At 32.8% G+C, this 144179-nt stretch overlaps 2 protein-coding genes across 3 annotated transcripts; both read right to left on the bottom strand.

Annotated features, from left to right (window-relative positions):
* Window positions 1-64981: 64981 nt before the first annotated feature.
* Window positions 64982-124698, bottom strand: LOC118204340 (E3 ubiquitin-protein ligase arih1-like). Of its 2 annotated transcripts, XM_035376670.2 has the most exons (14): window positions 124312-124698; window positions 124027-124094; window positions 118566-118650; window positions 115112-115174; window positions 111449-111541; window positions 107673-107728; window positions 101641-101707; window positions 97860-97966; window positions 92202-92316; window positions 87164-87294; window positions 84908-85049; window positions 84630-84806; window positions 72368-72480; window positions 64982-68112 (listed from the first exon to the last, which is right to left on the bottom strand). In XM_035376670.2, the coding sequence occupies exons 1-14, from the start codon at window positions 124519-124521 to the stop codon at window positions 68031-68033; spliced, it is 1509 nt and encodes a 502-aa protein (XP_035232561.1). In that variant the 5' UTR covers window positions 124522-124698; the 3' UTR covers window positions 64982-68030. The 2 variants fall into 2 exon arrangements, with proteins under 2 accessions (XP_035232561.1, XP_085683675.1); XM_085827549.1 differs by lacking the exons at window positions 64982-68112; window positions 72368-72480 and adding an exon at window positions 83464-83605.
* A 1765-nt stretch (window positions 124699-126463) lies between these two features.
* LOC146993514 (E3 SUMO-protein ligase KIAA1586-like) lies at window positions 126464-135503 on the bottom strand. The gene is made up of 2 exons (XM_085806923.1): window positions 134576-135503; window positions 126464-126513 (listed from the first exon to the last, which is right to left on the bottom strand). Exons 1-2 carry the CDS (start codon window positions 135501-135503, stop codon window positions 126464-126466), a joined length of 978 nt encoding a protein of 325 aa, XP_085663049.1.
* Between the last annotated feature and the right edge of the window lie 8676 nt (window positions 135504-144179).

The raw sequence follows: 144179 nt of genomic DNA, 5'->3' as shown, positions 1-144179 counted from the left end.
TAAGCACGCTTCAATTTGTGCAATTAGAGTTAGAAACTCTTCATAAGTCAAAATTTGAGTTCCAACACATTTCTTTAGATGCAGCTTCATAGATCTAACAGCTGCCTCCCATATACCACCATGATGTGGAGCAGCAGGCGGGTTGAATATCCACCTTATGTTTTCATTTGCTAACCACCTTTGAAATTCTGAAGCCTTCCGTAACTCATAGGCGGTAAGCATACCAGATTGCTTTTCACGAGCGGATTTACAGTTGTTCACGAAGCGCAGAACATAAGCCATTATTCCCAGTACTTTGGTTAAATTTCCGTACAGTTTAAGATTTAGTAACGGTTCTGTAGACTCCACAAGTGTTTTCAAAGTAACACATTTCCGTTCTTCACTAACGTTTTGCAAGTCAGCTTCGGTATTCATTTCGTTTATGTGATGTCGAATATCTACTTCTGAAAGCCAGGGTAGCCCAGAAAACCAATCACTATCATTAATTAGAGCTTCAGCATCCATGCCCCTCGTAAGTTTATCAGCAGGGTTTGTCTTCCCACTGCAAAAGTACCAGTTGTTTAAAATTGTTTTCTCCTTGATTTCTACCACACGATTTCTAACAAATTGTTTCCACTCGTTGGCAGATCCCTTGATCCAGTGAATGCAAATTTGGGAATCAGTCCAGTAAAATATATTTCCCTTATCCAACTGCGGAAATATCGATTGCAAATACGAACCTAATCTTGCAGAAATTAATGTTCCCAAAAGTTCAAGCCTAGGGAGTGTTACCCTTTTTAATGGAGCCAAACGGGATTTCGACACTATGAAACTTGTTTTACATTTATTTTTCTTCTTAAATCTAAAATATGCTACGGCACCATAACACTTGGGACTGGCATCAGAAAATATGTGAACTTCTATTAACTTCCAACACATATCACTGAAGTACTGTCTGAGAATTTCGAAAAACTTTATTTTTTCAACTTCTTTTAACCATTCCTGAAATATGAATTCTGTATCAAGGGGAACACTTTCGTCCCATTGAATACCCTTTTCCCACATAGTTTGCATTAAGAGTTTAATTCGAACAGTAAATGGATTCATAATTCCTAAGGGATCAAAGAGCATACCACATGCTGCTAAAATGATGCGTTTAGTTACTTTGAGATTTTGTAACTTCTCAAACTGAGATACATCTATTTTCAAATTATCATTGACATTGTCCCAAATAAGACCTAAAACTTTCAACGGTACCAAAGAGTCTTCAGATGTTTCACGAGAGTCAATTCCATTAAGTTTCCATAGTTCATTCAGCTCAAGTGAGTTTGAAACCCAGCTACGTAAATTCATACTGGCCTCGCTAAGAATGAAAATCATGTCCTTGCTTAAATGTAAGGCCTTTGCTACATTAACTGTCCCAGAAATTAAATCATCTACGTAAAGCTCTTTTAACATACTGCATGCCTCTTCGTAGGCATCTTCATACTTTTTTAAATGCAGTCTTACTGTAGCTGTTAATAAATAAGGTGAGCACTTGACCCCGAAAGGAACTCGATTGTGTTGAAGAACTTGTAAGTTGGAATTACTGTGATCGAGATTTGACCCTTCTTCATTTATCCACAAAAACTTTAAAAAATCCCTATCTTCTTTAGCTAAGCCTACCTCTAAATATGCACGCTGAATGTCGGCACAAAACGCAATTGAATGTACCCTGAATTTAATGATAATCTTTAGCAAATCAGGATTTAAATTAGGTCCGCTTTCCAAACAATCATTAAGTGATAAATTTCCCTTACTTTTAGAAGAAGCGTCAAAAACTATTCGAAACTTAGTAGAATCCTTCTGCTCGCGCACTACCGCGTGATGAGGCATGTAATACCCCGTTTTCAAACTACTATTTAAATACGTATCTACCCGTTCCACTATACCATCTCTCAAGTGCTCATTAATTATCTCATTATATTTTAAATATAGCTCGCTATTTTTCTGAAACTTATTATTTAAAAATTGTAAACGCTGTTTCGCGATTTCATAATTGTTATTTAAACCTTCAACACCCTCTTTCCACAATAATCGAGTTTCATACCTTTTATTCTTGTAAGTTGTATTTCGTTCAAATGACTCTAAAATTTCTTTATCTGATAGAGATATTTCTTTATCCGAACTTATCCCAATTGCTTCTAATTCCCATAATTTTTTAACTCTTTCATAATCTAAGTCCTCATTTACAACGGTTATATGATTAACTCTTGCGTCCTTACACTTTGATCCTTCGTCCTTGCCTTGAATTACAAAACCGAAAGTGCTTTCTGTTGCGACTAATTTTTTACAAATCTTCACGTTTCGTTCTCCTAAAATTTCCCAAATATAATCCGAACCTATTAATACTTGAATTTCGTCATTCGTACCAGCATCTGCTAATTCTATTCCCTTCTCAAACGCCATCTTTCGTATCCACCGAGAAGGAACTTTTACTTGCCCTAGTGTTATAGAATCAATGACTATTGCGTTAACTTTTATCTTTTTACTGGGATGGCTTACATTTTGCAATACGATTTCTACGATATCATACAAGCGCTCTTTTGCATCTTTGCATCCAAATGTGAAAATAATAAGCGCTTCTTTATTAATAATTTTCAACCCCAGTGAATCAACCACTTCTCGTACGATGAATGACTTTGTTGACCCTGAATCTAGCATACAACGTAATACCTTTTCGTTCCCCCTTTTACACCTAACTGTTGCCGAAAACGTCTGTAAAAGAACGGAAGTCGGTGGTTTAATTTTGTTATTATTTTCATTACATAAGAGCGAAAGAGAAGCTTCAGGGATTGGCGTTTGTTTTGTCTGATTGGAAGTATGCGTCTCTAAATCTTTCGATGCGGCGTCACATATTAACGAATTATGTAAACCTTGGACATTGCACAGTCTGCATTTTTCATCTTTATGAGCACAGAAACGCCTTGGATGCCCTTTCGAAAAGCAAATAAAACATAAACCTCGATCCATTAATGCCTTTCGGCGAGCCTTTAAATCAAGTGCGCAATCATGATTCATATGACAAGCAGATAAACAAAATATACAGACATTTTGATTCTCTTTCTTAGGCGGGGTAGAGAACTTTCGATTTGGATTAAAATGTGATTTTTGAAAGTATTTAGAGGGAGTTTCGCTTTGACTAGTTAATACCGAAGCACCTTGCTTATTCGTACTGTAATCATTTCTTTTAGAATGCATGTAAGATTTATTTTGATAACCTTGATGGGAACTTTTGTTTCGTATTGATGTTTCATTTACATCAAAATTCTTAGAACGCGCTAACATCATTGATGTTTCCCTACATTCCACTTCAGTTTTCAAGAACGTTAGTAGTTCATTAACATCGAAATTTTGTTTATCACTTCTTTTCCTAGTGAATTCTAGAGTTAAATTCTCGGGTATTAACTTTAACAAAATAGGGGATAATAAATGTCCATAAGAACCACTAGTAACATTTAAAGAATTTAAATTCCTTATTTGTATTTCTATATCGTCATAAAGCTTCCTCAAAGAAGCCGTATTTCCGGAATATTTTACAGGTTCTAAACTCAACAATTTATTCATATGCGCATTAATTAGCAGGTCATCTCTGCCGAAACGGTTTTTTAGTATATCAACAGCCACCGTATAGTTTTCACTAGTAAATGTTAATCCACTAATAGCATTTAAAGCTAAACCTCCCAAAAGCGATTTTAAATAACAAAACTTGTCAACCGAACTGAGACTTTCGTTTTGGTGAATGGAATTACTAAACTGATTCCAGAATTCAAGCCAAGAACAAGGATCACCGTAATATTTTGTAATCCTTAATTTTGGCAATTTTAAAGTATTAACTTCACAAGTTTTCAACTTCGGGGATATAGTTTCCTCACTAGAATTTCTAGATTCAACTTTACACGCGTTTTTTCTTAATTTTTCCTGAATTTTACATTTAAAACTTATAATTCTTTCCTGATATTCCTGCGCGGAAATTACTTCTGTTTCTAACTCCTGTTCCGTAATTATAAGTTTTTCAATCTCAGAATCGTATTGTTTCAACAACTGCGATTTTTCAAGTAACATTTCGAGTAATTCTTTTAATTTCTCATCCGCGGTTTCACCCTCTTCTAACAATGCAGAATCGATTTTACTCATCAACTTGGTAGTTAAGTTACGCGTCACCGTACGCAACTTCTTTGCCTTATTCATAGCCTCCATTTTACCATTAGATTCTATCAACTATAATAATCACCAAGATTTTTATTCAACAATTCTATTCAAAACTGGAAAAATGAAAAAGGGCCTACCTCGAATTTCTTCGCGTTAAATCCTGGCTTTTCAGTCATGAACTCACTAATTTTCTTCGTCCATTCTTCATCTCCACAAATCAAGTCCGGTGTCACCAGAAAAAATGTACGTATCCAAATGATCAGAAGGTTGTTGATGCTTGTTCCTTGATCTATTGCACCAAGATATTTTACTGTACATTTATTTACAATTTATTTACAAGTCGTATGCCACCTGGCATGTTTACAAGCGTTATGCCTCCTGGCATGTACATGATAGACATATTCTGCCACCTGGCATGTGAATTGATACATCATATTAGTTTTCTGCCACCTGACAGATACGATGCAATTACCTCAATTAGCGGTACTACGCCCGACATTTTGGCGTGTCCGCTTCCCTTACGTTCTGTAACGCAACTAACTTTTTGTGCGGTGCACCCTCTGGGCACAAATCACCGCAATCACCGAGGAGGCCTAGTCTCCACAAATTGGGACAACTTTCGGTATGTCTTGGAAAATGGTATTCTCCCCCCTATCAAAATTCACGATAATCAGGAGGTTGATTTTGCCATTGACAGGCTCAACCAAACCCTAGGAAGCGCATTTACGGCTGCTTCCAAACCCAAGTTCAGGCAAAATTATTATAAATTACCTGATCACATTAAAGATAAAATCAAAATTAAAAACCGCCTTCGCAGAGACTGGCAAAATACACGTTTGGAAAACTTTCGAGTGCAACTGCGAAGGATCCAGAATGAGATCAAGTCTGACATTAAGAAATACACAGACGAAAAATACGCAAACTATCTTAAGTCCTTAAAGACTTCTGATAATAGCCTCTGGGTTGCTAGCGCACGGCTTCGCAAACCAAAACACGACATTCCCCCCCTAATGGGCACGGTCAATGACCGGATGGCATTAACAGACACCGAAAAGGCTGAACGCATAGCAGACAGCCTTCAAACACAATTTTCACCTAACACTGGACTCATGTTCGATTCCTGTGCAGAGCACACGCATGAAGTCCAACAACAAGTTGAAGAATTTCTCTCCTCAGATACAAATTCTGAAGATCCCATCACCACAACAATGACTGAGATTACTGCTTTTATCAAAAATCTCACCCCCGCAAAAGCACCTGGCCTGGATAGGATTTCTAATCGCATGATTAAAAATTTACCAGTTAAATTCATATTTTACCTAGCAGTTTTGATAAATTCAATGCTAAGGCTAAAATATTATCCCCATAGCTGGAAGAATGCATTAGTCATTCCTATTCTAAAACCTGGAATGGACCCAAAGGTCCCTCAAAATTATAGGCCGATCAGCCTTCTGTCTTCACTTAGTAAAATTTACGAAGCTATACTGCTTAGATTCCTGAATGATTTCTGCCGAAACCGAAATATTATTATTCCTCAGCAATTCGGCTTTCGTGCTAAACACTCAACTCAGGCCCAGCTACTGAGGGTAGTTGAAATCATTCATACAGGATCTCGCAGTGGAAAGCCTACAGCTATTGTTTATTTAGACGTAGCAAAGGCTTTCGACAGATGTTGGCATATCGGAATTTTATTCAAGCTCATGCGACTTGAAATTTCGGCTAATTTTGTGCACATAATGCACTCTTACCTCACTAATCGTACCTTTTCTGTCAAAGTAAAATATTCTGTCTCTTCTCCTCGCCCTATCTTGGCTGGGGTGCCTCAGGGAGGAATTCTTAGCGCCACGCTCTTCAACTTGTATGTAAATGACATACCACAAACACCAAGTGTCGATCTAGCACTCTATGCAGACGACACAGCCATCATTTCACAGCACTCAACATTACATGCCACTCTCAATCACCTACAGCTGTATTTAACAGACTTGGAGTCCTGGCTCATTACCTGGAAAATCAAAATTAATGTCGCAAAAAGTGCCGCCACAGTTTTCTTTTCCAGAAAGAGGAATGTCCATAGTCAGCTCCCTCCACTCAGACTATTTGAAGAAAATGTACCCTGGGTGGAATCTTATAAATATCTGGGAGTTTATCTAGATGCGAAGCTGCTCTGGAATACCCACATCAATTACGCCATCTCAAAAGCAAGAACTACCAGAACCCAACTGATGTCTCTCCTCAAAAGATCCAGCAACCTCTCCCTCAACAATAAGATCCTTTTATACAAGAGTACCATCCTACCCATCCTGACGTACGCTGCTGTCGTCTGGTCAACTGCTGCCAATAGCCATCTAAAGAAAATCCAAGTATTCCAGAGCGTCACGCTTCGTATCCTGACAAATGCTCATTATTTCGTCCGTAATGAAGTGCTTCATAACGACCTCAAAATTCTTCCCCTTGACGCCTTTTTCAGGCAAAATTCGGCCAAATTCTTTAATCGATTAACACAGATCGAAAACCCAGTCTTGCATTCACTTCCTGCTTATGATCCAGCTGAGCCCAGCTCAGCTAAGCGACCTAGGAGCGTTCTTGATAGAACTTATAACATCTTTCCTAGGAAGCCGAAGCGGAGGTGTCTGCTTGACTAGGAATTCTTTCAAAAAATTTTTAAATTAACAAGCACTTCACGGGCCTAACCCGACGACCCTTAATTAATTCCATACTTCCACATGCCCGCCGGACCTAATTCGGCCTCGTTTCTCGGTTTTATATCCGTGCTGCTATAGGTAACATACCCCTCCACTTGCCAAGACCTCATCTTTTCATAAAACACGGCCCAGACAACTTTAAATCAGATTTGCAATAGTTTTAACGTTTCTCTATTATTTTATCACCTAACTTAATTATTTAACTTAAACTGCCTAATTATTGAAATTTAAATTAATATTCTAATCTTCCAAATCTAACTCCCCCATATGCTACTCAAAACACTTTTATTCCATGAATTTTTGTTCCAGCAACCTGCATATGTACAAGCTTGCATATCTTCAAACACCAACTACAATCAGGTAATTTTGGTTAATTCTGTCCCCATTTTTATTTCTTTCCACTTTTTTAATCCACCTCTCCTCTCCAACTTATAACGTTTTTCTTTACTTCCCTTCCCTTTAACTATCCTAAAACTTCTCCGTCTTTTCTACAGTTAACTTTCTTCACGGTTCCTTCCGCTCCAAAAGTTGCTCCTATTGTACTCTCGTCATGGGCGGTAGGAGAACTTTTTCTACTCTTGAATCCTTTCCCCCCTTCTTTTCGTTCCACCATCCCTTGCTCTGCTTTAGTCGTAAGACTCTCTTCCCCCCAGCCCATCCCCAAGGCATTAGCGATTACTGCGGTTTTCCGTATTACCTAATATACCTTTCACGAGCCCTGGAAAATTATGATTCCCGGCTAATTGTCTTTCAATCTTTGCGATTCCATTAATGCAATGCATTCAGGAATTCGCCTTTATCCATCACCTCTCTCTCTTTCAACCTAGTAAAACAGGTTGAAAGCAGAAAGAATGTATCGTCCATAGAATGGACTCCTTATTCACTTCCTCCCCCGTAAACCCATAACGGTCTCCTTCATTACCCTTCAGCCAGTGCTTTGCCTTAATCACCTCAGTTTCCCTTAACGAAGTTGTGGAGGTAATTGCATTAAGTTGCAAAGATACTCCGGAAAATATCGCCTTGGGCCTTGGGCCGAGGAGGCCAAAACACATTTATTATTGGTCAGGAGAAATAGCAGTTACAAAACCAGATATCCGGAGTAAATAAAAAAGAACTACTAATAATATTTTGTATGAAGTTTACTGCATCGTGACATTTAAGAAAAAGCTCCGATATTCTTTTGCAAGTCCTTTTATAGCCTCTGGAAAGGCGGAGCTTCCAAGAAATGTCGTCAGCCAATCTAGTTCGCTTTAAATATCTCCAGAACATTCTATAACTGTACGTGTAGAAAAGGCGGGAAAAACAACTTGACTACGGTTCTGTGGATTTAATTCCACGTACTTTCAAATAAAAGAAGGTCGCCATTAAAAATGAAAAGAACATACAGTTAGAATTTTAAGTATATTCTTGACTATGGAATTTTATTATTACATGTATGCATGTTTCTCGCATTGTGATAAAACGACGGTACCTAGAGCCATCAAATCTTGAATAACGTCATCTCCACCCGAATATAGGTATCTGGGAGCCTAAATTTGTAATTTGTTTTATTATCTATTTTATACTTTGTAAAGCAATTAAAAGTGTTTTATTAACAAACTCGACGATTTCAAAGCGAGCAATGGCAACACTGCACGGTAAAAAAGAAAAAAAATATATCTCCAGCGCTTTAGACTGTGTATCGGAAATTCTAGTTAAGTATTTTGTGATGTTGCTGTTGAATTTTATGTGGTTTAAGTACGAAGACTATGATATTTAATATTAATATGATATTAATTAATTAAGGTAACACACAAAATTTCGAAAAAAACGCTGCTTTGGGCGTAATATAACCTGAAAGTTTTCAGATTTTTAAAAATTTTTGATTCTGCCTATTTTCATGTTTTTTTATTCTAAAAATTACGGAAGGTGTCTTAAGCAGGTTTCCTTATGAAACTAACGATCGCACGTTAAAAAAAAAAAAAAAAATCAGTTTCCACTAATAATGACGTATATATTATTCATATTTGCAGTGAGATATATTAGCTGAATAGAAACTTCAAAGATCCGGTTATATAAATTTTACCAAACCAACTGGACGTCACGCAAATGATTAGATCCCTTTTTTAAATAAAAATAATACCCGTTGTTGCCTTTTGATAAAAACCAAGGTCGTAAACAAAAATTTAAGGAAACTAAAATCATATAAACCAATTATTCCTAAACTGCAGAACACATATCCCAGATACATGAACGAAAACATGCCTGAATAAGCGAAATAACTGAATAGTAGGTGACAGCTCATGCGCTCAACATTTTAGATTACTAATAAATAAAAGGGAAAATGAAATATATTAATTAAAATAAATATATTAATTAAAAACTAAAAAAAAAAATCTGAAAGCTATCGGATTTTACATAAGCCCAAAGCGGCGCTTTTTTAACGTATTGTGTGTTACCTTTATTTATTAAATATCATGTTCTTCGCACTTAGCCACATAAAATTCAATTCAACAGCAATATCATAAAAGACTTTAAAAAGAGCATATCTTTAGAATTTCCAATAAAAAGTCGCGGGCGCTGGAGATCAAAATATTTTTTTGCCGCACAGTGTTGTCACTGCTCGCTTTGAAATCGCTGAGTTTGTTAATCAAAAATCTGTTAAAGTTTTACAAAATAGGAAATCTCTATGTGTAATAAAAGGAAGGGTCTGTATATTTGTGTGTGTGTGTGTCTTTCGTTATTGCTTTTTGGGCGAAAGCTAATAGACCCAGGGCTACGAAATTTGGTGCGTAATGTGCATCTAGACAAGAGCGAGTGAACCTCGAAACGATTTTTTCTTTTTTTTTTTTTTTTTCTAAAATTTGAAAGACGGTTTTTATTTTATTTTTTAATTTTTTATTTTTTTACTTCCTTGTACGAAGTAAAAAGGAAGTATTGTAATCGCGAAAAGTTTCAGACAGAATATTTCAACGAAAATATCCATTTTCACCGCTATCGAATGCAATTTAACGATGTTTTTGCGTGATATCTGTACGTCAGGACACAATAAAAGATTCGTTTCCTCCAAAAAAATTATAAAACTGCTTTAAAATGAATTCTGAAGAGAATTTTTCGTGGCGTCTGTACGAACGTATGTACGTACGTATCTCGCATAACTCGAAAGCGAGTAACCTAAGAACGTTGAAATTTTGTATATAGGACTGCTATAACATGTAGATGTGCACCTCGTATTTTGGTTGCAATCGGCCGCACCAAACGTATATAAATACTTTATTTATATATATATCCACTCTGTTACTCGGCACAGTGATCTCAGTTTCTTTACTCTTATATGTTTGTAAATTGTACATTTTTTGCTTTAAAAATGATTGAATTACGTTGTTCTTATCTTCCGGTTAAGGTTTTTATGCCTTTCGTAATTCTGGAAGCAATATTTGTACAATTATCAACAATTTAAAAGCTGTTTAAGTGCGGTTAAGTTTTAAATAACATTTCGGACATATTTGTTTACATTTGAAACAGCAGAATTGTAGATTTGTTGCCAATCTAGAGAGACTAAGCTTCGCAACAACAAAAATAACGCCTTCATTTATTATTGCGAATTAAATCATACTTAATCCTTTCTGGAATTTTTTCGAGGAAATAAGTGTTTACGATTTACTTCGTAATTTTTAATATGGATATTTTGAGTTTTTATGTATTTTTGCCTTGTCGCGAAGTGAGAACTGAATTAATTGAATGAGAAATACTAAATCGTCTGCGAAAAACTGTTATTTTTCTGTTTTGTTTGCTTTATTTCTTTCATACATCGTTCTAGCTTTATTATAGTATTTGAATAGAACATGTGGCAACGATAAGATAATTCTTCAAATATAAATTTTGTCCATTCAGAATGTGGCTATAGTAAACAAATAGAGTGAATTTTAAAGAGTGCATTTATTCTATTGTGGTTTATGCGCTTTCGACGAAGTAGATTTAATTCAATCCAATCAATTTAAATGAAATTCAAGAAAAAAGTGCGTATATTTAATATTCCGTACAAGGAAGTCATGTGGTGTACACATCAGATTTTTTTTTTTTTTTTTTTTTTTTTTTTTTTTTTTTTTTATGAAATCGCATCAAATCGATGGCACGCAGCTGATACATCAATGTTGCCATTTCGATAATATCAGCACTGTTGCCGCTCGAAAAAATCAGGACGATAATTCTGTGAAATTTTTAAATTTAATGTGTCTCTTGGATACTGGACGTTTGTCGAGAGGTACTTGGATACGACGTTTATCGAGAGGACGTTTGTTTTTCGGTACATTTAAAAGCCAGGCGAAGGCTGGCCACATAGCGGCTAGTAGTTAATAAAACAAATTCCAGATTCAAAATTTGGGCTTCCAGATGCCCATATTTGAGTGCAGGACTACGTTTATTAAAATTTGATGGCTCTAGGTACCGTTGTTTTATCACAGTGGGAGAAAGAAACATACATACATTTATGCAGATTTTTCATTATTTAATTTCTTTAAATATAATGTAGGACTCTAATATTTTGTGGCAATAATTTCAAAAGTGAAACGCGGTGCAATATAGTGAACCAACGCAAAATACCAAAACGAAATGAATAGCCCTTCTGGGCAAATTGCCCCTTTGGTCTAAAAACACCAAACGATTTTTTTTTTTTTTTTTTTTTTTTGTTATTATGAAGGGTATATTTTTGTTATTATGAAGCGTATAATGTACAGGAATAAACGTTCAAGTGATATTAAAAGTTACAAAGTTGGTAATCGCTAATACTGACACTGACAGTTCCAGTTAGGTTTAATTTTTGATCTAGAAGAGTTATAAATAATTATAATAGCCATGTTTAATGACACTTGTTGTCATCGAAAAAATATGCAAATTCTTATAAATTACGTGTCTTATCGATGAGTCTGTTACACTGACGGGAATGAATTGTTTAATTCGAAAGATAAATTACAGATTTTACGCCTCATGGAATTGGAAAACTGTGCCAAAATGATTATCGCCACGTGAACTGGCAACTTGCCCGACACATGGACGATCTGAAAGAAAACAAGTGTCCGTTGAATATCATATTAATTTACGAATTAACGTTTCCCTGCAGTATTTAGGTAATTCATTTTTTGTATACCAGAAAATTGATTTGTTTCTATAAAGATGATTTTCTTCACCATTTCTTTTTAAATCTTCCTACGCCTCCCAGTAGAGAAGCGGTAAGATAGCTGCCTCCTAGTTCGACCAGGGTCCAAAATCCTGGTGAAGGGGCTTTCTCTTCTTCGAAGTTTTCGTGAGATCCCCCGAGCATGACACGAATATTACGAATATTAACCAGTTTCCTTTAACAAGGCTTTCACTAAAGCATGTCTTGTTTTAGCCAGAAGGTCCTCATGAGCTTTGCAGTATTTCAGTAACCAATCATACCCAAAAATTTCATTTAATACCATAAAAGATTATTATTCTTAAACAGTCAAGAAAAAACATCCTCAAGGCAAACTTTTATTAAAAAGGGAAAACGAAAAAAAAAAAAAAAATCTGAAAGGTTTCAGATTTTAAATTAGTTCCAAAGGGGCGTTTTTTTAACGCCTTGTGTGTTACCTTTATTTATTAAGTATCATGTTCTTTGCACTTAAACCATAAAATTCAGTTCAACAGCAATATCACAAAATAATTAAAAAAGAACATATCTTTAGAATTTCCGATATACAGTCTCCCGCGCTGGAGGTAAAAATGTTTTTTTCCCTCCTACATATTGCCATTGCTAGCTTTGAAATCGTTGCATTTGTTAATCAAAAAATTCTTTAAAGTTTTATAAAATATGAAACATATAATAAAACGAATTCCAAATTAGGGCTTCCAGATGCCCATATTTGGGTGGAGGATTACGTTATTCAAAATCGGATGGTTCTAGGTACCATCGTTTTATCACAATGCGAGAAACATATATACATTCATACAGATTCTTCGTCATTTAATTCCTTTAAATATAATACAGCACGATAATATCTGGTGGCAGCAATTTGAAAAGTGTTCAACGCTTTTAGTGATTCGACAAGTGCCATTTTCAGACTTAAAAACCCTTTTGGACTAACGCCTTTTTGGGCTAATTCTAAGGACCGGAAGGACACTTAAGAAAGTTAGGTTTCATAATTTTTACATATTTGATTTTTAAAAATTTGAAAATGCCAGGACATGAATATTTGCCTCATTTAAAGCACTTTTGTAACCGGAAGTTTATGTCTAGGACTAATGGTTGCAAAATTAAAATAATATTATATCAGTTTAAAAAATATTCTATAAATATTGCATTATAGCGATATTGTGAAACATTTTGAATATTTCCATACACAGTTTTTTTGCAAACGTATATTCGAAAATTTTCTTATACTCAATAATTTTATATTGTTAGTTTAAACATTGTTTTAGACTTTTTAGACTTCTGTTCTTAATGAAATATAAAATTAACATCGTAAGCAAAGCATTAGATTTTTATTACAGATTATATATTCATTATTACTGTTAATGTTTCTTAAAAAAATGTCAAAAACGTCATCATAGCAAAAATATCACGCTTAACTATTCCTAAACTAATTTTCCCATTAACGGAATACAGTAAAAAAACGTAAAGAAGGCAGTTTACGTGTCACTTCTATTGTATAATTTTTCTTAGAAATTTCAGCTAAAGCGTTTTCATTTTGATAAGGTCAAGAAACGACAAAATCCTCAGTTGCGAAATGAGTTTTCTGTTACAAGAACTTACGCAAGATATCACACTTTTTTACATACTTACAAAGGGTAATAAAACTAAATTCAATTTGTTCCTACAGAAATTCTTTTCTATTGAAAAATAAAATATTTTCACCACAGAGTTTATTTCGTAAGAACAGCGCCAATCTAATAACAATATCCGTTTTGTACCTGGCAACGATATTCAGAAGCTTCACTATGGTTACTCGCTGTGACGTCATAGACAAATCATTTTCTTTAACCTACGTAAGGTGCTTGTATTTTGCGTAAAACAATTATGTAATAAATATATTTTTAGTTTGTCCTTAATTTTCTTATTGCACTAATTATTTCACGTGAATAAAATTTACAAATGGCTTACTGATTATTGTGCGAGTGCTGAAAACAACTGTTTCTAAATAGAATTTTTTTATTCTTTTAATAATCAGGAATTGAGAAACATAATTTTTAGCAAAAGAGAGGAAATATAAATTGAATTTTCTGAAAAACAAAATTAATTTATGCAGAAAAAAGGGTGTTTTATAATAAGAAACTAAGTAACAGGAAAACTATGAGAGAACAGTAAAAACAGAACTGATGTATGTGATTTCTAGAGCTGTGGTGTTTGGTGTATTTAATTATGGCAAAGCACACTAGGGCTATCTGCTTAAGAGGAGAGATGCCTTCGTGGAGGACTTTCTAAGGGAAACTGGCTCGTATACACGTTACACTTGGGGAAAACCACGAAAACGCCCATGCAACAGCCCGTTCGTGGGATTCGAACCTCGGACCGAACTACCAGTGTTCAGCGACTTTACCGGTCGGCCGCTGGTGGCCTTCTAGAGCCGTGGAAAAATTACGTTATGAACGAAAATAAAATGCCGTTGTTGTTATTGCAATTATTATTTTGATTACCTTGATAAATTCATTTGCCTTATTTTTCATACTTTATAGTCAACTGATAAAATTCAGACGAATAGAAAATCTTTAGTATACTTACAGCCTTCGTTAATTTTTGGAATTAAAAGCACAATTTTCACTGTCCCAAAATTCCATTATTACTCCAAAATTATTGGCAACAGAAACTGTTCAGTTTTCTGCTGGAAAGCTGCCAAATATTTCCAAGTAATAATAATTTTCGATATATTATTTCGAAACATTTTTCGATATCTTATCAAATTTCTCCTAGGTCATAATAAAAGAATGCTATGATATGAGAATTTTTATCACATTTAAAATAATGCTTGATATAATGGGAGACTGCAGTTTTTTAGTTTTGTGTCTGAGTGCCTGCAAACTTTCTGCGAACGTAAGCAGGTTTGAACTTAGTTTAGATTCTAACCTCATTCATTCTATGCATATTGAGCAGAGACAAAAGAAATTTCCATATTGTTGAAAAAGCATGAATTAAATTGGTAATGGCTTCGTATTTAATAGCACCGAAAGACTTAGTGTTTTTTTTTTTTTTTTTTTTTTTTTAAATCTCCTTTCACTGACTTCGCAATTCAATTTTATTTATCAAAAAGTTATCATTATTCAGCACTTTTCGATTAAATAAAAAAAAAAAATTCTGAAAGGTTTCAGATTTTAAATTACGTCCATTGTTAAAAAAACTGTTATTAAAAAAACGGTTGTCTGTTATCTTTATTTATTAAACATCATGTTCTCCGCACTTAAACCATAAAATTTAGTTCAAGAGCAACATCGCAAAATAACTTTTAAATGAGCATATCTTTAGAATTTCCAATAGGCAGTTTCGCGCGCTGGAGATAAAAAGGTTTTTTTTCTGTACAACGTTGCCATTGCTCGCTTTGAAATCCTTAAGTTTGTTAATCAAAAATTCCTTAAAGTTTTACAAATTTTTGACATCGATAATAAAATAAATTCCAAATTTCAAATTTGAGCTTCCAGATGCCCATATTCGCAGGAGGATTACGTTATTCAAAACTGGATGGCTCTAGATACCGTTGTTTTATCACAATGCAGATTCTTCATTATTTAATTTCTTTAAGTATATAATACAGGGCGATAATATTTGGTGGCAACAGTATGAAAAGTGAAACAACGCAAAATGCCGTTTTGAGACTAATAGCCCTTAGGGTCTAACGCTCCCCTTGGGCTTAAAACCTCTTAACTCGTTTAAGTTGACGTCATATTCTAACCGAAAAGTGCTCGGTTGATTCCATTTTCAAGAGCTCGCATTTCAGCATCAGCATCAAGAATCAAGAACGCGTTTTGTTAAATTCGTGAATATTAGTTATAAATGTTCTGTAAATATTTATCTCCGTTTATCTGTCCACAGTATTATAGCGGTTTTATAAATCCGGATTTGACAATTTTTCTTGATTAAAAATGATTTCCTTCCACATTTCTTGCCAAAAAATGTGCATACATTCCCTTATTAACAAGATTTTTGTCTCAGTTTAACAAGACACAAAATTTTAAAGTCTTTCATTTTCAGTTCAAAGGGCGCTAGCCCAGAAGGGCTATTAATTTCGTTTTGGCATTTTGCGTCGAATCGCTATGAACGTCGTATCACTTTTCAAATTGTTGTCACCAAATGTTAGAGCCGTGGATTATATTTAAAGAAATTAGACAATGGAAAATCTGCATAAATGTATGCATGTTTCTCGCATTGTGATAAAGCAACGGTACCTACAGCCACCGAATTTTGAATAACAAAATCTTCCACCCGAATATGGGCATCTGGAAGCCCTAATTTGGAATTTGTTTTATTACCTATTTTATATTTTGCAAAACTTTAACGACTTTTTTTTTTATTAACAAACTTAATGATTTCAAAAGCGAGCAATGACAATACTGTACGGAAAAAAAAAAAAAAAAAAAAAAAAATATTTGTAGCGCATACGAGACTGTGTATCGGAAATTCTAAAGATATGCTCTTTTTAAATTATTTTGTGATATTGCTATTGAACTGAATTTTATGGTTTAAGTGCGAAGAACATTATATTTAATAAATAAAGGTAACATACAAAACCTTAAAAAAAAGCCCTTTTGGGCGTAATATAAAATCTGCAAACTTTCAGATATTTTATTTAAATTAATGTATTTTAAATAATTTTTTTCCTGAAAGTGTGAACCTGTTTTTTAGCCGTCTTTAAATTGAGTTTTGTTCTTAAATAAATTAATCAGCCATACCATCATTTCGAACGAGTTGTTTGAAATCTGCCCTTTTTTTCCACTAAACTATACGAAGGACCTGCAGAATTGGGTATCGGAATACAATAAAATATAGAAAACTATTATACAGACAACGATTTGGACACAGATCCATGCACTGAATTATTGTATTGTATAGAAAACGACATAATGTAATTCTTTAGTTGTTTAACACTGAAGTAATTTGTTGCATTGATTAACGATGAATTACTTTTCAATAGAGATTAGGTGAATCTTTAAAGATCTCGAATCGTTCTTATAAAAATAGGTGTGCGGTGGCGTGAGGGAATTGATATTTAAAAGCATTTCATTAAAGCAAAACTTGAAATCTTCATTTAATGAAAAACCAGTTTAATTGTACAGTTTTCAGAAACACACTGGTATTTATTAAGAAAATAAAAGCGAAATTTAGTACAAGAAATTACGTATTAAGATTCTTGAATCTTGAGTTTCATTTTCGCAATATAATTTTATAAGAAATAGCTGAAATATTTTACAATTTTCCGAACTGTTCCGAACAAATCAAAGTAAATGAAGATGCGGAAGATTATCTTGAATTAACACAGATAAACACCTAAACATGAAGCATTAAATTTCCTTCAGCAAACTAAGAGTTTGTAAAAATTGTTTATTTTACGTTAAACTAAAAAATTGTTTATTTTACGTTAAACTAAAAAATTGTTTATTTTACGTTAAACTAAAAAATTGTTTATTTTACGTTTTCATAAAATCAAATTTGTATTTCAGTTACTCAGGGCCGACTCATACAACTGAAATATTAACCTTCACATTCTTGTTATTTTTTAATGGACACTAATATTGGACATCATTAAAACTAATCTTTCCATACTTTTAACAGTTTTCTAGATTAAGACTTCTGTGTTTGTGGATTTGAATATCTCATCTCTTCTTTTTGTGAAATAGAGTCTGTGCGCACATTTTTTAGACGATTTTATTTTGCTATTAAAATCAATTACCCGCTTGGAAAAACCTTTTTTAACTGCAGCTGTATTTCTGAAAGTAAACATTTTCGTTTACTACTTGACAATTTTAGTTTAAAGCAAAATGGTGCTTTTAAAAAAAAAGCAACGGGCGGAGGACTATATTTGTGCTCCTTCCGAGGAAAATTTTTCGCTTTCAGTTATTAAAAAATGCTGTGGAAGCTATGATTTTTCATTATCTAAAGCGTCGATAGATAAAATTGTTAATAAAAAATATCTGATGTGCACCACATGACTTCCTTGTACGGAATATTAAATTATACCAATTTTTTCTTGCACTTCATTTAAACTTATTGGATTGAATTAAATCTTCTTCGCCGATAGCGCATAAACCACCATCGAATAAATGCATTCTTTAAAATTCACTATATTTGTTTACTATAGCGACACTCTGGCGCTAGGTTCACTTAACAGCGTTATAATGCGTGTCGTTGCCATATGTTCTGTTTAAATACTATAATAAATATAAAACGATGCACAAAAGAAATTAAGCAAACAAAACAAAAAAGAAACAGTTTTTCACAGACTATTCAGTATTTCTCATTCCATTATTTCAGTTCTCACTTCGCGACAAAGCAAAAATATATTAAAATTCAAGATGTCTGCGTTGAAAATTATGAAGTAAATCTTAAACACTTATTTCCTCGAATAAATTCCAGAATGGATTAAGCATGATTTAATTCACAATAATAAATGAAGGCGTTATCTTTGTTGTTGCGAAGCTTAGTCTCTCTGATTGGCAACAAACCCACTATCCTGCTGTTTCAAATGTAAACAAGCAATGGTCGCCATCAAAAAAATTATTAGGCTTAGCGGCACTTAAACAACTTTCAAATTGTTGATAATTCTAAAACTATTGCATACAGATTTACTAAAGGCATAAACACCTTGACCGGAAGATAAGAACAACATAATTCAATCGTTTTTAAAGTAAAAAATGCACAATTTACAAACATATAAGAGTAAAGAAACTGAGATCACCGAGCTGGTTAACAAAGTGGATATATATATAAATGTATTTATATACTTTTGGTGCGGCCGAATGCAACCAAAATTCGAGGTGCACATCTACATGTTATAGCAGTCCTACATACAAAATTTCCACGTTCTGAGGCTACTCGTTTTTGAGTTATGCGAGATACATACGTACGTAAGTACGTACATACATACGTTCGTACAGACGCCACGAAAAGTTATCTTCAGATATCATTTTAAAGAAGTTTTATAATTTTTTTGGAGGAAAAGAGTCTGTTATTCTGTTCTTACGTACAGATGTCAAGCAAAAAAATCGTTAAATTGCATTCGATAGGGGTGAAAATGGATATTTTCGTTGAAATATGCTGCCTGAAACTTTTCGCGATTACAATACTTCCTTTTTACTTCGTACAAAGAAGTAAATAAGGGAAAAATGTCAAAATTTGTCTTCAAGGAGAAAAATTATTTAAAATATATATCCAAGGAAAAAGAGTATTTCGGATGCTGGAAAGGTAACAACTTTAACGTTAAAAGAAAAATCTTCGAAGTGAAAGGCAAGTTCCATAATCATTAAAATACTCAGCGTCAACCGCAAACAAAGTGATTAATGCTGATTTATATCTTAAAAAAAAAAAAAAAAAAAAAAAAAAAAAACGTAATGCGCATCGTCTTTCTCCACGACATATCACCGAAAGCAGAACGCGCTGCAGAACTCTCTATGAGAAACAATTATTCGGGCAAAAATGGAAAAATATTGTCAGATTTTAGATGAATGTTGGGTATATTTAAATGACCGCAATAAAACGAGATCCCTTTATTATCACCAAAGAGAATTAAAAAAATCTTAGAACATGGTTCAAAGAATCTAAAGAATGTTTTTCACAGGGATTTATGATTGTTGCAGCTGGTTTTTGATAAAATGGCTAATAAAATGTAAAGAAGTGCAGAAAACTCTTAAAACCAACACCACATACTATCAGGAACATATTTTATATCCAATTTTGAAATAAGAAATACCTTCTCTTTATCCACAGTACCATCGATCAGTAGAACTGCATCAAGACAAAACAAGCCGCCCCACGTCAAAATGCATTGTTAATTTCCTGGGGGGAGATGCAACAAGAAACTTAGATCAAGGTCATAACTTTTCTCATACGCCTATTAAATCTCCTCATGTTTTTTCAGCCACGGAATTTTGTGCTTTTGGACTATTAAAAAGCATATTGTCCAGACATCGACCTACAATCCTTTTTGGACTTTGGAAAGTTGTTCAAGAAGAATGGGATAAAATATCTCTTCCTCTGCTAAAAAAGCTTTATTAGTTTGGAAATTACGGTGTAGAAAGGTAGTGAAGAATACGTTTTAGCAGATGGAACATTTAAATTACAAAACGTTAGGTCAAATATTTCTGTAATTACAATGAAAGTCGTCTTAAAAAGTGTGCGAACAGCTTTTGCAATCTTCATCAAAACTGAGTTTCGTTTATAAAATAAAATCTCTAATTAAATCTTTGCAAGTACGTAAAAGTAAATTATTTTTCAGATATGCATAATTTTAAAATCTCTGTCTTGCAGTGATAGAAAAAAAATAAATGATTTCGAAATAGCAAGCAGAATATCGTCAGGAATATTCGAAAAGTAAATTATATTCAAATTTCTCTTCGATGTTTAAAGAAACAAATATAGTACGACATAAGCATTTTCGTATATATGCTCCAACGGCTAAGCTCTTTGAATGCACAGTTTCTAGATATTGTTTCATTGTCTTTGATATTTTAATTAATTTTTGGCCGTTGCGCCTTCCATTGTTTTCGGTAAAGAAAAACAAACTTATCAAGTCCATGTACTGCTTGGATCAAAGTCCATTAAGAACTTATCCGACAGGTTTATTCAACCCTTTTAAACGCAAGTGAACTCTTTAATGTTCCACACGAGCTTAATAAAAATTCATTTATGATTAAAATGCTATTTTTTTTTTCACGCAAAGAGTTCATTGAAAATTCAAAACCAGTTAGATCTGTAGGAAAGAACCGGTTAATGACTGGGCAGAGATATTAAATATTTCTCTTGTCTTTACAATTTCTCATAGCATTTAGATATTCTTTATTATATAATTCAGAAATAGTATCTAAAAATTATAATTAATTTAATATTTATATGGATTTGAATTTTGAGGGCAGTGCATCTGTACACTTCGTACAAGTACTAGAAACCTAAGAAAGAAAATTCACCTTTTATCAATGAAATTTTTATCTCTCAATCCATACCATATTCCAAATATGTTACCTGAGCCATTTATTGTCTATATCTATAACAATGCAAGGGTTTTCAACCTCTAGGGAATTCCTCCCAAGGTAGAAAATTTCGTGCTTTTCGGAAAGATGCGATAGACAAGTTTCTTTATTAGTACTTATCAAATATGAACATAATTTATGTTCTAATAAATATATGAATAACACATATTAAACATAACAGGCCTTAAGTTTATTAGCCCAAACGAGCGTTAGTCCACAAGGGCTGTTAGTCTAGAAAAGGCATTTTGCGTCGAATTACTATAAACGGCTGTATTACTTTTCAAATTGTTGCCACCAAATATTATCGCCCTGTATTATATAAATTAATTAAATAATAAATTAATAATTAATTAAATAATAAATAATAAACAATTAAAATTAAATAATAATTAAATAATAAATAATAAACAATTAAAATTAAATAATAATTAAATAATAAATAATAAACAATTAAAATTAAATAATAATTAAATAATAAATAATAAACAATTAAAATTAAATAATAATTAAATAATAAACAATCTGCATGAATGCATGTATGTTTTTCGCATTGTGAAAAAACAACGATACCTAGAGCCATCAAATTTTGAATAACATAGTCCTCCGCCCAAACATGCGCACCTGGAAGCCCGAATCTTGAATTTCGGATTGGTTTTATTATTAGCCCAAAGGGCGTTAGCTTAGAAGAGCAAAATTTCGTCTTGGCATTTTGCATTGAAAACTTTAAATGTCTGTTTCACTTTTCAAATTGTTACTACCAAATATTATCGCCCTGTGTGATATTTAAAGAAATTAAATAATAAAGAATCTGCATAAATGTATGAATGTTTCTCGCCTTGTGATAAAACAACGGGGCCTAGAGCTAATCAATTTTGAATAATGTAATCTTCCATTGAATTAGGGCATCTGGAAGCCCTAATTTGGAATTTGTTTTATTATCGATTTCATATTTTGTAACACTTTAACGAATTCTCGATTAACACACTCAACGATTTCAAAGCGAGCAATGGCGACCGTGTACGTGGGGAGGAAAAAAAAAAAAAAACACTTATCTCCAGCGCACGAGACTGCGTATCGGAAATTCTAAAGATATGCCCATTTTAAAATTATTTTGCGATTTTGCTGTTGAATTGAATTTTATGGTTTAAGTGCGAAGAACATGATATTTAATGAATAAAGACAACACACAAAACGTTAAAAAAACGCCCCTTTGTGCGTAATGTAAAATCTTAAAGGTTTCAGATTTTATCTATTTCATATTTTTAAAATTTTAACGAATTTATTATTAAGAAACCCAAAGATTTCAAAGTAAGCAGTGGCAACCCATTGTACATAAGATTTTTATCTCCAGTGCGCGAGACTGTCTATCGGCAATTTTAAACATATGCTGTTTTTAAATATTTTTAGCGCAAAGGAGCGTTTCCGGAATGCTCTGAAAACTTGTGTGTATGTGTAAATGAAAAAATGCACCCCTTTGGGTGTAATATAAAATCTGAAAGCTTTCACAATTGTTTATATATTTTTATAGTATATTAAAATATGCTATAAAAATATATAAAACTTTCTATTTAATATATTACTTAGAATGCACTACGTGAATTGAAATATTTTAGGCGGGGGGATGATATTCCATTACAGTATGAGAAAGAAGAAAATGAGATAAAAAAAGACCGAGAATCATTGTCCTACACCAAAAAATGTATCTCTCGTAGCAAAATAATAATATTATATTTAAAAAATTAAACATTTATACTTTAAAATAAAATTCCATCATTTTATAACCATAGGCTTGCATAAATATTTCTCTTAAATGATGAAAAATGTCAGGAATTTCAAGAAAACTATTCTTATAGTTTAGATTATGTTATAATCCAAGGAATCTGCCCTCATAGATTTATGTCTCATTAAAATTCAATAAAATTCTTGGGAAAATTTTCTGCTCCTGAAAAAGTGTTCTAAAAAATTTTGGGAAAATTCCGTTGAAGTGGTTTCTTACGTCAAAATGACGATATTGAGTTAAGACGTCATACTGTTGGAATAAACGTCGTTACAATTATAAAAATGTCATTAAAGTTAAACATTCATCATTCATCATAGCTTGAATGAAATTATTCATTTGCGATCATCTTAAATAAACTGTACATAAACTGAAATGTGACTAACTGACAATGATACGATGTAATTGTCATGCCCTTATTATATGGGAAAATGATTGCCAGAGCCCCCAGGAGAGGTTGGACTTCTACTTTCCACCCCAATTTTGAGCCTCTTCCTTTAAAAACACCGATAGGACTTTCGGCTCGCTGCATATTTAGAGTGCCCACATGCCGCACAGATACTATACGTTTAAAAACATCCATGTCTTCTCCGAGATTCGAACCCGGGCTCTTCGGTACCGCAGTAGGCTTCCCTAATCATCATTTTACCGTCTGGGCGACTACTTATATACGTATTGTATGCAAAATGCAAATACTTTTTACAAGCGAAGAACTTTGTTGCAAACTTCAAGCGCAGAAACTACAAGAATATCTCAGGTGTTTGGAAATTATTCCGTTTGAGTCGAGGCCCACCAGCGGCTGAGCGGTAAAATCGCTGACCACTGGTAGTTTCGTTCTGGGTTCGAATCCAGGCGAACGGGCTGGCTGAATGGGCATTTTTGTAGTTTTTCCCGTGTATAACGTGTATACGAGTTAGTTTCCGTTAGAAAATCCTTCCCGAAGGGATCTCTCCGCCTTAGGTAAATAACCCTAATGTGCTTTGCCATTATAAACTAAAAAAAAAAACAGAACTTTTGAATCGGATTTCGAAAATGGCTAATCCATAGATCTACGAAAGTTGTGCGAATTATCATATGTTGTTATGAAATAATTTATTATCACAGAAAAATGGGCCTTCGTGAAGAATTTACTTAGTGGATTTGTTCATATTTACGTTACACGCAGAGAAAACCAATCAAACTTCGTGTAATTTCTTCACTGTGTAGAATTATTTGGATCAGCTTTTCTCAAACTCTGACACTGTAGCGTTCTGGGAAAAATTATTAGTGGTCCCAAGAGAAACTGTGATGATTAGACTACAGTGTGAAAACTGAGGCGAGCTCTATCCACTGGCAGCCGAACGGTTAAAGTCGCTGAACGCTGGTAGTTCGGTCCGAGGTTCGAATCCCGACGATCGGGCTGACTGCATGGGCGTTTTTTGTGGTTTTCCCCATGTGTAACGTGTGATTGAAGAAAAAAAGTCACCCGAAATAAAAGAAACGGGAAGAAGGGCACAAAAAGGAAACGGAAAATAAATCACCATTGTTTTGTTATGAGAAAACTAAGGCATGTTTAGAAATGTCGCCAAACTAGGACCAACTAGGAGAGTAAATTTTTATTACGGCCACCGTAATTTTGAAATAAGAGTTCTGTTTTAGAACAAGTGGGGGAGAAATGCGATCTTCCCAGAGGCATCTTGGAAAAAATTTCTTTTCCGGTCCTTTTCCCGAGGTCCTTCTTTCCGCTTCATTTTTTTTTCGCGCACCGTAACGTGTACAAGGACCAGTTTCCCGTAGAAAGTCCTCCAAGAAGGCATCGTCCCCCCCCCAGATAGCCTTGCGTGCTTTGCCGCAATATAATAAACCAAACCGCACCGCGAACTACAATTGAAAACTCCAGCATTTGTTTCATGGCGCATAATTATTATTTTCAAAATTTTCGCATCAGGCAAAAAAGTTTAAAACTCTGAGGGTCTTAATTTTCATTGTCATTATCAAGGATATTTAAATTGTATCATACATGCTTAAACTTAATTGCTCTATCAAATTACAGCTGCACGTATAACTTCTGCAGGAAAAAAAAATTCAAAACAACAGGGCAATTAAAATTACCGGTTTTTGAATTATTATTTTATATGAGTACATATGCAAACATTTTTAGTCTCAATTCAAATTATAAGCAAGATCTTGAAAACGTACGGTACATACACAGGGGGATGACCTTTTGCAATTATCTGCAAGCCAAAGTAAGAGACACTGTTTGAATTAGAGACTTCGCGTAATGGATATAGCTCTGTGCCGTTTTGTTGTACTTATCTCAAAGCTCCTTCCTATCAAAGCTTCAATCAAAGCACTGGACAAAACATTAGCCCAAAAGCGGGCGAACATAGAAAAGCACGCCATCCTAAAAACATCATTTCTTTCGATGGTCCAATGGAGTCATTATGGTGGGAATGACCCCTCTTCGACCCCCCACTGCCGCAGGGTGCGAACTCCTCCCTATTGTTCCGTCGGCTATCGTGATACAGAAAACTGGGTGATCAGAACATCAGAATATCGGACAAGGTGGGTCGAAGATCTACTGGCGCCTACCTGACGATGACATACATTTTGTAGGAAAGAACACGTCGATTTTGAAGGATGGGCACTGGAGGCGATCGTCCGATATTCTAGCCAAAACTGGTGCCTTAATCTGAAATTTGCGTGGATTACGAAATCTTTCTATTGTTGACAAGAATGTAGTTCTTTCCTTTCTGATTCTTACGCGTCTGTGAGAATTTTCTCATATTCCAGGATATCACCTGATTTTTGACAATGGTAAATAGCCAAGTTCAGTTATACACTATTCAAATTTTGCCGTCGTATATTAAAACTTACACTTCGAACTGGAAATACGGGAAATGGCTTAGAATTATGACGTTAATTTCTTGAATTTTGATTCTTTTTATTTTATTACGCTCGAAAGCACGTATTACTGGTCAAGAACAATTTCGAATCTGAGATTCTGAGAAAAATAGACATGTTTCCTATTCAGAATTTTGTTGTTATTACTTTTATTGTTTTTGTCTGTCATATAGTAATACAGTAAGACCCCGCTTAACGCGGGGGGATACGTTCCATCAATATAGAGCGTAATGCGAAACTGCGCTAAACGAGGCTATCTTTACATGTAAATATTGGGCTTAGGGGAAGATGGCTAGGAAATTGGTTAGGTATTAAATTTAAAAAGTATGTTTTTTTAATAAAAATAAAACCAAACATTTATTTCTTAAAGCCCAAATTAATACCACATTATTATTTCTTGCAAAAATAAAAACAAAATATAAATAACAAAACGAATATTCTTAAAAAAAAAAAAAAAAAAAATTCTCAGTCAGTCATATTTAGTTAGCCTTCCGCGTTTTCAGTGTTCTGCCTTTTTGTGACAAAAGCATCTAATGTTGTTTGCCTTTTTCTTTTGCGTTGTTCTCTTAAAAATTCTTCATAAACGGATAGAGCATCTCTAACACCACGCCTTACTTTTGAGCTCCTGTCAAAATTCGGATCATTTTCAATGAATTGATCCATTATTTCAGTTATGGTAGACAAACTCCTTTTTACAAACGCCATCGAAAGTTCTTTTTGCTCTTCTTCTGAATCACTGCTGTCAACATTTTTGTTTTCTTCTTGTTCAGTTAATTCCTTGAGCTCATCATTAGAAAGACTAGCCGCTGCTTCTTGAATTATTTCTTCGACATCTTCCACATTTACCCCTTCAAAATATGTCTGTACAATACCGCACCAAACAAGAAATACAAGTACACTCTTTCGGATATGTATTTGAAACCTATCGCTGCATAATATTTCGGGGAATCCCCGTATGCTGCGAGCGATTTCGTGGAATCCCCGGGTTGAAATAAAAGAGCGCTAAACCGAAACAGCGCTAAACGAAACAGCGTTAAGCGGGGTCTTACTGTATTACTGAAGTTTTCATGAGTAAATAAAAAAGTGAATTCAGTTGTTGTGGTAGAGGGAGGGGGAGACAAATTCCAGACCACTCCTGCTCTAAATTGGAGCTTAAATCAATTCCTTTCTATATTCAAGAATTGTATTCTTCAGAATAAAAATAACTCGAATATAAAAGTTCCTTTCTAGATTCGAGAACATAGAAAGGAACATAGTTTAGAACAGTGCTCCGCAAACGGTGTGCCGCGGCACACTGGTGTGCCATGAGTAGGATATAGGTGTGCCGCAATCAAATACATGTATTTGACATTTTGCAATTTTTTATCATGTATTTAAAACACAATGACAATTTTTTTTCCTTAATAATGTCTATTTTAAATGTTTTTATATATTTCACTGTTGTGTGGTTGTGTGTGTGATTGTAAGTGTGTCAGCATTTGAATATAAAACTTTTGTGTTCATTGAAGCAAGCGCAGGTATCACATTGATAATTATTATGATTGCATATAAATAAATATGTTATGGTTTTATAATTGTATATTTTTCAAATTAAAAATAAAAATTTATTGTAAATTTTGTGTATAAATCAATACATATATACATTATCTTTTGGTGTGCCACGAAATTTCAGAAAGATTTTTTGTGCGTCGCAGGTGAGAAAAGGTTGTGGAGCACTGGTCTAGAATATAGTCTTCAAAATAAAAATAGATTATTTGTACTTTAATAAAACTGAAAATGTATTTGATGATACATAAACTGGAAGAGAACTAGAAACTAGAAGAGTAAACATAACTAGAAAGATGAGCGGAAACTTCGTTTTTTTCTTATTCTTTTCCCCACAAATAGAAAATTCGAGAATAGGCAAGATCAAAACAAAATAGTTTGCAGCTAAAAGGTTATAAAAATGATTCCACCGTCGCGTCAAAACAAAATCAACATAAATTATTTTACGCAATCAGAACCAACCTACACAGAACAAGAATTAAATACACTGTTTTTGATAAATAAGAGTAAATACTTAATGAAAATTTTTATTAAAAAAAAATCTGAAAGCTTACAAATTTTACATTACGCCCAAAGGGATTTTTTTTAACGTTTTGTGTGTTGTAAGGATCTTAAGTTTTACTAACGTTTATTTTATTTTAAATCTTTACTATCACTTCTTATTTTTTACTTTCGGCCAGAATTATAAGCGTTAAAGTTTTTATGCAAAGTTTGTCTGGCGAACGCCAAGTATTTAAGTTGTGGCTTTTTGCCAAGCGAGAGAGAGGAAGCAGTGAGTCGAAGCAGGCCGCTTACCTTAGAAGTTACGCAGTTGCTGTTTGCCTTCCAGGCCAGAGGTTTTAATCCTCTTGATAAATTTTAAACGTATTGTAGTGTTCACAGTTCTCTGTACTACATACGCTTCCTATTAATATAAGACCAATCTTCCACGTTTATTATTTTAAAGTTAAAGTAGAGTTTAGTTTTATTGTTATACTTTTACGTTTTGACCCCAAGTAGCGGGTCGGTGTATTCCGAAGTACGGAAGTCATTGTAAATAGAGAAAAATAAAGGGTTTTGTATAGCCTTCTTGTGTATCCTGTTTACTTCCCACAGTTTTGAACATAGCTTTAGTAAGCTCACTGTTCTGAGTCAGGTCCTTGCATGTTCCCGAAGAAGGTAAGAAGGAACATTGACCCTGATAGTGGCGCCCAACGAAGAAGAATAACCATGGCCGAGTTTCAAGAAGAACCTGTGCTACCTGCAGAAACGGCTCAGAATCCAGAAATGCCAGCTGCCGCCCTGGAAGGATTTGGTTACATCGTCCAGACCATGCGCGCTTCGATGAAACCAGAAGCAACATTTAATGGAAACTCACCGGTAACCAGTTTTTTGGAAAAATTGGATGACCACTTCATGCTCTACCCCGTGCACGAATTTCAAAAAGTTACCTTAGCTACCAGCGCTTTGAGGGGCCAAGCGCTTAACTGGTTCAAATGTATAGGCAGAAGTCTCTTGGGTCAAGCAGGAAGTCCCACCTATACTTACGAGAATTTCAAGACTGCCCTACTAAAAGCCTTCCCTGTTGTAAGGGATCGTGCGAAATTAGAAACGGAACTTTTTAGTATATATCAACAAAGAATCGAAAACTTCTCAAGCTTTATTTTAAGAAAAATTCACGTCTTCAAACTCTTGTATGGAAACCGTCCGGATCCTGAAATAATTCAAGTGATTTTGCCGAGGTTACTGCCCCAAGTGCAAGACTTTATTGAATTAAGAAATCCGACTACACTGGAAAAGTTATTTGAGCTAGCAATCCAGTTTGAAAGTAGAAGAACGCCGGACGTCGAAAGAAGACGCCAATATCAACAGCGAAACCAATTTGGTACGCCAAGACTACAGCAAACTCAAGCACACGGCTACGGAGGCAAAGCGAATCAGTGGGCAAGGAAACCCGAGCATTTAAAAACAGCCGGCGAACGTCGACAGTTCAATAGCAACCCAGGAAAAAAGTCTCAAGGCCAGTGGAAAAAGAAGGAAAGCATGGAAACAAAAAAGGATTTAAACTAAAACGGATTTCTGCTGACGGGAGGGTGCGGAAATCCGAAGGCCACGAAAACCCCTCTTCCTACAAGTTAAATACAGTAATGGTGAAAAATTTGACTCTTCCGAAGATTGAAGTGTTGGTGAATAATATCCCAGCCACCGCACTCCTGGATACAGGCGCGCAGTGTTCCTGTGTGGCAGAAGATTTTTTTAGGAAGTATTTTCGGAAATACCGCATATATAATTCGGATAATACGACAGTGTTAGCGGCGCAAGGAGAACTATGTAAGTGCATAGGTAAATTACCACTATACATCCGTATAAAGGACGAACAAGTAAAGGTGATGTTTTTTATAGTAAAGAATCTGCTAGCACATATAATCTTAGGAATAGATTTTCTTTCAGACGCACAAGCAACACTGGATTTTAATGAAGCGTCCCTTAAGCTGACAATGAAACCAGTTCGTGCAGAAAAGGCTGAACCGCCGATGTTAAATCTTGACCACCTGCCTAATGACGAGCAAGGAAGAATCCGACAAGTGGTAAGTGAATTTGCTTCGTTGTTTAGTGATATTCCAGGATTTACTCAGGTTACTAACCATAGTAACCGGAGATTCAATGCCAGTTCGCCACAAAGCATACCGGTATGATAAGAATAAGGAAAAAATTATAGAATGGCATATCACCGATATGCTACGTAAAAAGATCATAACGCCCATCTCAAGTAGTTATGCTAGCCCGGTGGTTTTATGTATGAAAAATAATGATTGTCCTTTGACACATCCAAAAAGGTGGAGATTCGCAATCGATTACCGTAAATTAAACTCCATAACTAAATATACGGTATATCCGTTACCTATAATTGAAGAAATTCTAAGGAACATAACATCCACCAAATATATTACGACTTTAGATTTAACGACTGGTTATTTTCAAATAGGGGTTAGGCCTGAGGACATGTCTAAGACTGCTTTTATAACCAAGTCTGGCACTTATGCATTTTTGCGTATGCTGTTTGGCCTTTCAGGGGCCCCGGCAACATTCCAGCGATGTATGGACATTATGTTAAGACCTGTTCTTGGAAAGTCCACATTTATCTATTTAGACGATATCATTATTACTAGTGATAATCTCGACCAACATGTACAGGATTTAAGACAGGTGTTTTCTTTATTAAATGAGGCCGATCTAAAAGTTAATGTCGAAAAGTGCAAATTTGCAGCCCCTGAATTAAAATATTTAGGTTACAAGATATCTCAGAAAGGAATAGAGACAGACGAATCAAAAATAATCGCTGTACAAAAGTATCCGACTCCAAACACGGCAAAGAAGCTCTCTTCTTTTCTAGGACTTTGTTCATATTATAGGTCCTTTATAAAAGATTTTGCAGCTATCGCTGAGCCATTGTTAAAATTAAAACGGAAAAAGGCAAGATTCTCGTGGACGGCCGAAGCCAATAGTGTTTTCGAAAAATTAAAACAAGCATTAACGCAGGCCCCTGTGTTGAAATTTCCTGAAAAGGATGAGAATTTAGAAATTTCAGCGGATGCTTCGGATTATGCGGTAGGAGCGGTACTTTCGCAAAATCAGCAGCCCGTGGCATTTTTTAGCCGAACTTTAAATCAAACACAAAGAAACTATTCCGCGACCGAGAGAGAGGCACTTGCAGTTCTGTTAGCAGTGCAAAAGTTCCGAGTCTATTTTGGAAAGGCGCCAATAACAGTGTACTCTGATCATGCTGCGGTAACTAGATTGTACTCAGGGAAAAATTTATCCCCAAGGTTAATAAGATGGGCACTCAAGCTGCAAGAATATAATCTGGTAATCAAGCATACCCCTGGAAAGGAAAATATCGTAGCAGATGCCCTATCAAGAATTAAAATAGATGAACAAGGTAATACCGTAAAGGTGGCAATGCTCACAGCATGTACAATAAATTCCCGAGAAACTGTAATAACCGAACTGGGTAAGGATCCTGAGTTTGGAAGCATTTATGAGTATTTAAAGGATCCTGAAAATTTTAGCCACCAAGGTATTGTGGCGATAAGAAATAGGGCGGCCCATTACGAACTAATAGATGGTCTATTATTCTATACAAAAACTACGAATTCCAACAACGAATTTCGACCTGTTATCCCAGCTAGTCTTAGATTAAATATCCTGCAGGAGCTCCATGACAACCCTTTAGCTTCTCATGCTGGTATTCGAAAAACTATCCAACGCGTACGCGAGGCAGTCTACTTTCCTGAACTGCAGAAGTTAACAAGGGCGTATGTCCAGTCCTGCCCAACATGTCAAGCAGTTAATTATATTAACTTCCGCCCGGCCGGATTTCTAAATAGTATTAAATCCGAATTTCCAAATGAAATAATTGGCATCGATTTATTGGGCTCTTTCCCAAAAAGTCAGTTAAATAAAAGTCGCTATCTCCTTGTTATGGTTGATCATTTTAGTAAATGGACCGAAATTGTTCCCTTAAAACGAGCCTCCGCGAAATTAGTTACTGATTCTATTTTAAATAAATATATTTTAAAATACGGGGCGCCCCTAAAAGTTATATAGGATAATGGTCCTCAATTTGTAAGTAATATATTTGAAGACATGTGCCAAAAACTGGGCATACGTCATTTAAAAATGGTCCCGTATCGGCCGCAATCAAATATAGCGGAACGGGTCAATAAAAATATAGTGAAAATTATCCGTAGTTATGTTAAAAATTTTCATAAAAGCTGGGATAACTATGTCAATGAATTTGCTTTCGCCCTTAGGACCGCAAAACATGATACAACGGGCAAAACTCCTGCTGAGTTATTTTTAGGCAGAAAGATTATAACGCCGTTAGATAAATTATTTTATGTGCAACAAAGAGCCCCAGAATTTAAAATGGGTGATATAGAAAAACTAATAAAAGAAGCAAAAAAGAATACGGAAGTAGCACAAAGAAAACAGAAGCTCTATTATGATTTGAAACGACGGGGAGTAACGGGATGAAGTTTTAAAAATTAAGCATTCACTTTCTTCAGCACCAGAAGATAAGACTGCCAAATTTTTTCCACGATTTGAAGGACCATATGTTATAGAAAATATAACTCACGCTGTAGTAGTGTTAAAAGCCAGAAATGGTGAAACCTGCTCCGCAAACATTGATCAAATCAAACCCTACTTTGATCGTAATAAAATGCAAATATTTTCAGATCTTTTGCAGGATCCGGCACGGCAGACACCGCAGGCACAAGCTCCAGAGGTGGAAAAACGACAAGTACAAGGGCAAGCCATTAAGAGGCAGGAGCAAGTGAAAAGAAAATTTCCCCGCGGAAAAATTGAAGGTAGCAAGAAAAGAAGCCGTTCCACCGTCCAGAAAAGAGAGTTCACGAACACCCCCAGAATGAAGAAGGGAGAAGGACGACGTATGTGAAGAGAACCAGGAGAAATGACGGCAACTATAACCCGGCTCTAAAACGGAAGATCTACTCATCCGACAGGACTCTCCGCAGCAAATGTCGCCGAACTGCGGAAGGGCCATCAGCGGCGGAGGAAAAGTTACAAGGAAAATTTGAACGGCCAGCAACGAGGTCCAAGCAGGAACACGACAGAAGTTTACCGGTTCCGCCAAGACCAGCTGCTATCAAACGGCCAAGACCACAAGCAGAGGAGAAAAAGAAGGTATTCAAGGGTGACCGAACTGGTGAAAAAAGGAAGCTTCCAGAGGAAGGCACTGAAGGGCGAGCCCGTACAAGAAGGAGGATAAATCAAACAACTATCTGCAATACCTTTAAGGACTGGGCCCAGAAAAGAATGTCCGAATATCACAAAGATAAGTAAAATTTTATGTTACTTTGCAAACTTAAGTTAATCTTTCATTCTTACTGCAAGTGGCAGATTTCAAGAAGTTTTACCTCATGCGAGGTCTACCTTTATCGCCAAAAGGGCGAGAAATGAGTTGTTACCGATTTTGGTATTACGTTTTTCAATTACTCGCGCGTAAAACTAAAGTTGATGTATAATAGCGTTGTGTAAAGACTTAAATATTGTAAAAAGTTATTGTATAAATTTTATTTAAAACATTCTAGCAAGAAAGAAGTTTTAGTCTGAAAGACTTTTTGAAATGTAGTATTTCAATGTAGAAAGAATTGGCACTTGCTTTGAAAAGAATAGAAGTTAACAATGTACTACTAATGTATGTTTTCAAATGTGTAAAATTAACGGCATGTTGATATGTTCTTATATACAATGTGAACTGTTATTTTAAATGTTAATAAATACCGTGATATGGTAAAAGTGAATGTTAAAATATTTTTATTCGTGTGACTGTAAAAAGACTAAATCATGGTGAATATGTGTTAAAGCTTGAATGATGTAGTTAGGCTCTCTAACGCTACACTTTAGAGTTAGCCACTTTCAGAATAGTTCCTCAGGGTTTAGAGTTGAAATTAGGGTGTGTTACGAGGTCTTGGTATGTTGAATTTTAACACGTTAGTGTTTTGATTGTAGGAGGAAGTGTTGAACACATAGACATAAACATATTAGTGTTTGGTGTTCTTTTACAACACATGTCAGAGAGCACGGATCATTCCAGATCTCTAGAAGGAACCAGATTTGAATAAAAGCTCCTGTTTAGATGCAGTACAGATGAAAAAATTGTGTCCTGGGAGCTGCTATTGTAAAAACAAATTTCTTTCTTTTAAATTTCTAGTTTCTAGCGAAAAATGTTTGTAAAAGATTGGCCTCGCGTTAGATTCTAGAGCTAAAAGTTTTCAACAAGGTCGTTTTAGACTTCAGTTTCAAACTAATTAACTCTGGCGGGAAGTATGTAAGGATCTTAAGTTTTACTAACGTTTATTTTATTTTAAATCTTTACTATCACTTCTTATTTTCTACTTCCGGCCAGAATTATAAGCGTTAATGTATTTATGCAAAGTTTGTCTGGCGAACGCCAAGTATTTAAGTTGTGGCTTTTTGCCAAGCGAGAGAGAGGAAGCAGTGAGTCGAAGCAGGCCGCTTACCTTAGAAGTTGCGCAGTTGCTGTTTGCCTTCCAGGCCAGAGGTTTTAATCCTCTTGATAAATTTTAAACGTATTGTAGTGCTCACAGTTCTCTGTACTACATACGCTTCCTGTTAATATAAGGCCAATCTTCCACGTTTATTATTTTAAAGTTAAAGTACAGTTTAGTTCTATTGTTATACTTTTACGTTTTGACCCCAAGTAGCGGGTCGGTGTATTCCGAAGTACGGAAGTCATTGTAAATAGAGAAAAATAAAGGGTTTTGTATACCCTTCTTGTGTAACCTGTTTACTTCCCACAGTTTTGAACATAGCTTTAGTAAGCTCTTTGTTCTGAGTCAGGTCCTTGCATGTTCCCGAAGAATGTAAGAAGGAACATTGACCCTGATAGTGTTACCTTTATTTATTAAATATCATGTTCTTCGCACTTAAACCATAAAATTCAATTCAACAACAATATTGTAAAATAATTTTTAAATGAGCATATCTTTAGAATTTCCGATACACAGTTTCGCGCGCTGAAGATAATTTTTTTTTTTTTTTCGTGCAGTGTTGCCATTGTGTTCGCTTTGAAATCGTTGAGTTTGTTAATCAAGAATTCGTTAAAGTATTACAAAATATGAAATCGATAATAAAACAAATTCCAAATTAGGGCTTCCAGATGCCCATATTCGGTGGAAGATTACATTATTCAAAACTAGTTAGCTCTAGGTACCATTGTTTTATCACAAGGCGAGAAACATTTACGCAGATTCTTTATTATTTAATTTCTTTAAATATAATACAGGGTGATAATATTTGGTGGTAACAGTTTGAAAAAGTGAACCGACATTTATAACGTGAATCAGCGCAAAATGGCAAAAAATTAATAGCCCTTCTGGGCTAACGCCCTTTGTGCTAAAAACTGAAAATATAATTGATGACATAGAAACTGGAAGAGAACTAAAAACTAAAAAATTATATATATGTAATGAAACAAATTTAGATAGAATAATATTGTAGGAAGAGTTGATGACGTAGGTGGAGAAATATAGCATATCGCCATTATGATGAAGCAGATACTCATTGTAATAAAGTAAATTTAGATGTAATAATACTGTAGTACATTGTAATAAAAAAGACTCCAGCAATATTGACGGAGTAGAACCTAGCTAGTATAGAACGTTGAATCCGTAATGAATAGCGAGAATTTTGATTGCGCAAAATGTTGATCCGTAGTGAAGCAGCCGAGGCAGGACAAATAATCTTCTTTATTTTAAAAAACAATGCTGCGGCTACAACAACTTAGCACATTACTTATGCCTATTTCAAAATGTTTACTTTCTGATAGCTAAATACATTTCTGATAGATAAATGGTGCAATAACAAGATGTACTTCATTAAAATTGAGAATTTAAAGGGCTGTTGCCATTTAAGTTCTTCATTAAAATCAAGAATTTAAATGACTATTGCCAATTAAGTTAGAAATATGTACTAATTAAATTTAATTTGTTAATAATTTCCCTTTATATTTTTATATCTTACAAATATATAAGTGTGTGTGTGTTATGATTTGGGAATGTAAGTTGCGATTTTTATCCATATTTGAATAGCACACATAGGAGATCTATAACAAAGAACAAACTTGAAGTCAAGGCAGATTTAATAAGCAACAGTCCTAACAGGTTAAAAATTCCATTTTTATTTTAATTGACATTTGCGGAAAAAAAAACTTGACACATTCATCGTGCTTGTTCCAGAACACTTGTATGAACTTGAACACTTTATATTGTAGTGATAAAAAGAAACCAGTGCAGCAGTGAGGCAACTTAGGGCGAGCAGCAGGAGCGAAGTGCGATGTTTTCACGACGAAATCTTAATTCAGAGCGAGTTAGTTTCGGTTTTAATACTTATTTGAATGGATAATCAATGTTTCTGTATTTGCTGACAAAAAGCACCTTTTTTTTTCTCTTTCATTTAGTAGAAATACAACTATCTGAATTAGAGCACTGTTTGAAGTATATCAGTATTTTCCTCCCAAATTTTCCATAGATGTATTATGAAGGAATCTATGAATCATTTTCGGACCAGAATTCAATGTTCTTCTGACGTCATACAAGGAGCCCTGCCTCGTAGCCTATCTTTTCAATCAAAACGACCTCTCTAGATAAAAGTATTCAAATAATAGAGAATGGCTCCTGCAGAGTGCGAAGGCGTAAGTCCTTTACAAAAATGGAACCTCTCTTTTTCGACAGATATCAAAGAAACATCTGCCAACCACGGCCTTTTCCTTCAATGCTCTCAGCTACAGTTTTGGTTATGCGGAGGAGTATTTTGTGTGGAGGAGAGACATAGCAAAACAGGATTGATAATAGTCCTCATTATGTAAGAAACAGTCTCTTTTCACTGCTAGCCACATGCAGACCGCATAGAAAGCAAAATGGAGCGAGATCAAAATAATGATATTATAACTCTTTCTATGTAAAGAAATGGGATCAGAAATGATCTGCCTTTTTTTTAGTCATCATTTATAAATAAATAATACCATATTTCCTGTTTTTTTTTGTATTAATTTGCAATATTTTTTTGGATAGCTAATCAAACTGGAATTAGCTTAGACACTGTGGTCCATTACTTAGAATTGTTTCAGAGTTCATTTTTATCTGTTTTAATTTATTCATCTTGGGAAACAAATCTTGGAAAGGCAAATTGAATTAATATGTGAAGAGAACTTGCGTTTTACTACTTAAAACTATTAGTATATATGTTACCGTGAAAGACCGAAATTGGAGAATGTCGACTTTCACCGGAGAATATCAACATTCACCAAATACGTCGGTGAAAGATCGAATATTGCACTACATTCTTGTATATTCGGACCCTCACCGGTATATGTCGACAATCACAGATATGCTCTGGTGAAAGTCGAAAAGAGAGGTCATAAAGTGCCATAATAGTTTAAGTTGTTGCAATAAATAAGATTTGAATCACATAATTTAGTAAGTTTTTTATTACTGTTATTTTATTTTCTCATTTAGAACGTACTTATAATTAAGTAAGTTTTTAACTTCTATTATTTTTTTTCTCATTTTGAATGTATTGTGTGCTTTAGGTTCTCATGTTCTTAAATTCTCATTTCAAGTTCCAAGTGCGTTTATTCGCGACTGAATAACGGAGAAAAAAATATAATATTGTTATATGTTCAACATTCACCATTAGTACATGGTGAATGTCGACATTGACCGGTGTAAGTCAGAAATAAGAGTATTTGGAAAATATTTCGGACATACACCAAAAGACTATGTGAATGTTGAGATTCACCGGTGAAAGTCGACATTCTCCAGATTTCGGTGTTTCACCGTAACATATATACAATGTAGTGCAAAATTCTTTATACACGAAAGTGGTGCAGTGAGTGTTTACTTACGACAAAACTCAAACTGTAAATAGAAAAAAAAAAAAAAAAAAAAAAAAAAAAAAAAAACTGACATCACGTCTTCCTTGTGTGGCCTATTAAATTATACACATTTTTTGCTGCATTTCATTTAAACTATTTCCTCGAATTTCATTAGAGATATATTATTCATTCAATTAATTCAATTCTTTCTTCGCGGCAAAGCAAAAATACATAAAAACTTAAAACATCTTCATTAAAAAGTGTAAAATACAGAAAAAACATCAAACAGAGTTAAAACAGTTAAAAACAATTTCTACAGTTAAAATTATTCCCAAGCAAAAACAAACAATTCGGCCAGCGGGTAAGAAAGCAGAGTTTTCGGTGCACAAAACTGAAAGTTTTTTTGGTTCCACACGGCAAAAAAAAAAAAAAACAATGAAGATGCAGAAATGACTCATTTATTTTCAAGATCTAACTTCCAAAATGCATTCCCAGTCATACTTGCACACTTTCTAAATGGGGTAGTCATGATAAAAGAATCATTATTTAGTTACCATTTAATAAAAAGATATGTGAAACCAAGTACTCCAGTAACAAGACAAAACCCAGAATTCCATTGTCATCTCCGCTGTCATCCTAATTTAGTTATGACAAAATTGCTAAAAAATGATATATTAATATTTAACATTTTATAGAAGAATGAATAAAATCCTGAATTACTGTAGGAAAATAATATTGTATAAACTTTGCCGTGCTACATTACTAACTGTTCTGGGCCACGGGAGAGATATGCTTGGCCCAGATAAGCATAAAATTTACTTAAGTTATTCGGCTATTACAAATGTTTACGTTACTAGTTCCCAGCAATCTAAATATCGAACTTGCTATTACCCAACTTCTCTGATCACATTGTCAGACAGACATTATTATCACCATATGATCTGATTGCTTCCGTGCAAAAATGCAGACGATAAAAATTTCATTGTTGGAAAAACAGATGGCGTGCAGTTTTTCATTTTTATTATTTACAAGTAATGATAGACGAAGCCGTGCATCATTTTAGTTTTTATATGTTGTGCATCTAAATGGAAATCTCTGAAATAACAACTTTGTTGTCATGAAAAAAATTATCACCCATAATACGTAATACATTATTAAGGTTTAGTTTCCAAAACATATTCAAACAGACAAAAGTGTTGCGCATAACCAGAAAACTATTTATATTTGAGTCAACGTAAATTATAAAAGTGAAGAAATTAGTTACTCGTTTTGTAGGGTAAACGAAATGAAGGGAAAAAAACTGTTTCTTATTGGTTTTCATTTTGTTACTTAGCTTATCTTTTTTTCAACCATACTATGTAAATTGTATCTAAGACATTCTTACGTACTAGTTCTTATTAGGCAATTCTGTCTTAAATATAGACCGTAATATAAAAAAAAAAATAAATAAATAAATAAATAATAAAAAAAAAATACCTGATGTAGACACGATATGACGACCTATTAAATTAGATACATTTTTTGCTGCACTTTATTTAAACTTATTTCATTAAAGATATATTTTTCATTCAATCAATTCAGTTGGACTAAAGGGACGATTTCTGCTTTACGAAATTTTATTCTAAATTTAGATTACTGAGAGCTCTTTAATTTAGTTTTATTTTTATTCTACTTATTAGCCCAAATGGGAATTAGCCCAGAGCTATTAGTCTTGAAACGGCATTTTGTGACGAATCACTATAAACGGCTGAATCACTTTTCAGACTGTTACCACCAAATATTATCGCCCCTGTATTATATTTAAAGAAATTAAATAAGGAAGAATCTGCATGAATGTATGTATATTTCTTGCACTTTGAAAAAACAACGATACCTAGAGCCGTCAAATTTTGAGCAACGTAGTCCTCCACCCGAAGGGACGCCCGAATTTAGAATTTGTTTAATTATCTGTTTCGAATTTATAAAACTTTAACGAATTTTTTTACTAAGAAACTCAGCGCTTTTAAGACGAGTACGGAATAAAATATTAATACATTATTAAATAAAATAATTAATATTAATATAATAGCGCGAAATAAATACGGAATAAAATATTTTTATCTCCAGCGCACGAGACTGTCTATCGAAATTTCTAAAGATCTGCTGTTTTTAAAATATTTTTAGTCCAAAGGGGCTAATTCCCTTTATTACACTAGGGATTTATTACACTAGGGGAACATTAGGGATTCGAAACGTGTTTGTATGCGTAAATGAAAGAAACGCCCATTTCGGCGTAATATAAAATCTGAAAACTTTCAGGTTTTTTATTTATTTATTTATTTATTTTTCAATAATTTTCCCCCCATTTGTAATGTTATGGTACATTTGTGTATTTATTTTGTTAGTGCTATAACTTACTTGTGGAACACGAGGAGATGAAATTAGAGTTAACATACCCCGTCCTCCGAAAAAAAACTTGAGTAGTTATGTTTTAATGCTATGTTATTAATATTCATCAAAAACCAGTAATAAAATATATAAAAGAAACTTACCAAAAAAACAAAAAAAAAAAAAAAAATTTTTTTTCACTTATGTCAAGAACATTACCACCTTTGAATGTAGGAAAATTATTCACTTTAACAAAGGTAACAGATGTCATCGTTTACTTTAATCTGCCGTTCTATCCTACGAAGTATTTATCTATATCCGACAATTAAATTCTCGTTTAATTTACAAATCTGGTTTTCATTATCCCTAAAATTACTCTGGTCTTTTATAGTTTTCAACCGGCCGCCGAGCTGTTTCTAATACTTTTTGCTTCTCGAAATAGCTGGAAAATAATAAAAGTGTGGGATTATGGTTACAGCTAACATAGTGGTCAACTAAATTTATTCAATTTCAATACATATTACGGTAATACAGGGACCGGACCAAACTGTCGTTAAATCTACTTGGAGATGTCTCGCCAAATTTGGCGATAAAATAAGTCATTAAAACTGTTGTCAGCTTGCCTACATCTCGCCAAATTACCGAGATACCCATTTGCTCAATGTTAAATGTACTTGCCCCAGTATTCTTACTTTTTCGGCATAGTTTTCTATTTAAATTTGTCTGGCGCTACATTACACCGAAAAATAAAACAATTTTACTAATAATTCTACTAAAATTACCTATCTAAGTACAAAATTCGTAACAATATCTGTCTACCTTTCTCTGTATATATAATTTAAACTGTGAAAAATTCGTTTAGTTTTGGCTAAGTTTATAAACTCCTCGTTACTCTTTGAATAATTGAATCTTACTACGATGACGAGCTAATCAAAAATTGTTCGTCTACCGACATAAATGCATTTTCAATATTTTTTAACTTTTGATTTCTGAAATTGTGTCTTTTCTTTTTTTCTCTTTTGGAAGCCTTAATTTTTATGTCACAAAATCCCAAAGTTCCTTGGATACAATTTCAGGAACGCTGCTTTATACAGTCTATGGGAGGTTTCATCGTATAAATATGGTTGCAACGAATTTTTAACCCAGTGGCATATTTCCATTCAAACAGAGACCAAAAAAGTTAGCTTCTCTGCAATATATATGTTAATAAACATGGGAAGAAATGATTTTGCTATATCAGGGCCTATTCGTTCCTGCATAAATTTACGGGCAGACAAGCAACAATCCCTTCCCTGTGGGGTTCAATGTGCGAGGAAAGATTTATTTGTTTTTCTCGAAAACACATAAGCAACGTTGACGCCTACGAACCCTAAAGCCCAATAAAAAGAAAAGTCCCCTACAAGTCCTTTTTTTCCCTCCCTCCTATTTGCTTATTACTTACTCTGCATTTCTCGCTGATCCATGGAAAATTACCCCCCGCCGGTTAGAGTGCGGCAGAATATCCGACTTGCGCTTATCGTTATTGCATCCCTCCCCCTCTTTTTTTTTTTTTTTTTTCTTTTTTTTTTTCTTTTCTTATTTTCGTTTCAGTCACCACCACTTTCCGAGTACCGCGGAGTTTCCAAACCCCTGTAGATAGATAGATACCTTGAATCTAGATTACAACCCAAAACAGGGGACGTATGAAAAGTGCGCGTTTGTGGCGTTACTCAGAATAAACCTTGTTAATTAATTTCGGTAACTTAACAAAATCAAAAATGGTAACGCAAATGAACGTTTCAGGGCAGGCTCCAAGCATGAGCGACAAAGACAAGTCACTCAGGGCACCGATTTTTGGACAGCGGCAGCTGTTTTCATTAGCGATAACTAAATAAAAATGTATTTCACTTTGAATTAATTAATGTGTTTAATTTATTACTGGGTGTCATTTGATCGCTTTGGAGCCGGTCTGGTTTGTTTAATAACGCTTTAAAATCCCAACAGTTTTCTAGGATTGCTTTTTTCCATACAAGATTTTACAAAAACGAAAAACACTTCTCAATTAAATAAAAGATAAGAAAGAAGATATTTGTTACTAAAAGAAACATGGATGTCTTTCAGAAATATACCCAGGCGGATAATATGGTTTTATTAATTCAATTAAGATTTTACAATAACGATTCACCTTATAAAAATGCACAGTTATATCCTTTCCTAATTCCATCACAGATTTCGTATGTATGTAAATAATTTTAGTTAAATTATACGTAAAATTGTAGTACCTCTTGTGTAATGTAATATGAAATGCCTGAAAACAACGAAGCTCTGCCGGAAAAATAAGGTTACAGGGGCAAGTCCATTTAGCATTAAGGTAAATAGCTTGCCAAATTGGCGATGGTTTTGGTGACTAAATTGTGTTGCCAAATTTGGCAAAAAATTGACAAATATCGCCAAACTTTGCGACCATTTGAGTTTGCATAATTGTAATTGTTACTGTAATTGATCCCTACCGGTTACCATTACTTGATAATAATAGCTTTATTAAATCGCTTTGTTCTACAGATCCGTGGATTTGGGGTAATTGATGATAACACTTGATAAAGAATCAAAACACAATTTATTCATCAATAAGCACTATTACACAGGACAGTTCCAAAGACACGTTTACACCGGTATAGTGTTTACCCGTATATTGTATCCGACGTTTACAGTACAGTATTTCCGTAAAGACCGTTTACACCCGTATAGTGTTGCTACTGCTCGCTTTGAAATCGCTGAGTTTGTTAATCAAAAATTCGTTAAGTTTCACAAAATATGAAACAGATAATAAAACAAATTCCAAATTTGGCTTCCAGATGCCCATATTCGGGTGGAAACGTACGTTATTCAAAATTTGATGGCTCTAGGTACCGCAGTTTTATCGCAATGCGAGAAACATACATACATTTATACAGATTCTTCATTATTTAATTTCTTTAAATATAATACAGGACGATAATATTTGATGGCAACAATTTGAAAAGTGAACTTACATTTATAATGAATCAACGCAGAATGCCAAAATGAAATTAATAGTCCTTCTGAGCGAACTGCCCCTTTCGACTAAAAAAATATTACTTATATAGACTTCAGAAAAATATTTCTGTATAACTGAACTTTGAAATAAATAATACGTAAAGAATTTTTAACAGTTGGGAAACTTTCACCTTTATTTTGGGTTGATTAAAATAAAATGCTTAAATCAAAATAAAATTTCACGGGTTTGCATTTTATACCTAGGAAATCAAAGAAAATGATTCAAAGAAGATTTTAAATGATTTAAAGAACTAAATGATTCAAAGAAGTGGTATAGTACGATATTTCTTCAGCCGAAACTGAATAGTGTGCTACATATACCACAGAAATTTTAGCAAATCTTTTTAGATAGTGAAAATGCCTACCTCCTCGAATTATCAAAAGATCGCCCAGGTTCTCTGCATAGATTTACTTTTGCATCATTTTGTTCTAATGATAAAACGCATAGTTAATTTTTTTTTTTTTTTTTTTTTTTTTGCTTTTATTAGTTTGATTTTTTTTTTGAGAATTTAAGCAAATTTTATCACTGTGGTTTAATACATATCGGCTGAAAAGGAAAGAACTCTGCACTTCAGCATTAAAGGTCATTAAAAAGTCGAAAAAGAAGAATTAACATATTCTTCATGTATATAGTCATTCAAGAACATTCCTTACCCCCTTCCTCTAAATAATTATCTAATTAATGCAAATACCTTCTTCATATGATCATATATCAAATTTCTTTGAAGCCATGCACATTCATCAGAAGTTCTCAATTTTAGTTAAGAATTATAAATTTAATTTTTACTATCAAAGAAAGAAACAGATATATATATACATATATGTAATAAATAAGATTAAAATGTAATTTTAACATTTAAGTAAAATTCAAACACTAATTGGTATTCATTTCAAATGAAAAGCTCAGTGCATTTCGAAGAGTGCATAAATAATATACAAATAAACTTATGACTTCTATTTTTTTCTCAGAAAAAGCAGATCACTTGATTTGGCTTTGGGAAGGTTACAGTGTCGTTTCATCTGAAATTAATGGAAATGAAAGGACGAATTTTATCAGTTATCACACTACTTGACATTATCAGCAATTTTTTACATAAGAAAGCGATAAGAAAACTCCATCATACCTAAACCAATACGATAAGAATGTTTCATATTTTTTTTTCTATTTATTTACATTGATAATGATAAATTGATAAGCAGCTCATGTATTTGCTTACACCCAGGAAGGTATTTCTCGCAATGCATAAAACAAACGATGTTAATATTTATAATTCATGGAACGAAGCAATGAAGTTTAAAACATTAATACCGAAATATTATCAGATCAAAATCTTCATTAACGATACACAAACAGATGTATTCAAAACGTCTTTGACATGGATTTCATTTGTCTAATCAGTGATAGTCAAATGGGCATAAAAAGATAACTTCATCACACCCATCTTGTTGATGGACAAGGACGTTGCATTCGTAAAACTTCTTGAACTTTGAGCAGATGTACTCAACCCTTTCGAAATAAGAAACATCAGTGATCAATGCATATTTGATCCAGTGATCGTCTAACGCAAATCCTAATCAAAGCACATATCAAAAGGAAACATACGACAGTATGCTTAAATCTTCGAAATTAATGCCAGGGCGAGTACTAAATATATTTTATTTCCTAGAAACTTTTAATTATTAAACATATCAATTATTCGATATACAGTGTCTCCCAAAAGTGTTCGCACACTTTAAGAATTTGCAGGAAAAGCGCTATAACCCGGATTTGAATTCGAATATAAACCCAGTACTTTCTTCATATCATCTCCATGTGATTTAATTTTTATACTGATTTATTTTCTTTTTATAAAACTGAAAATATAAGGAGGCATACATAAAACACGCTAGTTCTATCTAACGTTTGCTTATTACCTAACCAAATCTTTTACTTTTTAATACCGACTTTTTTTAGTCCAAAGGGGCAATTTGTCCCAGGAGGACTATTAATTTCGTTTTGGCATTTTGCGTTGATTCACTGCAAGCGTTGTTCCACTTTTCAAATTGTTGCCACCCAATATTATCGCCCTGTATTATATTTCAAGAAATTAAATAATGAAGAATCTGTATAAATGTATAAGCAAGATTATTTCAATATAAGCATTATTATTTCTTAAATATATTTCAAGAAATTAAATAATGAAGAATCTGCATAAATGTATAAGCAAGATTATTTCAATATAAGCATTATTATTTCTTAAATATATTATATTTAAGAAATATAATATAAATATAATAATATTTAAGAAATATAATATAAATATAATAATATTTAAGAAATATAATATAAATATATTATATTTAAGAAATGCCCAAATTTAATAATTGCCGAATTTAATAAATTTAATAATTGCCAAATATAATAAATTTAATAATTGCCAAATATAAATATATAATATAAATATATTATATTTAAGAAATGCCCAAATTTATTAATTTGGGCATCTGGAAGCCCAAATTTGAAATTTAGAATTTTTTTTATTATCGATTTCAAATTTTGTAAAACTTTAATGAATTTTTGACTAACAAACTCAAGGATTTCAAAGTGAACAATGGCAACGTTGTACAGAAACATTTTTATCTCCAGCGCGCGAGATCGTGTATCGGAAATTCTAAATATATGCTTATTATGGTTCTCGCTCTGTGATAAAACAACGTTATGTAGAGCCATCCAATTTTGACTGATATAATCCTCCTGCGAATATGGGCATCTGGAAGCCCAAATTTGAAATTTAGAATTTTTTTTATTATCGATTTCAAATTTTGTAAAACTTTAATGAATTTTTTATTAACAAACTCAAGGATTTCAAAGCGAACAATGGCAACGTTGTACAGGGACATTTTTATCTCCAGCGCGCGAGATCGTGTATCGGAAATTCTAAATATATGCTTATTATGGTTCTCGCTCTGTGATAAAACAACGTTATGTAGAGCCATCCAATTTTGACTGACATAATCCTCCTGCGAATATGGGCATCTGGAAGCCCAAATTTGAAATTTAGAATTTTTTTTATTATCGATTTCAAATTTTGTAAAACTTTAATGAATTTTTTATTAACAAACTCAAGGATTTCAAAGCGAACAATGGCAACGTTGTACAGGGACATTTTTATCTCCAGCGCGCGAGATCGTGTATCGGAAATTCTAAATATATGCTTATTTTAAAATTATTTTGCGATATTGCTCTTGAACTAAATTTTATGTTTTAAGTGCGTGTGTGTGTGTGATTATGGCAAAGCCTCGAGGGCTATCTGCCTAAGGGGAAGGATGCCTTCGTGGAGGACTTTCTAAGGGAAACTGGCCTGTATACACGTTACACATGGGGAAAACCACGAAAACGCCCATGCAGCCAGCCCGTTGTTTTAAGTGCGAAGAACGTGATATTTAATAAATTGTGGTAACACGCAAGAGGTTTAAAAAACGCCCCTTTGGGCGTAATTTAAAATCTGAACCCTTTCAGATTTTCTTTTTCTTAAATTGAAAATGTACGGAGGTATAGATAAAACCCGCCACAAAAGTGATCGTGCACCGAAACAGTTTCGTAAATTTTCATAAATAAAATTATCGTCTGCCATCTTTTTTATTTTTGCACTTTGGTTACATTGAAAAAATTCTTTGGCTTTGTTTTTTGCCTGCTTACTTCGTTATATTTTATTTAATGTTTAAAAATGTCTCGTAGTCGTAAGGAAACAACGAACAGCACTCAAACAACGAAAGGTTTAATGCATTTCCAAATTGTTGTTTTTGAAATTTTGTGTTCTTTGAAGAACCTTGAGAGTAAAACGTAGTAGTATGTGTAGAACCGATCGAGGTTCTCTGCTGTAAAAGTACAAATTGCACCAAGTTGAAAACATAAGAGTAAATCGGTTACTTTCTTTCCGTTTAACATAATAGATGAACATATCACACTATGATACTGTTGCGTGCGTACGGGTTCGTTATGAAATGAATGCACAAGTCCGATGAAAAATGAACAAAAATTTATTATTATCACAACAAAAATGCTTAAATTTTCTCAAATTATCATGCAGTATTACAATATCTCACAGTAGTTATCTTTTAACTACTCAAATGTCCAATAGAACGTAATTCAAAACAGCTAAAGAACGCCAATCCGCGAATTCGCTACAATCAACAACAGTAGTTTTCTAAACAACAACAAACTAAGCAACTACTACAAACTGAGATGTTTTCCTCCTTTTCTAAGATTTTAAAATCACGCGCTAGAATTTTCCAGGACTTTCTCGAAATCAAAAAGAGATATTTATTTATTTAATGCACGCGCTCTTTATGTTCAATTTTCCGGCTTAGCTTTCTTTTAATATTCGTCACGCGCTGCACTGCGCGAGAAATAAAACCATTTAATTTATAATTGAACTAACATTAGCTTTTTAAATACCAAATTCGTAACACTGCCCCCTTCCCAAGGACTGCACGTCCCGGGCAGTACAATCCCTGGACAGGAAGCTAAACTTACAACTGTGGCATAATTGCAACTGAGGCATAAACATTACATTACAATATCAAACAACATAAACAATAAATGCAATAACTAACTTAAACAAATCAAATGCTATCAAATACTAAATACAAAACAAATACTAAATACAAATAAAATACTAAATGCAAATCAAATACTAAATACAAATCAAATCAAATACACATTTAAAAACAAAAAGGACCATGGTCTGATACTATTTACAATTATTTACATTACGTACTATGGCCATAGTAATGAGCTAACCTGTCGTAAGAGTTCGAAGACTCACGGATCCGAACCACGGCGTCATTCGTGTTCAGTACTGTATATGGACCATCCGAAGGTGACTGTAATTTAGGACTCAGTCCTTTTCGTTGAATCGGGTTCCACAACCATACCTTGTCTCCTTTGTTGGATCTATGTCTAGTAGCTCTTGTGTCGCATCTGGTCTTCATTTTCTCCGTCGCCAAGTTGACTCACTTTCGTGCAGAACGGTGCATCCCCTCAAACCGGGCCTGGGCATCTTGGATGTGTTCCTCAGGCGATGAAGGCGCATCCGTAGGGCGACTAAACAGGCGGTCACAAGGCAGACGAAGGTCTCGACCGAAGAGCTTCTGGGATGGAGAATAGCTGGTAGTCTTGAGTTTCTTTTCGACCCTGGTATGATTTCGGCAGCTTCCCAAGCTCGATCTTTCGGACAAGGCGTCGACATTTCCAGGCGAGGATCCCTTTTGAGGATGGATAGTCATGCCATCAGATGCTGAAAGCAGCTTATTGTTTTTGAAATCTAAGGAAAAATTGTATTTCCTTAAAAAGTCCAATCCGAGTATGCATGGATCTGTAATATCCGCCACATATGCCGTGTGATGGTAGGCGGCACTTCCAAACGTGATGTTTACGTTTAACTTCCCAGTTATGTCGATCTTGTCACCAGACGCAGTCTGAAGGGTAACACAGGATGGCGTCCAAATAAGTTTATCTTTAAACTGTTCAGCTAAATCTTTCCTAATGATGGTAACATTAGCTCCTGTGTCAATGATCATATTGCAATGAACTCCATCGATATTCCCATTGATGGACAGTCCGTTATTGTTGCCACTCACTATAGAGATCTTAAGCGCTTTAAAACAGGATTTTTCATTATCTGGCAACCTCCGTTCCTTGATATGGTCATTAATTTCTTTCCTGCGTCGTTGCTCAGAAATTGTCTCAATTTTCGTACCCTGGGGTGTTCTGCAATTCTTTCGTACGTGGCCTTCAGCTCCACAGTTCCAGCACTTTGGTTTCTTGTCAGTCCTTTTCCTTCCCGTGGCATTTAATTGTCTGTTTAAATCGTATGCCTTATTTTCCGTGCTCTGGGGAGTTCTGCAGTTCCTTCGTAGGTGGCCTTCAACACCGCAATTCCAGCACTTTAGGGTCGGTTTTGTTTCACCACTATTCCGTCTTAAAGCATTCACTGGTCTTGTCAACTCATCCGTTTCATTATCCGTGCCCTGGGGTGTTCTGCAATGCCGTCGTAGGTGACCTTCAGAACCACATCTCCAACATCTTACAGCCACTTTGTTCTCACTGCTACTCCGTATCAAAGCATCGACTTGTCTGGATAAATCATCTAAACGAGCCATCAATTGGTCCCCTGGGTCGTGGACTCTCACAGCTCTGACTGGGTAGCGATCCCTAAGAGTTGCTTGCTGGGCTGCCTTCAATTTCACGGCGTACAACAGAGCGCTTTTTAAATCTTTTACATCCGCCATTCGAAGAGCTTTCTGTATTTCAGGATCCCGGATGCCGTCGATGAAATATTGCAGCGACAGGATTTCTCTTGTTTCTGTCGGGCACTCCGAAAAGGCGAGGTGGGACAGCCTTTCAACATCCGTGGCGAGCTCCTGAAGTGTTTCTGTAGGCTTCTATTGACGAGATTTTAATTGGAGCCTGCTGTAGTCTTTTAAACACTTCTCCCCAAAGCGCAGCTCCAAGGCGCCGGACAGAGCTTCGAAATCTAACCTTTTGTTTTCGGGAAGAGTCTGAAGGATATCCGCTGCGTCGGCTCTTAGAGAAGCGGCGAGATGACAGGCCTTAGCTTGGGAATCCCATCCATTCGCATCCGCCACGATAGAAAATTGTGTCCTATACACCTGCCAGGAGGTCTTCCCATCATATGTAGATAGTTTCAGAACGGAACGAGCAGACATCGATAAAAATTTGAAACCTTCAGAATTGTTTCCTACCGTCGCTATGCACTTCTTTAGGCTGTCAACTTCTTTGGCGACGGCAGCAGAAACCCTATCATCAATTTGTTGTTCGACGGCAGAAACTCTTTCTTCAATTTGTTGTTGGAAGGCCGAAACTCTTCCTTCGACTCGTTGCTCCACAGCCGACACTCTATCTTCTATTTCATCTTTGACAGAAGAAACCTTTTCTTCAATTTGCCCGACTTTATTTTCGACAGCTCCTATTCTGTCTTCCATAGCCTCAAATTTACTTTCTATTACGCAGGTTATTTCTCTTTTCACTTCGTCTTGACCTGCTTCAATCTTTTCTTGTACAGCTTTTATGTCTTCTTTAAAAGTTACTTGACTAGCTTCCAACTTTTCGTGAACGGCTTCCATTTCCTTTTTAACGGATCTCATCTCTCCTTTAACGGAATCTTGGCCCAATTTCATTTCTTCCTTAACGGATTCCTGGCCCAATTTCATTTCTTCCTTAACGGAGTTGACGGCCCCTTCCATCTTTTCTTGGAAAGCAGCAAATGCAGTCATCATTTGCCTGAATTGTTCTTCCATCGCTCTTGTTATTGGCATTCAAATCCCACTTCTGACACCAAAAATTGTTGCGTGCGTACGGGTTCGTTATGAAATGAATGCACAAGTCCGATGAAAAATGAACAAAAATTTATTATTATCACAACAAAAATGCTTAAATTTTCTCAAATTATCATGCAGTATTACAATATCTCACAGTACTTATCTTTTAACTACTCAAATGTCCAATAGAACGTAATTCAAAACAGCTAAAGAACGCTAATCCGCGAATTCGCTACAATCAACAACAGTAGTTTTCTAAACAACAACAAACTAAGCAACTACTACAAACTGAGATGTTTTCCTCCTTTTATAAGATTTTAAAATCACGCGCTAGAATTTTCCAGTACTTTCTCGAAATCAAAAAGAGATATTTATTTATTTAATGCACGCGCTCTTTATGTTCAATTTTCCGGCTTAGCTTTCTTTTAATATTCGTCACGCGCTGCACTGCGCGAGAAATAAAACCATTTAATTTATAATTGAACTAACATTACCTTTTTAAATACCAAATTCGTAACAATACATTAATGAAATTATACGATGGATAACATAAGAATGTACTTGACTGGTATAACATGATTTCAGCCTGTTTAACAGTTCATTTGGACAGGCAGGTACTTGGCGATGTAGAAAGATTATCCGGAATGCTTGTATAGATTCCTGTTTATATCATTTATATCATTTAAAGAATAGAATTATCTAATCGTTGCCACATGTTCTGTTCAAATACTATAATAAAGCTAGAATGATGTATAAAAGAAATTAAGCAAACAAAACAAAAAAGAAACAGTTTTTCACAGAAGATTGAGTATTTCTCATTCAATTAATTCAGCTCTCACTTCGCGAGAAGGCAAAAATACATAAACACTCAAAATATCTATATTAAAAATTACGAAGTAAATTTTAAACACTTATTTCCTCGAAAAAATTCCAGAAAAGATTAAGCATGATTTAATTGGCAATAATAAATGAAGGCGTTATTTTTGTTGTTGCGAAGCTAAGTTTCTCTAGATTGGCAACAAATCCAGTATCCTGCTGTTTCAAATGTAAACAAACAATGGCCGCCATCGAGAGAAGTATTAGGCTTAGCGGCACTTAAACAACTTTAAAATTGTTGATAATTCTAAAAATATTGCATAGAGATTTACTAAAGGCATGAAAACCTTAACCGGAAGATAAGAACAACATAATTCAATCATTTTTAAAGCAAAAAATGTACAGTTTACAAACATATAAGAGTAAAGAAACTGAGATCACTGAGCCGGGTAACAGAGTGGATATTTATATAAATATATTTATATACGTTTGGTGCGGCCGATTGCAACCAAAATACGAGGTGGACCAAAATTTCAACGCTACTCGTTTTTGAGTTATGCAAGGTACGCACGTACGTATATACGTTCGTACAGACGTCACGAAAAATTCTCTTCAGAATTCATTTTAAAGCAGTTTCATAATTTTTTTTGAAGGAAAAGAGTATTTTATTCTGTCCTTACGTACAGATATCAAGCAAAAACATCGTTAAATTGCATTCGATTGCAGTCAAAATGGATATTTTCGTTGAAATATGCTGCCTGAAACTTTTCGCGATTACAATACTTCCTTTTTACTTCGTACAAGAAAGTAAAAAGGAAAAGACAAAAAAAGCAAATTTATCATACAAGTTCTATAAAATTATGAAATAATAATGAAGGTCGAAGTTTCTTGAAAAACAAGAAAATCGTTTGTTTGTCTTGGAATGCATTGAGTCTTCCTTTCTGTATTCAACAAACCCATCTATAAACCGTTAATAAGCTTAAATACTATCATTATTTTTTGAGAATTTTGCAAATTATTAATAATTACGTTAGATGGAGAACACATATCTCTTAATACTCACACCCACATAGGAATACGAAGTTTTAATTACTTAGCAATAATAGAGTGTTAAAAATAGATAAGCATATCCTCAGTTGAAAACTTTGACAGTTACGCCTAATGCTAAGAACAGTTAACTATTAAAAAAATTCAAAAAATATTTTAAAAAAATCATCCCATTAGAAAACTTCTCTCGTTAATTAAAAATTCTATCTAACTTTTGGGTTAACAATCATAATTTAAAAAGAGTATTTTAGTAGAATCACAGCTTATATGTGAAACTTAACTGGTTTTCCTAAAGCGCATTTTGGGGGACAACAAAAGAAGGCTTATTGTATAGTAAGACTGAATATATTACACATATTACAAAGAGATTCAAATACATGATATTTTGTTCAATGATTTGAATAAGTTTTGCATTTAAATTCTTATGTTCGGCTGTCTAACCTAAGTGAAAAAAAAAATATATATATATATATATATATATATATATTAAAAATTATTTTGGCTTTTTTTTTTCTTTATTTTGGCTTTAAATTTGCTTTTTTAAGCAAACGTGTTTGTTAAAATTTAAATTTAAATTTGTTTAAATTTATATATATATCCTTATCCTTTGAAATTAAAAACTTCAGAAAACTAATGATGAAAAAATGCATCATTTGAAGCATATTCCTTTTTTCACTTTCAGATATAGCGAAAGTATTATTAAATTCTTAGATGAAGGGAAAAAGAAGAAAATGGAAAGCGTTAGCAACGATACAGCAGAGAATGAACGGTGTTCATGATAAAGAACATCATTTCAAGTATTTTTAGAGAAAACTTATTGTTCAGAATGTCAAATAGAAGATTCCAAATATATCTGAATATTAGGAAGGAAAAGAACATGCATTTTGAAAGCGGATAAAAGGAAAAAAAAAACTCGATGCTGTTTTGGTTTTCGATTTAAACCTATAAAAACCTTTTTACTTTAAAAAAGATTCCTCCCATGTTTTCAAACATTTATTTTGTCATTTTTTTAATAATTTGTATCTCACACTTTTATTCATATAAAGACAAGGGGGGGGGAAATAAGACTATTGTTTCTTACAGCTTACATAACTACAAGTAATAAACTACAGTCCCTCTGCCCAAAATGTTTCTTTGCTTAATATGAAAACCAATTTCTTTACTAATGAACGTTCTTAATTAAGCATAAATGAAACTCTTTGTTTCATTTTACACCCGACTTTTGCTGGCTGCTTAATAAAGTATAGATGATATACAAGTCATCCGACAAAAATCGTTGCAACGTTCGTTTATAATCTGTTATAAATTATAAATGTATAGCGTGACGATTTTTGCTCCTTTCTTATAAAAACAAATCTGGTCTTTTATTTAAATAAATAAATAAATAAATAATCTGAAATGCTTCATATTTTAAATTACGTCTAAAGGGGCGTTTTTTTTAACGTTATGTGTGTTACCTTTATTTATTAAATATCATGTTCTTTGCACTTAAACCACAAAATTTAGTTCAATGTTGCAAAATAATTTTAAAATGAGCATATCTTTAGAATTTCCGATACACAGTTCGAAGCGCTGGAGATAAAAAGATTTTTTTTTTTCCCCGTGGAGTGTTGCTATTGCTCGCTGTTAAATCGTTGAGTTTATTACTCAAAAATTCGTTAAAGTTTTACAAAATATGAAATCGATAATAAAACAAATTCCAAATTTAAAATTTGGGATTTCAGATGCCCATATTCGCAGTAGGATTACGTCATCCAAAATTGGATAGCTCTAGATACCGTTATTTTATCACAATGCGAGAAATATACATACATTTATGAAGATTTTTCATTATTTAATTTCTTCAAATATAATGCATATTACATTTTATGGCAACAATTTGAAAAGTGAACCAACATTTATAAGAGTCTAACGCAAAATGCCAAAACGAAAGTAATAGTCCTTCGGGACTCAAATCCTTTCGACTAAAAAAAGAAAGAAAAAAAGTCAAAATTAATAAAATGAAATTAAATTGATGAAAACTAAGTTTTCTTTCCATATAAAAGCATAATCTGTAAGTCACAAAAATAAGAGCGCTTCTAGAGTTCCTTGTTCAACTTAGTGTCATTCTATGATTATATATACCGTATCATCTCATTACATTATACCATACATAAACGTATCAGCGTAAAAAATGCGCATGTAATGGGGGCAGCAATATTTGTAAATATAAAATACATGCAGCAACATAATTTATAAGCCTTAAGACACATGTAGTGAAATGTACATATATAGCGGCATAATAAATATAATTCTAAAAAAGAATAAAAGTAATTAGTGTTAGTTAAAGACAAAAGTCCCAAATTTGAAACGTGTTTTATTTAATATTATAAAAATAAATTTTTCATTTATCATTTCAGGATTTGATAATTAAGTAAGCTTTAATTGATGAGGTCATAATGAACTTCATGGATCCAAAAATCGCGCGACCTGGATGTTAAGATTGGATTTCATGGCCATATCCCTAGGCACCTGCTAGCGTCCTTCCCCTGTCTAATCCCCCAGACGGCTTCCCCACATAGGTCACGTGAGGGGAACCGTTCCCACGATACGTCACAACATCTGTCGGCCAAGTAGTCAGCTGGAAAGGCAGACACCCGGTCTAGGAAAGTAAAGAACAAAAACAAAACCATAACAAAAACACGACGGATCAGCTGGATGCCCCATTCAGCAGGGTAGGGAAAAAAGCAGCCAATCAGAAACCTAGTTTCAGCATCGACTGCCTGTTGCCATGCTCAGTAGCAACGCATGGTCTCTGCTGCGGCAGTAATGCGAAAAAAAACAGTGGGCATTTAATTGGCATATAAGTATATAGAAATTCTTTTTCAGGTAATAAAATTTTCTTTAGCATATGCTTTGATGCCGCAGACGATAGATGTTCTTCAGATTACATAATAACTAGCGTTTCGCTATTCAATTACTTCTGACACTTAACCACTAACTTGGTGTCTCTAGTATTAGAATTATTAGATTAATATACAGAGAAAAAAATTAATTAAAAGAGAAAAAATTAATATACAGGAATATAATGAAATCTATTATTTAAATCCGACAGGACCAAACGTATTCACAGGCAATTTGAACAATCCTGTGAATTGAACAGGCAATTTGAATCATATCCTGACAATGGTATGGTGAGAAAAACATCAGCAGTTAAACTGTCCCATTTAGCTATTAAAGAAACATTGACTAACAATTGTATAAAAGCTTACGTACAAAAACTGCCTAATGCCTTTATATCTGTGTCCGGATCGCTTAAGTTATTAACGATTTAAAATATTTACACGTGTGTACACAAATGCATATTGTAAATAGTTATAAAAACTATTACTTAGGTCCAGAAAAGTTAATTGGTTTCAAGAATTAAATCTTTAGACTAATCTTCATATTTACCGAAAGCTATGCAGAGTTAAAGTTTAAAAGTTCCAAATTGAGCATACACATTAATTAATTCTTTCGACATTTTTTTTTTTACTTCTAAAAACTTGAAATGTTTAATTACCTTTATGAACCGAAAAATAAGAACTTGCATTAATTCCATTAAAAATGGCACATCTTTTACGTACAATTTCCATTATAAACGATAAAGTCAAAAAAGATCGAAGGTCAAAGCTGTGAACAATAAGAGTTTTTCTTGTGTTCTGTTTCTAAGCGAACTGCAAAGAAGTTTTCTCTTGAGTAAAATAAATGAGAGACAATTTCCTTTAACAAAGTTCTCCACGAAAGCATTCCTTCCAGGACAAAAAGCCCTGGGATACTTTATCACAATTTACTACCTAATCGCAGTAACTATTATTCTTATTTATATATACTATTTATTCTCATTCGTGCACACTTGTTGGGGGCGACGAAATGCACTCATTACATTCTAAATACTATTCTATACTAAACAGTCTAACCGTTAAAATTTTCAGTTAATACGCAAATAAATAAATAATAAATGAAAAAAATACACATTAATAAATGCAAAATTTTGTATTTTAATTTGACTCCTGAAACAGTTTTAAACTAAGCAGTTGCATTAGGCTTTCTACTTTAAGAATTAACACTAAAACATTCAAGACACAAAGGATGAAATCGTATGTAGTCTAAAATGAAGACAATCAGCAACATAATAATTAGCACAAGCAAAAATTTTATTCCTGGCTGCAGTTTCTTTGGTACTTATGCCAACATTATCAAAAGCATTGCTGTTTCGGTAGTGCAATCGGTGGAAGTGCTTGTTTCTACGCTTGAAGTAGAAGTTATAGTGCTTGGTCGAAAGAAAAAGAGTGGGAGTTCAGATTAAGGTTTCTTTTTTCCACTCTTCCGATAAAAACGATAAAAATAATACAAATTACGTACAAATTTGATGCCCGGAATCATTATGATAAATTTCCTAGTTTCAGAATTAATTCCCAAAAATTCAAGATACAAAACGTAAAATCATGTACAGTAAAAAATGAAGAAGTTTCAATGTAATAATTAACACAGTATTAAATTAAGAAAGAAAATCCACGTGTTCCAATAAACAAATGAGACACAGGCATTTATTATTCTATGGGAGGGAGAAGAGAGGGAAAAAAGACCTTAAATTTTTTCTATATTTTACTGTATTATTATTAGCTTTCGAAGATATAGTTTAATCTTTCTTGTTTAGATTTAATCGTTATTTTTATTATTTTTCTCTTCATTCTGCATTACTAATTATTGTTTTAAAGAAATACTTTGTTTTCGGTTTTTACATACTCCATACATTCTGCCAAATGGTTTAAATCTAGACCCTGAAGAGGAAATTTGAGCATTTCAGGAATAATAAATATCAGCCAGAGCAACACATTGATCACAGTGTGAAGTTCATTATTAGGTGGAATTTGGAATTAGTTTACAGATTAGATTTTATGCGGATGCTTTCAAATTTCAATTTAAAATACCATTATATTTGTACTGATACATTTATAACATCATTTGACTTACGATTACAGACTCAAGGAGCAACTTACATCCTTATGTCATAACTCCTCCACTACAATTTTCTACCTATGTAGCTAAAATCAGTTGTTGTTGTTACCAGTCTCACTTGTCTGACAAATGTCTACATTAGTCCTCGATATTCATCGTGGGAAAGAGTGATATTTACCTCTTGTAGGCTAAGGAATTCATCATACAATTATTATCAGAAAATTTTGAAACTGATTACTCAATTTGATATACTTCTAAAAGCTCTCGGCAAATTTGCCAAAGCATCTAGTCCCCCTTTCCCCCCAAAAAATATTCGACCTCCCTCAAAAGTTTCTTTAGGTAAAATAAATACAGCTAGACAAAGCACAAAGAATAAATAAATAATGACGACGTTGATAAACCTCACCTCCCTGGCCTTCTGCAGCTACCCCAGACATGGCTTGCTGATCACCGAAGCTCAGGGCTTCACTTCTCGATTACTTTTACATGGCTATCTCAACTGGAGAAGATTGTTTTTTGGACTTTTACATATGTCAGGGCCCTAAGGGGAAGCGGGAGTAGCACATTTCCCGCTGCATGCCAGAATAAACATCCAAGATACATCTGGTTGAAGAAAAAGTTAATAGACGGCTTGCAAAAAAGGTGAGTTAAAAACCTAAAACGTAAAAAAAAAAAAAAAAAAAAATCTGATTAAAAGCCAAAGGCAGAAAACTATGAAATAATCTTATAACGAAAATCATGCTTAATTTGGGATATACGAAAGATGGATTTTATCTTGAAGCAACCTACAGTGAGCCAGAGGAAAATTACACTAGTTTGGATACGGATGCTTTTTATTACAATCTGACTCTTTTAAAGGAAAGGAATACTACTCATTATGTGGATAAAATTAAAGTGAATGGCTTCTTCTTTTTGTAAATATGAAATTAATTTTCAAGAAAAAAAAATATTACCTTTAAAGAATTCCTTTTCTCTGGAAACTCTGATAGACATGCATTTGATAAGAAAGATGGTACAAATCTGCGCAGTCGAATTTAAAAAATATTTTACTATTAAAATTTCAGTTATTACTTTGAATTTAGAAATGTACGTTAATAAATTAACAATATGTCTTAATTTTGCCAGAGAGCTAAAGAAATTAAATTTTCTTGATGGACGTCCCAAAAGGGAATGGTTTATACGGAAGTCAGTGAAATTTTTGAGATACACGCAAATGATACGCGGCAGAAAAAATTAACGGTTAGATTCTGAAATAGGAACTATTTTAGCCTAGCAGACGATTTTTTATTGGCCAATTGCAAGTAGTTAGCGCAGAATAAATTTTAAGCAGAAGGAAAAATGGAGTTGACGGGAGAAAATTATCGCGCTAATCCTTTTCTATGATTTTAAAGTTGGATTAAATCAAGAAGAATGCGTTAAACGTCTACAATTATCATTTAGAAATGAATGTCTGTCTCGTGTTACTGTATTCAGATCGTTTACAGAACATCACAGAGGTCGCAGCTCTCTTCAGGATGAAGAACACATAGGAAAGCAGGCGTCAGCAGCTATTCCATATAATATGTCTGTTACACGGAAAATGTTAATCGATGATAATCTCTGCCCCTACCAAATGATACAAAAGGAACTAAACATTGGATCCGCCGCCAAACATAAAATTATTCATGAAGGAATGGATATGAAAACTCTAGTCTGCCGTCGGGTTCCCTATAACTTAACTGAGCACGAAAAAGAGGACCGTGTCAGAATCAGTAAAGAAATATTTAAATTACGTAAGATGATGGCCACTGCATTATTTCTAAAATCTTAACTGGTGATGAAACGTCCATACCATTTTTCGACGTTCCAACATGTTAATAAAAAAGTATGGGTCTTTGGAGATGATCCCATGCCCACAATGGTGAAAAGACAACGTGCCATGAAAAAAGTAATGTATGCCGTTTTCTTCAGAACTGGTCAAAGCCATTAAGCTGGAAGGACAGAAGACAGTCACGGCTAACTGGTACACCACTAAGTGTCTTCCAGAAATTCTTCAAGAAGTTAATGTTACATGATATGCAATGCATATTCTCTTTCAGCATGATTGACAGTTGAGTTTCTTGGACAAAAACGCATCAAAGTGATAGAATATCCATCCGATCTACCTATGTTTGACTTTTGGCTATTTTTTAATCTAAAAAAGAACTTGCGTGGACGTCGTTTTCATTCCGAAGATAAGATGAGGCTATTAATGTTTCTTTTTCATCGATTCCAAGAAATGATTGGCTAGTTTTCTTCATCGACCTCCTTCACATTCTTCTCAATAATATATAGCATACAGCATAATCATAATGCAAATAATTGCACATACATAAGATAACAATTAGACAAAGAAGATGCACAAATGTTTCGAATAAGTCGTTTATTAGATTTTTGTTTTATTATTTTTTGTATCACTATTGTTTTTAAAATTCCAAATATAAAGAAGTTTTCAGACACAATATTGCAGATTCTGACTGTCCAAATTTTCGCTTTTAATTAATGTGATGGCTGCGTTTGACATACTGATGCAATTATTTTAACGTTTGGCATAAAATTGCTTAAATCATCTCGTTCAGAAATATTTAACCAATTGTTTTCCGTTGTAACTTACTGACTTAACTAGTAACTAGGTAACTTAACTAGTAACTAAGTATGAAGTTCCCAATCAATAGTGTTTTTTCGGTAGCAACTTTTATTTTGGGATATTTCTCTCGGATAAATTTTAAATTCCCAAACTTAAGAGTTTTGGACAAGACTGTCTTATTTATGCGATAAAAGCTATATATTAATGAACAATTAATTATCTATTTTATTAATGCTTTTTCTTGTAATGAATAGGGTTTTGATTATTATACTAATCAATGGCCAATACGTATTCGGCTATGTATCCCTTAATCATCATAGTCCCTCTTTAAAATTTCATCCGCCTGTATGGAATCCCTGATTTATATTTAGTTAATTATATATTAGGAAGAGTGTAGAGACTCTACGTGAAATTAATTCTTTTTTTTTATTGCTATATTTTAGATTCGGGAGAAAAATATCTATATTTCACTCTCAGCCACTAACGTGTGCATAAAAATTAAAATACAGGTTATCAATTCATTACTGCAGGAATTGAGTATCACGATAAATGGCCCAAGGCCATATGCACAATTTCATTGTATAGCACAAGCCTTACGCTTTTTGTACTAGATCGTAGACGTTACAAAATCTATCATTTTTTCTAGGTTCCTTTTAAGTTACTCCACCTTGGTAGTTTCGTTAAAGTAGACCAAACGGTAAAGCTTTCTTAAAATATATGTGCTGCAACTAATATTTAAAATCTCACATGAAAAAATTATATACTTAATTAATTCCATTAATTACTTTTGATTCAACAATATTAAAAGAGCACTTTCAGTAAAAATTAAAATGAAGCTACGGAGACGGCTCTCGTTATTGTTCTTTACTATAAGCCAGGGGTTCCCAAAATCCAGATCAAGTGACAATTGTTATGGGCTGCGAAAAATTTTGAAATCTTGTTTTTCTTTTTTGCATTATTAAGCAGTTTATTAGTGTTAATATGTATTTAAATAACATATATTTATCTGCAATTACAAATAAAATTATAATTATCAATTGCTTTATATTTATTAACATTTCATTACATTATTTTCTTTAAGAAACTTCCTTATTTTTTTTTTTTTTTGGTTGGGGGGGGTGCCAGAGAAACTATATATATATATATATATATATATATAATAGCTTGCAAGGCTAATACATTTCGGAAACTCTGTGTACTTGTGATATTACTGAGATAAGCGACCTTTGAAGATAACACTCAGACTCAGGATAATCTCTTTGTAAAAATGTGCACGTATGGTTTTCTACTTTGAAAATATGTATCCATGTTTGTCTGACCATTTCTGAATCCTGTTAAGAGCAATCTACAGTTGTCGTAGGAAGGGCAGGTAATGACTTACAGAGAGATGCTTCAGCATTTCGTAACTCCTGAAACCCGACTAGACCCAAGTGTCAGCATTCTTTTTAGCTCAAGCATGGTGAAATCGCCCTCATATAGCTCCTAGTTGGAAGAGTTGAATGCAGTGGGAATATCCTCTAAATAATGCTTAAGAGAATGCAAGTGAATAATTGGTGCAGCTAGAGACAACAGAAAATGTCTCCCCAACTGTATTCGATATTCCTTCAGTGGTGCTAATCAGTCGGCCATTTTTTACTGTAAGGAAACTGAATAATCTTTATATAATCCAGTAGCTTTTCTAATTCTTCCATATCTGCTCTTACTCAGCATAGATGCTATTAATTAAAACACATATGATATCCAAGAATCTCTCTGGTTTTGCAGTCGTACTCTTCGTGTATCTGCTTTGCCTTTTTAAAGAACAGGAGATTCGCCAATGTGGGGTACCAGTGAAATTTATCTCAAGCTTTCCTCTGTTGCCACTGAGTCTCTTGGTACTGTCGCTTCCAACATTATTTAGGATATTTCAAAGATTTTGCAGATGACATTGGAATACAAGATTTAGCTGCTTGCATAATAACCTCAAATGATAGCTTCCACTGTATGTCTATTGCATGCATATTCCACTGCACGTTACATTATTCACCATGTCTTCTATGATCTCTGAATAGATGGATAAAAGATCAAAGTTTGTTTTCTTCAGGAAACATGGGGGGCTTGCACATGGGAATTATTTCCTTAACTGCAAAATTAATAAAAATAAGAAAATCACAGTTATGTAGATCATTCCCGACTTTTGCAAAACAGCAGCAGAGATGTTGAACAGATGGCGAGATTAATGCCCTTGTAGGATGGAAGAAATAAGTTTGCTCTCCGCTATTAAGGAAGAGAGAGAATGATCACTGATCAATTGTTCAATCTGCCAACCATATAGGTTTTTATCTCTACTCCCCCAAAGAGGACTGTGGCCACTGAAATAACCTAGGAGAATAAAGTTTAGGTAACTGCTCTATTAAATCTTCCAGTTCCTGCTGTTCATTACATTCATTGGGAGGTAGATATATGGAACATACTGAAATCAACTTTTTAATATTAACTCGCATGGTAGCAGCTTGGATACCAACTCCAGCACTGACAGATCATTAAAAATACTCTCTTTCTTAACAAAATTTTACCTCCAAAGCTGCTGATAAGTTTTAAAAGCGCGTCTTGTGTTACAAAGCGGACAAGATGATATTTGGCAATGAAGTCTTTGATATGAACAAGACTACTTTTTAATTCAAACCAACAGAGTGCCATTATAATGGATTGCCTTGCGCCTGTGCTGCTTTTTCATTTTTTGGAGTAGAAGATGCCTAGGATATTCATGTTTGGCTGTGTTTACATGTCTGAATCCATGCTCTCTAATGATTAAGTTTTGGTCCCCCCCAGCCTTTTTTTTTATATCAGTTTATATACTTTACTGAGTTGCTGGCTGTTTAGTGAAATAAGGCATTGAGATAATCAGGACAAGTGAACAGCCGACTGATACTACACTGGTTATCATAAATTAAGGAAAAATCACAAAAATAGTGATAACTCGCTCAAAAATAAGCCAAACTGTGTAAAATTTGAATATGTTGCCAAGTAAGAGTAGTTGAATAAAAATGCGATATGCAAATTAGTGGCGCTGCTTTCGGAATACGTCATCTGCGAGGAGTATAAAAGTTCATTGTGAGAGCAAGCCCACATATTTCACTGTGACAGTTACATCAGAAATCTGAGATAGCCAATTCGTGACAATGACCTCCAGGCATCATCTGCCTGCAGAACTGCGATGGAGAGCCATTAGGAGACTAGAGGCAGGACAAAGTCAAACAGAAGTGGTCAGATGGCTAAATGTGAGTCCTTCTGTGCTTAATAGACTTTGGAGGCAATTTTAAACCACAGATTCGGCATCTAGGTGGTTCAGCCAAGGACAGCCAACTGCTACGACGAGCGCCGATGACCAATATTTGACATTATGTGCATGCAGGAATAGAACCGCTACTCCGACTCTTCTTAGATCCTCCCTTGCTGCAGCCACCGAAGGTTCGTGTCAACATCAGCTGTGCGTAGGCTTCACGAAGGTGGTCTGTATGCGAGGCGACCGGACATTTTTGTGCTGCTCACGTCATGCCACAGGTGGGACCGTTTTCAGTGGGCATGACAACATGTCCACTGGACATCTGATCAATGGAAGGCGGTTCTCTTTACAAATGAGTCCAGGTTTAGTCTAGAAAGCGATAGTATGTGATATTTGATATGGAGAGAACATAGAACCCGTTATCATCCGTCAAACATCTGTGAAAGAGATACATATGGAAGGGGCAGTGTCTGTGTTTGGGGGTGGCATCTCTTTGGGTGGACGCACAAACCTCCATGTCTTTCCAAGGGGAACCGTGAATGCTCAGATTTACAGATATGACATCTTTGATGTTTATGTGCGCCCATATGCCGGGCAATATGTGATGCTTTCCTGTTACAGGACGACAACGCAAGACCACACAGGGCTCGCATCGTAGATGATTATCTTCAACAGGAAACAATTATGCGCATAGAGTGGCCAGCTCGATCCCCGGACTTGAATACTATCGATCATGTTTGGGATGCTTTAGGGAGACATTTAGCTGCTCTCAAGATGCACCCTCAAACCCTTGTCATGCTTGCAACTGCTTTGCAAGAGCAACGGCTCTTGCTTCCTATGGAACTGATAGACCGCATAATTTAAAGCATCACACATCGCTGTATTGCTTCTAGAGGCGATCATATTCCATATTGAAGGTACTTTTCCTATAGCAAACTGACACCTTCGATTTGTTCATTTTATACATGTGCTAATTTCTATACAACCACATTTGTCTGGTAATTTCATTTTATGTTATTTGATACCTTACTATGTGTTGTATATTGTGAGTACGTTTCATTAAATTCTACATGTAACTTTTTCAGTAATCGTGATTTTTCCTTAATTTATGATAACCAGTGTAGTAGGGACAACTAGTGCCTCCAGTTTCAATCTCAAGCAGAGGACAAAGCAGTGCACTGGGTGCAGTACCTCACCCCCCAACTACCAGGACTTCCTTTCCAGCCTTATAGGTAACAACACATGGCAAACACCTAGACTTTTTCTGAGAAACTAGAAACATAAGGATGTAACAGTATCTCAACTATGAGCTCAAACCTCCGAAAAAGAAACCACACGAGAGAAAAAAATGGATAAAGGAACAGATAAGGAGAGTTTGAAAAAGGAAAGATCACTAAGGCTCCAGGATCATTACCCCATCTCACTACGACAACAATCCCTTGAGGAGCTAGGGTACCTTAGGATTGCCACCCCAATACTTACATACAGTTTCACACACAGTGAAGCTCATTCTCATTAGGTCAGACATATCAGAATGGCCACAACAATACATCCAGTGTAATTATTTCTAACATACTATACCTATTTTGCTTGAAGCTCTATTCCTCATACGTTTCCCCCAAAGAACTGTTTTCACGTCTCAACCAATCAGATATTTCAAAAGGAAATTCACGGAAATGTTTCTTTCGATGTGCTATTGAAGTAGCTACTACATGTGATACTGATTTTACATTACTAAAATAACATGCATTTTACCTGCTTGAAATGTGCTTTATTGTAGAATGATCTTATGATTCAAAATTGTTTACCAATCCAAAATAACGAATGAAGTTAGTAACAGTAAATATAATATCCAAAATAATGAACAAACAATGAATCATGCCCATACACCACTTTATACACATTAGAGGTGATTACAAAATGACATACTGTGCAATTATTTTTTTTTTACATGCTTGATCTTTTCAGTAAGTTTCATAACAGATATCATTGAAAAGTCTGCTTTAATACTTAAAAGAACACTTTACAAGTCATAGCTTTCTTTGTAAATGTATTATTTAATCTTCATTTTATACAATTCTACAACAAGAAACCTTCCCCCTCTATTTCTTGAAATGAAAGCAAAAGTGTTTGCAAGAACCTCAACTCACAAGGAATCAAGTAACACAAATGGAAGTATGATATAAATTATCTAAATATGGTGTTCAAGAAAAATAGTTATACAGGTTTTATTTTCTAAACTTCATATGGTAAATATGTCCAACAAAAAAGTTTTCTTAAATAGAGTATTTTGCGAGAACAACTCACAAGGAATCAAGTAACACAAATGGAAGTATGATATAAATTATCTAAATATGGTGTTCAAGAAAAATAGTTATACAGGTTTTATTTTCTAAACTTCATATGGTAAATATGTCCAACAAAAAAGTTTTCTTAAATAGAGTATTTTGCGAGAATAGTTACAATACAGGAATGAAATTTAAATTACAAACTTACAATTTTATGTGATCCCTTGTACAGCAATAACACTGTTAATGCTTATTATTATTTATTTAATGAATTTTAATTTTTTTGCAAGCACTCTAGAGATGCATAAGGATGGAGTCACCAGTTTATTCACAGTTTTTTGCCTTTTTAACTTAGAATTTCAAAATGTCTTGATTTTTTTCACGAGTAAACTGGTAATGTCAGAAATGCAGCTAATGGAATTGCATAAACCTCTCCCCAATGAAACATACATTTTCATTTTCACACTGCTTTTCCTTCTACTTTTTAAATTAAGGAAATATGTTAATTTTTTATTTATTACTATGCAATAATGATGTTACTTCAGCATCCACACACCTTTACAATCTGATGTAAATATTCCATTTTGCCTTCAGTTTTTCCATTTTGTTGTGTATTTTAATTTTCCTCACATTTTCATTATTTTTATTTTTCTGTTTATGCATAGTAATAGTTGTCAAAGTAGCTTAGGTAAGGGAAGTCCATATTATTTAATACTATTTTTAAACTTAAATAAATAAATCTAAATCTGTATTAACTAATTTATATTACTGCAGCTTTAAGTAAATTTTAAAGTCAGTTATGTATTGCATTTTTACTTTTGCTTTCCTCTTAATATATAATATATATATACACATTTGATGACTATATATTATTATTATTATATTACATGTATTATATATTGATTATTAAAAGACAGAAAATAAAAATCATCTTCATGTAGCAATACAATCAGGTGACTAGCATACATCACTCATTTTCCATTTACTGCATTTCAACTAGTATTTGAAAAATGCTTTTTTAAAATAAAATAAATGAAATTCGAGAAAATGTGAAATTATTGTTTGATTACAAGATATTTGAACTTTTGAAATTTAATGTTAGCTCATTTAGATATAAAAGGCAATTGTAATAAAACTGAAAATAAAATTTCTTATTTGAAAGGAATGCCACAAATATTCACAATACAGGTTGTGCTGATTGCTCTTTCATAATGCAGAATTTCAAATTACGTATATATATAAAGATGCGACAGTGAGAGAAAACAATAGGAAGCTAAATAAAGGAATGCAAAACTCAGAAGATGATTCATTATAACAATTGACAGTAGATGAATGATCATTTAAGAAGCATTAAAATTCATATATTTTCATCCAAAAAAAAAAAAAAAAAAATTTGTACTGATGGAAAAATATTTACATTTAAAAATCTGCATTCTGATTAAAAAATAAAACAAATACTTTGTAAATAAAAGCTTTATTTTTAGATTAGTTTTTATTATAGTCAGCTTTAGTTACAACTTTTGTACACTCCAGAACAAGATGGTTCGTTGGAGTCTTCACCAGGCCTTTGGTTGTCAGCACATTCCACAACACAGTTGTCTTCATATAATTAAAATTCTACATCTATTATTTTTCACTTGTTAGGTACATACACATGGAACAATAGAGGATGTTTCCATACTAATTTACTCATATATCTCTTCAGCTGACACCACTTCATGAGTACCTAGCACCTCGCTCACTTAAGCATTAAAATTAAAAATACATTTCAAAATGAAATTGGGGAAAGGTTCCATGCCATAAAAAATGAAACATTTATAATCACAGCTTACATTTTTTTTTCAATAACAAGCCATTAAACAAGTCATTGCAAATGACTGAGCACTACTAACATGCTTTATACACATGGAAAAATTCACTGAAGAAAACTGGGAAAGTTAAAGATCTTAATTCATATTTGCCACCCTCAATGGCAAAACACCAAATAACAGTGCCAGGAAAAAATAGCCTTAACTTCAAGGCATATACCATATGCACCAAAACCAGACGTCCAGTTTATAAAAACATAAAGGCATTCTAAATTTAATGCATGCTTATTAACTCAAAGTTGTATGTTTTATTACCAGGATGAAAAATTATGAGCAAAGAAAATAAATAAATGATACAAAATTTAAAAGAACCATAATATATTTTACCAAATCATATATTGCAACAAAATGGCCCCTTACTGTAAGAAAAAAATGGATTAGTCATTATCTCAATGAACATTAGAAAGGATTAAGAAAAATATGGCTTGAACCATTTTCTCTTGGAGTTCATAACATTCATACATAAGTATTATAAAAATTATTTATAACTATTTCAACAATCTTAATGAAGCCAAAATAAGAGGCCTCTAATTTTTCTCCCAACATGGCTGAAAATGATACTCACTAGTTAAAAATTTATTCTGATACATGGCTTATCCTTCATATTTCAGCACACATACACAAATATACAGTTTTAAGTTTATTGTCCGTGGCAGTAATATAATCCTACAGAAAAATTTTTTTGGACGTGGGGGTCTCGGTGAGTCATTCATCAATTTCATCCCATAACTTGAGTTTTCAGGAATTTTGAAGAGTTTGGACTCAAATCTCAGTCAATGTACTCCCACCAATCTTTCTCATAACCTTCATGGACATGTTCAAGCAAGGCTTTGCACCGACTTTCACAATACCTAAAGGGAGGAGGGGAGAAAAAAAAAAGTGGAATTAAAAAAGCTACAAAAATACTACTTCGTATGTCACATAGTTAATAAAAATGCTTTTTGAAGGAAAGACCACAATATAATTTTTTCCATATCTAAAAGTCCTTGTGCTTTATTTCATACATCAGTACTAGTAAAACATGCATTTAAAATATTTAATAAAATTATGCCTGAATTTGTAACTATTTTACATTTTTAACAGAAAAAAATGAAAACTTTGATTTAAATTTATATATTAGCTTTTATTTTAAACTTATAATTACTACAGGGTTTCTTAAACTTTTTCAGTCGCGACCCCTTTTTATAACTCATATTTTTTTGCGACGCCCAGGACCCCATAAGTACTGCGCAAATCCAACAAACGTATGAGTGAAAATGTCAGTGTTTTCACTTGTACTGTAATACAGTACAAAGTCTGTTATCTGGACATCCATTATACAGAATGATCTATAATCCGGACCTCAAAGCCGCATGCGCGTTTAGCGCAAAAAAACGAAGCAACTTACATTGGAAAATGTTTAATAAAGTAAACAAATAAAAATTAAGCTTTTCTTGTAAATTTTGATAACCTTTACAACATAATTGCTCTTTATTTCATAAATTACAGTTTCATATTTTTAATTGTATAATTTCTGCTTGCCATCTTACCAGATTTAAATTGATGTTCTATAATCCGGAAAAACCCTTAATCCGGAATCGCCGAAGTCCCGACGAGTCCGGATTACGGACTTTGTACTGTATACTATTGCAGTTTTAGGTCATTAACCTTAATTTCTAATTTTAAGACATAGAACAATGTGAGAATTTTAAATAAGTAACAGACGAAATGACAGCGTCCCGTGCAAAGCAAAAAAAATGAACGTTTATATTATAAAAAAGAATGCGTCAAAACATTTTCGTTTTTTCTTTATCTATTTTCAGTTAAATTGTGTAAAAATATTTGGCAATTACTATTATAATATGTTAAAGAAATATCAAAACTGCTAAAATTTTTGGCGACCCGGTGCTGTAGGTATGCAACTCCCAATGGGGTATTGACCCACAGTTTAAGAAACCCTGAGCAACTAGAAGAAAATAATTTATGATACAGTTTAATGAAAACAAGTTTTATTCTCATTTATTTTAGTTTAATTCCTTTTTGAAAATCCATCCATCCGAGCAATAAATTTGTTGGCCTCCCTTACTAAATTTATTAATTTGAAGTTTTATATTTTTGACAATTCGATTTCGTTATTTAGGTACCTAAGCTTTTATTATTCGTCTTATAAAACCGTAAATGAATTTTGTAAAGAGAATTATTTAATCTCTTCTTTCCATTACACTATAAGATAAATTATTCTTCTTTAAGTTCACGAATGATTTTTGTTTTCATTCTTTTAGTCTCAATACCACATTATCAATCATATTATTCAATTGAAAATCATTTTTCAGCAGCAATGAATAATTAACACCTTTTACTTCCAACAATTCTGTTATGTCAAATAGTCGAAACAATCCAGCGATTTTGTCACAAAACCAGAAACTTTGTTACAAAACTTCATTTACACTATGGGAGCAAGAAACAAAATGTTACCTAATGGCATCATAACCTTGGAACTATGTTTCACAGCAATGCTGAAACAAGAAGCAATGCTTCTCAATTCCATTTCACACTACTCACACATTTTTTAAAAATGTGTAGAAAATCCTAAACTTTAAAACCCTTTTTATCATTCATTTTAAAAGAGGGCAAAAGTTAGTTTTATAAACCATGAAAATTCAAAAACCTTGCAACCAATATATATTCAGATGTTGAAATTTTAAAATCATAGATGTTAAATAGTTGGGGAAAAAATCTAGTGATTTTAAAAAATTCACTCAAAAAATCCAAAATTATGTTAAAAATTTGATACAAATTTCACTTACATTTTTTTTTCACTTTATTTGATGATGCAAACAGCAAATTTCTAAGACTTTTAGCTTGTTCATTAATGAAGATGTGCATAAAAATTTGTTTAAACATTAAATATAAAAACAGGGAAAAAAATAAATAGATAGAATTGGGGGGGGGGAAATCACTTCACCACATTGTACTGCCACCCATAAAGAGTATGTGTACAAAATTTGAATGACAGATTATCAGGAAGTATGTTAAAAGCCAATGGCAAACTTTTAGTGATAAATGCGATGAATGACTTAATTATTCAAGGCAAAATATCTTATTTGTAACTATCAAAGCTTTTAGTAATTCATTTGTTTAAGATACTGTGGACCATAGCTTTATCATTCAGGTTTATAATATTAAAATAAAATGGGTTTGACCAAAAACTTTCTACAACCTGGTCCCTGTATACTTGAGATACTGTTTTCAGAGTTCTTGTCCACACTGAACTCAATGGGACAAAGCTTCCTTATCTTAAAGTTAACAGAGGGCTTCTCCTCGAATACCAGCAGAGATGAAAGTGGTGATGCTACTTATGCATTCCACCTTTTAGAGTTTCCATACTCAAAATCTTCTCTTTGGGATAGACTCATTATGTTTATTCACTGAGAGTCACAAAAAATATTTGCTATACATTTATAGTCTTTGAATGTCTTAAACTGTAGGCTGTAGAAGAAGCAAAGAAATCATTGGTCATGCCTATAATCTTGAAGATGCAGATTAGACCAGGCATAATGGGCTAGCTATCTGCTGGCCAGAAACCCAAATTTTGAAATTTCAATAAATTACTGGAAGAAGCATCCTTTTAATTTGTTGTGTGTTCACATAAAAAATGCCAAGCAAAAGGACTTAAGAAAAAGATAAATTGTTAAAAGATTTTGATACTAGTAATAATTGCAGCCACAGGAAAACATTTAAGCACAGAATTTCCCAAGCAGCACTGTGTAATTTGCTTTAATAAGGGATTATAATTAATAAAGAACTGATAAAAAATATAAATACCTCAAGGAAACATGAAAAAGGAAGTCAAAAAAAGTTAAAACTACTTTTCCAGAATGGTTTTAATTTATAAAACTAAACAGTGTTTCAGGAGCTTTTTTCACTAAATGCTACGAAAAAATTTTGTATCTGCTGACAGATGGCTCACAAATTGGTGAAAGAAAAATCCATCATTGTTTATCAGCAATTGCATGATGAGAAGAAGAGAAAGATTATCATGTACCTGAATAAATGACATTTTACTTGGGCTGATAAATTAATACAAACTACAAATTTATAATGTAGACAGAACTGGACTGCATTACAGAACATTATCCACAACACATTAATATTTAACAGTGAAACAGCAGTCGTTTTAGGAAATGAAAAAATGAGTTACTGTGTTACATCACCATCTGCAAATACAACATCTAGCATTCTGCCTTTAGACAAGGGTATTTATAAAAGCTTTCAAATGTCATTACAGAAAAGTTGAACAGAATTGAATTTTGTGAAAAGCAAGCACTTTGAAGGAGATAAGCAAGTTACTAACTCTGCATATTACAGTCAATGCAAGGGATTAAATGTCTTAAAATTAGTTTAAAATTCTTTTCGAAAATGCGTATGGATAAGCCTCAGATTAAATGCAAGTTATAGTTAATGATTGAGACATCAGTGAGGGAAGTTATGAAGATTCATTTTTATAATTTGTGTCAATTTTCAAAAATATTGAAACAACTTGTGTAAAACACTTCCACAATAATATGTTGTAAGAACTGCAGACACTGATAAAGTTATACAGAATAAGTGATGATATGCCAACATCAATCAAATTTAGAAATACACTATATTCTAAGAATAAACCTTGAATTAAAAGGTGCTGATCAAAAATGTGACCAGAGGTTTTTGCAAAATTAAGAAAACATTTGAAAACTGTTGTGGAACAATATGAAACAAAGAGAGATAGAACAGCTGTTTGTAAGAAATAATATTTAATCAAAAAGGTAATTAAAAAAATATTTTTTTATTAAAAAGTGAATTTCAAAATTGCATAATTAATTTAATTTTAGCACTAATTTTTAATTATTATTTTAGAATTAATTACTAAATTAACTATTAGTTATTATTTTATGTCAAAGTTTACAACTCATATCATAATTTGTAACACAAATTGCCATCCATTAAACTCAGCTGCTTAATAAATATGTTTGGGATGGAAGTGATTTTAATAAGCGATGGATACTGTACTGAATCTTTCTTCAATGAATGTTTGTAAAATATTGTTGAATATCCAAAAAATAATATTATAAAAATGAAGGTTCGTACCTATACTTATCTTGAACCTTTTGCTTGATATCTAGGAGGTTCTCCTGTGTGATATCACGTTCTAGATATTCAGACAATGTCTCTGTTGCACTCTCTAGATCTCTCTGATTGTGCTAAAAATTTTTAAGAATAAAATTAAGTATGCTAAATTTCAATGATTTCAATCAAAAATGTACAACTCCAATACGTTTATTATTAGAATTAAACTAAACTTCAGAAGACATAAAATTAATTATTCAAATATATTACCTACTTATAAAAATTAAATTTATATATTTAAAAACAATATTTAAAAACATGTGTATTTTGATGCAGTTTATGATTCAATTCTTGACTATGCCACTGTCTGTATGACTAAATGACACATTTTCTAAAACAATACTCTTGCTGAATGGACTTTTACACATATTTCCCCTGTCAGGATTTATAAAGGACCAGAAAATAAAAAAGGTATTTCTTTTATTATTACCTAGTTCTATTTATTATACTGGGAAACAATTTTGTAACACAATTTCTGTTGAATTCAATTTTTGAGCAATTTTAAAGTTAAATAGGCATGCTCATTTCAAAACCATAGTTAAGTTTTCTACCATGTCAAATTTTTTCTCTATGCCATTTGTGAATATGAACACTCTCTAAGGCATCAAGTGTGGATCACAGGAAATAGCACTTCTCCTACTGGCTGACTTCCGACTGGTGTTGGGTGAATGGTGTCAGCATCAAAGACTAGCGACAGGTGCATACTTGTTTAGATTAGTTCAGTTATGCCTGAGATACGTAGTGAGATGTTGTGTGTCACTCTGATATAGTGAAGTGTATTCCAGTGTTGCATCTGAGTTCTTGTTTATATACACAGTTAGCAGTGTTTAGTTTTTGTTTATAAATGAACTGAAACTTTTCCTCATGTCTGCCTATGCTAATCTGCTATACGTGCTTTAACAGCCCCGATTCGTTTTATTATATACGTGGCAGTCTTACCACCCCCAGCAAAGAACAAACATAAGTAGATTTATCAGGCAAGCCTATTTTAAAGTGAATATTTGTGACCAAGAAAATCATGGGCCTTTAACAAAGTGTGCAAGCAGTACATCGAGAGTTTACAGATATGGATGAAGGGAACATGTTCTAAATTTCCATTTGGTATACCTATGATTTGGCGAAAGCCCAAAGATAACTCAAGTAATTGTTACTTTTGTATAGTGGATATAAAAAGATAACAGGATATAACAAGAAAAAGAAATGTAAAATACAGTATCCTATTTACCACCATCAGCTATATACCTAGTGCCTCAGTCAGCTGAACTCCCAGTGCCAGTTTTCAAAGAATTTACAAGAATAGGATTCCAGTGAATATCATACTCACATCAACAATGATCCCACTCAAAAGGCATTTGAACAGCAAGAGTTGAATGATTTGGCACAAGATTTGGGCCTATCCACATAAGTTTGAGAGCTGTTAGCATCAAGACTGCACGAGAAAAACTACTTTCGACCAAGAGAAAGTGTGTTTCTGCAATACTTCCAAAGTGATGATGGATTTGTGTATTGCCATCACATACACAGTTTAAGAGTTGGGAATTTCTGCTTATAACACAACTCAATGGTGACTGTTCATCGATAGCTCAAATTGAAACTTGAAGTGTGTCCTCCACCACAATGGAAATTTATTTGGTGCAGTTCCAATAGGCTATTCAGTTTGCTTGTGTGAAAAATATGAAGACATAAAGAGAAACACTGATTTGATGGAATGATATTACAAGCACAAATGGATGACCTTATGTTGACCTTAAATATGTATTATATTTCCATCTCTGCATATAAAACTGGGTCTCAAGATGTTAAAGCTTAGACACTTGAAAGAGACTGTTTCAAGTAACTCATTTCGGCATTTCCTAGCCTATCATTTGAAAAGCTAATGGCAGATATGTTTGATGGCCCACCGATTCGTCAGTTTCTTAAAGATGAACATTTCATTGGAACAATGATGGAAAAGAATGCTTGATTTGCATTCAAAAACATTCTCAAAGACTTTCTTGGAAATATATGAGCACAGAATTATAACAAAATTGTTCAGCAATGCCTGGATAGCTTCAAAATGCTTGATTGCAACATCAGCATCAGAGTGCTTTTTTCGCATAGTCATCTTGATAACTTCCAAATCTTTACAGTCACCCATAAACAGGATGAGCGATTCCACCAACATTTGAAGGTCATTGAGGCAAGGTAGATTGTACATATGATGGCTGAATACTGTTGGAGCATCAAGCAAGAATGTCTACATTTTAAACATTCCAGAAAAAAGTTATAAGTGAAAAAAAAAAATTTACCTTAGTATGTATGTTTACCATTGGGGGGGATTTAACTTGAAACAACTACATATATAGCTTTTATATAATTAAAATTATTGTGAACAGTATATCTGGTATGTTTTCCTTTATATACATATTTTGTATAGAATTTTGAGACAAAAAGATGATATCCTAACTCAGTAACTTAAAAAGCTATTTGTTCCTGTAGCTTAAAAATGTGACGTGATAAATAAAAAACTGAGGTTTTTTTTTGGACTTGGAGGCCAAAAGTTAGTAAAAAAACAAGTGACAGATCTGAAATGAAATTGCTGTTTGTCAATGTTATCCACTACCATATACAGGCATTATTTAAATATAATTATTTCTGTTTACCACATTTTTCTAAGATTTTTCTACTTTATGCTGATACTGCAGATAAACATTCCATATTTAACAGCGAACTCTTGATTTACTGGGTAATTCTGAGGATAAAGTCAATAGTTAGTACAATGTGAATCCGACCCACTGAAGAGGAAAACCCATATTACAATTAACAGAAAATTAACATTAACAATTTACCTGCATTCAAGCGGTTAAATCTAGTGAATAAATTCAGTTGGTTACATATATTAAATCATTATTTAATTATAAAATTTTAAAAAATTGCCTTATTTTTGTACGTCAATATGAAATGATTTACAACAAAGTATTACGGCTGTTGCACTTGATTTATAGCTATGATTGAGCAATTTTTACTTTTAAAATCCTTAATTTAAACAATATTTTTTATTTGGATTACATACTATAAAATTACATACTGCTGCGGATAAAAACAACTCTCAGTACAAAGTATGAGACCTAGACTTATCAGGACTTCAGTGATTCTGTTTTGGCATTTTTCCAGATATTAGATCATCAGTGTAAATTTAGTAAGATGAGAGATGAAATTATAAAATTAAAAGCATGAAATAGTGATTTATGAAATAATGGGGCATTTATGACCTTAACAAAATCAAAATTAAAAAAAGTTCAATATTTATTTATTTGCTTTATTAAAGATTTCTTTCCGTGTAAGTTGTTTAATTCGCTTCGTTTGTGCCAATATTTTCTCTTTAATTCTACAGACAGACACAGTTTCTTGTTCCGTTACAAAGTTCCATCGCTTAACTCCTGTTCCTGCCATGTTCAGAATTCTCACTAAATTGTCACTCAAAATTTTTTCGTTCCCAACAACCTCTCTGGATTTAGAACCAAACTACAGATTTTGCAGTCCATAACTTGATTGATAATTGGGGCATTGTCACTGCAAATGAAAAACTTTTGTTATATCATCTTCATTTAAAATTATTTCTCTACATTTCTTCACAAATTCCATTGCATACGGAAAATAACTTTTCCTCATTAATGCACTCAATAATGCACTCACTTTCAGCTAATACTTCACACATATTTAGCTGAAGTCTGTAATCACCTCCAAGTGTAATGTAAACACAGAAGCATACAATGTTCTTTTCAATTACTAGTATTAAAAATTAAATCGTTTAGATATCACTGAATGGGAAATTTCTCAAGCTTGGAGGTATGATGATAGCCACATGGTTGATGGGGAGTGTGTGTGGGGGGAGAAAAGATTTGCAAGGTTGATGTCAGTGTCACACAAAAATTAAGAATCAGAACTCTCCCCGTTTTATTATGAAAAAATACCAAATGCACAAGCATAGAAGCTGCAAAAGAGGTTGCTGGAGATTCACAGGTCTGGATCTTAGATCATTCCAGACAATAAATGTCCGGATTTTGGACTTTGTAATATATTACGATAACATCTCTTAACACTGCTATTATTCCATGCATTTTTCTTTCCCGTTTTGTATTTGGATCTTAGATTATTTCAGACACTGAATGTCTGAATTTTTAAATTTTTAATATATTACCATAACCATAACATCTATTAACACTGCTATTATTCCATGTACTTTTCGTAGCCGTTTTGTATTTTCTGATCTTTGTTTTACACTGGTGGTTTGTTATAGGAATTTCTCCATCATTTTGCAATAGAATAAACTTGGGCTTTTTTATGACAGTCATTCTACCAGAAAGCAGGATATTTCTTTAGACTGTTTTGCTTTGGAGCAAATATATTTAATCTGCTTTTACAGGCACTTGTTTTCATTAGGAAACCCAAGATCATTTATGCATATTCCCATTAACACTCTCTTATCTTCATAGAGAAATAGTTTTTCAGTTTGTTTTTAGCCACAGTGGTTTGCCTGGAAATTAAAACATAGATAAACTTACAAAGGAAGCATCTCTCTTGAGCCTTCCTCAGTAACCCATTCAATTACGAAAATCTATTAAACAAATTACCTGTAAAAATCAAGCAATTATGTATAAGCAGATAGCTGCTGGTAAGCCCTGGGGGGATTTCTTGGGTACTCAAAACGACCTCCCTTAAGTTAATGTAGTCCCATCTTTATCTATTAACTGGTCATGATCACTTGCAAGCTCATGCATATTGTTCAGGTTTCCCTGGACCTCCAAGATTGTACTTTATGTTGTAAAAATGGCTGAAGTACATAAAAATGTATGACTGGAGAACATCTTTATGTCTGTTTAGCCTTACTGGACATAATGTATATTTCAGTGTAAAAGACTCATATTTTTAATTTATTATTTAATTTTTAGACTGGACTGCAAAGCATCTCATGCTTGAAAAAGTTATGGTGGAAATATTAAAAAAAATATTTTTAGCTGCCTCCAGTTGACACCATAATAAGATGAGTAAAATTATATAGATCCTGCATACAAGAATACCTATTATTCTATTAACCAATGCTATCCCTTGCCTTTTTTAATGATGAATTGCTTAGACTCTTATCACAAAACCACAAAGAGTGATAAACTATATGGTAAACTAAAATAACTTTTCATGTAAACATGAATTTTTAAGAAAACTTATTTTATTGCAGTGTGAGAAGATGTGAGGGGAGAATACATTTCATACATTAAACTGCTACTTTTTAATTTCTGCTTCATAACAATGTGGAATACTGATTTATGACTTGAAACCTATGCCTACTCACAAATGTTACAACAAACACTTTTAATACCCAAGTAACTTCCCAACATAAGTCTTAATTAAAGAAACCTGGAATTTAAAGCTTCATTACATCTTTGCATTACAAATTTCAAAACTTTTCTCTGTCATAGTCACTCAATGCAGTCCATAGCATATCCCTTTCTATAAAAATTCAGTTCCCTCTGTAGCAATGTTTTTTATTTTTCAATTTTTAAGTCTTTCTTCATCTGGCTGTGTTTCTCAAATGACATGTTGGCCATCCTCTGGGAAATCAAAGCTTTTGGTTCCTTTGGAAGTACTGTTATAAAGCTGAAACTTAGAGGTCAAAATGTATTTCCTAGAAAGCTGATGTTACTTCAGCACATTTTCCTACTAACTTTTTTTTTAATCATAGCTTAAAATCCATGCAACATCTTTCTTAAATCTAGTCTTGCATTTGAGGGGCATATACTGCCTTCAAAGTAACATTGTAATATTAAAACAAAATAATGACAATTGATTGAAGTCACATTATACATGTTGTGTGTGTGTGTGACATACCATGGAAGAAACCTGATTCGTTGTGCTTTGACTTTCAGAAGAAGTGCTTAGTAAAAATATATAATACAACAATATCCTGAAACTTTAACAACTTTTAGCATTTAAAGGATAAAAAAAGGAAATTATAAAACTATAAATGCAAAATATCTTTGGCATCGGGACTAAATTGAAAATTGTATGAATGTATGCACATGTGTATGCATCTGCATATATGTGTATATGCATACACATACATTTGTGCTTCCATATATACATGCATGCATCCGTACATTTTCGATTCTAATGACAGAACAGTACCAATTTAAAATTTGAAATAATGTTTTATAAAAGCCTAAATCCTTTTTTTAAGAAATTTGACAAGATTTAAGATTGTTAAACATAACAGATAAAAATTAAACAGATACATTTACGAAAATGCAAGTACTATTGATTTAGATCTTATGTACTGTAGTTTCAGGCAGATAAGGCACAAGCTACAGGTGTTTAGAAGTCCATTTTCAGGACTTCATATCTTTTGGCCTATCGCATATCTGAAGGAATGTTATTTTCCCCTTATCTTTAGTTTACATCAAGGATGTCAAACTCGCGGCCCACAACAAATATTTTTGCGGCCCCGGCCAATATATCGGCAAATAATAATATATAATGATAAAATAACATATCGATGAAGAAAAAAATGAAATGTTTACTGCTAAGTAATTAACGATAACTTATTCAGTGTTGTTAGATTACTCACAGTGAGCTGACACACACTACTTAAATTACAAATGCGTGTGAGTAGCTTGCGTTCAGCTACCTTCGGCTTTTAGGGGACACGTGCACTCAGAACTCGTACACATCCCCCGATAGCTGAATGTGGCCGAACTCATTGTCTCAGTTTTCGAATCATAGTTTTGTACGATATATTGGTGCATGCATGTGCATGCACTTTGCTTTGTTATTAATTATTAATTCATATTGTTACGGATTTCATAGTTATTTATTTATTTAGTTTTTTTTTATTTAGAATTGTAATTAGATTTGCTTATGTTGCCTTAGCAACGCAGACGATTTTTGAAAAGACAGCTGCGTTGGAAGGTTAAAAATAGAACAGTGCGTGCATTTAATACCTAATAAATAAATATCTCGTAATTGCTGTTGCCATCCACAAAAATCCAACTCATCTCAGCAGTAGCTGTAGTTCTAGCGAACTGTTTGTTTACTTAATGCTGTGATTGATTTGTAGCGATTTCGCTGTGAGATAGAATTAGTTTCTCTGTTTTGAATTGATTTTTGCTAAACGTTTGACATTTTGTGATATTGTTAGAATATTTTTGAAGAAATATTTCAGCATTTTAATTTATCTCTTGTGGAAAGAATAAGTTTTTGTTAACTTTTTAACGTTAACCGTGTTTATTCCAGCCCTTTGTATTCAGTATGTCTATATCAAAACCAAGTGGTAGTAAAATTAAACAAAAAATCGCTGACGAACATAGAATATTCCAAGTAAAATGGGAATTAGAATATTTTTGCTATGAAATAAAAGATAAAATAATCTGCTTGATATGTAATAATACTATTTATGTATCAAAGTTATATAATATTAAATGTCATTACGAACAACACAAATTGAAATATAACAATTACGAAGGATTAATGAGAGAAGAAAAGTTGAAAGAACTCAAGTTAGGAGTGAAAAAGCAACAGTCCATGTTTAGTAAAATATTGCTAGAAAGTGAAGCGGCGGTACATGCAAGCTACGTCTTGTCTGAGTTGATGGCTAAACATTCGAAGCCTTTTATTGACGGTGATTTCATCAAGGAATGCCTAATGAAAGCTGGAGAAATTGTTTGTCCTGGAAATGTGAAGGCTTTTCAATCAATTTCATTGTCTTGAAATACAGTTGGGGAAAGAGTTACTGATTTAGTCGCGAATTTAAGTAATCAGATCAAAGCAAAATCATCTAGTTTCGAAAGTTTCTCCATTGTCTATGACGAGAGCACGGACATTAGTGGCAAAGCTCAATTAGCAATGTTTCTTCGTTCTTGTGACAAGAATTTTAACATTTTTGAGGAATCACTGGAACTAATACCGATGCCTGGTACTACCACAGGAGAAGATATATTTACTTGTGTTTTTGGACTTCTGCAGAAATACAATCTACCTTTGGCAAAATTAAATTCTGTAGCTACAGATGGCGCTCCATCAATGACCGGGAAAAACAAGGGCTTCATAGCATTACTAAGAAAAAAACTTAGTGAAATTCACGGTTCAAACATTTATCATATGCATTGTATTATACATCAAGAAGTTCTATGCACGAAAGTAATAAATATGGGGAATGTTTTGTCATATATAAAAAAAGTTATAAATTTTATAAGATCTCGAGGTTTAAATCAGCGTCAATTCACTGCTTTCTTAAGTGAGTTAGATAGTGAATATTCGGGTTTGTCCTACTATACCGATGTATGTTGGTTATCTTGCTCCAAGATTCTCACACAATTCCAGGATTTGAAAGAAGAAATATACCAGTTTTTAAAAACGAAAAATCAAGACGTAAGTTTGTTTTACGATCCAATTCGGATACAAGATTTATCTTTCTTGGTTGATATAACAAAACACTTAACGATTTAAATTTATCGTTACAAGGAGAAGATCATATCATTACGAACATGTTTGACATAAATTAAAGCATTCAAATGTCAACTAGTTCTTCGGGAAAAAGAACTTAAAAATGAAGATTTGACGCACTTCCCGACGTGCAGCATGAATAAATCAAGTTTAGATGATACTTGTTCGTATCAAAAATACGCAGAAAAAATTGCAAATTTAACAACTGAATTTGAAACGAGGTTTAATGATTTTAGTTCCCTCGAAAACAATTTTTTTTTTTGTTTTCTTCGATTTTCTCAATAAGTATTGACTCAGTACCTAGCCATATGCAAATGGAGGTGATCGAGATTCAATGCAACTCAAATTTGAAAGCAAAATTCATTGAAGTGGGCGTGCCTGAATTTTACAAATATTTACCAGCCAGGTTTGAAAATACTCGAAAATTCGCATATGAAATTATTTCCATGTTTGGTAGCACTTATCGGTGCGAGCAATTATTTTAAGTCATGAAAGGTAATAAGTCTCCTATTAGAAACCGTATTAATGATGCTCACCTTGGGTCAGCGTTGAAAGTTATCACTGCAAACAAAATTTCGCCCGAAACAGGAAAGATAATAGCAGAGAAGAGATGTCAAGTATCAGGACATAAACATTAAATGTTTCTTGTTCTTTTCTACATAAATATATATATATGTTTATTATTGTATTATTCGAAATAAATCTACGTTTCTATAAATATATATATATATATATATATATATATATATATATTTTTTTTTGCGGCCCGCCTAAAGTTAAACTTTGTTTGTTTGGCCCAAGTGTACCTATGAGTTTGACATCCCTGGTTTAACATAGTAAGTTATGCACAAATGAAATGGTTATTTTAGAACTCGCTGCAACATTTTAGCCTGATATCAAAAGCTCAGACAGTGCAACAAATTCGAATGCAAATGAAACTCGGCTAACTATGGTAGGTTGTGGACAGTGCAATGCACGTATTTTCTGCTGAAGTCTGTGGTTTTGTCTGCATTTTCTGATTGCCATCTTCTCCTCAATGGGTCACAGAAACTTTTACTTCAGAGTAGTCAGAGAAATTTTTACATGTGCTTCTCTACTTTGTGACTTTTTTATTGCTTTCTTGTTGCAGTTCTTATTTTTTTCAATTGACTTGTTGAATTTTTTAAATTGTTCTTATTATTATGGCTCCTACTTTAAGAAAAAGTTATAAAGCTGCTTTAAGTTTTTAATGAAGAAAGCAATAGAAATTGGAAATTCCACTGTGACTAGAGAATTTCATGCTACGAGATATGCATTCGACGGTGGAAATCCAAATGAAGAATTAGAAAAAATGCCTAAGAATAAAAGTTCATATCGGACTGGCATCATAGCCCAATCTGTTTTGGAAAATAATTTAGAGAAATGGACAACAGAGCATAGAGAAAAGGGACTATCATTGTTAACAGTTAGAATTTGTCTTCAAGCAAAAGTAATTGTTCAATACATAAGCATTAAAAACTTTGTGGACCTAATCGCTGTTTCAGATTTATAACACAAAAGAAATTATAAATCAGGACCAAAACAACAGTTGGACAGAAGCTTCATTGGGAACAGCTTGAAAAAGGATAGTTTTTGAAGTATACCTCCAAGTAAATTAAAGAACAAAATCTGAATAGATGGCAAATAATTAATATGGATGAAGTGCTCATTATTTTTGATTGTCCTCCGAGCAGAACTGTTCATTGAACAGGTGAAAAAAACTATTTCTATGTTAACAATCGGACGACTTCTTATATGTATAATTTGAGTTGTGCTGCCCATAGAGTGAAGTTAACCACTTTAATAACTTTCAAAAGAAAAACATGTCCAAAATGAAACTTCTCTACTGTGGTCATTATTTGCAGCAACAAAAAAGGATGGATGTGCAAAGAAGTGATGTTGCTTTGGCTGAAAAAAATTTACGAGAAAAAGGGTACTTTTTTTTTAAACCTTGGAGACTTGGCATTCTGGATTCAATGAGCCTCTGCTAGTACTGTAAAATCCCAAACAAAAAAACTTAGCACCGACATCTCAGTGCTACCAGGTAAGCTTATGAAAATTTTACTGCCAGTAATCTCACTATCAATAGAATTTTTAAGCGTGAGCTATAAAATTTAGTGGGAGGAATGGATGCAAAACAGACTTCATTCTTTGACAAATTCTCGATGGATGAGAAAAGTTTCATATGAAGAGGTTGCCTTGTGGGTTGATAAAGCATGATATTCAGTCCGAGTATCAGTTTTCACTAAATCGGAAAACACTGAAGAAGAAAATGAAAATGAAGATAGCGACTTTGGAAGAAATGATTTAGAACAGAGTGATGAAAGCTACCTTGATGGTAATTTCTTAAGTTTATTTAATTCTGACACTGACAAGTAGGATTTTAAAAGTTTTGTACAAATAAATGCAGTTTATTTAATTTATTTTTATTATAAAATTCTGTTTGATTATCTAATTTACATATTTGTTTTACATCATACAGTAATTTATGGTGTTAAGCATAGTTTATCCATAAAAATAACATTTATTGGAAATCAGAAGAGTTCGCTTTTGGCAAGTTCAAGTAAAGTTTGTTTATTTATATACTACTTTTTATAGTTATGTTGTAAATACAGTCAAAAGTCGTTAATCTGGACTCGTCGGGACTTCGGTGATTCCGGATTATAGATCATCAGTTTAAATCTCGTAAGATGGCATGCAGAAATTCTAAAATTAAAAATATGAAACCGTAATTTATGAAATAAAGAACAATTATGATCTAAAGAATATCAAAATTTACAATAAATAAATAAATAAATAAAATAAATAAATAAAGCTTAATATTTATTTGTTTACTTTATTAAACATTTCTTTCAATATAAGTTGTTTAAGTTGCTTCGTTTTATGTGATAATACTTTCTCTTTAATTCTATAAACAGACATAATTTCTTGTTCAGTTAAAGTTCTTGTTAAGTTAATTTCTTGTTCAGTTAAAGTTGAAATACATAATTAGATAATTTTAGCTTATACCATCTGTTATACATAAAAGTTCCGCTGTTCAAGTCCCGTTAATTGCTGTGCCAAGAATACCGACTAACTTGTCAATCGAAATTTTTTCGTTTTCACTAACCTCTCTGTCACATTCTTCATGCTTTTATCCATTTTTTGCAGCAATTCCACTTTTTGTTTGATGGACATCGAAACATACTTTCGTTTTGTACGATCCTTTTGGAGCTCCAGAATCGGAAATTCTATTTGACATAATCTAAAGTTCAAGTTTACTTTTATAAAATTGCTCTTACAGTCTGCAAAAAATAATAATCTGGATCCAATGCGAAGATTAAGGAACAATGCAATCATCAACATTAACTGAAATACATAATTAGATAATTTTTAGCTTATACCGTCTGTTATACATAAAACGCGCACGCAAAAACGTATTCTGCACTTGTGCACACGCATATGCGCAGACGTAAAAGGTCTTACGCGCACGCATAAACGCCTATGCGCATGTGTCAACGCGGCGCATGCGCAGAAAGTTTTTAGCTTTGAGGTCCGGATTAACGACTTTTGACTGTATTATAAATGACGACTACATCAGCATGAAAAGGAATTACTCATAATATGAATATTAAGTGCAATGTTTTCGAATGTTTGCTGCAGCTTATACGCCAAGGCGACTTATCAACCTAAAATTACGGTACTTGTTTCACAGATTTGTTACTAACACCATATTCCAAACTGCACTTACCTCAAAAATAGCAGATTGATTGTTTCTTTTAAGGTAGTATGCGAAGACATAAGTGTACATCAAAGTTTGCCGACACTGACACAAAATATCCACTGCAATTTTTAAGAACTGAACTTCAATCCATGACATATTTTGTTGCTGCATTTCCTCCATTTTATCCTTCACTGAAGCATACAGCTATTAATGGAGGAAAAGTGTGATTTTTATAAAACTATAAATGGAAAGGGTGTTAACTATATGCAATTATTTAAAGAAATTTTTACGAATAAAAAATTAACCTTGTGCTCAAATTTCAAGCTCTGCATGTGATTCAGGTAACGATTACAATAAAATAGGTATCTCTGCAATGCTGCTCGAGACTTCTCCTGGGCATCTCGTGCCGATTTGGCTTCTCTTTCATCATATCGATTGCAATTGTACCTGAGGAAATGTTACAAAAAAAAAAAAAAAAAAAAAAAAAAAAAAAAAAACTTTTTGCATGGTGACACAAATATTTCACATACAAAATAACCATAGCTATCAATAAAGAAAACTTATGGAATTAGTAGAAAGAAGATCTAAATAACATTAAATTGAATAATTTTTTCTAATTTTAATAAACTATTTATTCACAGATAAAGCACATTTCATTCTACACAAAAATCAAATTTTGCTTTAAAACTCTTACATGAACACCATTCTTTTTTTTTTTTTTTTGTTTTTTTGTATAGTGGACCCTTGTTTTTAAGAAGCTTCAATTTATCACCCATTATTCTGGCTCATGTGTCTAATACGTATAATTTATGCTTTGATACTGTAGAAAAGAAACAACAGCTTAGAACAAAATAAATGACAGATCCCTTTTGGTATAAAATTTTTAGCATATTTTTTAATTAATGCTTTAAAATATTTTCTTGAAGAAAACTTCTTTTGAAATAAAATTACATTAAAAGAATAAAATTGATAAAAGAACATACTTAAACAGAAATTTAAATTGTGATAAACCACCATTTATACAATGCACCCAATAACTATATTCTATATTTGGAAATTTTATAATAAACTAGTTGCAAAAAAATGTGTACTATATTAAATGGGTGGAGGAGAAGACAGAGAAAGGCAGAAAAAAAGATATTGTGTTGTTTACAATTTTACAATAATATTCTCCCTTAAACATACTTTTCAGAACTTTTGTAAATATCACAGTTAAACTTGAAATATTAAAAACGGGGATACCTTTCTCGCACAAAAGTCCAGAGTTTGCACGAGGTTTTCCCACAGTGAGATAACACCATTTTGGATGGTAATTTCAAACTGGCTTAGATTTAATTTATAATATCAGGTTTTAATGAAAGTTTCCTACCTTTGAAAATATCGTCTGCACAAACAGTTCACATTGGCATGTTTAATCATATTTTGTCAAACGATTTTTGGCATTTGAAAGAAAGAGATTTGCTTTAGAACAAAATGTAATGAAATTTATATATATATAAAAACTTCATTAAGTACAAGGTGTCTATAATGGAACTATCATGCTATCAGATTAGAACCATCATTTACTTCTATTTCTGTTGCAAAATGTCACCAAATCATGTGTACAGCTTTAGGTACTAATGTTGTATCATATGACACTGTGAAGGTTTACTACAGAAAGTTCAAAAACAAGGACTATTACATTCAAGAAGTAGAACACTCTGGCCAACCTACTGATGTTGGCCTGCCTGTGAGAACTTGTTGAATAAGATCAGTATGCAACCACTCGAGAGCTTGCTAAGGAGTCAGACCTTAGTGCAGTGTCCAGTAGTTGTGCTATGCATCGCATAAACTTGACGTACAAGTTCAATCACTGGATGCTTCATGAGCTGACTCAAGCAGATAAGGACAGACATGTTTGGGCTGCACTAATCTGCTTGAATATCAAAACAAGGACAAAATTCTGGACTGGATTGTCACTTGTGATAAAAAGCAAATCTACATCAACACAGGCCGAAAATGGGGTTGGTCTGCACCCAGTGAGCGAGTTGCAAGCACAATTTGACTAACAAAAAGATCATGCTTTACATCTGGTGGGATAGCCATGGTATTATCCACCAAAAGTATTTAGAAAGAAGTAAAACCCTCAACAGTAAGGTGTACAGAGAGATACTAGTCCGTGTTGACGCCGTTATCAAGGAAAAACGTCAAATTGAGTTCTCTGCAAAACATTAATGTTTCATCAAGATAATGCAAGACTACATGTGTCTGCATTCACATGCTGGACTCTGTAAGGACTCACGTAGGATCTTCTGCCACACCCACTCTATAGCCCCCGACATCGCTCTTTCAGACCTCTACCTTTTTTTAACATCTGCAGCTACATCTTGCTGGTGCTATCTCCCACTCTATTTTCAAACTAGTGCTATCTATTTTGGAAACTGATCTCTGGTACCATGATAATAAACATTTACAGTTATTTCACTACCAATCTAGTGGTACATAAATTAATATTCATGTGCAATTTTTTGGTTTGGAATACGGATTGGGTATATTAATTTACAATTAGTGTGTAAACATACCATGATGATCCATGTGGCTCCCAAGGGCCTAAGCATACCCAGCAGAAGTCTGATTTGCAGTTCTGGTTCTTACAAACCATATGATTGCATCCTCCATCCTTTTCAATGGTGGCATTGCACTTTGGACATTCCTGCAAAACCCATGCTTTTATTAGATTGTAAAGAACTTCAATCAGATTTAATTTTTTAATACTCAATGACCTTATAAAATCTAAAATGAAATTGAAATAATGATACTTTTCTGTTAGCGGGTCACCATTTAGTGCCAAATATAAATGTCGGCACAAAATCCAATTAGATAGCAGCAACCGTAATGATATGCATTGGAAGAATTGTTTTTTTCAAATAACATGCCAGCATTTCAAACTCAGACAAAAGTTTGCTACTTTTCATATTCTTATGTTTTCTGAGTTATTAAATGTCATGAAAATTTTTAATTTATCATTGCATACATGACCTAACATGCATCTGGCACTATGACTATCCTACTCAAACAATATAGAAGTAGATGATTTTAAATTATTTCTGCTTATTTTTACGTAAATCTGGATTTTCAGTATGTGTTCCTAACCTATTTGCTCTACATACACAAGTTCATGCACAATTTAAAATCATGTTAATTTAAAACTTTTTTTTTTTTTTTTTTACACAGGAATGGAAGAGTAAAATAGTGACACCACAAAGCAAATGATTGTTAATGATATGGCAACTTTAACATGTCTTTCATATTGTAATAATATATTATAAGATAAAGTCCAAAATTTGGATGTCAAAATCTGAAATGATCTAAAACCAGAACTCTGGAGTACCCACAATTTTTCTTTTCCTTTATAAAGTCTAGAAATGAAAAATACAATAGTTAAGAGAAAAAAGATGTGCCATAAAAGCAATTTTCCTCTCACTGAACTAAAATTCATGCATGTCACCTTCAAACACCTGCTGACTAGGGACAGCAGGGACCTATTGGCCTAGACCATTACCAACGACAGTTACACTGATTATCATTGGCCATAATCACACTTTTTGTATTTGAATAGTTGTGAGGGGATTACATTTTTCTGTCGGATGGCTTGGGCAAACACTGGTTTGTACACAGAACGAAGCTCTATACCATGGAGGAAGAATGCTCTGTATGCAATGAGAGATGACTATGAAATTCAGTGATTATAAGACAACAGCAATACCTGCAGCAATAAAAATAGCTTGCCTGAGATGATTTTAAAGTATGAGGAATAACCTAAACAATAAGTGAAGCCCCAAGGCATATTTGCTTGAAGTGGGATTGGATTGGATTGTATTATTTAATTACGGCAAAGCACACAAGGGCTATCTGCCTAAAGGGATGGATGCCTTCGTGGAGGACTTTCTAAGGGAAACTGGCTCATATACACGTTACACATGGGGAAAACCACGGAAACGCCCATGCAGCCAGCCTGTTCGGGGGATTCAAACCTCGGACCGAACTACCAGTGTTTAGCGTCTTTACCGTTCTGTCGCTTGCTTGAAGTGGGAAGTTGCTAATACTGCTTTTCTTTTGTTCACTCAGCAGCAAGATTTTGAAGGACCTTTATTACAGCTATCTTATCAAAATTATAAGTTTGGATTTTTAATTATGTCTAAAAAATTTCTAGTTCTGGAGCTAGTTCTGCAAAGTGAAAGCATGTCTCAATGTCAATCAAGAATTGCTGCAAAAACAGATAGACATTTGTCTAAAATTATATTAGGAGTATGTGATAGGAAAATCAACATATACGATATTAAAAAAAAATGGGAAAAGGAATAATTTTAATTCTCTCTGGATTCTGATTAAAAAAAAATCATTCATTGTGTTAAATGATTGAATGGGTGTGTCAATGTCACAGCGAGTGTGTGTCATTGGCAGGTCCAATGCAAACTGCTCAAGCCAAAATACTTAATTAGAAAATGGACTTCAAAACCGAACAAACATATTCAACAGGTTTCTTAAACTTCAAAATCACTACGGTACAAGACACTTCAAAATTTCAAGTGATTATTATGATGTTTACAATAATTAAGAATTAGCCGCATAACACTGTCAGTTTATTGATATTGCTTTGCATTTGCCGGTTTGTTCTTGCTTTTCGTGAAGTTCCTTTTCAGTGATATGGAAATGTGAAGCTTTTCTGTACAAGAAGGTACGATTTTTGCACTTTTTATACAATTTTTCAATGTGAACGAAATATGTGCAGTTTGCTAAAACCTTTTTTTTTTTAAAATTGATATTAGTGGTCCGCCAAATATAAAATTATACTTGTAGTGGTCCGCGAAGTTTTAAGGCTTGACTACTGCTGGTTTAAATACAAGAGTATGGATGACACAAACAAGAATGACTGGCTTGAAAATTCTTAATTACCTCAATACCCAAGGTTTCCTCTCAATATCAATACCCAAGGTTTTACAACATTTGAAACATTACAAGATGAAACATTACCAGATACTGAAACGTTACAAGATGCATTTGAAACATTACAACTATTACAAGATACTATAACAAAAGTTTTCCATTGTGATGACAATGCTGTAATGATCAATCAGCTAATAAATGGTAATAACTATAGTGTGGTTTCAAACCCAAAAAATATCGCAACCAATAGTGAAGAAACTGGCAAACGGGTTGAGAATGAAAAAATTTCAAATGACAATTTAGTGGGAATTTTCAACATGGCAATTAACAGGACGTGAACAATGAAACTTTGTAACTGAACAAGAAATTATATCTGTCAGTAAAATTAAAGAGAAAATATTAGTAAAAACGAAACAATTTAAAAAATTAACAAGTTTAATAAAACAAATAGTGCTTTTTTGTAAATTTAATTTTTTGTAAAAATAGTTTTGGTAAATTTTGACTCCCTTAAGATCACAAATGCTTTATAATTCATTACCAACTATTTCAGATTTTTTAATTTCATAATTTCTACATGTCATCTTAATAGATTTAAACTGAAGATCTAAAATCCAGAAATTTCAAGAATTGTCAGTGTTCCAATGATTCTAAATTTTGGAGTTTCCAGGCTTTTTTCTGTGTGTGTGTGTGTGTGCTGAGCAGCAGCAGGATTTCAAAAGAAATACAAGATGACTTAAATTCACTCTAAAATGCATGATTCATTTTGCATAACTACTTATATAATTCTGATGCAATATACATTAATATTTAATTACACATTCTATATTTCATGTTCTTTGACTTACTTCAATCCATAACTTTTTTTACACTTTTGTACTGAGAAAATCCTGACTTGCCCCTATTTCTTTCAAAATGTGGTAGCAAAGGCATACCAGATGCATCCCCCTGAGAGAAATTTCAAAAATTTACAAATAAGCCAAAGTGGGATTTCTTTCTACTGGTCATCAAATTACTGGCATGTTTTCAAATAAGACATCTTATCTGAAATGATCATCATCTAGAAGTATAATGTCATATGTCATCTACGACGTAAAATATCGTTTTGTTTTCAAATAAGAATTTAGAGATAAAATACTCCTTCCCTAAGCTACATTTTCAAATCAAGCTTTTTATCTCAACAGTATTGACACATTTAATTGTTTAATTTCTAAATTAAAACTGCTAGTAATTACAAGACTGTATGCTTACTAGCATATCTAGTGTTTTCAACTTAGAATGATCGCTAGTACAGTCTGTTGTGTAGTCATGCACATATATGCATAAATTCACTGTAACAATAGATGTGTATGCTTGCTGCTGATTTTAATAGTTTGTGTACAAAATCAGGTAGAAAAACGATGAAAATTTCATTGCACAGGATTTAACAATAGGCTGCATTAAGCAATTAGAAGGGTTGCATTCAATCAGTCAGCTGGCTTTTATCAATACCTACTGTTGAGTATCTATTTCACATCACCCATCATAATGTATTCAAAAAATGGTTCACTTCTGAAACAATGAAACAAAGAAAAACAGGTAATGTTTCTAATTTATCACTTTTTACACAAAGCTTACATGGAACACACTGATCCAACCTTGTGATGAATCCAAGTGTGGGCATCCATCTTTAAACTATTGTTCTGAGTACAAATAACATTTCCACTAATTTCTCAAGAGTTTACATGGTAGATTCAATATGGCTTAGTTCAAAATCTGCTCAGAAATCACTGAAGGACATCTGGAATGCGGTTGATTGTTTGCAACTTCTGTTTCCATCCCTCAATTTTTTAAAACCTGCAACTACACATTATATCATCAAATGCATTCTCCCCAAACATTTGACAAATGTTTCTTCATGGGCTGCAGTGCGGCCTCTATCAAACTCATACAGCAAACAATGTCTGATATACTCCATTGTAATTTTAAATCTTTAGAAGTTTTTAGTAAATGATTTACAAACTGCCTTTATAATGGTGTCTGTCTACGCAATCTATTGGCTGAAAATTTCAATCACAGTGTCATCTACGATGTAAAACCACTCATCATATAATCTGAATCCCCCCTAAAATTAATGCGCTTTTGCATGAGCCCAATAATTTAGTGATAATACTGACTTTTTTACTAAAATCAGCAAAAGCCAAATATCATACACAAAATGAATGATAATATCCAAATTTAAAGTGGAAACCATTTACAGCAGTTTGGGATGGTTTTCACTAACAGTTATTTTCTGTCTGAGTAAAAAACATATTATGAAATTAGTCACACACACACATATGTACAATAAATATGTCCAAATGTCAATTATAATTAATATGACAGAACAATAAATATGGTATTCTCGAACAAAGCACCATGTTAATTAAGTTTGTTAAAATAATAAAAATTTTCATCTAAAATTTTATGACCATGATAATTCATCTGATTGATTGTAGAAAATTTTATCTTTTAAAATCAAAATAAAACAGTTCTATACATACACAATATTTATTAAACAAAAATATTTCAGCTTTTAGAATCCATGTTTCTTCAATGTCTCAGAATAAAATAAATATTATAACAACTTTCACAAAACAATAATTATCACAAAGTATTCAAATGAAAATAAAAGTAAGATTTTATTATAATTTATACCTTCGTATTAGCAGCAATCCAATTGGAAGTTTCACTATCATCATCACATTTCTTCTGCCATTTTCTTAATAAATTGCATTTGACTGGATCGTGCCAGTTTTCTCCACATGCAAAGCTTTAAAAATTTACTTCAATTATTATACACATGTATACTCTCTCTCTCTCTGCATACACACACATATAGCAAAATACAAAATCTAATTATGATGATTTTTTACCACAATTTTGCTGAAATACAATTGGAAAACTTTTAACTAAGTGCATACCAATGCATATAAAAAGAGGAAAAATTATTTTTTTATAATTATTGTTATCTATATAAAAGTTACTTCACACTTCTACACAGGATGACAAGATAATACCATATCCTCTTTTTTCTTACCTTTATACGTTTCTAGTTTGGGAATTTGCATAACCTCCGATGTAACACAAAGTTGTGATGTCCGATTTTTTGAACTGCCAAAAACTGAAGCAAGATCAGAAACTTCAACAATTGACCAACAGGATTTCATTGAATTTGTTCTTATTGAAGAAAATTCAGAAGCCAACAATGATTCTGAAGTGCTAAATGAAGGAAGAGGATATGTTGAAGAAAACATAATTCAAGGTCAAAGTTCAGAAAGAGGACAAAGAAGACTTACATTTCTGAAAATAGGAAAACCAGGCAGATTACCAAGAGAAACCTATTAGCAAAAACATGCTAATTTAGTAAACTCTGAAATCTTTGCTGATCCAGAAATTGTAGAAGAAGCTTTATCCAGACAAGATATAAATATATAGAGAGCAGCTATGCAAGAAGAATACTGAAGAAAAATACATAGGAATTAACCAATTTGCCAGAGAACAGAAAAGCAGTTGGGTGCAAATGGATATTCCAAATAAAGTGAAAAATGAAAGGCCTGTCGCCAAAGGATGTTTGTAAAAGTACAGAATAGACTATATACAAACATTTTCAGCCATAGTTTGCTATAACTATATACAAACATTTCGCACTTTAGCGTTCGAAGATGATCTGAAAATACATCAAATGGATGTTCAAACAGCACATTTAAATGGGAAAATAGATGAAGAGATTTTCATATCTCAATCATAACATTTCATAACTTCTGAATGGCAAGCTGAAAATGTCAATTTATGGAGCTAAGTAAGAAGGGCGAATGTGGAATCTAAAACTAGATGAAACTTTGCGGAAGCTCAAATTCGAAAAGTTGACTTCGGATAATTGTATTTATATGCAGAAAGGAACTGATGATGACTTATCATAATCACAATGTATGTGTGACTTGATAATTATAATTAAAAGCAAATCATTCATGCTACACAATAAGAAAACTCTCAGCAAAACTTTTGAAATGAGAGACTAGAGTAAAAAGAAACAGTATTTAGGCATTAACATCAAACATAATGAAAATGTATCTATTAACTAATTCAGTGAATAAAAGAACTCTTGGCTAAATATGGTATACAAGAGTGTAAGCCTATATCAACACAGTTAGACCTTAACATTAAATTATGCAAATCATCAAAAGTCACTAAAGAAAATGGAAGTGTAGACAAAAATAAGTATGAATTGCTTAATTGGATCCTTTATTTACTTAGCTGTATCTACACGACCTGATACTGCAAATTCTGTTAGTAGACTTGGTCAACTTAACAGTAACCCAAAATATTTCACTGGATTCAAGCAAATCACGTACTACAATATATACATTATACATGAAGATAACATATTGCACTTAAATGTTATGTAGATGTGGATTTGGCCAAAAATACTCTCGACAGAATATCTTTCAGTGGCTATAGTTTCATATTAACAGGAAGCCCAATTTCCTGGGAATCACGCAAGTAAAGAACTGCACCGCTATCAAGTACTGAAGCAAAATACACAGTGTTAACTGGGGGGGGGATAATACACTAGCATCTGTTATTAAGAGAGTTGGGTTTTTCAGAGAAGAAGACAGAACCAAATGTGTTACATAATGACAATCTAAGTGCATAGCATTTAGTGAAATATCCAGTTCATCACTCTCAAACAAAACATACTGATACTTGTTTTCATTATATTAGAGAGATGTATGAGAAAAAGGAAACTGGCATTAAATATGTGTCTACAGGAGAAATGCCCAGCAGTATTTAACGAATAATTTTGGTATGGACAACGTATGAATCTGTTTAGACTAATTAATGTTCTTTTTTTGGGGAAGGGGGGTGTTTTCATCTCTTTTCAACTCAGTGAGGAATAGTGTTGGGAAATTTGCATTCTCCCTTGTGGCTCTGCAATACTAAATATGCATAAAGTTCAGTGCAATGTAGTCCCACAATAAAAGCCAAGAAGTGTGTAATCCGAACGTCCTGGTTATTGATGTGGTCAGTAGTGGTGATTCTCTTCACTGTGGTATGACAATCTGATGTACGGTATCCTGACATGAAAAGGAGCTGTCAAAAACTATAAGTATTGTACAAGTTGTTGCAGCCAAGTATTTAATGACATCCTAGTTTAAAATATATAACAAAAAAATAATTTATATCACTACTACCCTCGAGCAAACTAAAACTCTACCCAACCCTTATATCACATTAGAAATTCCATATGGAATCTTACTATGTACAAGATATCAAACAGCATTCAATTTTTCACTCTTTGTTTCTCATTTCTATTTTCCTCCTCCATATTTCATTTCTTTACATTACTGTTTTACTTACCAATATTTATTTCAATATTTTTAGTCACTTCTATATTTTTTAATTAAATGTGATTTGGTAGCTTGGTTCATTTGAATTACCTTTAGAATCTTTAAGCAAATTACATTAATCCAGCATATTATGACTATGGATAACTGGGATTTTTAGCTTTTATTTTTAGTAACAAAAATGCAACTTCAGGATTCTGATGACAACTTTAAAATTCTATTTTTTTCTTTTTTTTCTTTTTTTTAATAAGACTGCGGATCACTAATCTATCACTTTTCCTCCCTAAACTAATAACTCTTATCTCTCCTGAATTTCCCTAGGTCTACGTTCCTTTTCTCACATTTCTATTTTCTGCAATTTGTAATGTTCTCTGTTATCATCTACAAAACAGATTCTATTTATCAGTTTATCAGGCTGCATTGTTTAACAGTGTTCTCTTCTAGAAAATGATGGATTACTTTTGATAATTTCATTTCTTTTGCTCATTTTATGCAATTTTACCTTATCTTTTAATGATATGATAAAAACTCAAAACATTAAACTCACTTAACATGAATGCAGTTTAGTTCAACTTATTCAATAATAATTAAAAAAAAACCTGTAAATTTTGAAAAATTTGCTATTCCAAGACCCTGATACAAATATATATTCTAAACATTTATGAGAATCAATCTAAGTCTGCTTAACATTTATATAATGTCTACAAAAAAAAAAAAAAAAAAAAAAAAAAAAAAAAATTTTTTTTTTTTTTTCATATTTTTAACAACATTTGTTGTATAATAAAAAATTTTGCCGTTACTTATAACCTCATAATGTCTTGTCCTGCGAGAGCAAGAACTCAAGTAGTTACTTGGCTGACATCTGCTTCAGTTTTAATTTTTTTCCCCTTCCAAAAATTTTGCAAGGAGAAACAAGTGTAAATCAAAGTGAGCTAGGTCTTAGGAAGTATGGCGGATGCAGAGAATTTCCAGCCTAGCTCTATGTTTTTTCTGATGAGTCACCATTCAGCATGTAGCCTGACATTGTCGTAATGCAGTAAGATGCGTTTCTCACTGAACTTCGTCAGCCTCTTCTCTTTGACTACTTTGTTTAAATTGTCCATTTGCTGACAGTATCTCTCTGAATCGAGCTTTTATTTAGGTTTTAAAAGTTTGTAATGTATTGGTACTGGATGTCCCATTATATACACAGTATTCTCTTATTCAGGTTGAAACTCAGTTTACAGGTGGAGGGGACAGGTTGCGTAGGCTCACAGTATGTTTTTTTCCTAATGATGTTTTCATTGGCAATTAATTCACTTTTCATCAGCAGTTATCATCAGGTCCAAAAAAGGTTTGTTTCAATTCTGAACAAGCAGAGGTATGCATACAATAACTGGACCATGCAAATTTCCTGACTTAACTCATAAGACATCTATCTGGAATATTTATAGAACCAATCCTAGTTTCTGGATACGGCCCCAAATAGTTTGCTGAGCTAGCTTTTTCACAATTTCTGATGTTATATTTATAAAGAATTTTGCTCTATCATGGTTTTGCAATATCATTATCGATTAAAGATGGATGCCCAGAGCGCACCATATCATTAAGGTCAAAATCATCTACTTCAAATTTTTTTAACCATCTGCCATACATTCTATTCAAAACTGCATCTCCATCAAAAACTGTCACTAATTTTTGACCCACTTCTGTAGCATTTATTTTTTATTGAACTTGTACAAAGTACAATTCCATAAATGAACTTAAAGGGTATCCATGTTTATGTTTACACAAATGCATCACACTCAATAATAGCATAAGACACTTTTGTTTCAGTTAATTTAAAAGAGCACATGTGTATAAAAGCAGTGATAAAGAAAGAATGCTACATATGTCTCAAATAAACAACTGCATGCATGCTGAAACTTGAAATAACATTATAGGACATAAAAGTTTTTGGCTATGGACCATTTCCTATGCTAAATTACATGAAAAAAAAAAAAAAAAAAAAAAAAAAAAAGGGGAACACCTACAACAGAAGAAACAAAGAGAACTCTTGCAAAAGAAGAAATTACACGCAGAAGATAAACTTTGAATGGACACACATTAGCCATGGAAATCTGGATCTGACATTGATAGGGGTCCCAGATGTTACTACAACGTAAGGAATTAAACACAGAAGACAAACTTTGATCAAACATACATTAAAAATGGCAGCCAAAGACAATCTAATACTGGCACTGATATGGGCCCCTGATGCAAGACACCAAAGACTGATAAAAAAAAAAAAAAAAAATTACATGAAAGGGAACGGACAAAGAGCACACAGAGAATGCTAGATGGCATGGCTACAAAACTACAAAAGTAGCAGACAGGAATCCTTAGGCATCAATAAAGTGTTCAGAGAACAAATGATGATGCAAATAAAATTAAAAACAATGCACCTGAAGTAGCATATGTTTTTATACATTCTACTTCTTACAGTTCTAAATAAAATACAGATTTTTAGTTTAATATTGCAAAGTGGAATAAAACATGTTTTCTGAAATTCCAACCAGTTTTCACTGAATTGAATGCACTGACTAACTGTAATAATTTTAAAGCTACACATGCAATTTCAAAGCCTAGCCAACTGCAAAATTAATGTTTTCCTCTACTTCATAAATTGTCTACTTATTTCAATAAACAGGAACAATCTAATAATTTCAGCAGCATTTCCAATACTGCGAGTAAGTACATGAAATTATGCAGGGACAACATAACTTTTCTACTGCTACATTTATTTGAGTACTTAAAACTTATTGGTATTCTTCTATTATCTGAACGATTCACAAATATATGTATGTATGTATGGATGGATGGATTCATGTATATACAAGTATGTACATATAGTATGTATGTATGTGTGTGTACACAAACACACCCATATGCAGATACATACATTTTTGAATCCAGTTCCGGAAGAATAACAACTTATTTGGCAACTTACCAAAATGTGTGACGACAACGACAAGTAACTGGCTGAGCATCAACATATTGTACAGCAATAACATAATTGCATTCCGGCTGTGGACACCATCGCAGGAGTCTATTACACTGCAATTAAAGAAATTTTGAGAAAAAACATCATTTCCATCAAATATATTAATTAAAAAATAATAACTTGCCACCAAAATGCTGAATAAAGTACATGTATATTATTGATATTTCTAGATGAACAGTTATTTTAGCCTACGACTGATATCTATTCCTTTTTGTATCCTACAACAAACACTACCACCAGTGTTTCAAGACTTTCTTATGCAGTTAAAAAAAAAAAAAAAAAAAAAAAAAAAAACTAATATATGCAATAATTTCTATTTTTCTTGTTAAGTAAAGAGTGTTTAGAAAGCACTGTGCACAAAGGATACAGATTTACAAAAGTTGTTGGCCGACGGATATCCATACAGACCTGAAACCTTTTATTTGTAAACTCCTACAGATCTATTTCTAAGATGTTTCTTATTTATACACTGACTGAAGTTTCTAATTTTTTCAAGTATGAGTTACACATACTACAGATTACTTTCAATTTAAATCATTCCCTTTCGTCTTTCTTTATGGAGATACATCAAATTATGTGCTTATAAAAATAAGCTTCATTCATCAAAAGACGCAGCAACACATCAAAATCTATTGTTAATTTCTTGGAAAAATTGGAACTAGAAACTGATATCAAGGCGACACCCTTCACTCATATCTCTAATAAATCTCCTGATCTATTATTACTAGTGTATTTTTGCCCTTTTGGACTTCTAAATAGCAGGTTGTCCAAACGTCGGCCTACAACTTTCTTAGACTTAGAAAGCTATTCGAGAGCAATGGGATAAAATGTCTCTTGTCATACTTTAAAAAGATTAGAAATGTTTCTCAACTTTATCTTAAGTGCATAAAGCTTCATATTAATTTCATATTTGTCATGCAGAAACCAGATCTTGTCATTAACTTTGCTTTTTAATGCAGTTCTACTGATTGATCACATTGTGTGTAAAAAGAAGGAATTTCATATTTGATAATATGTGGAGTTGATCTTATCAATTTTCTCCACTCTCTTTATTTTTAATTTGCCATTATATAAAAAAAAAAACAGCAACAATCATAAATCCCTTGGAAAAACCTCCTTCAGATTTCTTGAACCAAGGTTTAAGATTTTTTCCTTCTCTTTGATGATAATAAATGGATCTATTTTTACTGCAGTCATTTAAGTACACCAAGATTCATCTATTGTGACAACAATTTTCGTTCTTGTACAGATAAATGTTTCTCATAAAGAATTCCGAAGTGCATTCTGCTATACATCATGTAGGAAGACGGAGTACATTATGCTTTTTCGGATTGAAATCAGCATTGATCACTTTGTTTACAATTGAAAGAGCCTTTTAATGATTTTGCAACCGTCCTTTAATTTTCTTTTAACATTAAAGATCTTACTTTTGCAACATTTGAAAGATTTCGTTTTTTCCTTGGGTATGTATTTGGAACAATTTTTCCACTTGAAACTAAATTTTGACCTTTTTTTCCCCTTTTGCTAAACATTACCTACCGTAGCTTTAGATATTGAAAAACCATGGCTTTTAATTTTTTTAATAATAATGAAACGAATAAAATCCAAAAATCCAAGCACAAGATTTTTTAGAGCAAAGCAAAATTGTCTAAAAAATGTGTGAACAGTCTCTGTAGATACAATGCAAGCCATTTGTCATGTTTCTGCACAAAACATGTTCAAATTACAACTGTTTTCTGAGAAAGGAATAAGTTATTAATTATCTTTAGTTAATGAAATATCCTACAAGTTTAGTCCTTTATTTCTGTTGATAATTTTAAGTTAGGCATTCAAGTTACAGTTATGGTCTTAAGTTTACTAGCCATCTCAAGGCTCATCGAGGAATTTCACAGTTTCAAGGAAGGAATGCTGCCAGCCTTTTATATAACTGCTAAGTACACTCAAAAGTCGTTAATTCGGACACCCATAATCCGGACTTCAAAGCTAAAATCTTTCTGCGCTTGTGCCGCGTTGAAGCATGCGCATAGGCATTTTACGCGTGTGCGCAAGACATTTACGACTGCGCATATGCGTCTGAGCAAGCGCAGAATATGTTTTCGCGTGCGCGTTTAATGTATAACGGACGGTATAAGCTAAAATTATCTAATTATCTATTTCAGTTAATGTTGATGATTGCGTTGTTCCTTAATCTTCGAATTGGATCCGGCTTATTATTTTTAGGCATATCCTTTGTTTATGTAACCGCTCCAAAATCTCTTTATCAATTTCACGCTGCTCTGCAGGGGGAGGGGGCGTCGCGATGCGCAATGAACTGGAAGTTGATGATCTGTCAGCACTATCCTTATCTTCAGGGCAGATGTTTTTATTTTATTCGGCTTATAATTCCTTACTAAATGTAATATTTAATCTCGATGTACTTCGTCTTTGATATGATTTAAATCAAATTCCTCGTCATTATAAATATCACGAATGCAAATCAAATAGTTTTCTGGTTGCAATTTTCTAATTTCGGCTATGCGTAAGGTATGCGTTATGCATGCGCGCGTTGAAAGAAATGTTTAATAAAGTAAACAAATAAATATTAAGCTTCTTTTTTTGTAAATTTTGATACCCTTTAGATCATAATTGCTCATTATTTTATAAATTACGGTTTCATATTTTTAATTTTATAATTTCTGCATGCCATCTTACCAGATTTAAACTGATGATCTATAATCCGGAATCGAAGAAGTCCCGACAAGTCCGGATTAAAGACTTTTGACTGTAATTAGTTTTTATTTATGAATATAAAAAAATGACTTTTAGTTACCTTTTGATGTTTATCAATATTTTCTACTTTTCTTGTTTAATTTATAAAACACATTAAAAAAATCTAAATTTAAATAAACATATATGTATTTTTTGAGTTTAGGAAAGGAGGGAGGAGGAAAGATCATCTAGCTATGGTGAAGGGGCAGCATGGGACAAAAAAGGTTGAAAACCACTGAGCTATCTGTATCTTGAAGCAATGTTCTGATGCACAACAAATAAATAAGTATTATGCACAGGAAAACATTCTACAGAACAAAAGGAAAATACAGCAGTCTAGAAGGGAGATGTCTAAAAATATTTCTTTAAATTTTATACTGAAAAAAATTGAATAAATTAATTTCTTAAAGAACCCAAATGTTTTCTTAAACTTTTTTTTTTAATGTTCACAAAATTATCTAATAAACATGCATAGGGTGTAGTTTATTGTTATGCACAAATGCACCCCAAAAAACTGCAAAAATACTTTTCACCTTCTGTTCTTTCCTTTAAAATAATAATAGGGCTGCACATTACATGCTTAAATTATATATCATTATTTTTTATATTAGCATTTTTTTTTAACTTTACAACTAAACAAGAAAGCTTAAAAAAGGGAGAAATATAAAATAATACTAATAATTAAAAATAATTACATTAAAAATTTCAATTTAATAAATTAATACTTAAAACTACAACATGGTAATTGCTATTATATGCAGAGTGAAAATTTGCCTTTATTGTTTAATCTATCAAATGAATAAATATATTTCATAGCTAAATTAGCCAAGTCCATAGTAAACAAGTTATGTTAAATACATTTAATGAAAAACAAAAATGTTTAGGAAAAATTAAAAAATTGATATATCCTGGTTCAAAAACTCTTTGCTTACACACACACACACAAATTTTAACTAAGTAAAATTAAGCAACATATTACCTCTACAAAACTATTTGTGATGAGATGTTGATATTTTAACTTCACTTTTGGATCAGTTATTAAAGACCTGAAATTTAAAAATTAAAAAAATTATTTTTTGTAAACCCTTCTTAATACATACAAAAGAAACTTAAAAAAAAATTATATAAATATTAATAAGTATAAAATTTTAATATGATGTTATATATTCCTGTTTTATTGTTAAAGAAAGAGTTGTCTTATTAACAGGGACTTCATCAATAAAAATGCAATCAGCCAGATTCAACTCATAAAAATATTAATTAGCTGTGCTAGTCTTTCGATGATTTGTTACATCCAAATACCTCCCACTTTTCAATAATTCACAATAAAAATGAAAGAAAATTCTAACAGATATTTACATTTTGCTGTAGAGTTTTGATCTATAACACAATGCTGATGCAAGTTTCAACAGATTGATGATTCATCTAATAAAAAGCGATTTATGAAAACTTACGCTATTAATGAATAAGCACTCTTAAATGTATGTTAATATTTTGCTCTTTTCTCTCATATAGTTTACGGTAAGGATACACTATATAATAAATACAATATCAAAGGACCATTTCCCCAAGTCGAGACCAAATTTCCCAAGATCATAAGCATCAATATTCTTCTTTAAAATAATCATCAGAATCATGGCTAGTTATCTTAAAAACATTCACTATGCATGTTATCTACTCTTTTTGTAACTCATATGACCTCATCAACAGCAGACTAAGATGCAAATATTATAACACTGGTGAAATAAATTAAGAGAATTTGCATATTTTATCGAATTGCATGAAAAGAACTGAAGAAAAACTACTGCTTCTAGATGAAAATGCAAATTTTGTATGGCAAATACGTAAGCATACACATGTGTGTAGGCGGAGCCAGCAGAAAAACAGGCTTTATAAGCGCGTGGAGGGTAAGACGCATTGCGTTCACTAACACACCTCGGCGAATTTCTTGGTGTTATCTTGCAGCAATCGGTTAAATTCACATCGGAACAGTAAAAATGATAAACCACCACTGTTTAGATGATGGAATGAGGTGGCGAATTGTGGGAGGTGAAGTTTAATTTAACGCCCAGCGTCTCGTGTAACCTATGGAAACAGTTCCAGGATACTTAATCCATCGAGAGAAAGCCCGGGCAAGGTTGTCCAAAAGCCAAGATGGCCAGAGAAAATTGCTATTTGTCCATTTTAGCAAGGCGTAGCAGAGGGGCTACAGCTTCTCATCTCTCTCGGGACCTGTTATAGCTACAGGAACCCATGTAACAAGTGTGACTGTTTCAAAGACTGAATGAAAGAGAGTTATTTGCCAGAAGACCTGCTATCTGCGTCCCACTCACGTCTACGGACAGGAAATTCCGACTAGCATGGTACAGGCAGCATAGTGATTGGAGTACAGAGCAATGGCAACTGTTCTGTCACTGACGAGTCCCGTTTTAGCCTAAACACCAATTCTCGCCATACTTTCATATGGAGAGAGCCAGTGATCCGCTACCTACTCTCCAATGTCCGTAAAATCAACAATTATGACGGTGGCGGTGTAATGGTTTGGGCAGGCATCATGTTGGATGGACGCACACCTTTCCATGTCTTTGACAGAGGCTCTGTGATTGGTGTGAAGTATAGGGATAAGATCTTGGAGCCCTATGTTCGCCTTTTCCAGTGTGCAGGAGTTCATCTTACAGGACGATAACACGAGGCCACAAAGAGCTCTTCTGGTCAACAAATTTCTTGAGAGTGAGGATATTCGCCGGATGGATTGGCCAGCCACCAGACCTCAACCCTACAGAGCATATCTGGAATGGCCTATCTATCAACCCTATAGAGCATATCTGGAAGGGAGGTTGCGAGGGCAATTGCCACTCACAACCTCCCTCCAAGAACCATCAAGGAACTGAAAACAGCATTGCTGAATGAGTGGGACCAATTGCCACAGGCACTGATAAACTGCCGTATTTCCAATATGACATCACGCTGCGAGGCTTGTATGGCTGTAAGAAGAGACCAAACCCCCTATTAACCCATTTCTTTTGTGTCATCCGCAACCGCTGTTTCAGACCTTCAGACTCCCATGAGTGTTACACATGAACATGCGTGTCTATTATAACTGTTGAATGATTATTTTGTTTGTATTACATCAACCTATGTTCACACCAAATTTTATTAAAATCTATCCAGTAGTTCTGGAGATCATAGATCAAATATGAAAATTCTGTTAAATTTATTTCACCAGTGTATATGGATTTGGAACTATGCAGCATCCCTAACTTTTGAACAACTGAAAGGTCAACTGTAATGTAAAACGTAATGAAATAAGAAAGAGTATTTAATTCAATAAGCATCCTTAGGACTGTGTGTGTGACATGCATTGCCCAGCTTAAACATATCAAACACACTATACTGTTTTCTTAAGACTACAGCAATATTATTAAAGAAGGTTAGACTTCTGCTTTTATTATGGCTGCTATGTTTCAAAGTAAACTCTACACTAAGGTAAACTGTTGAAAGAATTTTCTTTCATTTTTCAGTAGTATTGTATATAATTTCCAGTAGTTTTACTATCTACCATGTGACCATGCCTGTCACAGAGCCAACATTTTCAATAATGATCAACAATAAGCCATTTACCCCAAAAATATTCAAGATGGGTTAAAAAGAAGGCTTTTGGTAGGCCAATTTTTAAACTTGCAATACTTCACAAAAGTTAAGAGAGTAGGCTTTATCAACATGTGCACCATCATTACAAAACAAGAGAAAGCTCATACAAACTGCTGTCATAATAAATACATTATTATAACAGCAATTTAGAATAAGCTCTTTCTTGTTTGGAGGAGGCTTTCAGCTAAGTGCAAGGACTTAAAACACAGGAGTGAATACACACAGGCTATATCCATGCCACAAAAAACAGCTCTAGTCCATTATGACTTCCAAGTTGCATTGTTGGTACAATATATTCTCACTAATGCTAAGTACCAGGAACATCTATTAGAATGCCAGATCATATACTATGACTATATGAATCTCTTTCTATCAGTCTAAAATTCAGTGACAAGTACTATTTACATTAAACATTGACAGACACATTCATCTCTTGGTAATTTACTGCCACTGGCCACTGTTTTCAAACTGAAATAGAAATAATTTATTTAGTTACCTAAAGCTAATATTCGACAACATACTTCAGGCATAATTATTCCAATCAATTAGCTTCTTTGTTACTTTTTTTTAGTCAATCGCTCATTTGATACTTCCTTCCCCCAAAGCAAATGTTTCTTTAAGGAGGAAATGTTTAAAACAAAATAAAATTGCTTGGAGAGAAATAGTACTGGAATTCAGAACATTTTACAATTAACGAAAAGGAAGAAAACAATAGTCCTAATGATGACAGATCATTTGTTGTTACACAGGAGTTAAACAATCAAGGGATAATAACAGCCTCACACAATACACAAGTTAAATCCAAATAATGGTCTTACACTTTAATAAGGATTCTCATCAGTCTCACAAACAAAGGAATGATTTTTAGCTGTTACAACCTTAATGAATTAGGATACAGATAAGCTTACATCTGAATGGATGAAGTTAACAGAAAGACAATAAGAAATAGTTATTTATGAAAGCAAGTTTGTTACCATGAATGTTTTTCTTAGAGAAACTAAAAGAAATTCAAAAGGAAGCAAAACAATGAAATCAAATTTTAAAATGCATGGCAACTATTCATTTGCATACACAAATTAATACTTGCACAGGTTAGAATCTAAAAAATTTTCTTGCCTGTCACAAAAAAAAAAAAAAAAAAAAAAAAAATATTGTTTTAATTCATGATTTAGAATTTCTCATTTTTTAATACATATTATTTAGTAATAAAGTGATCCAATGTTTTATCACAATACTTATAAATTTTAAGAAATGTGGCAGCTTGCTGCAGCATATTTTGCATATTTGATATATAGATCTTAAAAACTTGAATTTTGAACACTTAAATGGATCATTCACAAAGGATTTGCAAATATATTTTTTTATTTCAATTATGAAACACAAAACTTAGTTTTTTTGGAGGAAAGAGACTAATTTTAAAATTTATTATGGGAAAATGAAATAGCCCTCCTAAATTAAAAATGGAATACATAATGAGAATAAACAATTAATTTATTTTATACACAAATGAAAGACTACAAGAAAAGATTAATAACAAAAACATAAAAGCGAAAGCTTTTATATTAATTACTTAAACCAAGTAAAGAATTTTGTTTTTCTTTGCATTATTAATGTTAGTCTTTACTACATTATTAAGTGATAGTGAAGGGCCATTGAATTAGGGATAGACATTGTTATGCAAACTGTGTCGCATTTATGCTCACACAAGGGCGTTGTGGTAGCTGCATACATACCTAGCAGTCGCTTCAATTGTCAATATGGGTAAAAGTTCTGATTTATACACTTTTGATTGCAGAGGCTTGAGGTGCTTGAGGCATGGGCTATTTCCGAAACTGTCAGAGAGCTAGAATTTTCACGGTCCACAGTGTCAAGAGATATCAAAAATACACAGGTGGTTGGACTGCAAAGGACAATTAGCATTGAATAGCATGTTGCAAGATAGCTCACTGATGTACTGTACGTAGCCAGCGAAGCCAAACATTAGCTCAAATTACCACCCAGATGATTTAGGGTGCCAGTTGTACAGTCAGTAAATGACTGTGAAATGCTCACTTCACTGTATGGGCTTTGGGAGGCACAGACCTACATTGCTCAATACACACCATCAGGCTGCACGTTTTGCCTGGGCAACAGAACATAGAGAATGGACTCCAGAGGATTGGAAACAAATACCATGGAGTGATGAGTCTTGATTGCAATTACTTAACGCTGAAAGGAGGCTGAGAATATAGCATCAGGCTCATGAAGCCATGGATCCTGCATGCCAGGTTGGAGATGAACAAGGCTATAGGGAGTTTATTTATGGTCTGCAGTGTTTTGTCTTGGTAGTGTTTGGGATCTTTGGTACTTGTACCAACCACCATCAATGCAATTCGAGGGCTTAGAGTTGCTGGGTGATCACCTCTATCCATTTATGTTGTCCTGTCATTCACACAGAGTATTCGAGCAAGATAGCTGCACTTCTCGCAGGTCCGTGTTGGCTACTGTTTGGCTGGATGAGCATTCTGCATGAACTCTGTCATGAACTGACCACCTAAAAACTATGACTTAAATACTATTGAGCCTCTTTGGGGGTGTTTTAGAGAAAGATATGAAAGGACATCACACAACATTAGTGACCCTTCCTGAATTATGGACAGTTCTAGCCAATGTCTGGCAAGCCATTGTCGTGGAAAGCTTCTGCAAATTTGCTGAATCTATGCCTCGTGATGTGGCAGCCATTATCGAGGCTAGAGGAGGCCCCTCTCATTATTGACTTGCTATCCCTACTTCAGTTCATATATTCCTATTCCTCATTTTGAAACTTTTGAGTATGAATAACTTGACAGTCATTAAACATCTGCTTTTCTAAAAATGCAAAGCCAATGATAGCCAGATATACTATCAGTTACAGCACAAGATTCACTGAAAAATGCATCAGTTCCCACCCCTCTTCCTCACTTGGAAGGTGACTGAGAAGAAACCATTTTGCATTCATCTTTTAATAACAGTCTATCTTCTTTGATATGAAGCAATATGGTTTGTTTTTATTTTTGCAACAATCTGCTTTTAGTGTTTTACAATACACAATTTATCTGTGTACCATTCTGCTGGATGTTTTAAAGCCCCCTAATACACACACATTTGAAAATTTTTAATATAAGCATCACTACTGTATGACTATGAAACTGCCATATTGCATAAATAACCCATGCCTCCCACACACACATACCTCTCCCCCCCAAAAAAGTACTACAATATAAAATATCATATTGTATACATTTACAAAGGTGAAGGATACTAACTTTTACTATGGATTATACGTTTTAAGGTGACATTTCTATCATTATTACATAGAAAAAATAAGTTAGTTACACTTACATAACTGTCTGATCATCAACAAGTATGTCACAACCATGAGCCGCACAAGCAATGATCTGCAAAACAAAATTCTTTAAACAACAGACATAGAGAGAAAGAAACAATTATTAGATCACAGTAGTGCTACTAAAAGAGAAGAGAAAATTTTTGCACAGAATTTTTATTTATTATTATTTTTTAATTTAGCAACTTGAAGTAATCTAAATATTTTTATTGTCCAAAGCAGCATTTTAAAAATTAATGCACTCAAAAATTAAAAAAAATTCTGGTATTTGGTTTATCACAAAACAGACAGCAGATGATTTCAACATGCATACACAACTCGGTCATGTCTACTTCAGTATCATAGTTGCCATTGGCTAAAGTAGCATTAGCATCCTATGTCTTTTGGTTTACTGCCCAACACAAGATATAGAGGGTTCCTTGGCATGCCTTTTGGTCTCGGTGTAACAATATATAAGTTGGTATTTCTGCATTCCTTGTTTAGTATTTAACATTTTTATAGTAATAATATTATATTAGGGTTTCTAAACAAAGTGTCAAATTTTCTTAATACAATAGTTGTGCAAGAATGCAAGTACTTTCTTTCTCTGTTTTAAATTAAAACTGTCTACTTGTTTGTTTCAAATTAAACTGCCTATGTGAATTTAAACTACCACTTTTTTAGTCCAAAGGGGCTTTGTCCCTGAAGGACTATTGTTTTCGTTTTCCGATTTTGCATTGAATCACTATAAATGTTCCTTTCACTTTTCAAACTGTTGACACTAAATGTTAAGAGTCCTGCATATAATGAAAAATCTGCATAAATGTATGCACATTTCTCGCATTGTGATAAAACAACAGTACATAGAGCCATCGAATTTTTGCGAATATGGGCATGTGGAAGACCGAATTTGAAAATTGGAATTTGTTTTATTATCGATTTCATATTTTGTAAAACTTTAATGAATTTTTTAGTAACAAACTCAACGATTTGAAAGCAAGCAATGGCAACAATTTATGGGGGGGGGGGAACCTTTTTATCTCCAGCACACGGAACTGTGAATCGGAAATTCTAAAGATAGGCTCATTTTAAAATTATTTTGTGACATTGCTATTGAAGTGAAATTTATGGTTTAAGTGTGAAGAACATGATATTCAATAGATAAAGGTAACACACAAACTGTTAAAAATGCTTCTTTGGACGTAATTTAAAATCTGAAAGGTTTCAGATTTTAATTTTAATTTTTTTAAAAAAAATTTTAATCCCTTAAGTTAAAAGATAAATTTAAAAGCCCAAGAATAGTCGTGTATCTTGACAATACCTTGTTTATAAATTTAAATCTTGAATATATCTGTTGTGTTGAGCTGGTTAGAAATGCGATCACAAGAAGTTTACTTTGATCGGTTTTACAACTACTTGAAGAAGATGGGTCAAGATTAGAAAAGAGGTTAAGGTTAATAGTTGTAATAGTCACATGCTTGCATTGTGTTATTTTATATTCTAGCTTTTGTTTATGGTGAGTGATAAGATATAGAATTTAGTGGGTCGAAAAGTGACATTTCTGATACTGACAGTGTACATGAAGCAACAGCAGATCAAGAAAACAAATTCCAGTGATTTTAGTTTCTCCTTCCTTTTATTGGAACATCTTCATTAATTTTTACTGTTTAGCAAAAACACTACGAACAGTTTCAAAAGAGTCTCAAACAAAATATTTGCTTCTAAGACATTTCATTCTGTGTGGTGCTACTTTTTAAAAACAAGGAGTATATTTGTGATTTTAATATAAACTTTTATCAACACTCCCCAATCACCCCTTAAAGAATAATTCTTCAAATTGAAGTTAGCAATACTCTATATTCACAACAAAATTTAAAATTCAACAATAAAAAAATTGGAAATTTGGGACCATTTTTTACAAAGTAATTCTTAAATTAAGGGTTCATGCCCATTAAAAATGAGTGATAAGTAAATAAATAAAAACTGAAGGCATATGTTTTTGCTTAGTATACTTTGGTTTCATAGCTGTTATTAAAAAAGATAACATGGAAAAGAATTAAACAGATTACTCACAAAATACTGATTTCAGGAAACATAAAATTACACATCTTAAAACTCAATTAAAAGCTCACTAAAATGTTTTTAAAAAGCCTATGTTGAAATAATGTAAAGTGACTACTGCATCATTCAAAACAAGCCATTTGGAGGGTGGGTTTAAAAAAGATTTGAGTGAAAAATAAAATTAAAAAAAAAAAGAAAAAAAAAGAGAGAGAGAGAGAGAGAGAGACTTTCTTGGAAATGTCAGATTCATTTTTAAATGATTTTAAGAACATGTTTATTGCTACAATTAAAGATATATAGTTATCTCGAAAGGTACTTTTCTTCTCTCTCTCCACAAATCTGGCAAACATATCTCATTATGTTTTGGCAGCTATTCTTATTATCTAAATCTCTTCTTGAATCTTGATTTATTTGGTCTCGCCATGCAGGTCTTTGGATGATCATCCAATGAAAAAGATTCAATAGTACATCTCCAGCAATGTGAAGTTCTTCCACGCAATCGAAAACTGTTTAAATCTTCATGATAATCCATACATCAATGATAAAAAGGATTAGGTGGCCCTTCTATCCATTTATAATTAAATTTATTTTTCTCATTGCCTTATTATAATTATTATGCATTGTAGCATATTATTTTTTCTATGATTTTACGGGCAGATACAGGAAAAGTACCTTTCGAAATACCTGTGATGCAGATAATCAGTACAGTGGCCTCCCTCTTATTCTGAAGGTCGAGTGTGGCAAGTTTCATAAAGATCAGAATTAAACTGCAGATTTATATAAAAGGCAAACAAACGTTCATTTTTTTTATATATAGATGTTGGTAAATTGTTCCTTTTTTGCTTTGAAAATGACTGAAGTATGTTGCTTTTATGTTCCGATTATGTCTTTAGTTTATCTGTATGCAATAATTGTAGAATTATCAATAATTTAAAAGTGGCCTAACGAGGCCACTATTTGTTTACATTTGACACTCTTAACAGAATAGTGAATTAAGTCAATAGGTGCACCAAATTCAGTGTCTTTTTGCCCAGTATGGCTGAAAGTTAAGTTTCAACTTTGCACACTGAAAATTTTGTCTTTCTGCCCACCGTCCGAATTGCTTGTTTTTGCACTGAAACTAATTTAACTGTATTTTTTTTTTTTTTTACTGTTTTCATATCATATGTATTTTATAATTTTTAATGAAGATGTTTTGAGTTTTTATGTATTTTTGCCTTGCAGCAAAGTAAGAACTGAGTTAATGAGAAATTTATCTCTAATGAAATTCAAGTGCAGCAAAAACAATTTGTATAATTTAATAGGCCATACAAAGAAGTCATATGGTATTTTTAATTATTAAGATATAAAAACTTTTTTCGAATGTGCAGATTTAAATGATGAAACCTGACTCAAGAGATCTGGGGTTTCTTTCAGATTTTACACTGAAATTAAGTGATTTAAATTTGAAATTATGAATTACAATTCTTCTATTCAATTTTATTGAATTGATTCATTATACTACAAATGACACAAATATTTCCTGTGAATTAAAATAAGCACAAAGAAGCCGACTTCAGACATTTGATTAATGCAACACAACAGTATACATAATTACCAATTTCAAAGATTTCATAAGAAGCAAGGAAAGGTTATAACAACCAGCAACAACAACAATAATAATAATAATAAGCCCCAATTTAAATTTTAGCATACACTTATAATACAAATAAAGAAAATTATAACTACTTACCTGGCACATACCTTGATCCATAATCTTACTTGTCAGGTACTCTCTCCAACATTCTGTACAAAAACGATGACCACATGCAATACCGGTCATCATCTGGAATATAAAGAGCCATTTATTAAAGAACTGTTCTTTCTATTAAATACTTATTTTTTGCTATACAAACAAAACAAATATGATTAATTCTACATATGATAATCACAGAAATAAAAAAAAGAAATTTCTCACAGAGATACACTGAAACTTACATTTTATATTATTCTCTTTTAAAATGCTTCATATTATTTTATTAATTCTAAAAGTGGTCTAAGCCTGCTTTTTCGTAATTTAACTGCAATACCTATCTTTGTGTGGACAGATATTTTGTCAATCATGAATGCAAAATGCAGCCAGATATTGCCTATTTAGGTTGGCATTCTGTGAAACTATCAGCAAGAATATCTTTTATCAGTAAATATATTTTTAAAAAAATACTGCATAAAATAACTGGATAAATTTTGAGTGTTCTTAAATACGCTTAAAGAAGAAGGCAGCATTATTCAGACATCAAGTTTTACTAGTACATGAAGCCAACAGCTTTCAATACTTGAGTATTGTTTTTGACTCTAAATTGACTTGGAAAGGGCATGTTAAAATGATTTTAAAATGCACTATTAACACTTTGCGGGCCGCTGTCACGCTGGCGTGACTTTTGCTCGCCAACGGTTATTGGCTGCTGTCATGCTGGCGTGACTTTTGCTCGGCAACAGTTATCGGCCGCTGTTACGTACGCGTGACTTATTTTCGCCAACGACGATGCTTCACATCGACGTTTGTGTAGATAGACATACTATAGCAAAACATTTGATGATCAGGAAACATTGGTTTCAACTGTTTTCCTCTTCCAATTCACCAAACTGTCTATTATTGAAATCTTTTTTTGTGGACGCTTGTTTTGTTAGTTTGAGACTGTCTTTAGCTGCTTTCAAATATCGGAAACTTACATTAGATTTAAAGATATCCTTCAAAATGCTCTTCGATGAGGAAACATATGCTGATCTGTTATCAGAAGAGGATAATTGCTCTGATAGTGAAAGTGATTCGGACAGTGGGAACGATATAATTGTGAGACGATTCAAAAAAAGGAAAGACCAATAATTAGTGAATCTGAAAGTGATGAAGAGAATTTTGTGGCAAATGATTGGTCAGAAGTTGATTTTGAACCTAACTTTCATGCTTGCCTGGAACAGTTTGGGTTACAGGTACCATACATACCAGATATATTATCAACTGTGGAATTGTTCATTGGGGACGATTTATTTAATTTGTTTGCCACACAAACAAATTTATATCATAATTAGCAGAATAATGATAACAACAATGAATCAAAAAGAATAAAGCTTGGCTGATACAAATGTTGTAGAAATTAAAAAACTTTTGGGGTTTGTTATCCTAATGGGAATAGTACGAAAACCAGAACAAAACGATTATTGGTCTACTCACCCTGGATTACATACACCTATTTTTGGGTGTTTATACATTACTAAAACACTATTTATGATGGTTCAAAAGAAAATTTTATAAAAGGCCTATCAATAACAAAAGGTTAAAAAAAAACTCTTAGCAGCACTTTCAAATAACCGACTTCCTAAATATCAGTAATGCACACAAAACATAATACATAAAAACAGTAAAATGCATAGGATGCTATGCAAATAAAAGTTAACAGGAAAAATTCTTTAACCAATTCTAGCAATGAAATAAAATTTTTTGCACAGAAAAGAAGTCAATTATTCTAATATCAGGAGTGAATAAAATGAAATTTATAACCCCTGAAATATGGTTAAATAACCTTACATGCAGTCAGAAGCATGATACTATCTTAATGCATCTAAAATAGGATAAAAGCAATAATAACTTTTGAAAATAAAATGTGTTTCACTCATAGTTCAGTTTGGCTGACTGACAGAAAATTTATTAAGAGAGAGAAAGAAAATAACCTTCTCAGTTCCAGTACATGAGATTAGACTTCAGCTAGAGTTTCAGTTTCAAAGCTCAAATATATATATGTAATGATTTAATGCATAGAAGGAAATGTTGGAGCTCTTAAGAGCTTTCGGTAGCAGTCATGGCTTACGGTTAAGGCATACAGATGCAGATAATGAATTGGATTTCGATAAATCACCCAATCTTTATTTTCACACATATCCAGTTAGTTTGGCAGACAATTATTCAATTATAATTAAATAGGATAAATTGCTATGTACATTGGTTTTTCAAAGAAATGACGCAGGCATTTGAGACAGGGAAGCAAAGCAGCGTGGATGGTGTGGCAGAAGCTAAAGAAAAGGGATGACATAATGAATTTGCCAGCGGTATTTATACCAAAGTAGATGCATTTGTAGAGACAAGCTATGATTGGTTAATTTGAAGTTGTTTCATAACATAGAAGGATCTTGAATTTTGGAGAAAAATGAATTTAAGAGAACAGCACCAAATCTAGAATCATTAATTTTGAGGTCGCCAATTATTTTTAAAGCAGCTGTCATATTTTCTTGTATTTTACACACACACACACACATATATATATAATGTAAAAATGCAAAATAATATAAACCAGAGCTTGACTAAATATTATTATAATGCATACTCCCACAAGAAAAACAGTAGGAGAAAAAAGAAATTTCTTGCGTAAGTACACATCTTTCTACTTTCTCAGCATTTTCCAGCAAAGTTCAGGGCATAACAGTTATTCATGTCATGTTAATTTTTACTACATTTTGCATCGTGCATTTACTGGACAAACCAAGAAATGATGCAGGAGCAATCCATTACCTCTAGGCATGCAATATTTAGCCAAAAAAATTCTGACTGCTCAGGTTCTCATGCAATGAAATTGCACATGATGGAAAATGCATGGTGAAAATGTAATGTTAACAACTGCTCACAAACTGTTAGAATAAGAAAGAGAAACTGATCCTAACATTTTATTCAGCTGAGTTTACATAAAGAGAGACATGGGCAGTACAGAATAAAAACCTGTTTAATGTGATTCTGTACATTATTACCAAACAATGCCAGCCAGAAATCAAAGCACTAATTTTCACAAACTGCTGAACACTGTATATATATATATCATGTGCCAACAGAATATCGACAGCATATTGTCAGGTACTGTTTAATGCCAAAAGTACCAAAAATAATTCAATTTAATTTAGTTTTAGAATTCATGGTTACACACTACAGTCTTAGAATCTGCATAAATAAAAATTAATTTCATTGCTTTACTTTCACCATGTGAAAAAAATGAACTATATATTATAGTGTTTTGCACTTTGCTTTGTAAAATTTAAAAATATTTTTTATAGAAATAAAATACAATAAAAGGATGAATGAATTTACATCACATGCATTACAGTAAATAATACACACATATGACTAATAGAAACAAAGAGCTCAATTATTTAAGGTTTCCAAATATCCATATGGGTTCTAATAACATAGTAGAGACAGATATTGAAGTTTTATTATATACATGACTTTACTTTTACATTACGAAATCAAAGAACAGAATTCTTTGAAATATAATAAACTAGTTAAATAAGTGTCACAATAATAATTTATCAAGTCATTCAAATTCTTACTGCTAACTTTTAGCCTTATAAAAAAGAAAACACAAATTCTTACATTTCGTGGAATATTCATTAGGCATATTTCACATTCTTCTGTACGAGGAGCAAATCGGGAATCCTACATATAGCAAAAAATATTTTATAACATGAAAGTACTTTTAAATACAGCTATAGGAAAAATAAAATTTCATCAGTTATAATTAGGATAAAAACCATGGCATATAATGGACGATTAACAGTATTTTTATTATGGATTTTAAAATGAACTGTATTATCCGCTTGCCTGATTATCCAGAGTTATCTCGGGTTCGTATATATTGCAGTTAATTATTATCCCGAGAAAACTCGGGCGAAGCAGAATTTGTTAGTACGATTTCTTTTATCATGGTTTTATTCGGTCTGGAGGAAATGAAAGGAAATATTCAGCTTTGATTGGCAATTTGCCAAATTTTGTTGGTTGCACGATTCTTTTGGAGGAACTGGTCACGTGTTTCCCTATTGTATTGTATACGTTGGCTTGTGGATTAGTAATGTATAAAGAAGGATGCATGCATTGAAAAAAAAATAAAACGATGGCGATGATGCAAGATAGCGAAAGCGATGATTTTTCAGATAATAATTATGAAGAGATGAGGGGGGGGGGGAAATCAAATTCAACGAGACAGTGTACTCTGAGCTCCTGTGAAAGAGATTCCAGCAGCAAGCCAGTAAGAAAAGAGACCAGATACCAGTGTAGAATGTCGGGCATCACTCTGTGTTGTCCCTTGTTTCAAAAACTATCATACAAAGATTAATACTTAACTTTTTTCCGTTTGCCCGAGATAACTCGGAATAGTAAACTAATATTAAAAATAAATGCTTTTACACCTTCAAAATATTAAAAATTCAACTTAAAACCTACATATTTTGATTTGTTTCATATTGTTGTATTTAATAATAAAATAAAAAAATGTGATGATTTTTTACAATTTTTTTCAAAAAAATTTGTAAGGGAAGCGGTTAAAATAATCAGTATGATCATAAAACATGTATTTGTGCTTAAAAGCTTAATTTTAATTAGCTATCAAATCAATTTAATGCTTACTTAAAATTGTTACACTGTAGCAGAATATAGAAAACACATTACATTACTTTGTGCTAATTTTAAAATGTACAATAACATCAAACACGATAAAATACATTAAAGTAATAAATAATACTTTTATGTTTAACTCAGGTTTTGATTGGAAGATTTGAATCTCTTTTCAAAAAATAAAAAAAAAAAAAAAAAGTAAACCCAATTTTTCTTATGATAGGTATCTTACAATCATACACGATTCCAATTAATTGTATTAACAGATTTAAGACTTTCTCAAACTAGTAAATTTAGCAACATTTTACATTCAGAATATTTTTACTAAATTCTACATTCAATACAATTATGATTTCGTTCAACTTTAAGTAACAAAAGCATAAAAGCTAGTCAGATATATTCTTATAAAAGCTAAACTGCAAATAAAAATAATTTTTTCCTCTCAAACATACTCCAGCACACTTATTAATTCAAATATCACTACTTATTCAATTGTATCATAATATTACTAATCCATTAGCAAAATATAAGAGTAACAGAGAGAGAAGTATTGCATCTAAAAACAAATTTCAGTACTTATGTACTATTGTGATCATCTTAGAATTAGTCAAATTTTCATGTTCCAATGTTTTTTTGGTACTTTTCCGTTTCGCCGGTGCAAATCTCGCCAAGCAGACTTTATTGGCGACAACATACAGTATACACGTAAAAAATATTAAAAAAATGTTAGTTCTAAGAATTCTTTTTAAAAAAGAAGGCATAAACATTTTAATGTCGCTTAAAATTTCATAAAAAGCCAATAAATAAAGACAACAAATTTGTAAAAAGACATTAAGAATTTACTATGCTTTCATGGTTCAACATCCTGATTCGCCGGTTCATATCACGTGACCCCAAGCGATCTCATCTCAAGTAAACTACTCTACAAAAATCTAATGCTCTTAGTAATTATCCACATTAATTTCAAGTTAAATCTTAATTTGGAACACAAGTTTAAATGCAAGAAATATTTCAATTCGTACGAATAGCTTACTCAGAAATTATGTAAAACTGCAGTGCTTTACTTCGCTAATACATTCTCATTAGAATTGATGAATTTAACCCTTGACTTTACCTTTTCTATATTTTTCGGCTTCGGGTAAGTGCTGTGATTGCATCCTTATTGACTTAATTACCGAAAATTGCCTTAAACATAAAACTGAACTATCTCATAAAAATTATATGTAATGATATGCCAGTATTGAAAGAAACAATCAATCTGATAAGAAAAAGCTGCGACTTGTTTTGAAAATGAGGCGTAAAAGGTTACCAGCGAGAATATTTCCTTTGGCATGGGTTGTACCATTATTGGCGACTTTATCGCTTGCGCCGGCAAAACGGAAAAGTACCTACCCAAATTTCTAATGCATATGACTTTAAAACATTAAACATAAACTTCTGACATTAAAAGCAGACCAATTTCTCTAACCTCTAATACATGGCAAAATCATAATTACAAATTCATGTACACAAAAATCTAATTAAAAAATTTAATACAAAAAATCAAGATCTAAGAAAAGTAAACTGCAATTATAGAATGCAAATATGCAAAGTCTCATGCAAATGATCACATCTTTACCTGTAATTTTTAGAAATGATTTAACATGTTATTTAAGACTTAATTTAATCATTTTTCAGAATGCTCAACTTGTAATTTTGTTTCCTTCCATTTCTGGCATAATACTGAAAATTTTTGATGATGTCATGTTAATCTATTTCTGGACTATGATTTGAGAATTTTCAATTTTAGAAAGATGCAGCAGCACGTCTCACAGAAATAAGCAATATATACTTTGCCAAGACTCCGAAAAAAGCACTAGTGACAATTCACCTTACGATAACTTTTCAAGCACACAAACTCGGAGAGACAGACACTAACTCAAAGTTTTTATTTTAAACCCAACAGATGCAGAATTCTTTGTATTCGGACACCGTAATTTGTTTAAAAGCTCTTAATCAGTTGTGCAAGTTTGTGGTTGAGCTGGAAGTTTGCAAATAAGTGAAGTCTGATAAATGGGGGAAAAAAAAGAAAAAAAAAAAATTGTTGCACACATTTTTAAACATATGACCAAAAGCTGCTACTCGAACAGTTTTAACAGTTAAGATTTACACAATAAAATAAGGCAAATAAACACAATATAATAAAAAGGTCACGCCAAAAATATATTGGGGCCAGATGCAATCTGATAGCTGCCATCTAATTTTTTTTATTTAAAACTTTCTTTAATTACTTTACAACTTTTTACTATAAGTTAAATGTTTTTTTTTTTTATTTTTATATTAAAAAAAAATCATTATTTTTATATTAAAAAAAAATCAAATGAAAGGAAATACAAGATTCAGAAAATATATCTATTTGATATAACAACAAATTTTAGGTATAAAAATCAAACCATACTTTTGATGATGAGTTTGAAGGCTTCTTGTATGGATTAATTATGTGGGCTTCTTTAAAAAGTGCATCTTGATCACCATCATAATACCTAATATAAAAATTTTAAAAAATTAATGTCAGTTCATCAATAATACTTAAAAGTAAAATGAATATAATCATTAATAAGAAATTTACTTCCAGAAATAATATTTTATTTACTTTTCTCTTTCAAATATACAAATTAAAGGCAATAATCATGATATACAAATTAATTCAAATCATTAACATTCTTTTCACAAAAACCTACTTTAAAAAAAAAAAAAAAAACTTGAGTGATGAATGTAGAAAGTATTAATGTTTCTGAAGTTATACACAGATTTGCAGTAACAACAGTTAAGCAAACATGCCTGAAGAATGTTATAAAATGTTGCCTGAAGAATGATTATGCACATGGTTACCAGATTTTGGTGCATTCTGAAGATTTGGCAACTTCTATTAAAGTGGTTGCAATAATACACAAGTAGCTATTATTCTGTGAATAAACTTAGTAATGCACCATGTGTTGACATAAAACCAAATTAAACCAAAAAAATACTGATTAAACATTGGTTGAATTTTCATACTAAGTTCTACAAATTTCTATAGCAGATCAAGACAATTCAGATAAAATAACAGAAATCCTATTGAAGATCACTAGAAGCGGGGAAACGTAATTTAAGTTTCATTGTTTCAATAAAAATCACCTATTGCTGAAAAGCACTTTACTCAGGAAAGATAAAATTAAATATTGGGAGCCACCAGAAGACACGATAAAAAGAAATGAATCTCCCAGTAAAATGGTAGAGCTGGCACCAATGAATAAACAATTCTACTAATGCAATAAATAAAGTGGCTCAAATTTGGTTTTACAATCTTTGCTTTTGAAACTTAGCTGCAAAAATCAATTCTTATATACAGTCAAAAGTCGTTAATTTGGACACCCATAATCTGGAATGATGTATAATCCGGACTTCAAAGCTACAAACTTTCTGCGCATGCGTCGCGTTCACGCATGCGCAGAAGTTTACGAATGCGTACAGGCGTTTACGAGTGCACGTAAGACCTTTACGGCTGCGAATATGTTTGTGCGCATGCGCGTTTAATGTGTAACGGACGGTATAAGCTAAGCTAACATTATCTAATTCAGTTAATGTTGCAGATTGCGTTGTTCCTTAATCTTCGAATTGGATACGGCTTATTATTTTTTGCAGACTGTTAGAGCAATTTCATAAAAGTAAGCTTGAACTTTCGATTATGTCAAATAGAATTTCCGATATATATTTACCAATATGTAATTTGTATCTACAAAGCGAAAGTATGTTTCGAAATCCGTTTATCAATTTCACGCAGCGGATTGGAAGTTGATTTGTCAGCACTATCCTTATCTTCAGGCAGATGTTTTTATTTTATTTGGCTTATAATTCCTTACTAAGTGTCGTATTTCATCTCGATGTACTCCGTCTTTGATATGATTTAAATCAAGTTCCTCGTCATTATAATTCGCTTCCGATAGTGAAGAAAGTGACCCAGAGGTTATTGAAAACGAAAACATTTCGATTGACAAATTAGTCAGTATTCTCAACACAGCAATTATAGGACTTGAACAGCGGAACTTTGTAACTAAACAAGAAATTATGTCTGTTTAATAGAATTAAAGAGAAAGTATTATCACATGAAACGAAGCAAAACTTAAACAACTTACATTGAAAGAAATGTTTAATAAAGTAAACAAATAAATATTAAGCTTTTTATTTTTTTAAATTTTGATACCCTTTAGATCATAATTGTTCTTTATTTCATAAATTACGGTTTCATATTTTTAATTTTGTAATTTCTGCATACCATCTTACCAGATTTAAACTGATGATCTATAATCTGGAAAAATCGATAATCCGGAATCGCCGAAGTCCCGACGAGTCCGGATTAACGACTTTTGACTGTATTAACAACCATCCCCCTCTTCTCCTTCATGTATAAAAGAATTTTTTGAATTTTTTCATGATTCTAATGGTGACACTGTATTAAATGCTGATGTGCTCAGGCCATCCTCATCTTAAAAAAATAAATGAAAAGGATTTAAGAGAAACACCCTGGGGTCTTTTCTCCCTCCTTCCAGCATGTCTTCATCGTGTAAATGTTAGCATGTGTTCGAGAGGTCCAGGCTTTAGTCCCAGCAAGGGCATTGTTGATTTTTCATGTCTCCTCCTTCAAAATATCTTAATGATTCTACAGTGGTGCCCAAATTAAAAGGTGGTGGACAATAATTCATCACTACCAGGATTTGGCAATTGCATCCCTTCCCACTCACCCTTTAAAAGGGGGAGTATGTAAGGTTATTTTCTCCTTCCTTCCAACATGCTTTCGTGGTGTAATGGTAGCACACTCGGCACATATTCGGTTTGAGTCCTGGTGAGGGCACTAGTAACTTTTTAAGTACTCCTGCTTTAAAAAAAGTTCTAATGACTCTACAAGTACTTTACTTTCTCGGAGTTTTGCAATGATTTTAAGTTTAAAAAATTACTATGTTTTTGCATTAACTGTCAGTCTTTAAAAAATTTTTCAAATGCCTTTTTTGTATTTATTTTAGTTTTTGCCATTTCATATGTCATGTTATTGCATAATGTCTTCTGGAGAAGTTGTGAGTATGGAAGACAAGACGAAAGATTGCGCCTAGTTGGTGATTTTGAAAAATCGCACCGAGCTGTGGCCAATTTTTCACTTTCTCCATTCCAAATATATATTTTTTTTAATGCCAGAATGTTTAAATTTGTTCCATTCAGTCAAAGTGATTTGTAGTTTGGCTTTTGAAAAAGTGTTTCTTCAGTCTCTTCTCCAATGCATTATATAGACTTCAACTCTATAATACATCTTCAATTGGATTTACAGTTTTAAAGTCTGTAATGTACAACAGATAAATTTATGGGAATCATGTAATGGCCAAAAGCAAAGACAAAATTGCATATTTAGGATCATTACCTTCATAAAACTTAAATGCATTCTGCATTTCAAGTTTTTACACATATGCATTTTCATACAAAATCACTTGTACTTTTTAAAACATACACAGTGTTTAAAAAATTAAATTTACCATTTCTGAGGTAGCTAAAGATTCCCAAATTATTATGCCTCCACCTCTGTTTAACAGTAAATTCAGGTATTTTTGATTAAATTTTTTGTAAGGCTTCTGCCACATAGTAATTCGTACAATGGATCCAAATACATTAAAATCTTTACTTATCACTGGTTTTACAAACGCCAACTACAATATCTTTATATATATTTTTTATGGAAAAAAAAAAAAAAAAAAATTCTGCACTCACTTTTGAGTTTTGCCATATTTATTTAAATTTGAAATTACTAAACATCTGCACGGAACCTGTTGCTGCTGCAGAACTAACAGTTTCAACTTGCAGATAATTTTTGGGTTATATTTTCATTTCAAATCAAGAATCTAACAAAAATCATCATCTGCAAAAGATTCCTTTTTGCTATTTGGCTGATATATTTTCATTGCAAACTATTCTTTTGCTTCAGCTGCAAGTTTTAGAGAATTAAAGTTTACGCTAATTCTCTAAATTTGCTTACACTTTAATTCTTTAAATTTGCTTAAACTTATTCAGCTTTATTTTTCTCATGACAGACCTTAAAATTCTTTGCTGTTACCTTTAAAGAAGTTTTCTGATTTCAAGACTTGCAACAGTAGCTACTATATTACAGAGTTATATAAACATGCATTCTGTGTATAGAACACTTCCTTTATATTCACTCTCTTCATTTGCTGAGATACAAAGTGACTACTATACAGTTTCCATCTATCTGAAAACGTTAATGAGAGAAAAGATTGATATCTCTCCCCAATGAAAATTTTTAAAAAGGTACTTTTAATCTTTATTAGAAGAAATATAACATAAAAAGTATTTTTGCATCTTCATTTCAATTAGAAGAAATATAATATCAAAGACAGATAGATGTTTTATATTAATGGTTTAAAACGTTTAATTAAATTCTAATAAAACTTGTACTTATTTTTTAGAGTTTTGTCATGTTCACTTCAACCTACTTCAAAATCAAAATATTCTGCAGGATATCTAATAGTCTCAAACTGCAGACAATCTTTGTGTTGTATGTAACAAAAACTAACATCTGCGAAAAATATCAATAATTTATTATGCAAATTCATTTTTAGCACCTTTTTCAATATATTTTATTAATGATTTGAACACATTTTTTTATAATGAATAAGTTTTGAAATAATTAAGCAGCAGTTTATATGAAAAAAATCAAAGTTAATTTAAAAAACTTTTTGACTATAGTTTTAATACATGAAAAGCTTACTACCAGTCAATCTTAGAATACATATGCAATAAATACCGACTCCATGAAATCAAATTAAAAACTTTAACTACTTTTCATGCAAAAATAGTAAATGACAGCAAAAATAATAACCATTGGAATAACCACTGCCAGAAACTGCTTGGCAGGTTTCTTAGGATAGGTTAAAAAAAATCATAGCTATTGGTCCACTTTCAATTTTTGCTTACATATGCTGACCCATAAGAAACAGAATTCATGATAAATTATGTTTAAAGTTTAATTTGAGCAATGCAATGCATAGAGATGACCATAATATATTTCTACAATTCAAAACATAAAAAAACCAACTGAATTTTGTTTTAAAATATAGATCTTAAAATGCGTGATCAATGGTAAAAATGCCTGTCCCTTTCATGTTATTAAACCTTTTTGTTTTGTAACCTAATTCATTTTTTTAAATAAAAAAGTTTACTTATATTAAATATGAAATATTAGTATGTTATATTCATGATAAAAATTAATTACAATTTTTTTTTTTTTTTTTTAACAAATCAATTGAAAAATAACTTGTCTTCCACTTCATGTCAAGTCACTTACCTTGAGATTATTTTATCCACAATTAATTTATAAATCCGTCTAAAAGGGGCAGTACATATTCAGTGATATACATACTGCCCTCTTACAGTACATTTACAAACTAATTGTAAGTTCTGCCTCAAATACATTTACAAACTAATTGGGGGGGGGGGGAAATACTCTCAAGGTAACAAACAGACTTTACAAAAAATTATTTTTATTGATTTGCTAAATTTTTATCTAAAAAATTTTCAATTGATTTTTTATACTTTAAATTGTAGAAATATATTTATAGTCATTTTATGCAATGCATTGCTCTAATTAAACTTTAAATATTAATTTATCTTTTTTTTTTTTTATTTTTTTTTTTTTTTATGGGACAGTGCTTAAAATGAGCTTATTATACTATGAACATAACATTTTCGTTAAATTCACTTTACAGAGATAAAAGTCGCTTCCGTTCAGATCTCATGCACACTGGGCACAAGAAAAACTGTATTTCGCTAGCTTTTGATTCTATACAAGAATCTCTGAAAATGCATTTAATTTTATATACCTTTCATACAGCTTCTCTTTGTCCCACTTGAAATGATTCAAAAGAATTCGTGTAATAGTAGGAGGAATCTGTAAAAAACAATGCAAAATACGTAAGAGCGGATAGACATGAAAATATAAAACAAATTATTATTATAGGGAATAATATGTTAGCAAAAATTACCCAAAATGTGGTTAAACTTTACGTGCATTAATAAAATATACATTGATTCCAGCTGGACAGCAATACGCATCTGAATATCCTAAAACAAAAGTTACGTATTAACACTAAGAGTAAACATTTTACCTGTACTACAGTATTTACTTCGCGTATACAATCCACCATGTGCTGAACAATTTGTTCTGTAGACAGAACTTCGTAATGAAACTCTTCAGTCTCTAATTTTTCTCTCGATGAGGATTCTGGCTCTAATGAAATCGACAGTTCATCTTCATCTTCAGCACTTGATTCGTTACCAGAATCAGCATCATATAGTTCATCGTCACCAGTGTCCATTTTGTGGAAGATAAAAGAAAAATGACGTAGTTTAGACACAGAAGAAAAACTTTTGAAAACTAATCAAAGCAAACACCAATGAATTTAAAAGAATGAATGACACTTAATGAACTTTCCATTATATTACAATTCACATCACTGAATCCCCCACCGCCATAGTTCCATTTTTACAATGACGTCATAGATCATTGAGTTGAGAAAACGAAACTGTAGAAATTAATAATATAAAATATTAATTGTACTTATTTTTTTAATATTTTAACAATTTTATTTATATCAAAAATCTTGTTTAGCACGATATTATCTTTATTTTAATGTTTTATTAAAAGTCTTTGATTCACGAAAGAGAAGGGCAAGGAAGTTCTTAGGCCATTGGCTGCCTGCGTACTTTCCTAAAATTACCGTACCCAAGTTTGAAAAAACAGATGCTCAACGATTTATTTCATGCTCACTAAGTACTTATATGACAAATTGTATAAAAAGTATTTACATATGACAATTGTAAAAAAAGTACTTACATATGACAAGTTCTAACAATAAATTAAAAATATTTGGGGATAGTACCGCGAGAGACCGGCCGCCCGCGTATTTTTACCAAAGAACAAGCTTTTACGCGCTGCACCCCTGCTAGGAACGGCCCTAGAAGGGAAATGTTTTGTTCACAGTGTAAGTCTAATGACATGGCATTGGGCATTGATTTTTGAAATTTTTTTTTCATTATTCGCAAAGATATAACATTGCTTTCCTTAAGAGTGTTTATTCAACTGGAAACAAGTTATTTTTCCAAATGTGAGACTAATTGAGAAGATTTAAAATTAATTTTTAACAACAGTTGTTAATGTAAATGAGACAAACTAGTTTTAGAAATGTTTTTGCGATTGAATTGCTATATTTCGCTGTGAAAAATGTCAATTAATAAGGACTGTTAATAAAAAATGTGATGTTATTATATTCGCTGCTGTTGTGATGCTGTAATATTTTGGTTTCTTTTCCTAGAAATACCTCAATAGTAAATTTATTTTGAAAACATTAAGTGAGATTTAACGAGTCACCTGGTGTTTTAATGTCATGAGTCATTTAATCCACCGTAGCCCCAATCGTTAAAACCCATGAGCTTTAAATTTAGCGGTCTGTTAACTACGAAGAAAAAATTTAATATCGCTTATACCTAGAGATGGCCCGTGCCCAGGCAACACCGACTCTACTAGAGTCGGTGTTGCAACTAGAGTCGGTGTTGGCCCAGGGCTTAATTTCTAAAAGTAGAAGTGCCGGAGCCCTAGTAGAAGACCGTCAGGAAAGAGAAACAAGAGTTAAATAAATAAATAAAATTCCTATTAAAAATCGTAAAAGCTTGTTCTTGTAATTTTTAATTATATAGTTAATGAGTATCAAATTAATTAATAATTATTTAATTGATATTAAAAATTAATATCGATTAATTTTTATTTAATTAATTCATAATTAATTTATTATTATGTATTAAAAATAATTTAAAATTCAACTCATTAGATGATTAAAATTGAATAAGCGATTTTTAATATAATTTTATTGCTAAAAATAAGATTTTCGAGATCAAATTTTTGCTGAAGTAATTGTTCAGTTACATAAAAGAAGTGCCGGAGCTTTCTTATTTAGGACTCCGGTGCGCTCCGGCTGGAATTAGAATAAATCTCAGAAACTAAGAAGTCACCGGAGCTAGGCGCCGGTGCAATGTAAGCTCTGTTTTGATGACATTTAAACTAATATATTTAACACAAATATGTCCTAAGTAAATTTTTAATTTATCGGAAAAGAAATTGTCCGAGGCTGATTTTTCGCATAATTTAATAATGAGAACACGCATAAAAGATTCATATATCGCAAATTTTAAAAATATAAAAGCTTGCGCTTTCTGATAAATTGATTTTAGCTTTGATAAACTGAATTGTTAATAAGTTGTAAATTACTGAAGTTCAATTTCATCAATGAATTTCTTTTCAATGGTACTTATTTCTAAAGTAAAAAATAATTCGAAATTTTAACACTTGCATCATTTGTTAGAAAATGCGTCATACAACAATACTTCTTCCAGAAAAGCAACTCGAATTTTGATTTTATACATATCTTTATCAAAACAATTCTCACATTTCGCGATATAGGAAAATTGGTTAAACTGATTTCTTTCCAACGCATAAACCAAAGGAAGGTTAAGTGATATAACTATGCGTAACTATTGAAATAAATTAACATAAATGACACTTTTAGCTTTATATTTTAGAGAAATTATACTAATTAGATCACAGAAATACAAAAAGTAATAAACATATATACACGTTATGTGAATATTTATATTAATGTAGTGTATTTTTTCCTCACACATTACAAATTAAGCAATTTTTTCCCTAAGCTGTTAATAATAAATGCTAGAAATATGAAATATAAACATAATACATGATATGGAAACAGAGCTATTTTATATCAGCTAACAATAGATAACATTATTAAAAACATAAATTTTTAATGTAGACAGACTTCTGAATTTTAAATAAATTAGTCTGATGTTTTGTTCAACTGAGTCGTTAATAAGTTTCAAATTGTTTAGGTTTAATTTTTCTAATGCTAATAATCAATCACTTACTTACTAATCTTTTATGAAGAAGGTCATTGAAATATTTTCGATAAGGCAGTCAAATCCCGATCTTCTATTTCTTCTTTACTTTCTTTTGACAGACTGTCCACTGCGCTATGATGACCTGTTGCTAGCCAGGAACGTACATAAGTTGTTGGCTGAAAGTTTTTGAGTGAAAGGCCGACGAGTCTAATAAACATTAAATTAGAAAGAGTTTTGACATGAAGAGATGCATGTTGCGGATTTCATTGTCGAAAATCCTCTCTCACACACTGGAAACAGGTATACAGTTTATTGATGATAAAATTTTCGCAATGCAGAATTTATTTCCTTTCCGTTAGTGTCTATAAGAACTCTGAATTCCCTTAAAGTTTCTCATTCATTTAGGTGGAACCTTTTGCACTAATTTCCTATTTCTTCTCCTCCATATGTTATGTCAGGGGATGAAAGAGGTCAAAATTTCGGGTTGAGTACTTTTATGTTATCAGGTTCAATGTTCCGTCTTACCTTCTTCGGGAACATGCAAGGACCTGACTCGGAACAGAGAGCTTACTAAAGCTATGTTCAAAACTGTGGGAAGTAGACAGGATACACAAGAAGGGTATACAAAACCCTTTATTTTTCTTTATTTACAATAACTTCCGTACTTCGGAATACAAAGATCCACTACTTGTGGTCTAAACGTAAAAATATAAAAATAAAACTAAACTCTAACTTAACTTTAAAATAATAAACGTGAAAGATTGGCCTTATATTAACAGGAAGCCGTATGTAGTACAGAGAACTGTGAACACTACAATACGTTTAAAGTTATCAAGAGGATTAAACCTCTGGCCTGGAAGGCAACCAGCAACTGAGTAAAACTTCTAAGGTAAGCGGCCTGCTTCGACTAACTGCTTCCTCTCTCTCGCTTGGCAAAAAGCCACAACTTAAATACTTGGCGTTCGCCAGACAAACTTTGCATAAATACATTAACGCTTATAATTCTGGCCGGAAGTAGAAAATAAGAAGTGATAGTAAAGATTTAAAATAAAATAAACGTTAGTAAAACTTAAGATCCTTACATACTTCCCGCCAGAGTTAATTAGTTTGAAACTGAAGTCTAAAACGACCTTGTTGAAAACTTTTAGCTCTAGAATCTAACGCGAGGCCAATCTTTTACAAACATTTTTCGCTAGAAACTAGAAATTTAAAAGAAAGAAATTTGTTTTTACAATAGCAGCTCCCAGGACACAATTTTTTCATCTGTACTGCATCTAAACAGGAGCTTTTATTCAAATCTGGTTCCTTCTAGAGATCTGGAATGATCCGTGATCTCTGACATGTGTTGTAAAAGAACACCAAACACTAATATGTTTATGTCTATGTGTTCAACACTTCCTCCTACAATCAAAACACTAACGTGTTAAAATTCAACATACCAAGACCTCGTAACACACCCTAATTTCAACTCTAAACCCTGAGGAACTATTCTGAAAGTGGCTAACTCTAAAGTGTAGCGTTAGAGAGCCTAACTACATCATTCAACCTTTAACACATATTCACCATGATTTAGTCTTTTTACAGTCACACGAATAAAAAAAATTTTAACATTACTTTCACTTTTACCATATCACGGTATTTCTTAACATTTAAAATAACAGTTCACATTGTATATAAGAACATATTAACATGCCGTTAATTTTACACATTTGAAAACATACATTAGTAGTACATTGTTAACTTCTATTCTTTTCAAAGCAAGTGCCAATTCTTTCTACATTGAAATACTACATTTCTTACAAGTCTTTCAGACTAAAACTTCTTTCTTGCCAGAATGTTTTAAATAATATTTATACAATAACTTTTTACAATATTTAAGTCTTTACACAACGCTATTATACATAAACTTTAGTTTTACGCGCGAGTAATTGAAAAACATAATACCAAAATCGGTAACAACTCATTTCTCGCCCTTTTGGCGATAAAGGTAGACCTCGCATGAGGTAAAACTTCTTGAAATCTGCCACTTGCAGTAAGAATGAAAGATTAACTTAAGTTTGCAAAGTAACATAAAATTTTACTTATCTTTGTGATATTCGGACATTCTTTTCTGGGCCCAGTCCTGAAAGGTCGTGCAGATTGTTGTTTGATTTATCCTCCTTCTTGTACGGGCTCGCCCTTCAGTGCCTTCCTCTAGATGCTTTCTTTTTTCTCCAGTTCGGTCACCCTTGAATACCTTCTTTTTCGCTTCTGCCTGTGGTCTTGGTCGTTTGATGGCAGCTGGTCTTGGCGGAACCGGGAAACTTCTTTCGTGTTCCTGCTTGGACCTCGTTGCTGGCTGTTCAAATTTTCCTTGTAATTCCTCCGTCGCTGGTGGCCCTTCCGCAGTTCGGCGACATTTGCTGCGGAGAGTCCTGTCGGATGAGTAGATGTTCCGTTTTAGAGCCGGGTTATAGTTGCCGTCATTTCTCCTGGTTCACTTTGCATACGTCGTCCTTCTCCCTTCTTCATTCTGGGGGTGATCGTGAGCTCTCTTTTCTGGACGGTGGAACGGCTTCTTTTTCTTGCTACCTTCAATTTTTCCGCGGGGAAACTTTCTTTTCACTTGCTCCTGCCTCTTAATGGCTTGCCCTTGTACTTGTCGTTTTTCCATCTCTGGAGCTTGTGCCTGCGGTGTCTGCCGTGCCGGATCCTGCAAAAGATCTTGGAAAATTTTCATTTTATTACGATCATAGTAGGGTTTGATTTGATCAATGTTTGCGGAGCAGGTTTCAACATTTCTAGCTTTTAACACTACTACAACGTGAGTTATTTTTTCTATGACATATGGTCCTTCAAATCGTGGAAAAAATTTGGCAGTTTTATCTTCTGGTGCTGAAGAAAGTGAATGCTTAATTTTTAAAACTTCATCCCCTACTTTATAAGTTTCTCCCCGTCGTTTCAAGTCATAATAGAGTTTCTGATTTCTCTGTGCTACTTCAGTATTCTTCTTTCCTTCCTTAATTAGTTTTTCTATATCACCCATTTTAAATTCTGGGGCTCTTTGTTGCACATAAAATAATTTATCTAACGGCGTTATAATCTTTCTGCCTAAAAATAACTCAGCAGGAGTTTTGCCCGTTGTATCATGTTTTGCGGTCCTAAGGGCGAAAGTAAATTCATTAACATAGTTATCCCAGCTTTTATGAAAATTTTTAACATAACTACGGATAATTTTCACTATATTTCTATTGACCCGTTCCGCTATATTTGATTGCGGCCGATACGGGACCATTTTTAAATGACGTATGCCCAGTTTTTGGCACATGTCTTCAAATACATTACTTACAAATTTAGGACCATTATCCGATATAACTTTTAGGGGCGCCCCGTATTTTAAAATATATTTATTTAAAATAGAATCAGTAACTAATTTCGCGGAGGCTCGTTTTAAGGGAACAATTTCGGTCCATTTACTAAAATGATCAACCATAACAAGGAGATAGCGACTTTTATTTAACTGCCTTTTTGGGAAAGGGCCCAATTAATAGATGCCAATTATTTCATTTGGAAATTCGGATTTAATACTATTTAGAAACCCGGCCGGGCGGAAATTAATATAATTAACTGATGACATGTTGGGCAGGACTGGACATACGCCCTTGTTAACTTTTGCAGTCCAGGAAAATAGACTGCCTCGCGTACACGTTGGATAGTTTTTCGAATACCAGCATGAGAAGCTAAAGGGCTGTCATGGAGCTCCTGCAGGATATTTAATCTAAGACTAGCTGGGATAACAGGTCGAAATTCGTTGTTGGAATTCGTAGTTTTTGTATAAAATAATAGACCATCTATTAGTTCCTAATGTGCCGCCCTATTTCTTATCGCCACAATATCTTGGTGGCTAAAATTTTCAGGATCCTTTAAATACTCATAAATGCTTCCAAACTCAGGATCCTTACCCAGTTCGGTTATTACAGTTTCTCGGGAATTTATTTTACATGCTGTGAGCATTGCCACCTTTACAGTATTACCTTGTTCATCTATTTTAATTCTTGATAGGGCATCTGCTACGATATTTTCCTTTCCGGGAGTATGTTTGATTACCAGATTATATTCTTGTAGCTTGAGTGCCCATCTTATTAACCTTGGGGATAAGTTTTTCCCTGAGTACAATCTAGTTACCGCCGCATGATCAGAGTACACTGTTATTAGCGCCTTTCCAAAATAGACTCGGAACTTTTGCACTGCTAACAGAACTGCAAGTGCCTCTCTCTCGGTCGCGGAATAGTTTCTTTGTGTTTGATTTAAAGTTCGGCTAAAAAATGCCACGGGCTGCTGATTTTGCGAAAGTACCGCTCCTACCGCATAATCCGAAGCATCCGCTGAAATTTCTAAATTCTCATCCTTTTCAGGAAATTTCAACACAGGGGCTTGCGTTAATGCTTGTTTTAATTTTTCGAAAGCACAATTGGCTTCGGCCGTCCACGAGAATCTTGCCTTTTTCCTTTTTAATTTTAACAATGGTTCAGCAATAGCTGCAAAATTTTTTACAAAGGACCTATAATATGAACAAAGTCCTAGAAAAGAAGAGAGCTTCTTCGCCGTGTTTGGAGTCGGATACTTTTGTACAGCTATTATTTTTCATTCGTCTGTCTCTATTCCTTTCTGAGATATCTTGTAACCTAAATATTTTAATTCAGGGGCTTCAAATTTGCACTTTTCGACATTAACTTTTAGACCGGCCTCATTTAATAAAGAAAACACCTGTCTTAAATCCTGTACATGTTGGTCGAGATTATCACTAGTAATAATGATATCGTCTAAATAGATAAATGTGGACTTTCCAAGAACAGGTCTTAACACAATGTCCATACATCGCTGAAATGTTGCCGTCGCCCCTGAAAGGCCAAACGGCATACGCAAAAATGCATAAGTGCCAGACTTGGTTATAAAAGCAGTCTTAGGCACGTCCTCAGGCCTAACCCCTATTTGAAAATAACCAGTCGTTAAGTCTAAAGTCGTCATATATTTGGTGGATGTTATGTTCCTTAGAATTTCTTCGATAATAGGTAACGGATATACCGGATATTTAGTCATGGAGTTTAATTTACGATAGTCAATCGCAAAACGCCACCTTTTTGGATGTGTTACTTGATAGTCATTGTTTTTCTAACATAAAACAACCGGGCTAGCATAACTACTTGAGATGGGCGTTATAAACTTTTTACGTAACATATCTCTAATGTGCCACTCTATAATTTTTTCGTTATTCTTATCATATCGGTATGGTTTGTGGCGAACTGGCAGTGAATCTCCGGTGTCAATACTATGGTTAGTAACCTGAGTAAATCCTGGAATATCACTAAATAACGAAGCAAATTCACTTACCACTTGTCGGATTCTTCCTTGCTCGTCATTAGGCAGGTGGTCAAGATTTAACATCGGCGGTTCAGCCTTTTCTGCACGAACTGGTTTCATTGTCAGCTTAAGGGACGCTTCATTAAAATCCAGCGTTGCTTGTGCCTCTGGAAGAAAATCTATTCCTAAGATTATATGTGCTTGCAGATTCTTTACTATAAAAAACATCACCTTTACTTGTTCGTCCTTGATACGGACATACAGCGGTACTTTACCTATACACTTACATTTTTATCCTTGCGCCGCTAACACTGTCGTATTATCCGAATTATATATGCGGTATTTCCGAAAATACTTCGTAAAAAATTCTTCTGCCACACAGGAACACTGCGCGCCTGTATCCAGGAGTGCGGTGGCTGGGATATTATTCACCAACACTTCAATCTTCGGAAGAGTCAAATTTTTCACCATTACTGTATTTAACTTAAAGGAAGAGGGGTTTTCTTGGCCTTCGGATTTCCGCACCCTCTCGTCAGCAGAAATCCGTTTTAGTTTAAATTATTTTTCATTTCCGTGCTTTCCTTCTTTTTCCACTGGCCTTGAGACTTTTTTCCTGGATTGCTATTGAATTGTCGACGTTTGCCGGCTGTTTTTGAATGTTCGGGTTTCCTTGCCCACTGATTCGCTTTGCTTCCGTAGCCGTGTGCTTGAGTTTGCTGTAGTCTTGGCGCACCAAATTGGTTTCGCTGTTGAGATTGGCGTCTTCTTTCAATGTCCGCCGTTCTTCTACTTTCAAACTGGATTGCTAGCTCAAATAACTTTTCTAGTGTAGTCGGATTTCTTAATTCAATAAAGTCTTGCACTTGGGGCAGTAACCTCGGCAAAATCACTTGAATTATCTCTGGATCCGGACGGTGTCCATACAAGAGTTTGAAGACGTGAATTTTTCTTAAAATAAAGCTTGAGAGATTTTCGATTCTTTGTTGATATATGCTGAAAAGTTCCGTTTCTAATTTCGCACGATCCCTTACAACAGGGAAGGCTTTTACTAGGGCAGTCTTCAAATTCTCGTAAGTATAGGTGGGACTTCCTGCTTGACCCAAGAGACTTCTGCCTATACACTTGAACCAGTTAAGCGCTTGGCCCCTCAAAGCGCTGGTAGCTAAGGTAACTTTTTGAAATTCGTGCACGGGGTTGAGCATGAAGTGGTCATCCAATTTTCCCAAAAAACTGGTTACCGGTGAGTTTCCATTAAATGTTGCTTCTGGTTTCATCGAAGCGCGCATGGTCTGGACGATGTAACCAAATCCTTCCAGGGCGGCAGCTGGCATTTCTGGATTCTGAGCCGCTTCTGCAGGCAGCACAGGTTCTTCTTGAAACTCGGCCATGGTTATTCTTCTTCGTTGGGCGCCACTATCAGGTTCAATGTTCCGTCTTACCTTCTTCGGGAACATGCAAGGACCTGACTCGGAACAGAGAGCTTACTAAAGCTATGTTCAAAACTGTGGGAAGTAGACAGGATACACAAGAAGGGTATACAAAACCCTTTATTTTTCTCTATTTACAATAATTTCCGTACTTCGGAATACAAAGATCCACTACTTGTGGTCTAAACTTAAGAATATAAAAATAAAACTAAACTCTAACTTAACTTTAAAATAATAAACGTGGAAGATTGGCCTTATATTAACAGGAAGCCGTATGTAGTACAGAGAACTGTGAACACTACAATACGTTTAAAGTTATCAAGAGGATTAAACCTCTGGCCTGGAAGGCAACCAGCAACTGAGTAAAACTTCTAAGGTAAGCGGCCTGCTTCGACTAACTGCTTCCTCTCTCTCGCTTTGCAAAAAGCCACAACTTAAATACTTGGCGTTCGCCAGACAAACTTTGCATAAATACATTAACGCTTATAATTCTGGCCGGAAGTAGAAAATAAGAAGTGATAGTAAAGATTTAAAATAAAATAAACGTTAGTAAAACTTAAGATCCTTACAATGTCTTTTATAACTTCTTTATATTCAGTGCCGATGTTTCGAGTACGAACAGACAGTATTCTACTTTTCATTGAATCAGCAAGACATTTGTATAGTTGACAATACTGAATTTTGGGGATAGATTTACCGCTTTTGCTAAGGCTTACACCTTTGAACTTCCTATTTTCAACAGACTGTATTGCTTCGGATGCGTACTTTCCAGGTTTCGAAGATCTTGATTCAAATAATTGTATTTGTAGACAGATCAGACGATGAGCGTGAATAATAGTTGTGCTCCTGTTTTGCAACTCCAAAGATAGTTCCGATAATTCTTGAAGAGCATCATACATAAGTCCAATATTTAAAACAAATGTATCCGTTTCTAAAATTGTTGCTAAGACGGAAAATTTAGATCTTTCTGTTGAATCTCGTTTTACGTCTTTCGAAGAACTAGAAAAATGTTCATATAATGCTAAACAATCATACCACACAGCTTTCACAGAGCGAAAACTCGAAGCTGCCCAGCGAGTATCTAGAATGCGACCAATTTTAAGGAGCATTTGCTCCGTATGCGCAGCATATTCATTCAGTTCTCTTTGATTTTTTGGTGAATTATGATAAATATTCCTTAACTTGTCCAAAAATATTTCAAAATAGCTTATTCTCCTAACAAGATTAGCAACATCTCCAACACTAAGTTCGAGTCTATGGTTTAAACAATGCCATATAATAATGTCTAGAATTTTGTCGAGTAATAACTTGCATAGACCAGATTTTTTCCCCAGCATTACGGATGCTCCGTCGCAAGTAATAGCCACCAAATTTTTTCGAAGAATATTGTCGTCTATTTTATATCGATTTAATTCACTTAACAAACAGTTCAAAATACTATTTGCAGTAGAATTATTTAAACACTTTAAACTTAAAAATATGTTAACTGGATTTTCCATACTAAAAAGTTCCGTGAGTATGTATATGATGATACAGGCATCCTTGCTAAGCGTTGTAGATTCATCTAAAATTAAAGAAAACTTCTGATCCTCTTCTACAATTTTCTGAGCTAAGGACTCTTGCATTTATTTCGGAAATATGATTAACTATATTCATAGCTGACACGTTTGAATGCAAAATCCTTCCCATATTTAATCCATTCAATATCTGGACATCAATTTCCTTATGAAATTCATAGAAAGGTCTGTTTTGTTTTGCCAAATGATACGCTGTTTAAAAAATACGTTCGGTGATAATCTGCTCGTCTTTTCTCATAGCTGAAACAACTGTGCCGATTTCATCTATTTCTTTGTCATTTTTTACTTTTTCTGCTAATTTATGGGTCTGAGATGCTTTATGTTCACAAATTTTTTTCCTTAGTGATTTCTGCTGTTTAAATTTCGAATCGCCATTTGGTCTAATACTAACACTGGCCCAATTGTTTTTCAAACCTTGGGATCTCATAGCACCCAAGTGTGACACTAATTGACACCATCGACATCCTAATTTTTTATCCTTGAAAATTAACCAGTCGTTTTTTTGCGAAAATTCTATACCTTGTTGAATTGACCAGCAGCTTGGCAACATTTCAGCAAAACTGCTTTCTCCTAGACATAGTTCCGATTTTGGAAAAACGGAAGAACTACAATCTTTATCACCTTCTGTATCACTAGTCATCTTCATATCATAATCATCATTTGCAATATCTAAATTCGCATTAATAATATTACCTACTCTGGCCTTTCGACTACATTCGAAATAATCATTTATTTTACGTTTGGACATTATTTTGTAATTTTCAATAACAAGTATTTCTAAAAATCCGTTTTACATACGTTATATATCTCGAGAGAAATGTGCCGAAGTAAGTGCAAGTAAAACGAACGAAAGAGGTTGTCAACGAAAGTAGTTTACTCTACTACTGTTCAGCCAATTAAAAGTGCTTCGGAAATAATAGTGCAGGGACCATTCCGCATTTCAATGCAGCTGTTGTACCAAGCAACGGGGCCCGCCTACATCATAAATTTTCGTTCAGTGTCTTCTCCAGTGAGAGTACCCCTTACCATGCCTTTATTTGAATAGGTTCAAATATCTTCCGATCTTTCTTCCAAAACGGTGTTGTTTTAAAAACCTGGAGATTTCTACAAACATTTACGATGTTAAGTATCAAGCTATTTGTCCTGTGTCTTAATGTGACACGCAGTATGATTTTTTGTTTTGCCCCTGGGCTATTTTAAATTTGTATGTTTCAGAATAATGTTTGCTTAATTTTGTTAAAAGTAAAGGTCATGTCATAATAATTTTAAGATATTTCTTTTGCAATTTAAGGATTAATTAATAAATAAGTAGAAACAATTTTTATTATTTAGCATCTCTGATGTGAATATAACTGTATAATACGAAATAAATTTATTAATGTAAAATTTAAATTATATATGACTTAAATACTTCCCTTCTCAACCGCAAGTTTGCAGGAATTTTGAAAAATTTCTAATTTTGTGTGATAATATTTACATTTATCGGACGATAAGTATCTACACATAGTTGCTCAGGTTTGATAGATTTAAATGCCATGAAAGGTACCAGATCTCAGTTTATCAGAAAAAAAAAATTCTGTATAATGGATGGATTAAAAGTAAAAATTAAAAAAGAAAAAAGCTGAAACTCTCTATAAAATGATATAGGCAATAATATTCTAGAGATATTAGGTATATTTCAAGGCCGGAAAGATGAAAAATATGCAATGCCTTCGCCGATAATCGAACCACGGACCTCTCAATTACGTGCTGAGCGTACAGACCACCACACCACAAAGGCATGCCAAGAAGGCGGGAGAAATACCTTATATACTCTCCCTTTTAAAGGGGACTGAGTTTTTTTAGGGGCCAAAGTAGCATGAAAATCACAGTTCTGCGGCAGGTGGGTCAGTGGGTCAGGAGGCGTGGTCAATGACATCACAGAGGGCGGGGCCAAAGGCAACGTCATCACACTAGGAGGCGTGGTTTCGAGTGGAGTTGAGTTGTTTTTAGATTGCTGGTTGAGTTGTAGACCTCCTGCGTTTCATTAAAAGTTAGTTTTTGTTAATTGGCAACGGGTTCATGGCGTCCTCTAGGGATGAAAAATGAAAATAATCTATTTAGGAATTGCGCATGGCGTCCTCTAGGGACGAAAAAAGAAAATAATTTATTTTAGAAATTTCTTTTAAAAAAAATGTTCTATTATTCAAAATATAGAATTGAACTCTCAAACAAAATATCTCACCAGCTCAGTAGTTTGAAGATTTTAACCACTAAGCTGATGTGATACATTCAGATTCAGGTAAAAAACCCTATATAAGAAAATGGAATTTGAATCGACTCATCAATTTATTCTGATACTTTTATCCTTTCTAGTTTTTCATGGAACTTTAACTTATTTCTCAGGTTTTCTGTTTCATAATAACATATTCATTTACTGTCATATTTTTTTAATACTTAACGTTTCTAATTTATTTGTAATATTTAATTTAATTTCCACATACTATTTTTTTTCATACCTTTCATAAATTTCAGAATACCTGATTTTTAACTTATACGTTATATTTCACAAACGTTCCCGCACGTGCTGTTTATTTGTTACATTACTTAATTTTAGATGCAATTTCACACTTTTTTTAACGTTATAATGTTCAATATATTCCGAATTTTAACTTCATTTACTTTTTTTAAACCATTCTATACACACTTTAACTTAGTGGTATGAAATTGTATTTAAAAAGAAACGTTTATTTTTCATGATCTTAGTTCTTTTACTAAATTTTCTACAGAATTTCTAATTTCTTTCACGTGTTTAACAATATCTTCCTTACATTACCGAATATTTAAAAAAAAAAACTTAAGTCTATAACTGTTAATTGCTTTTCTTACGTTCATGATTTCCCTTCTGTGTTTATATTTCTTAATTCTAGCTTAACTTATTTATTATAATGTTTTTATTTCTGTCTCATCACTCGTAATTCCAACATTTTATCCCTTTTTATTCATTTTAACGGTATGGATTGTTTTCATTTACTCCATATTCAAATATTTCCTTACAATTTTTATAATACTTGTTTTATTCCTCGATCATAATAGATCATCTACAGGTTTTACTCAGAAATTTCCATTCACAACTTTACAGTTTAATACCATTTATATCTAAATGTATTTCTCTCTCATATAGTTTTATGGTCTTCAAAGTTTCTAACATCATGTTTAGTTTTAAATCCCGATTACCTTTAAGTGTGTTGATAATTTTCATTTCTAATTTTACAACCACGTTCAGTGTTTCATCCACACATATCAAAATATTTCTTACATTTTCTGATATTTAGTCTATGTCATATTTCAGTACTTCAAATGAATTTACACTGCTCACACTATTATTTTTTCATGTTTTAGAGACACTAACTATACTAATTTTACTATTTTTCCTGTACTAATTGCATCTATGTCAGCACTCATGATAAACTAGCAATTGTTTTGCATCACATGCATAAAGAAATTCTTAAAACCAACTTTTTCAATATCGTACTCAAATTACTGTTTTCCAGATGGGAATTACCAGTATTCTTTGGTTTTACTCTGTTACATCTTTTTAAATTTTAACATCTTACTTTTAATTCTAACATACATCTTTTGAACAGTTTTTTCTTTTAATGATAGCCTTACCTTATTTGTTCAAATTAATTCTTTCATTCACCATCTTTGCTACCTTTCAGTACCTTCATAATTCACTATGCAAACGCAATGTCTTTCACTGACATTCTGTTTAATAATACCACAAGTTTCCTTAATTGACAAAAAGCGAATTATTTCTCATTTCAAAATAGAACTACTATATTTTTGCACAAACATTACCTTTATCCATTCAAGCCACCCCTTAACCTGTAACTGACGTAGCGATAGGAAAGGAGATTCTTATCATATGCTCTTTCGACATTTGAGGTTTCTAGAACTTCTTTGACAAGTATATCAATACCATCATAAAATATACTTAACACTTTTACCCAGTTCAAAGGCAACATACTGTTATAAGAATGGTTTTAGTTAAATTTATAACACAAATAAACACATTTTGTGCTAAATAGGCATAAACATTTAGATTCAGAATATTTCTTTTTAATCCGATGTAAGACTTGAATTTCATTCATGATACGGATTGTCTCTTGATTTTTTTTGTTTACCTTACACTAATAGAAAATTTTTATTTTACAAGTTCAGCTTTTAACGAAATAAAAACTACGATACACCTGGTGTTTTTAAGAAAAGGAACTTTGATATATTTCTGGAAATGTAAATGCTTTTAGAGTTTTTTTCTTTCAATAACGTTGATTTTCATTACTTTACTAATTTCAATAATTCTCTTATTAGCTAATATGAATGAAAGAAGATTGTCAAATATGTGACACAGTATAATTCTTACGAACATACGTACCTTTACCAGCATACAGATATTACCGATTGAAATGAAGAAAGATACAGATATTTTACTCCAATCTACATTAAATTAAAAAAATATTTAAACTTTCATACATTCCAAAGAATAAACGAAAATTCAATAGATATTGTCATGTTTGTATATATGAGATAAAAGTTTTATGAATGGTATTTAAAGTAATGCTTAGAACTTCATAAAAGCGAACATTCGCTATGTTAATACACATATCATCAGTTATTTACATAATTCAATGTAATATTAATCATTACATGTACTATATGCATATATATTTAAAGTCTAATTGTCTTACAATTGAATAATTAACTATTGAGAGAAAGAGGTTCATATCTTACACTATTTAATTCACATGGAACAAATTTTTCCATCAACCACATTGAACCGCGTTTATTAAATTCGCCAAAGCTCTTTTATTTCTGCATTTTCACACTCACGACACATTTTAAATGTAACTATTGATTACCATTTCAAACACCGATATCATAACTCAGTCTAAAACTACATCATAACTCATTTTTTCCCTACTAACTACAATTTTATATATTCAAGAAGTACATCTAAGACATGATCATTTTCTATGTTCTAGCAAATCGATTCAATTGCGAACATACTATTAAGACTTGCGATTTTAGAAGACTTGCATGTATTAACGATGTCAATGTTTCTTCGTTTTTATAAGATTCACATCAAATCATGTCGCATTCGAATGTGGTGTAAGAGATCACTTTTTCTTTTAAACACTTGTAAACAATGGATGCAATTTATAAGAAGAGAAGTATCATGCTGTTTCAAAACATCATCATCAGCATATTTCTGTTTCTTTTGACACCGGCAATATTTTAAAAAAAAAAAAAAAAAAGTTTACTGAGATATTCTTCAAATTCTGTTTTACTTGAAAAAATATCCGAACATTCAATACGATGTAAAGATTCATATTGTTTTAAATTCTTATGAACACTAAATATTTTTTATCGCGATTTACTCTTAAAAGTAACTTTATAAGTTTTTATATCCTTTTTACATGAAAAGAACTTGTGATTATTCACTACAAAATTCTAAGACGAGAAGCTTCGCGACTTTTCAAACTATAAACTTAAATTTCTTAGGACATACACTACATCTGATGTTTCTTTCATGAGATTTCAAATATCTCTTCAGATTAATCGTATTCAAGAAACCTTACAAATATATCACACAAGTTCAGCGAATAATCGCTTCATAAACTCTTAAATTTTCAACACGAGTGAATCACTTGAAGCATATACTGCACTGTAAACATACAATACTTAAAAAAAATTGTTATAAAAAATAAAAATACATTCATTTCACCAAGAAGCTTTTCTATTTAAGTACATTTATTTATTTCCAAAGAACAAGTTTCTGTATTACACATAAAATATACTTAGAATTTTCTTACATTAATAAACATCAAATTAACAGCAATATCCATTTACTGACATTTGATATACATGTTTGCTTTAAAATTAAAACTAAAATTTCAATATATTTCTATTAAAAAAACATAAGGAAAAAAACATAGTCATAACATCAAACAAACACAGAAATTTAAATAGAATAGCTGTACTTATATTAATGCATTTTTATAATCTTCATAACATTTCAATTCAAAAAACCTATCACAAAATAAATGAAAAATTTTTTTCTGCCTTAAAGAATCTCTTATATTTTTAAAATTAATACATAAAAATATATCTTCACCAATATATTTAATTCTATCCTCAACACTTATTATAATGCAATCATGTCTTGAAGGATGACTTACAATGCAACCTTCGCATTTATATAGCTTTTTTATCACTGAATTTAATTCAGTTTTGATAGAGTTTATGAGTTCTTTAAAAAGTTCATCATCATCACTTACCATATCCGAACAATTGTTTTTACATTTGATTTGCAACGGTAAAATAATTTCAAAAATACTTTTATATAAAGTATTAGATACATCAGGAATAATTTCTTTCAATTTTTTTAAAATATCACAGTTTACTTTTAGGTATGTAGGTTTTAGTTTAAAAGAATTTTCATCTTGTTTAAAAACTTGTTGAAAAATACACTCACCTTCTTTGTTGAAAACTACCAACTCATTATTGCAAATGATGCTGGCACTCGTATAAACAAGATTAAATTCATATATTTTTGAGGAAAATTCTTGCCATGTTGCAGGAGTTATAACAACACCGCGTGTAGTAGGGTATAATATTTTATTTTGTTCCACACATTCACGTAGATGAATGTTCATTCTGTTTTCAAACTGATTTATGGACACAAAATATCCCCAACCAAGAGTCCACTGTGCAATCAACTTCGAACTTTCTTTTTTCTGTTCTCGATTATTCGGCATGAAGATATTTTCAGGAACAGATTTCATATAGTGGGCAAACCAGTCATCCTCTGGAAGTTCATCCTCATTATCTTCCAAGCGTCGTTTTTTAATTTTCGAAATTTTTATGTTTCGGAATGTGATACTAATTCTAGGATCTTTAACGTCAGGTTGAGAGGGTATTTGACCCTCTCAAATACCATTTGACGTTTTGCACCTAAACTGATGATAGGTATATCACTTTCAGGTTCGAGACAAGTTTCATTGTCTTTATGCGTTGAAATTTTCGCCACTCCGTCAGGATAATAGTTCAATAAAGCAAAATTATATTTTTGCCAGTTATCGTTTCAACATAATCTTTTACATTTAGAAGAGTTTGAGTCCATGGTTCTGCACAAATGCTCGTTCCAGAGAATTCGTAACTAAGTCCTTCATCACCAAAACCGAGTACTTTTCTTCGTGGAACATACTGAGTCCCATTAATTTCAAAACTAATATTTTTAAAATCATAATTTGAAAGTTCATCTAGCAAAATATCAGCTTCATTTCGTGAATAAAATTCTTCGTATAATTCCACATTTAACTCTGTATCACATATATTCCTCATATTCGCTTTTGAATCTAACGACAATTCTGAATGATATAGAAATACGTAGCATTCTTAAATAGCAAAAATTATCTAAAACATACATTAACGAAATGATTTCATCAACACTTATCGTAATACATTCTTGTCATGTCTTGTTTGTGAAGCCAGTCTTTCCGGCGTCATATGTGTAAAAATAATCATGATAGGATAGTGGGAAAGAGTTATAGTGTCCTAATGTTGTTATTCTGAACCTCGATATTACATATATGCATAAGGAGAATCTTAAAAGCATCATCCACTTATCATGATAGAGTAATGGAAAATTTCTAAAACTCTGATAATCATACGCGAAAGAATGTATTATCTTAAGGTTGTTGTTGCTATTCCAAGTTTGACAATACATACAGAAGTGAAGGAAGACCCTTGATAAGCGCTGCTGATAAGGATCTTCCTGCTGATAAGGATCTTCCTGCTGTTGATAAGGATCTTCCTTCACTTCTGTATGTACTGTCAAACTTGGAATAGCAACAACAACCTTAAGATAATACATTCTTTCGCGTATGATTATCAGAGTTTTAGAAATTTTCCATTACTCTATCATGATAAGTGGATGATGCTTTTAAGATTCTCCTTATGCATATATGTAATATCGAGGTTCAGAATAACAACATTAGGACACTATAACTCTTTCCCACTATCCTATCATGATTATTTTTACACATATGACGCCGGAAAGACTGGCTTCACAAACAAGACATGACAAGAATGTATTACGATAAGTGTTGATGAAATCATTTCGTTAATGTATGTTTTAGATAATTTTTGCTATTTAAGAATGCTACGTATTTCTATATCATTCAGAATTGTCGTTAGATTCAAAAGCGAATATGAGGAATATATGTGATACAGAGTTAAATGTGGAATTATACGAAGAATTTTATTCACGAAATGAAGCTGATATTTTGCTAGATGAACTTTCAAATTATGATTTTAAAAATATTAGTTTTGAAATTAATGGGACTCAGTATGTTCCACGAAGAAAAGTACTCGGTTTTGGTGATGAAGGACTTAGTTACGAATTCTCTGGAACGAGCATTTGTGCAGAACCATGGACTCAAACTCTTCTAAATGTAAAAGATTATGTTGAAACGATAACTGGCAAAAATATAATTTTGCTTTATTGAACTATTATCCTGACGGAGTGGCGAAAATTTCAACGCATAAAGACAATGAAACTTGTCTCGAACCTGAAAGTGATATACCTATCATCAGTTTAGGTGCAAAACGTCAAATGGTATTTGAGAGGGTCAAATACCCTCTCAACCTGACGTTAAAGATCCTAGAATTAGTATCACA

This window comes from Stegodyphus dumicola, chromosome 12, assembly GCF_044657685.1.
Source record: "Stegodyphus dumicola isolate Sdum_Otavi_A_Nest chromosome 12, ASM4465768v1".
Taxonomy (NCBI): Eukaryota; Metazoa; Arthropoda; class Arachnida; order Araneae; family Eresidae; genus Stegodyphus; species Stegodyphus dumicola.
This window is presented reverse-complemented; position numbering and strand designations above follow the sequence as displayed.

Excerpts from the sequence above, each read along its gene's own strand:
- LOC118204340 (XM_035376670.2), bottom strand. The coding sequence starts at position 124,521 with ATGGACACTGGTGACGATGAACTATATGATGCTGATTCTGGTAACGAA. Across the intron at positions 84,807-84,907 it reads GCTTGAAATTTGAGCACAAG|CTGTATGCTTCAGTGAAGGA; the intron begins GTTAATTTTTTA and ends CTCCATTAATAG. Across the intron at positions 68,113-72,367 it reads AAGGTTCAAGATAAGTATAG|GTATTGTGAAAGTCGGTGCA; the intron begins GTACGAACCTTC and ends TCCTCCCTTTAG.
- LOC146993514 (XM_085806923.1), bottom strand. The coding sequence starts at position 135,503 with ATGCAAGAGTCCTTAGCTCAGAAAATTGTAGAAGAGGATCAGAAGTTT. Across the intron at positions 126,514-134,575 it reads TGTAAGCCTTAGCAAAAGCG|AAATAAGTACCATTGAAAAG; the intron begins GTAAATCTATCC and ends TTTTTACTTTAG.